This window comes from Malaclemys terrapin, chromosome 6 (assembly GCF_027887155.1).
Source record: "Malaclemys terrapin pileata isolate rMalTer1 chromosome 6, rMalTer1.hap1, whole genome shotgun sequence".
Classification (NCBI taxonomy): domain Eukaryota; kingdom Metazoa; phylum Chordata; order Testudines; family Emydidae; genus Malaclemys; species Malaclemys terrapin.
In genome coordinates, this window is record NC_071510.1 from 28180454 (window position 1) to 28302349 (window position 121896).

The 121896-nt window shown below is 41.2% G+C and overlaps 2 protein-coding genes across 10 annotated transcripts; both read right to left on the reverse strand.

Annotated features, from left to right (window-relative positions):
* Positions 1-8770: 8770 nt before the first annotated feature.
* On the reverse strand, positions 8771-10657 carry CER1 (cerberus 1, DAN family BMP antagonist). Its single transcript, XM_054031254.1, has 2 exons — positions 10127-10657; positions 8771-9064 (listed from the first exon to the last, which is right to left on the reverse strand). Exons 1-2 carry the CDS (start codon positions 10655-10657, stop codon positions 8771-8773), a joined length of 825 nt encoding a protein of 274 aa, XP_053887229.1.
* Positions 10658-16247: 5590 nt separating this feature from the next.
* FREM1 (FRAS1 related extracellular matrix 1) lies at positions 16248-121489 on the reverse strand. Of its 9 annotated transcripts, XM_054032428.1 has the most exons (38): positions 121198-121489; positions 119394-119432; positions 102517-103023; positions 97627-97721; positions 95387-95688; positions 94683-94879; positions 92856-93179; positions 90596-90704; positions 88821-88952; positions 85161-85505; positions 84398-84540; positions 82591-82787; positions 80887-80977; positions 78679-78846; positions 78175-78383; positions 77552-77645; positions 74263-74515; positions 72365-72562; positions 70831-71016; positions 67950-68146; positions 66479-66704; positions 64170-64314; positions 61118-61259; positions 59507-59702; positions 58594-58858; positions 52205-52619; positions 50766-50967; positions 49779-49923; positions 44334-44463; positions 42450-42522; positions 38309-38458; positions 36096-36334; positions 35054-35101; positions 34602-34781; positions 33910-34038; positions 30183-30298; positions 22000-22085; positions 16248-20907 (listed from the first exon to the last, which is right to left on the reverse strand). In XM_054032428.1, exons 3-38 carry the CDS (start codon positions 102745-102747, stop codon positions 20708-20710), a joined length of 6558 nt encoding a protein of 2185 aa, XP_053888403.1. In that variant the 5' UTR covers positions 102748-103023; positions 119394-119432; positions 121198-121489; the 3' UTR covers positions 16248-20707. The 9 variants fall into 9 exon arrangements, with proteins under 9 accessions (XP_053888403.1, XP_053888402.1, XP_053888404.1 ...); XM_054032427.1 differs by lacking the exon at positions 119394-119432; XM_054032429.1 differs by lacking the exon at positions 102517-103023 and having other exon boundaries at positions 121198-121488.
* Positions 121490-121896: the final 407 nt, after the last annotated feature.

The following is a 121896-nucleotide window of genomic DNA, read 5'->3' on the forward strand; positions in this document are numbered from 1 at the left end:
CCGGGCTCCGGCGGCGCAGGGTCTCCAGGCACGGGGCTGCCCGAAGCCGGGAGCGTTCAGGCAGCCGGGCTCTTAAACAGAGCCGCCATTTTCCCGGACATGTTCCGCTTTTTGGCAATTCCCCCCGGACGGGGGTTTGACTGCCGAAAAGCCGGACATGTCCGGGAAAAAGAGGACGTATGGTAATCCTAAGTTTTTACTAAGATTTGCTCATTTTAGTCCTGCAGAACAAATACAGCTCTTTGGGAGAGTGAGCTGTAGTGTATTCTGGCTTGCTCATCAGCAGAACTGTAACTAAGTTCTAGTTGCAGAATCTTTGGCTGATGATGCATGAACCAGAAAGAACCCAGCCTAATTTTCCATTTCCAAATTGAATTTTCAGGGATCAGAGTTAGAAACACACCCTCTGTCCCACTCCCAATGTTTTTACCTGAAAACTAAACAGATATGTTGTGTATGTCATTGAGAAACAATAAATAGATATGGAACCCCCTTTTTACATAGTCTCTAAAGTGGAGCTGTATCTTAAAGTAATATTGGCTTTGTTGCACACATCTTTCCCTGCCCGTTTGGAACTGTGCAGCAGACCAGCATGGATTAGTTCATCAGTAATGTATTTTGCAATGATTACGGAAAAACCTGCAAAGCAGAAACAGCTCATTTCTGTGGTTTCAGAATATTGCACAGTAGTGCAGAACCCTTCTTGGAGTTCCCTAATGTCTGTGTTGTGGTGTTGTTGTTGTTATTTATAAATTACTACAGGAGCCACCAGCTGTCATCATAAAATTTTTATTGGCACTCTGTAAATATTAAATCAGCATGCTAAAATCATGCCATGTGCAGTAGCAGCTGATGCTCTCTTATGGAGGTCATATACAAGAGAGAGGATTGCATTATGACTCCCATGATTCTTACTGCCTACAAGTTCTCTGCTTCATGAGGATAGATTCCAATATTAAATCTAGGCCCAGTCATACCCCAATGATCCTTGTGCAGAATGGACTCTGTGCACAGAAATCACTCCCTTCGCAAGGACAGGGAAATCTGCTGCATATAAGCACCATCCTCCTCTTCCTGGATCCTGCTAAATTCTGATTGAAATTCTGTGTTATCAACCCCTTTCCTGGTTGCTTTGCAAACTTCATTAACATATAGCTCAGTGGTTTGAGGATTGGCCTGCTAAACTCAGGGTTGTGAGTTCAATCCTTGAGGGGGCTATTTAGGGATCTGGGGCAAAAATCTGTCTGGGGATTGGTCCTACTTTGAGCAGGGAGTTGGACTAGATGACCTCCTGAGGACCCTTCCAACCCTGATGGTCTATGATTAGACTGGTAGCCAAATTCCTCAGGACACAAAGTGCCATGTTCTGGATTCACATTCTTGATGCACCAAGGAGGCTTTCATTTGTGACATCAGATGCTAGAAATGGGGTTTGACATTTTCATGGGCATGAAGACCTGTTGGTCACCATGGCATGTGATGTCACGATGTCATACACTGAGATATGGATGATGATTTTATTTTAACAGTGGAGACGTTGAAGGTGAAGAAAAGAAAGGAGCCGGTAGAATTCTCCCTCTCTCTGACCCAGGAGCTAGGGGTTGTGGGGAAGATGAGAGGAAATACCCCTGGGATGGAACGTACAGAACTTTGGCTGCCTGATGGAGAAAATATGAAAGCCTGCTGACCTTTGGAATCTGGAGAAGGAGGGCTATGCCAGGCCAGTGGAAAGCCTGGAGTTTGGGGGGTTAATTTCCAGCAGGGTTCAAAGGCAATTCAGGGAGGTATTGCTAGTTGGGCTCTAATTAAGTACAGATGAGCCTATTAAACCCAAACACTTTCACTGAGGAGAATGGGGTGAGTTTGAACAGTGTGCTAGTTCATATTTTGTCTTTACCTGGTACATTTTGTCATTAGCTTGGATTGTAAGATCTTTGCAGCAGGGTTTCTCTCTTTCTATGTATGTATAGCACCTAGCACAATTGAGCTTCAATCTCAGGTGGTGCCCTGAGCTGTTATTGCAAGGAATGCAGCTGGAGACTTTTGTTAAATTGAAGTCAATTTTGGTCCAACCAGAACACATACAGTAACCACCACCCTAGAGAAAATGATCTTGTGTTCAAATGTGACCGTCTGCTATCCTTTCTCTTTCATTATGCTGCCTCTCATCCTGCAGCTGCCGCTCTTCTTCCGAGCAGCCAGGTTGGAAAGGTATTGGTGTTAGCTGATGTTACAATGGTTCTGCATCAGTAGATGGTTTATCATGACAATGGATTGTTAAAAGAACCTAAATAAGAGCAAACACAAAGCCAGCACAAAATACTGCATGCAACATCAGATTTCATTAGCTTTGTAGTAGGCGAGGCAGAATTTAGGTATCAATATAATTTTGCGAGAAAAGAGGATTATGGGCTAGTGTTTGACGTAACACTGTTGTTAATGCATTTGATTATTAAATTCTCAACTAAGAAAATAGTCTCTATATAAGATAGTGTTTTCCTAAAGGCAATTAAAATAACCAGAACCTCCACTCATTTATTTATTTTTAGGTATGTTGTCCACAGTTCAAATGGTCACAAATTAAAATAGAATGGAGAACTTCTGAAATATTTACAAATTTCAAATATGATTCAATGGAAGTTGCTAAGGGCTCTTTATGCCCATGTACATTTGTCCTCTTTCATAGAGCAAAGTCCTGTTAGTATCTGGGCATAACTTGCTCTTAATATAGAATTTTTAGAGACTCTGAAATCTGATCCAATTAACACATTCTTGATATTGCAGAATATAGTGCTAATTACATGCAACTGACCTCTGCTGGGTTAATTAAACATTCACCCAAAAAACTATAGCACTAATCTAATTAGCAGTTACTACAGCTGTCATTATCTCTTTGCACCTACTTTTAAGTGGTGCAAATTCACACCAAGGACCCAATCCTGAAAACTGTCCACATGCTGAACTCCCTTTGACTTCAATGGTACTTTTGCACACAGAGGACTTGCAAGATTGGGATGTAGGCACTTCACTCTATGGCCCAACAAGTACAGTGCACATCCTCAGTATTGCTAACCCAAAAGTTACATTAAAATATCATGAGTCGGGCCACACAAAATCATGAGTTAGAGAAAAAGATTGGGGTTCTTTTTATTTGCCTTCTTGTTTTTGAGCCTTTAAGATGCACTGGAGTCACATCTTCTTGATTTTTCTTTAGCCAGGAGGACTAGACAGTTTTAAAAAAAATGAAAGCTGAGATTCTCATATATCCACAAGACTCCAGGAGCTGGGGCTTTAAGAAAAAATACTAATTACTGTCGAGAGTTAACGACACTGTAACAATGGCTTGATGACATTCTCTGTTTTCTCATAATTTTGCCTGACAGTGGGGGAGAAGGTTGGGAACACTGATGTTTTTTTTTATTTTGAGGGAATAACTTTTTTCCCTGAACTTGGTTTAAAATGAACACTAATGAGAGTTGCACAGCTACAATGTTGCAAGGCAAGTTAAAGGGGTGCAGAAGTGTTCCCTGATCACCAAAAAACTGGGAATTTACTCTTTGCTTAGGTCTCCCACATGTATACAGTGTGTGGAGTAATGAAAAAACAGGGCTGGGGATAGAAGGCATAGTCGGGCACTCAGAGAGAACATGGGAAACCATAAAATCAGGGGCAGCTCTAGGCACCAGCAAAGCAAGCACGTGCTTGGGGCAGCCCATTTTCAGGGGCGGCAGGGATCCAGCATGGGAGCTGAGAACCAACAGGCGGCCCTGGGAGCTGTAGTTCCTTGGTTAGCTCTCTGCCTATAGAGCCAGCCCTGGAGCAGGGAAAGAACTACATTTCCCAGAATTCCCTTGGCCACTATCAATAAGAAAGAGGGGGAAGGAGTGAGGTAGCAGAGACCTCATGCTGCAGTGAATGAAGAGCTGCACTGTGAAGGTAGGGATACCATATTTTAACATTCAAAAAATAGGACACTCCACAGGGAGAGAGGGTAGCCCCACAGGGAGGGAGGGTAGCCCCACCCTGCCCCCATCCACTCCCTCAGACTGCCCCCCACAGAAACCCCAACCCCTCCTGCTCTCTGTCCCCTGATCACCCCCTCCTGAGACCACTGCCCCTAACTGCCCCCCAGGATCCCACCCCCTATCTAAGCCTCCTTTCTTCTTGTCCCCAACTGCCCCCTCCTGAGACCTTCCCCCAACTTCCCCCCCTAGGACCCCACCCCTTACCTGTCCCCTGACAAACCCCCGGGACTCCCATGCCTATCCAACCGCTGCCTGTTTCCTGACTGCCCCCCCAATCCCTGACCCATCTAACCCCCCTTCTCCCTGCCCGTGACTGCCCCCCCCCGAACCTCCGCCCCATCCAACTCCCCAGCCCCCTTACTGTGCCACTCAGACCAGTGTGTCTGGCTCCATGCAGCGCCAGACACACTGCTGCATACATGCTGCCGTGCTCCCCCGCAGAGCCACAGCCCTTTCCCCCCCCTCCCCCCAGCACCTGCCTTCCAGATTTGAACACCTCAAAATTCAGGAGCACTCAAGCTCAGTTTGGGCAGCTGTTACTTCATTTCTCCCAAATTAAATATACTGATCCACTGTAACCTGCTGTAGAAAAAGTAGGATAAAATTGAGCAAGAAATGCTTCCCAGTGGTTATTAGGACTGGAATTGCTATTTTCCACTGCCATTGCCTTGTTTATTTGTTTGTTTGTTTGTTTAAAAGGCAGACAGTCATATTGCATTGGCAAATTCCCCATAGAAAGAAATAGAGGAACAAAAGAATAATAAAGGCACCTCAACTTTTCTTCATTTTTGTAGGACAGTCTTATAATATGCATCCAGATATCCTCCAGTCACACAAGCTGAAAATTGTTCCACTTTACTGCAGTTCTGTAACCATATGGGAACCATCCTGTCTGTGTTCTGTGCACATCTAAAATTCCTGCTGAATGACCTGCCTGGGAGCGAGTTACCAGTGACCGCGGGCTGCGGCGGAAGGAAGGTGCAGGTGGGGGGGAAAGAGCCCAGGGCTGGGGCTGCATGAGGTATGTGTGTGGGGCAATGGTGGGGGGGAATGAGGGAGCCCAAAGCTGGGGCGGCAGGGGGTGTGGGTGGAGGGGGGAAGAGCCCAGGGCTGGGGCAGCAGGGGGGTCCGGCGAGGAGCCCAGGGCTGGGACGGGGGGCAGCCAAAATTTTTTTTGCTTGGGGCGGCAAAAAACCTAGAGCCGGCCCTGAGTAAAATACAGCTACCTGGGAAGCAGAGGGGAGTCTTCTGAGGAGACAAAGCCTATATACCCAGTGCTATTTCATGTTATCGAAAAAACATTTCTTCCTTTTGTTATAACCTGTGCCAAATGAAGCACTGGAGAAAACACTTGTGGTGAGAGACTTAATGGCAGATTGCTGGCTCACTCTCCCAGCTTACGCCTTGACAAAGTTGGTCACCATTATAAAATTCAGATGTAAAGTGTAAAATAAAATATTAGGAACAATGCTTTTTAAACAGAGATCATGAACCTTGATCACTCTATATATTGCTAGTTAGAACTATACCATATAATCAGTCCATTCATGGTTGGCCTGACACCATTTATACATTAGGGTCACTGGTGCAAAAGGAGAGGGAGGAAAGATTTGCATCTGGTAGATACTTTTTTTTTTTTTATGATCTAGGTAAGCTGCCTCTTTAAAAGCAGATTCATATATACAGGAGGATAATGACACACTAATTATATGGCTGAATGTATTATGCACAAACTATTGCTACTATTCAGATCCAGGATCAGCAATTGAGAGGTCATTCAAACACAATTTTTAGTAAACATGTATTCATAAGAGCTGTAGTCCAAGGATATGTTATTTTTTTTTTTAAAGATAAGATTTACAATGGCACTGCAGTATGTGTGCAAATGAACTCACTAGTACAGAATGGTGATTGGCTGAATTACTTCTGATTTCGAACTCCCATCATCCAAAAGTGAGCTGTTGGCAAGGCAGCAGCAGGGGGTCTGATCAGAGGGTCTAGGAATAATACAGGAACAGACTGCCTGTGCTCCCAAGGGAGTCAGGAAGGGTTGGAAATTGGATGAAATCTAGGGTTCTGGAAAGCAGCTAGAGGAACGGCTGGCTGGCTGGTGAGCCAGGGTTGCAAGAAGCAGCAGGAAGGAGAAGAGAAGCCAGAAGTTGGGCTAAGAGCCATGGGTGCTGAGTGAGCCAGGACTAGAATCAGGTCTGGTCTACATGGGATAGTTTTACTAGTTATACAGGCATAGTATACTGCTATAGTCCCTGGGACAGACAGTCCTATCATGGTGTAAGAGTGGCTTTTTGGTTTTGCTTGAACCCCTTCACAAGCAACATAAATGAAAATGAAAAAAGTCATTCATATCAGAGTAACTGTGTCCATAGGGGGTTATACCTGTGTAACTATCAGTTTAAATTGACACCTTAGGTTATACCAAAAAACCTTCTCCCTTATAGACCAGGCTTCAATCTCGTGGTTCCTACAGAACAGCTCTGGTGCCTATCCCAAGACAGCTACCACCTCATTATTTGTTTGCTTCTTTAATGATTGACCATTTCATTGATTTTCAGCAAAACAAGAATACACAGCTGGAGTGCAAAACATTTCAGTAAGAGTAGGAGAAAGTTATCAAACACAATATAGTCAATATCCATATCACATGTAAAGATTATTGGGTCCTGTGGCAATGTCCTTTTATTGAACATATTACTCAGAAGATATAGTTAAAGTATTTTCAAATTACTGGAGTTCATTACGTCTGTTGCAGATGATTTTCCCCAGAGCTATCAAGTCCCATAGGCCAAGGTACCAATTCTCCCATCCTGGTGGAATAACAGCTTTCCATCACTGCAGGATAACTGACTATCCACAAAGCCCAAACTAGCCACCTCTCTTGTTGGTCGGTTAGCTCTAGAAATGTAAGGAACATTCCCAGCAGTAACAGCAAGGATGGCTAACACAGAGACACATAGGGAATCAAAGTGATTCAGGCGTATGCCTCCTACTTACAAGGTTTTTATTAAGGGCCTGATTTTGACTCACCACAGTTTTACATTGGCGTCATTCCACTGACTTCAATAGCATTACTTCTGATTGATATCGGTGTGAGATCAGAATGAGACCCTAAATGCTTTACAGAATGAGTCACAGTTATTTTATTCAAGTTATTTTACAAAAATGTTGGTTATAAATGTCAGGTTCATTTACTTTGCAAAAATAGCAGAACAATTAATCCCAACTTTCATAAATATTGTATTTTGCTCCTGCAAATTCATAACATTTTGTAAGTCACCTTTTATACAGTGGGGTATCCTTTCCACTTATTCATATAGCAAGTGAACATATTCAAATAATCACATTGCAGGGAAAGATCCTGTAAATTATCCACATAGAGATGACAAAGTACACACAGCAACATTCCATTCTTCCTTGTCACATTAGCGTCTATTTTGCACAGTACTGTAACTCAATTTTAAGAAACATCTTTGATCATTTAAAGTTGATTCTGGTAGCCTTATTCACCTGAATCATACCTTACTCCGTTGACTGTCCCATTTCAAGATACTACTGAACATGAATGAGGGCAGCAAAACCAATCTCTAAATGAGAATTTAATCTATCTCACTCCCACCCAATTATTGAGCTGTCTTCAGCATCACCAGAAAGTCCTCCAGTGCAAACATGTCAGCAGCTAGGCAACTGCTTCATACTTTTTAATATTTTAAAATACTCTATTGTTGGTAGTATTTGTTACACAAAGATTCTTTCTTCTCATGTAATAGTAATAATATATAGGACCTGATTCTCCTTTTACACTGGTGTAAATCAGGATTGACTCCTTAGAAGTCAATGGAATTACATGTCACCTTCAACCCTGTTTATGCTATGGATATTTCTCAAAGATTTCCCACCATTGCTAATGGTGGCTCACCTCCACCAGTGTTAGCAATACTGGGAATACATGTTATGGATGAGGTCACCAATTGCTGCGAGCATTTTAAATAAAGATGCTCAGAAAATGCCAGTTGTTCTTTAAGGGAAACTTTTGTTCATCAAAAAACCAGACAATTTTGACCAAAATGAAAATCTTGAGCAATATTTTTTGTTTAGGTTGAAAAGTCCCTCTTCAATGAAAAAACAAAAACAAAACCGCATCAATTAAAATAATTAGACTAGCTCTAACTTTAAGTTGCATTGTTGCTTAGACTTCGGCTTTGTCTTCAGTGCAAAAAAAGAAAATATGTGATTTTACATTGAGATAGCTAACTCAAGATCACCATGTCAGTGTAAAATGCTAGTGGAGACAAGGCACTGTAGTTTTACCTTAATGCAGCCAGGTGAGGGTTAACCTTAACTAGCTACACAACAGTAATAACTACCTATGCTGTTACTCCACTATTACATTGAGTTAGCTATCTCAATGTAAAAAACACACCTCTTTTCACAGAGAAAAGTCTGGCTCTGAGCAGGTCTAATCAACATGGTGTTTAAAACAGTGGTGACAGCTTTTGGCTCGTATATGCTCGGGATCTCAACTTCACTGACACCAACGGAACTGACCCAGTGTAGCAAGGAGGAGACATTTTGAAGAGATTAGACTTCCACACCATGCTCCCCCCTCCCTCTCTTTCACACAGAGAAACATCTTATACATTTCAGGTAACATTATACATGATGTAAAGAGATAATCTACATCTTCACACGGATGCTAAAGATTATGGGGCTTAAAGGTGCTTTTGAGCAGGTTAATTGTGCTCATATACATTTGAATGCAATTCTGAATGTAGGGGTCCTATATCAGAATCTTTAATCTTCTGAATCTCACACTTGCAATCCTCCACAATCATGATCACCTTAACAACGGCGACAGACCTGGTGCAGTTCAGCTCCAAGCGTTTCATGGTGAACTTGGTAGGCAAGCAGTGGGAACAAAAGGTGTAAAGACGATCTTCTGGGCCAGGGACGTGAAAGGAACTACACTTCCCAAAGCACAAGTTGTTCTGCACCACCACCTTTTCACAGTTCTCATGCACAATACTCTGAAACAGCGAACAGGTTGCAGTTACTACATAGCATTGGCATCGTAAACACTTGTTGGCCCTATCCTCCTTTCTTTGCACATTCAAAACTCCCACGGACTTTGCTGGAAGATGTAGACACAAAAATAATGGAAGATTGGGCTTATACAACTAATATATAAGTTTCTTCTCTTACTGTTAGTTACTGTAGTATTCACACCATTTACAAATTATTTTAAGTAGCAAAAGAATTAGTTACCTAGTGAGTTTCCCACTTACTTGGACAGTATTACTATAATATATAACTTGACATTTATGTGTATCATATTTGGTTCAAAGGGCCTTTATGTTTGAAAAATCACGACCAAGTTTGAGTCACGTCTGTAGTATTAAGCACTGGTCTATGCTGGAAGTTATAACTTCTTTGACTAGACATTTTTTTTAACCAACGTAGTTATAAGCCCTAGTGTGGATGCAATTATACCAATATAAAGATGCCTTATACCAGGATAGCTATTCCGCATCCCAGACTTGAATCAACTAACCTGATATAAGCACTTTTATACTGGCGTAACTTTGTCCACAGTAGAGAGAGGTTAATGCTTTAACAATACCAGTATAGTTAAAGTGGTACTATCTTCTAGTATAGACAAGGCTTTACTCCTCATTTTTAGTAGAGCAGGTCAAGAATTTCAGTTTAGCCATAAAACCACAAACAAACCTCTGAATAACTGCACTGAGACTGATTGTATAAATAAACTTACTATTCTTCCTGCTATTCAGGCTAAATCAGGACATATGGTTTGTGTTTGATTACAGATAAAAAATAACCCCTCCTGCTCATTGTATATTGATTACATTGGTTCCCAGACCTGTGCTCAACAATGTGACTCGTTGAACTAAAGCAAAAGTTTTTTTCAGTACTATTGGATGTCTATGAAGTGGTCTTGCTGCTAGCAAGTGGAATTGACCTGTATTTCCTTAGTCAGGGATTACAGATGACACAAGAGAGTGAAGTTTGTGAAGGCAGAATGATGGGAGCAAATACTGCTATTGGGTCTCTTGCCTGAGACCTGTTCTTACCTGAGAAAAAGGCAGCGTCCTGCAGGTCTCCTGGTACATATCGTTGGTCTTGATTGGCAGAACAACCTCCTCAGAAGCTGAATTTTTTTTAAACATGAAATGGTCCCAGAATTTTTTAGCATCTTTCCTGTAGGGGGGCTCAGCTTCCTTCTTGTTGACTGAGTGTGAAGGTAGGAAGCGTCTCATGCTTTCAGAATGGGAGGTCTCTTTAGGTGCAGTCCTGCTTCCCAGATCTCGGTGCACATCAAGCTCTACATATGGAAGGATAAATCTGGATGATTTTTTTTCTCCTTGCTTCCTGCTCTCTGTTGCCAGCTCTGGGGCTGCTACAAATAAACTTGGTTCTTCTAGGATTTCTTCATAGTCCATGGGATCTTGCACCAGCAACTTGCTAGGGCCCTCTCTTTCAAGCAAATATTTATCTTGATAGGAAAGGTGCTGAATTCTCCTCTTGTTCCTTTGCAGCTTTCCACCTTGTCCTGTTGCTCCAAGACCTGAGATCACGAGCAGATGAAGCAGCAGCAGAAACATACTAATCTTACTTGTGTGGACTTTTAATTTAAATGTCCTGCAGTTTCAGGTGAGCGAAGGAAGTGGCATGTAGTCTGCTAGCTTTATAAAGGAACTGAAGTCATTCTGTGGATGCTGTGGGGGCAGGGGCTACAAAGGGGAGGACCCAGGGTAACCAGTTAAACTCATTTACTGTAGATTATAATTATGATAAGGGAATTTCTGTTAATTCAACCCATCTTTTACTCCTGGATGCGTGTATTAGAAGTTGCTATCTAAACCTAGTTCCCCAGGGGGGTGATTAGTTGGGAAAAAATGTTTGAATAAGTTGTTTAGCTGTAGTCTGGAAATGTGGAAAAGTTCCTGAATGTTTATTAGCTCATTCAACATGTCCTTTATATTTTTTCACATACCCCCACACACCATCACAGCAGAATCAAAAAGGGATGTCCTATTGTGATGAAACATCAGAGAAAGCAAGGGCAATAAAACAATTTCAAAACATGAAGATAGATTTGTAGACTTATATAGAGATACCGGCCCACATTTTCAAAAGAGATCCCTAATTTATATGCTTCACGTTTTCAGATCTATCCATTAATTTTGGGTGCCTTTGATATTAAGGTACCCTATCTAGGACTTAATTTTTTGACTTGAATTAGATTTTAGCTTCTCAGAATCTATGGAAAATCAGGCCCCACGTATCTCAAGCTGGGCAACCAAAAATGGAGGCACCTGAATTTAGTGTACACTTCTGAAAATTTGGCCCTCAGAGACTTGTTGAAGCTCAAATAGTGAATCACTGGCATGGGTGAGAACTACATCTTGTGAATTTTCCACCATATCACCCTGTCTCTCTTGTGTAAGGGAGAAATAACATGTTTGTACATGAATAAAATGGACACACTTTAAGTGTATTAACAATTAATTCATTAAATAGCAATATGATACAATATATCTGTTCATACACATTCACACCTCCACATTCAGAATAGCTGTCCAAAGATGTGACATGCAATTCCCGTAGAGCCTAGTCCTTCAGCACATAGTCCAAAATCTGGCAAAACTCCCATTGACAATTAAGCCATATAAATCTGGATAATTTTTGATTAACAAAGCAGAAAGTGTGGTACCACCAACTCCTAAGAATGCTGTTCTAGGCTTATGTCATATATGCCTTTTAACTGCTCCATCTGAAAACTGTTTTGCCTCTAACAATTTATACATTAGATTGGATTATAAACAATATTCAGATAGCCCCAGTTTAAGAAACCACTGCTGTTAGCTTCATGGTGTTACATAAATAATAAATTGTGCTAACAGCTTTCTTAATCAAGATGTTGCCAATCTATAGGTATGTTGGAAATATCTGTCAAGGACTATTTTTTTCTCACTTTTGAAGCTTGCATAAAAGAATTGCCAAAAGGCATGAGAGAGATTAGAACCATGCAGGTTTTAGTTTAAATTGTGCACCTATAGATCCCAGCTTAGATCAATATAACAGAAAACTCTCCTCAAACTATAACACCTATTATTTTTGAAGATGAATACCAATACTTGCCATTTTAGTACTAGTATTTAGTATCTAGTATCTAGTACTAGTATTTACACATCATTGATTCCACTTGAATATCAATAAGCTGTTAGACTGGCTTAAATCAAGGTGCTGCCAACCTGAAGATTAGTGTTAAAGACCTAGTTGATCTATGATAAATGAATGTCATTATTTGTCTTTCACCTCCGAGGGCTTAGTTTATTGCCCTCTAATTGGACTAAACCTATTGCCCTGCAAAGTTCTTGTGAGACACCGACTTGCAGCATTTATTGTTGCTATGCATGTGCATTACAACACCACTAGTGCAAAGATATTTGAGATTTAGACCTTATCTTCACCATAAGGTTAAACTGAATTATAATTCAAGTGTTGCCCTAAACTTGCGTCCCATCACACACAAAAACCTGTAACTCAAGCATGGTGGTGATTCCAACTTGAGTTGGCCAGTCCATCAGGGTATATAGGCTTCAGCTTAAACCACAGACCACCATAAGATATGCCTCCAGAAGTCTTAGTGCCACAAATGAATGAGTGACGTGCCAGTGTGGACATGGCAGTTCACGTGCTAAATCACAGTGCAGCCACTCTCACTTGAGCTGGGCTAACTCAAGACGGGTAACTCAAGTGTAGAAAACTTAAGTTAACTGTTCAGTAAAGGCATACCGTAAACGCAAGGTCTTAAATCTAATTTCCTATTTTTAGTGTCTAATAACTTTAACCAATATAATGTACTAAAATTTCTCTTATCTAGTGCAAGTTGAATAATAACCATTATAAATTATTTAACACATTTTCTGACATTAAAAAAGTCAATTATATTTTAAGATTTTCATTTAGCTACAGGACTGGACTGATAACTAGACAGATTTATTTGTATCTTGGCCAACACACCAGGTATTGAAACAGGAGACAAAAAGGAGTTTTCACCAGCAAAGCTATTTTCCACTTGCTTTGTTTAAGCTGGAATAGCCCTAACACAGATTTAAAATTTCAAACTTTCGCCATGATCTTGAAAACACAATTCTATGCAAATGCATAGTCCCATTGCCTAAAGACACTCACATGCAAGTTTGTAGGAGAGAGAGAGAGAGAGCGCGCTTGCATGTGTGTGCCCTGATCCAGCTCCCCTTGAAGTCAACAGAAAGACTGTCAGCAAAGAACATACACATGAGCAAAAGCAAAGTATTGCATACATGCTGTGCATTATGCCATTTTATTATTACAATTATTTATAGTTCAGTAGCACCTAGAGGTTAGGGGCAGAGCTGGGGAAAACACCCAGGTTATCTGAGTTCCAGGCCAGTGCCCCAGCCATTGGATCATGCTGCCTCTCCGCAAATACAATGCAGGGATCTATACTCAGCCCTTATTTCCTCCAGATCCTCCCTGCATAAGGCAAGATAACTTTCCCCAGCAAACTCTGAATAGAATCTTTGGTAATAATACAAAATATTTACAAATCCACTTCTTGAGACAAAAAATAACTATCTGCAATGGATACTGGACTAGGGAGACTGTCATCATAACCCAGTAAAGCAACTGTCACATTCCTACAAAATGCAGTGTAGCAATATATATACACAACTATATTTGTTCTGCTTCAGTATTTGGGTAAGGAGTATTTTTGCTCCATTTTAGATGTTAAATTTTGTGGGCTAAATACCGTGCTCAAATTTGAACAGACTTTCACCCCATAGTAGCATTTTATTTTTGAGTACACCGCTTTCACTTGAACTAGTCCCCATTAATGCTTTCTAATCTTTTAAAGCACAGAGATCTACAGATGACAAGTGAATGTAAATGCTAAGTATCATTATTCATTTGCTTTAGATTGTTCAGTCATCATGGACATAAACTGAGTAATTAGTTACATTGCCAATTGATACCTAAATATAGTTCTTAGGCAATGGTGGAATTATTTTCCTTCTGTTGAGCTAAATAGGGTCATTATAGTATAAATTATGAACTTTAAACTTCTATCCAGAGAAAACTTTTAAAGAACCCATTTAAAGACCTCAGAATTAATTAATTACTACTTTACAGTACATTCCCCAATCATTATACATTCCAAAGAAAATTCTCTTTTTCTTAAGTTTATTGAGTTTTTAAAAAGGCAGAAAGAGTCACATACATTCCTTTCATAGCACAGTTACAATAACTAACCTAATAGGCTTGTGAACGATAGAACAAGACAAAAAATATGATGGCTTTTACATCTTAAAATGTATATACATCACCTATTTCCATTGCAGTGAGGTTCTTAAATTTTTTGCTAATTTGTATAGCAGAATTTCATCCACGTCTTTATAATGTTTTTCTCTGTATGCTCATCCCAACAGGAATAAAACCAGCATTCCAAGCTGATGCCAAAATTTAGATGCCTAAGTTTGAAAAGGTTGCCCTCTATATACAATAAAATTGCAGTGTTAAATGTGCTGGTCCTTTAGCCTTACCATATAGTAAAAAACCCCAATAATATGGGAAAATCTACACAGAAATATTCATTTGAGAATGAAATAAGAAGCCCAAATACAGAACACAATTTTTAAGTAGAGAATCCTAAAAAATGAAAGAGGGAGAGAAGGGGCAGGGACAAAAAAAAATAATTAGGAAAGAAGTTTGAAGATGTTTGGAATCAATATTTTTATCAAATAAAACTTATGAGGTCAATTTTGTGATTAAACATTTCTGAGGTAAAGAATGAAAACAGTAAAAAGTAGCATAACCTTGGTATTGCAGCTATTTTAGTCCTATCACTTTAAGAGGCTGTGCAGCATGCAAATATACATGACTTGTTGGAACATGTTGCTTTTGAGAAGCAAAAATGCAACTGGTGTGGTAGAAAGAGGTAATTGCTCTGAACGCCTCAGTAAGCTTGGGTAGTACAGAATTCACCCGATGTTTTTAGCAACAGAAGTATTACTTATATTTTCTGCTTGATATTAATAAAGGGAGCAGAGTGAAGATCAACATGGACATCTTGGGATTGCTGATGCAATAAGGGATCAATGAGATGCATGGCTAGTTCTAAGCATCCCAGCTTGTTAGACTCTATGCGGATTTCCACATACATATGATAGCATCTCCTGAGTAATACATGGAGGCAGAATCCATGTATCATTTAACTGAGAATCTAACTCATCCCAAACTCAGTATGGAGCTGGAAACCACACTAAGCGGTTGGTTGATTGCTCTGGCTTGCTGTGAGATGGAAATGAAGAGGGAAAATCAAGATATCTGGAATATTTGAGAGACATTAGAATCTTGAAAGAATCCCCCTTCTTCCTGAAATACATGAAAGATGAGAGAGAGCAGTGGAAATTCTCTAAACAGTCTGAAAAGACACCTGGAAGATATTTCCAGCACAATCTAAGCCTCTGTAAGAAGATGATGGTAAGACTTCTTATATCTATAGGTTTATTTATAGCAAAAGGTATATTGTGTTATTGGTAACAGCATTAATAATAATTAATCATTGGAACAACTTACCGAGGGACGTGGTGGATTCTCCATCACTTGCAATCTTCAAGTCAAGACAATGTTTTGCTTTTTAAAGCTATGCTATAGCTCAGTTCTGGGCTTGATGTAGGAATGCCTCGGTGAGTTTCTGTGGCCTGCATTATGCAGGCATCTAGACTAGATGATCACTGGGCCCTTCTGGCCTTAAACATCTATGAATCTATAAATCAGTTTTTAATTGTGATTTTTAAAACTGAAAGCATGCCTTTATCTCACTTTTCCCTTTCTTATATCTGTTGGCAACGCCTGTGTCCTTCTTTGGATTTATTTCCTAAAATAGAATATTCTAGTGCTCGTCTGCTTAAAAAATAGACGCAGCCAAATATTCATGAGTGATTCTACAATAACAACCCAATGTATGCACCCAAAAGAGGTAGAAACATTAAAGGAAAACAGATTTCAGTAGCTGTATACAGTATACCACAGATGTTTTGTGCTTACTACTTATAAACACGTTTTTAATATACTCATCACCACAGTCTCTGTCACAGGAAGAAAGCTTTAAATACTTGGATATTTAAGAGACAAGTCCACAGCTATCATATAGGATTTATTTTTATTAGTATACAGCACATATTTAGGTATAACAGTAAATACAATGCATGTAACATGCTATTTTTGGTACAAATATTAGATTAGCACCAGTCTAGTGATTTAAATAAGGTAGAACCACAGTGTTGATAGGACTATACACATAATTCTCTCTAGTATTTAGAAAGAATGAATGCAAATCAAAATGTAAATAAACTTCTCAGTTGTAGTGCCCACTAGAGGGAACTGGAACATACTCTTCTGGATTTCTGTTTCCAAATTAGTTTTAAAAAAAGGCAAATTTGATCTGTATAATGTTAATTATACATTTATTAACACAAATTCAAACACCTGAACAACCCACCCACCATAATTTTAACGGAGTCAAATCCACAAGCCACTGAGGTCAATGAAAACAATTTCAGTGACTTCAGTGGGCTTTGGATCAGGCCTGAACATCCCTGAGATGGCGACTTTCTGTCACTACTGACATGGAAATGTATTCAAACCAGTGACTTACATGGAAGCATATTATATCCCTCTAACTAACAATCCCTTGAGCCATCCAGTGCTCTCATTGACCTGGTTTGGATTCATTACATTCTTTGAACCTCAGTATCCTTGCCAGAAATACAAAACCTGTTCAAATTCTATCCTTGAATTTAAGGAAAGATCAAAGAGAATTCAGATATTATGAAATTATTTAAATCAGGGGTCGGCAACCTTTCAGAAGTGGTGTGTCGAGTCTTCATTTATTGCGTGCCAGTAATACATTTTAACGTTTTTTAGAAGGTCTCTCTAAAAGTCTATATTATATAACCAAACTACTGTTATATATAAAGTAAACAAAGTTTTCAAAATGTTTCAGAAGCTTTATTTAAAATTAAATTAAAATGCAGATCTTATCAGTTTAGTGTGATCCTTGCCCTTGCTTTTCCTTGCTGAGTTTTCCAATGTCTGGCACGTATTTGGATACTTTAAGCTGCACACAGGCTTCTGAGTGATCAGTTGTTAACCAGCTGGCAGCAGGTCAGTGGCTGGAACCCCAGATCGGCAGCTGAGGTGAGTGGAGCTGGCAGAGCTGAGCAGGGCTGGTGGCCTGGACCCTGTCTGGCAGGGGGCCTGTGCTGGAACTCCAACTGGAAGCAAGGTGCGTGGGGCTGCGGAGGGGACCCAGGCTGGCAAAGGGCCAGCAGCCAGAACCCCAGAGCAGCGATTGAGCAGCTCTGCCCACCGCTGCTCTGGGGTTCCGGTCGCCGGCTCCTGCCAGCCAGGGTCTCAGCCCGCTGCCAGCCTGGGGTTCCTTCACCCAGGCCAGCAGCGGGCACTGAGTGGGGCCGGCGGCGGGACCCCAGCTGGCAAGGGGCCAGCAGCAGAAACCCCAGAGCGGGGGCGGGCTCAGCCCGCCATCATGTGCCATCAAAAATCGGCTTGCATGCCACCCTTGGCAAGCGTGCCGTAGGCTGCCAACCCCTGATTTAAATGGTTCTTATATCTAAACATTCACAATATCTTGGAAATAAGATTTTTAGCCGTATTATTGTATAGAAAAAAGAATCTAGCGAGGCTATTAAGCATATGCAGTTTGCATTTTTGTTGATGGAACTACCTTAAATCCTCTTCAATTACTTTAAGGCTGGTTTAAATGAGAGTGTGACACACATAGGGCTAAATCCTTCCCTGCTCATACTCAAGCACAACTCCCTTTGAGATCACTGGGGACTTTGCCTGTACAGTTATGCTGAAATCCAACTCTCCCAGCACAAAGCCTCAAGATAAGCAGAGGGAACTAAGTGGGGTGGGTGATGGAATTTACAGATAGGAACACGTACAAAACCACAGAACAGGAAGCAAGGCTGCTGCACAGTCTTCTGCACAGTTACTGCCATCTGTACTGCTATCCCTCTGTTCTCCCAAGGTGGCAATAGGTGATTAGATTTGGTCATGCATGGCCTGCTTTGGCCTGGCCCCAACAGCCCCATCCATGTTGGCCTATTCCAAACTGGCACAGAGACCCCTCTGCAGAGTTCTGGGGGTGCTGATGCCCTCTGTGAGGTCACTCCATCCATTCCCCTTCCCTCCACGCAGTCATACTGGGGAGCTTAAATGGTGCGGAAGGTTGTGTAGGCCTTTCACAGTTGAGTGACTTACACCCTCACTGTACTGCAGTATAGCTCACCTCTGATGTCGTTTGGTTAGGTATTGAGGCAAAAAGGTTAGCCTGAGAGACTCATTAGACACAGCAACTCTGTAGTGTATCCAGTACACTACATTAAGAAGTTATTTTTCTAGTTTTTGTTCCAATTAAATTCTGAGTTTTTAAAAACTCTCTCAGAAATAAACTTAAATTTTAAAAAAGGCGTCAAATCCCTAAGGATTGTACTTTCAATTGGGTCCAGGTGGGCAGATCCAATTAGGATCTAAAGTCTTTGGGGTTGGATTGTGGCTGGACATAAGAACAGCCATACTGGGTCAGACCAAAGGTCCATCCAGCCCAGTATCCTGTCTACCAACAGTGACCAATGCCAGGTGCCCCAGAGGGAGTGAACCTAACAGGTAATGATCAAGTGATCTCTCTCCTGCCATCCATCTCCACCCTCTGACAAACAGAGGCTAGGGACACCATTCCTTACCCATCCTGGCTAATAGCCATTAATAGACTTAACCTTCATGAATTTATCTAGTTCTTTTTTAAACCCTGTTATAGTCCTAGCCTTCACAACCTCCTCAAGCAAGGAGTTCCACAGGTTGACTGTGCCCTGTGTGAAGAAGAACTTTCTTTTATTTGTTTTAAACCTGCTGCCCATTAATTTCATTTGGTGGCCCCTAGTTCTTATATTATGGCAACAAGTAAATAACTTTTCCTTACTCACTTTCTCCACACCACTCATTATTTTATATACCTCTATCATATCCCCCCTTAGTCTCCTCTTTTCCAAGCTGAAAAGTCCTAGCCTCTTTAATCTCTCCTCATATGGGACCCATTCTAAACCCCTAATCAATTTAGTTGCCCTTCTCTGAACCTTTTCTGTTGCCAGTATATCTTTTTTGAGATGAGGAGACCACATTTGTATACAGTATTCAAGATGTGGGCATACCATGGATTTATATAAGGGCAATCAGATATTCTCCGTCTTATTCTGTATCCCTTTTTGAATGATTCCTAACATCCTGTTTGCTTTTTTGACCGCTGCTGCACACTGCATGGACATCTTCAGAGAACTATCCACAATGACTCCAAGATTTCTTTCCTGATCAGTTGTAGCTAAATTAGTCCCCATCATATTGTATGTATAGTTGGGGTTATTTTTTCCAATGTGCATTACTTTACATTTATCCACATTAAATTTCATTTGCCATTTTGTTGCCCAATCACTTAGTTTTGTGAGATCTTTTTGAAGTTCTTCACAGTCTGCTTTGGTCTTAACTGTCTTGAGCAGTTTAGTATCATCTGCAAACTTTGCCACCTCACTGTTTACCCCTTTCACCAGATCATTTATGAGTAAGTTGAATAAGATTGGTCCTAGGACTGACCCTTGGGAACACTGCTAGTTACCCCTCTCCATTCTGAAAATTTACCATTTATTTATTTATTTATTTATTTATTATTGTGCAGGTGGGCAAGGTGAGGAGAAGACAAAAGCAGACTTCCTTCCCCGTGGTACTCCTGCACTGTGGGCCTGATCCAACTCCCACTGAGATTCTTCCCATGGACTCCAGTGAGGTCTGGATCAGGTACCATGCTAGGACAGCAATGATAGAAGCACTCACATCCCTAACAGCAACCCAATATCAGCAACAGAGCTCACTCTGCAGATGAGCCCATTACCCCTCCCCCCACCACTTCTCTCGCTATAACTGCAAGTGAAAACAAAGCTAATAGAACTGCAAATCTGTAAGTTTTATTGCTGCTGAATTCAAACAACAGACAATTTACATTCACCAGTCATGGAACTTGCAAGTTGACTGTTGTGTTCGTTTATTTTTGTTTAAAAATACATGAATAAATTTACATGGCAATTAGGTGTAAAACCTAAGGCTTTAGTCTTCGGTGTAACAAAATTTGGGCATCTCATTAGAACAAATGACAGATCCAAATGCTGTGGCGGTGTTTGAAAACTGAAATTGGATTCAGATCTGAATTTTGCAAGTGGTCCCTATTGGTGTAATGAGCTCAAACCTAAACCAAGAACCAAACATTCTGGAACTTGGTGGTGCTTGAATTCTGGATCTATACGGAGTCTTTCTCTAATGAGAACCTATTTGCCCACCCCTTCCTTGCTATGCTTAGCACTGTGCTACCCCATTCACTCGATTTGATTCTAATATATCACAGCAGGAGTATAAAAATAAACCCTGATGATAATAAAGTTTCTTTTCTACACTTATACCCTCAGAATACTGCAAATATAAGTTAAATATTCTGTGCACAAGAAAGGCCAGATGGGTATGAGTGTCAGTTTTGTTTACAGCTTTCTTGAGCAGATATAGTTGTGCCTATTACCCTTCCTACAGTCTTTTGCTTGCCATTTCCCTCGCCTCTGCACCAAAACACAATTCTTTCCTTGCTTTGAAAGGCGAGATGGACTTCTTCTCCAGTTTGTGAAGGTGACAGGTTCTCCTCCATGCCACTCCCAATGGCCAGGATTAACTTGGTCATTAAAGCCTAATATGAATCAAAAAGATCAAGTCAGTGATATGCAGTTCACCTGCAGTCTGAAGCCTTCTGCTACAAACGAAAGCCTATTCTTCTATTTCTCTAGTGAGAAGTACACAGAAGACTGTTTTGAAGGAAGAGAGCCAGAGCCATCCCTTGGGTAGGGCAAATCGGGAGCTTTGGGGGGTCCCATGGGCCAGTGCGATTGGCCAGCGTGGTTGGTCCCAGAAGAGACAAATCCATCAGTTCCACACCAGGACCTGCACCCCCCCTAGGGACAGCCCTGAAGAGAGCACACCAGGACTGCAAGTAAAATACAGTGTGACTTCTGGTAAGGCAGCTAGCATCATGTGAATAAGGAGACAGCATCCTTTCCCTTACTGTCACCCACCCCAAAATCTCTCCATTTCTCTAGACTTTATGTCCAAGTTTTTCTTGTGATATTTATCTTAAATTTCCCTAGTAAGCATATTCTAGTCAAGAATGCAGCTTCAAACTTTATCCCAGCCCTCTTGTGAAAACAAATTCCTGTCAGCCTTTTAACATTCATACAGGCCTTGCCTAGACTAAGAAAATAGTTCATGTCTGAAAACATGTTGGCTAACAATTTTAAACATGTCTTTTCACCTAGTGCAGGCACAGCTTACCACCTTTAAAGCGTTAGTTGGTTCACCCCAAACACATAAATAGTGTTTAAAATAGTATTATCTAAGATATTCAGACATATCCTATTTTCCTAGTCTAGACAAAGCCCCAGATGGAAATATATGAACTCACTAAATTTGTTGAGCCTGATTCTCCGCTCCATTACAACAGTTTTATACCACTGAGGTCAATGGAGTTGTACTAGTGTAAAACTGATCATCCAGCGGGGGTGAGGGGCCGGGTGAGAAATTAAGATGAAATACCTCTCTATTTTACAGATTTGCAGAACTGGAACTTTCCTTTTATACATTTCTCTAAGTATTCAATAAAAGCAATTTAAGGAAAAAGGACAATGGACCAGATGGACAGTTGGTCTGTGTTCCTATGTTCCAAAGTAAAGCTCATTGACACTAGTGTCTCTGGGAGACAATCATATTTAACATTTTGTATACTTGCCTATCCAAAAGGGTTTCCTTCCACTGAAGTCCCACAGCCACTGCATATGTTGTTTCGTGACCACACTTGCTAGACTTCCAAGGTATCTAGGTTCAAAAAGAGAGGATGGAATAATCAGAATTATCCATGGTGAGACATCTTTCCAATTGACTTTTCTATGAGTGTTTATTCTACCATAAAGACACATATTACAATTTCACATGAAAACTGATGTTTGGCTCAAAGAATACCCTTTACATGGGTTTATTTTTAAAACTCATGTCCATCTGGACAGACTATGTAGTCACTAATCAATTACTTAACGGTAATAGATATTATATACTCATATGTGATATTTTAAACCCAATGTTAATTCTTTCACAAGAAATTTTTTAACATGGACTTAAAAGTACGTGCAGTTTTTTTGGTAGGTGGATTGTTTTGCAAACAAGAGTTGGGTTTTTTTGTAACAGTAAGCTAAGGTCCATCTACCCTACAAACACAACCAGGTTGAGGAATCTGGTCACATTATCCATTTTGTAGTGCAAACTCTCTTTTAACCATGCCCCTGGAACTATGCTAAAGCCTTGGATAAATAAAGGCAAAAACCTCATTTACACTTCAAAATGGAACTGTGTTATAACTGGATCAGGGGACAACTGGAGTATAAACAGATAGATTCCTGACACAGTTGAAACTGTAGTGTAGATGAGGCTTAAATGTCTTTAATAAAGTCCTAGCAGAAATTTTTAAGACTTGTTTGATGTACAGTGTCTTCCACTTAATTCAATCAGCAGTTGAGCTGGGTCTCTGCTTACATATGTTCTAAACCTTGGAATCAAATCATTTAATTTAACAGCAGTATAATCCTTTGATTGGTTCATGAAAATTCAGTAAAACTAAATCACTGGCACTAGAAAGTTGCTTCACCAAGTGCTACAAACCTGTGATATACACCCTAGTGATCATAGCAATGAGATCAACCTCTGATTTCAATCCAAATAATAGAAACACCTGATTGCAGCCAGAAGAAAGCACTGGTGTGGCTATAATAAAATCTAATCTCAAGAGAGGTCCCTTGCAAATATTGATTTAAAAATCATGCTTGTATGAAATGACATTTCTAATCATTACATGTAGTCAGGGCTCTAGACACACTGTAAGAAAATGAGAACAGTTCTGAAAGTGCGTGTATGATAATAGCATTAACCTAGGCTGAGCTCCAGACAGGCAGGAAATGACAATGTAATAGTATTTATGGAGCTAAATGTAAATCTAACTAAACTCTAATTAAAAAGTCTCTACTGAAGAGGACATACTACTTTATTTAAAATACACACAACACTCATTGTGGTGCCAAATATTTCCATTTACATTTTTTTCTGTGTGCTTTAAAATCTATTCCATGCATTCAAAAGCATCCATCACCTCAGCGCAATCAATCCCAACTAAGCAAACATTTCAGCTAAATGGTGCCTTCCGAGGGTGGTCACGGCAATATGCAAGGCATTCAGCATAAAGGAGAGAGTTTAGATCCTTTCTCTAGTGCATTAGGGCAGCTCTGTACCAAACTAAAACTGCCCAATAGCCAGTTTAACCAGGTACAGGAAGGATCCCTACAGCATAGGGGGATCCTTGAGTGGCGCAGAGCAGCTGCAACAGACTCTGCATCACATACCCTATGGCCAGCACAGAAGTAATGGTTGGGGCAACTCCATACTGCTGGCTAGCCCAGGCTGTCATATCTCATTTGGGGCCATTAGCACCAATACTAGTTCACACAGCCAGACACACAGCTGGCCCAAGATCAAGGGAGTGTCAAAGCCATTGAGCAGCTCCCAGACATAGCCTTAGATCTGTTTTTAATTTTTTGTATTATGGTAGCACATAGGAACCCCAGTCACAGACCAGGACCCAAATGTGTTAGGTGCTATACAAACACAGCAAAAAGATGGTCCCTGCCCTGAAGAGCTACAATCTGAGTTATGAGCTCTGGCTGTTAGTAAGTTTTATTTAAACGCTAATGCATGGACGGTGCAAATAGATTTCAGGTCAATGGAAGAGAGGCCCTGATTTTCCTGTATAATCCAGACCCTTTGTGTCACTCAGGCAGTGCAAAGTGCATGGCCCCCATAAAATTCCCCTTATGGAGCGGAGCTCCCTAGTGGAGGGAGGAAGGAGGGGGCTCCCATGCAAGCAGAGCTCTGCTACACTGCTCCTCAACTGATGCAGTGTCCCCCAGGGCATAAACTGGAACAGCATCCTAGGCTGCTCTAACTACTGTTGGGTCTGGGCCAGTGCAGAATCAGAGTACTGTAAAGGAGCTCTCCTCCCCTCATGCCAACAGGAGCTTGGAGGCAGGGGAGAATTGAGCCGAGAGAATCAGATTCATAAACAGTTCTTTGACAAGTGTTGAAAACCTTCTGTTACTCAAATGGAAGGTTTCCTTTCCACTGAGCAACCCTCTTTGTTGTGTGTTAAACATTCTTCAGTAACCCATGCATTGTCATGTCTACATTGTCTGACTGAGAACAATACCATGCAATTAGTGTGGCAGAAATGATGCAAGTTTGGCGGGGCAATTAGCTGTTTTTATATCACACCAACATGACACAGAACGATTCTGTTTCAAGGGAAGCATTTTATTATGAAATTTCATGAGTTGTCGCTGTTGAGGGGCTGAACAAATAGGTTCGTATGCCATCCAGAGTGCAGATTCTAATGGGCGAGTGTCATGTTGATGTCAAAACCCAATGCTGAAACATGAACCCTGTCACTTTGTAGCTAAGCCCCAAATCTGAATGTCTTCAGGTTCATTACTCCCTAGTGGTCAGTCCTGTCAGAATGAAGATATGGACAATCCTACACACTGTAAAAGTATTAATGGACCATATTATGCCTTAGGATCTGTATTTATGGCTCCTAAGTGGAATCCAAATGTGGCCCAGTATTTTCAGCTGAGACTGCTGCTATTAATTTGTTTGCACTGTCTCCAGTTACAAATGGAAGGTATCTGGTGCAAGGATGTTTTCAGAAAGGGTCATTAATTCAGCAACTAACTCCCCCATCCTGAGGTGTGATTGACATACAGTTTTTGTACCAGTATGAAAACTACATTTGTTAGGGGTGTGATTTTCTTTATCATTATAGTTATACCAGTACAACTGCTAGTGTGGATACTGGCACATTTTTGCCAGTCTAACGGCACCCATATTAACCACTTTAACTACACCTCTGACCCAACATAACGCGACCTGATATAACACGAATTCGGATATAACGCGGTAAAGCAGTGCTCCGGGGTGGGCGGGGCTGCGCACTCTGGCGGATCAAAGCAAGTTCAATATAATGTGGTTTCACCTATAACATGGTGAGACTTTTTGGCTCCCGAGGACAGTGTTATATTGGGGTAGAGATATATATCAGTATAGTTAAACTTCTGTACAACTTCTGTGCTTACACAAGGCCTGAGTGTGTTGCTCTTCCACGGACTCTGCACGGTGTATTTATCTATCCAAGTTTGGTTTTCAACCTTTTTTCATTTGGAGACAACAATTTTTGAATGGAGGTGCAGACCTCTTTGGAAATCTTAGACATAGTCTGTGGACCCCAGGGGTCTGCAGACCACAGGTTGAAAACCACTGGGGTAGAATATACAGGGTACATTTTTTTTTCTTTAAAGGGAATTAACCTTAGTTGGAGTCTTACTGCCATTGAGCCAGCAAGATTGTAGCTTAACTTTTTAAAAAAAATTGTATATCCATCAACACTGTTTCTTATAAAATTGGGGGGGAGGGGGGAGTAAATAATCCACAGAGTAGTTCTCCCAGATGAAAACCTGGTAGTGTAATGATGTTTTATAGTGTTCTGAAACTGGCTGTTTCATCTGTAAACACATTACAGATCAAACATCACCGGTAAAATAACGAGGAGCTATGCATGCATTACTTTGGGAATGAAACGGCTGATCTGTTCCAGTAACAGAAATAAGAGAATAGAAAAATAAAACCATTTATTAACTTATCTTCCAATCAGCACTTCAAAATGAATGAAACATCTTCTGAGACTGGGACCTGCACATCTGTAAGCCATTTGCAGTAGAGGGGGGAGGAGCGCTCATTTAACATGATAAAGCCTCCTCAAACTGAAGTATCCAGCTTTAATTAAATTATCACGGCTCATCATGAGAGATTTGTTTGCATGTTAGTTAGCTGATATACTTCGACTCTTCCTCTTGGTGTTCCATACCATTACTTACAACTTTCCAGCAGGAAAGGAGTCCCTGCAGCTACTCACACACACAAGGTGGACTTCCCAGAGAACCGAGGGCTGACTAATATAGTTTAAAGAAGAACAGGAGTACTTGTGGCACCTTAGAGACTAACAAATTTATTAGAGCATAAGCTTTCGTGGACTACAGCCCACTTCTTCGGATGTAGTCCACGAAAGCTTATGCTCTAATAAATTTGTTAGTCTCTAAGGTGCCACAAGTACTCCTGTTCTTCTTTTTGCGGATACAGACTAACACGGCTGTTACTCTGAAACTTAATATAGTTTAGGGAGGGTTCCCTCCCAGCCAGTTGAATGTTAAAGGGATTTCAGAGAGAAGATAATCAGGATCTGCTGGCCTGACAGCTTTGTTCGGGATGTTGTCTGGAGGAGGACAGGAAAAGGGTCATTATATGGCTCATATTACTCACCAGGCAAAACAAAGTCATAAATGAATGCGAGAGCATGTTGTTGCCAATATAAATACAACCAGGGGAAAACTGCCTCAAACAGCAGAGCTCAGGAGAGGGAGCAAAGCTCTTTCTGGCCTTCCCAGCATGGCAGTAATAGGGTTGGACAGGATCTACACCCTCCCCCCTTCACTTGCAGGTAGAGAGGAAGTACACTGCATTGCCAACCTCAAGCTTTCAAAAGATCACCAACCAGATCCATTGAAATCATGAAATTAACAAAAATGAGGTTTATTTTCTTTGCCTTCTGGTTTCTGAACCTTTAGGGTGTACTTGGGTTGCACTTTTCCAGCTTTTCTCTACAGCCAGGGGTTCTAGCAACTTGATTTTTAAAAATGGAAGCTGAGACTGATGTAATCACTTGGGTCCAGGAGCTGGAACTTTAAGAACACCACCATGAGACTCATAATAAAAATCGCCAAAGTTGGCCACACTAGGTGACATTTTAGTAAGGATAGGTGAATTGGTCTGGATGGTATAAAAACCAAGACCTAACCCTTTGCCAATTATCCAGAGCAGACTCAAACTGTCATGAAGGACTGGAATCAATTAAGAAGTACTTTATTCTCCATGCTCCCCCTGCTGCCCTCATTGCTCAAAACATGTTTCAATCCAGTCCCCGTTAACCTCTTTTCACCTCTGGCTCCTCTCTGTTGTAACCTTTATATTACAGAATAGTTGCAGGGCCCAGATGAGTATGGGCTAGGCCCAATCTGCTTTCAATTCTTATGCAGTCTACCGCTCTCCACAATTTGTTACTCTCCAGCAGGGCTGCCAGAGTGGTCTGGAGCATTGCTGTACCACCTGAAATCTAGGATGGAGCTTTGCACTGGCACTTGAGAAAGCTATGCTCCGGCAGCACTGCCTAGGTATTTTCAAAGCCTCGGGGTAGATCTACATTGCATCTGGGAGGTGTGATTTGCAGCGGAGGTAAACTGACTTACGCCAGCTCAGCTTGAGCTAGCATGCTAAAATAGCTGCGTGGATGCTGCGGCATGGGCAGTGCCTGGGGCTAGCCACCCAAGTGCAGACCCAGGAGGTCAGGTGGGCTATGTCTCAGGCGGCTAGCCCAAGCCGGTGCCCATGCTGCAACATCCACCCTGCTAAATTCAAGTGAGGGCCATAGACCTTCCTCTTCCCACCCCTTCACCCCCCAAAAACCTCAGAATTGGGAAGCAAGCTCAGAGGCCTTTGCCCATATCAAGGGATATAGGCTCATAGGACTTTAAGAAGGGACCATCATCATCTAGTCTGACCTCCTGCACGTTGCAGGCTACAGAACCTCGCCCGCCCAGTCCTGTAATAGAGCCATAACCTCTGGCTGGGTTACTGAAGTCCTCAAATCATGATTTAAAGACTTCAAGTTACAGAGAATCCACCATTTACACTAGTTTAAACCTGCAAGTGACCCATACCCCATGCTGCAGAGGAAGGCGAAAACTCCACAGGTTATCTGTCAATCTGACCCATGGGAAAATTCCTTCCCGACTCTCAATATGCCAATTAGTTAGACCCTGAGCCTGAAGGAGGTAGCTCCAATAATATGAATGAAGCAGGATGGGAGCAGAGAATAGAAGAGAGGGAGTAAAGGAAAGGGCCACGGAGCTGGAGAAGCAGATGGGAGTGGGGTGGGTCATTCCTTAAGAGCCCTAAGAAGAGTTCTTCTGGAACCCTCTGGCTGCTGCCATTACGGCCCAAGTGCAGCAGTCCTAGGAGCAGCAATACGTGCACAGCCCCAGACCCTAGTGTGGGGAAAGGAGCAGAAGGAGTTGGGCACAGAGACAAGTTCTGGCCTCTGTTTTGCTCAGCTGCAGAGTCTGTCAGGGGCTCCAGGAGAAATAAGTCCCTAGAGGCAGGCAGTGCTTCCCAAGTTCTGTCCCCATACCCTTCCCACTGTGCCAGCCCTCGTGCTGGGAGGTCTCTAGGCCTGCTCCCTGCCTTTCCGAGGACAGCCCAGACCATGGACCATGGAACAGGGGTCCCAACACCAGGGATGTACCCTCACCTGGGACACAACCAACCCCTAACCTGGTTCCTCCCCAGCCACCTCTCCTGGGGTGAGCCTGGTCCTAACCATCCCTCACTCCAGTCATTCTCCATACCTCCCCCTTCTGGTCAGCCAGTTGTAGCCCTCTGCCCCGCTCCATCCCATGTCAGCTCTGCTGTCCTGTATTTTCACCTCGCCACAACTGGCTGCACAATTCTGCCACCATTATCCATGCCCCAAAACGTCTTATCCAAGTTGGAATCAGCACTCAGAGGACTGCTATGGACAGAAAAGGATCCTGGAGAACCCCCAACTTGGGCTCTTGGGGAATGACCCTACACCTGTCTACTTCCCTAACTCCCTGGCCCCTTCCTTTACTCCCTCTTCTCCTCTCCTGTTTCAGTTGACCTCTGTTTTTTTCACTCACAAAATTGTGAGCCCAATTAATGTCCCTTGGATGCATAAGTAACTTAAGTCTCTGGCTGTGCCCAGAAACACAATTTTTAAATGTTTAACTGAGTTAAGGCCCCCTTAAAGTAAGGGTGAAAAATGTGGTCTCAGCATGTCTGTGATGTTTAGCATCCTGTCTAAGCATGCTGTGATGCTTACAGGATAGAAAGATACAGACACAGTTGGTGAAGAGAACAGAAAAGAAGGAAGAAATGCACCCACCATGCATATGCTTTGCTAGGCTCCAGCACTATAAAGTTGATCAGAACATCACTGCTCTCCCAGATTCCACTGTATGGTAGAGAATGAACAAACTCACCTCTCCAGAGTTATGCTGAGTCTTTGCTGTAAGCATTGCCAACCCCAACCTTTCAAAAATCACGAGTCAGCCCCCCACGCCCCAAAAAAGAAAAAAAAAATCACAAGATTGTTTAGAAATGTCATGCCTTTTAAGCCATTTAATATTGGGTTCTCTTTATTTGCCTTCTAGTCTTGAAGAATGAGAACTTTATAGGATCAAACTTTTCTCAGCAAGTTGGAGGGTTAGAAATGTTGTGTTTAAATGCAAGCCAAAATTCCCATGTCTTCACATGACTCCAAGAACGAGTGCTTTAAGCAAAAAAAGGCAAACAAACAAAAAAAACCCCACACCAAATATTGTGAGACACAATAAAATTGTAACAGCTGTACGCAAGAAAGTGGTGGGTCACAAGCTGGAGAGAGAAATATGTAAGAAATTCAGTCTTCATTCTCTTCAGCTCCCCATTCAGTGATGCTGTGGGGGGAAGCGTCACCCTTGCAAACAAGGCATTGCAGGAATGGAAATCATGAAGACGTGGTGGGGGGTAAGCATCCAACACAAACATTTTGAGATTAACCTTTCTTGGGCTTTTATTTTGAGCCAGAACCCTCAGCTGTGCCGCATCAATGGAATGGGGGTTAACAGAATCAACTGAGCACAGGAAGCAGCTCAATGCAGGAGCAACACCCAATTACCACATAAAATGATTAATCTGAAAAAGACTTACTGTTCCCGGCAAGCCCGAGCAGCTGTATTCCAAGTGACTTTCTGGTCTGTGATCAGGAAATAGCAGCTGCCTCCATGATGGCTCCATCCAGATGGGCATTTTTTCATGCTAACATCCTGAAATAAAAAGCTTGCTCGTGCTCAGAGTGACTTGTTAATAGCATCAGCCTTCTAAAGCACTGCTTTAACATGCCTCTTCAGGATCAAAACAAATACAAATGTTTATATTAATAAAACTGAAGGCATTTTTTAAATTCAACATCAATAACTTCAAAAGATAGACTGCGTGCAACATTCATCTAGTGGAGTAGGCATGCACAAGGTCAAAGCAGTTACACTAAATTTAGGGCTTAAATTCTCACAGAATGTTTCCCAGAGCTCCCCAGGCCTCCCCATTTAGCGTTCTGGGATGTGCTAGGGCTTAGAGCTTCAGCCCCGGGGAGCATGCTGGGGCATGAGGCTTCTGCAGTGTGCCAGGGCTCAGGGCTTTAGCCCTGTGGGGCGTGCCAGGGCTCGGGGTGTCTGCAGTGCATCAGGGCTGACCTCCTGCACAACAGGCCATAGTATCTCACCCAGTAATTCCTGTATGAAGCCCAAAAACTTGTGGTTGAACTTGCATGTATATTTTAGACAGACATTCAATGTTGATTTAAAGACTTCAAGTGACTAAGAATCCACCACAGCCCTTGGTAAGCTGTTCCAGTGGTTAATTACCCTCACTAATAAAATTTAGACCTTATTCACCGTTTGAAATTGTCTAACTTCAACTTCCAGCCACTTGACTTTATGTCTTTGTCTGCTAAATTAAAGAGCCCTCTGATATTGATTCCCTGTATGGTGTTTGCAGCCCATGAGCAAGTCAGCTCCCAACCTTCCCTTCAATATGCTGAATAGGTTGAGCCCCTTAAGTCTCTTACTGTAAGGCATACTTTCCATGCCTCCAATAATTCTTGTTATTCTTCTCTGATTATGTATGTATTAGAGCAGCAGCCAGGAGCTCCACTGTGCTAGGCACTGTACATTAGGGTCTGCCTACACTGCAATTGAGCACCAGCAGCTGACCCATGCCAGCTGACTCAGGCCCACAGGACTACACAGTCCTTCCCACAAGGGATTTTAGTTTTTTGTAATAGGGGTTTTGTGTTTGCTTGATACATTCAGGCTATATTTTAGATGAGTCCTATAGTTGCAGGGTCGCCGAGCTCAGGCTCCAGCCTGAGCCCGAACATCTACACGGCCATTAAACATCCCCATAGCCCAAGCCCTGTGAGCCCGAGTCAGCTGGCACAGGCCAGACGCAGGTGTTTAATTGCAGTGTAGACGTACCCAAAGAGATTAAGAAACACTCCTTGTCCCAAAGAGTTTACAATCTAATTCAGACTGTATGACTGATACAAGATAGAATTAGTTGCCATTTCACACAGGCCAGTGAAGAGTGACCATTGGGGCCATCCAGTTTCCTCAGAGATTTAGGTCCTGATTGTTTGGTGTGTCTGAGAAGTGCTCAGTGTACATCTAAGGAGATGTGTACAAAGATGGCGTTAAGGGTTTGTCTAGATGAACAGTTAGTACGTAGCACACTAGGGTGTAATGCTACAACCAGAGCCGTCCCTAGGGTCCGGCAAATCAGGGCTACTGCTCCGGGCCCCATGCTTTGGGGGGTCCCCCGATGCGGGCTAGCACGATTGGCCGGCGTGCATGGACAGCGCGTGAACCGTCCCTTCCACCCGAGGGAGAGCGCGCCGCCGCGCCGCCGCCGCTACAACCTCCCCAGTCCCAGAGCGCCAGGAGGGAGAGTGTGCAGTGGTGCTGCTTCAGCCTCCCCAGTCTCGGGAAGGCAGGTGGCATGGCCCCAGCCCCCTGGAGCCCAGTGGCACTACTGAAGTGGGGCCCTGGGCGTGGAGTGTGTGTGGGGCCATGCTTGGCTGTTTGGGGAAGCCCTGCCTCCCCTCCCCTGCCCGAAGTGGTCGGTCATGGAAGTGATGGATTCGTCACTTCTGCCCTGGGCCTTACACCCCCCTAGGGAGGACGGCCCCGGCTACAGCATACTAGCATGTTGCACACTATGGTGTGTCCACACTGGCAAGTTTCTGCGCCACAAGTTATACCACTTTTATTAAAACGCTGGAATTAAACTGTCGTTGCGTGTCCACACTGTGCTCCTTGTGACGGTGGAGCGCATCCACATTAGCAGCACTTGCAATGGCAAAGAGAGCCGTGCATTGTGGTAACTATCCCACTGTGCAACTGCTGCAGGGTGCTTTGGGAAGGGTTTGCAATGCCTCATGGGACAGGCACAGTGTCACATGATGCAGATTTCCCAATCCCATTGTTCCATGGGCATCATTCTACACTGCCAGCTGCTTTTCAGCTGAAGTGGAGGGGGGAGAGGGAACGCACACACACACACACACCTGCCTCTGTGTTCAATAGCATGAGCATTCCACATTAATGTGTCCCAGAGCAGATCAGCACAGCATGCAATGGCTGTCAGAAACGGTGCTTTGAAAGGGGAGGGGCGCATGTCTCCAGGGCAGCCGAGTTAAAAACAATGAGTAGAGCAGCCACTTGAGGCGTTATGGGACAGCCCCAGAGGCCAATTACAGCGCAGAAAGCAATCCAGTGTCTACACCGGCAATAGAGCGCTGGAGCCTCTGCGCAAATAGCCTTACGACTCTCGTCAAGGTTGGTTTTTTGCAGCGCTGCAACTGAGGAGTTTCTGCGCACAAAGTGGTTTGGCAGTGTGTACACGTCTGTAGTTTGAGCGCAAAAAGCTGCTTTACTGTGCAGAAACTTGCCAGTGTAGACAAGCCCTTAATGTCCATGTGGACCCTGCTACTATGCACTGGGAGTTTTGTAGTGCACATCGACCTACTCTGCTTTGAAATGGAAGTAGGTCAAAGCACACTACGGGACTCTTAGTGCATGGTATCAGGGGCCATGCAGCCAGTTAGTGCACAACTCCCTAGTGCACTGTAGTTTTACATTCCAGCTTGCTGCATGCTAACTGTTCATCTACACAAGCCCTAAGCCACGTTAATGCTTCACTGAACCTAGGGCATCAGAATGCCAGACTGGTCTGCAATATAATTTAGAGCAACCTGGCTACTGTATGCTGGCTGCCAATGTCAGCTGGAGATCAGCTGGGTGCATGGATCCCTAGCCACACTGCATCCACTAGTAGGCAGGAAGAGGATAGCATGGAAAGCCACAGGAAGCCACTATTGCAGTGACATACCACTCAAAGATCCTCCTTTGTAGGGGAAGCCCTGGTAGCCAGGTGTAGGACTGCTTTGCCCCACCAGAGCAGAACAAAGCATCCCTAACATACCAGTGAATCAGGCCCCTACGCTTCATCTCAGATATTCATTTCATACCAGCATGTCTAAAAGTGTGTCTGTTGGGGTTGCATGCATCTGATAGTCACACGTTCCTGAGGCTTAATGATGAAGCAACACTGATGAGACTGCACCTGAAGATGTTTAAGAACATCATGTCAAGAAACAGTATTTTGACAGGTTTTTGTTAAGCCTTCTTGAAGTGCTTTTACTTAAAAACGTATTACAAAGAAATGTTCCCTTTTACTCATCCAAAATGTAGCCTGAATGTATCAACCAAAACACAAAATCTCTATTACAATGAACTAAAATCCGTTGTGGAAAGGACTATACAATTTAACATTGGAGAAGCTTAAAATTAAATGCACACAAAGGGCAGGAGATAGTTACCTTGCTTTTTGAAGTCCATAACTTCCACGAAATTCCATCACACTGAAATAAGTTTTGGGTACTTTCTTCAAAATGCAAGAGCCCCTCTAAATCAGGTGTGCAGCTCTTTGGAAAGGAGAGGACCAGGTCCTGAAAAAGGGAATAACATTTGCATATTGAAGCAAAATGGTTTTATGGAACAGAATAAATGGTCAGTTTTTACTTCAAGAGATTGTGACATGCATAGGTGCTGACTTACTCAGATTCTGGGGGGGTGCTCGACCCCTGCTCATCCCCAGACCCCGCTCCCACTCCCCCCCTTCCTCCAAACCCTCACCCCTGCCTCTTCCTGCCCCACCTCTTCCTGCCCGCAGCACCTCCTGCACGCTGCTGAACAGCTGATCCACGGCAGGCAGGAGGGAGAGGGAGGAGCTGATCAGCAGAGCCGCAGGAGGGCGGGAGGCGCTGATCCACAGGACTGCTATTTTTTTTCTGTGGGTGCTCCAGCCCCAGAGCACCCATAGAGTCGGTGCCTATGGTGACATGCAAATACTAAATGTATTGGCTAAATTAGTCTAAAGAACTAGAAGAGTAAATATTAGAGGTGGGGGTGGGGTTGGACTGGAGATCTCAGAGGTATTAAATCATCTTAGATAACAACTTAAGTTAAAAATCGATGGTGAAAACTCATATGAAACAAAAGGTTTTCATACCTGTTGGTTAGAGTGTGATTCAGACATCAACTCTGCCTTATCAGCTTGTGGGACTTCCGTCTTCCTGGAGGAGATCACATTTATCTTTGTCCGCCCTTGGTTAATTATTGACTTGTTAGCCTTGTTTGCATTAGCTGATGAGGTGTCATCCTCTACTCTGAGAGAGACCAATCCATGATACTTGATTTTTAAAGTAACCAAAAGAAAAAGAAAAAAAGAGGATTATCATTCATAAGCAACTTCAAAATTTTCCTCACAAAAATGGAAAGGAATTTTGAAACACCAGTTATTGTCAATCAAGGGGAGGAGACCCCCCAAAGAAAAAGACAAAGAGAATGAGAAAGTGCCGTCAGTATTAACTACATCAAATTATTAAAGTTGTTATACATGCAGCTAAGATAAGACATAATAAGGAAAGAATCATAGAAGAAGCCACACCATATTATTCTTACTTTAAAAGCCACATTGGTTCCATTTCTTAACACAGATGAAGGATAAACCTGAAAAGGCCAGACAGTGAAATGAGTTTGGTGTATCTACACAATATAGAAACAGGTAGCTATCTGAAGCTTTCCATGAAAGTCTCATTGGGGTGGCTGGTGGTGAATAATCTAGGTTAGCAAACACTACAGATTTTATTCTTGGTTTTAATTTTTTCCTCCTACAATGGAGGCGGACGACATCTGAAAGTAGGCAATTAAAACTGAGGCCACGTCCTACATTACAGGAACTACAATAGCATAGTTATGGCACTGTAGCTATGCCGGCATAACCCCATAGTGTAGGCAGCCTACAGCAATGGGAAAGGTTTTTCTGTCACTGTAGAACTCCATCTCCCTGAGAAACATTAGCTAGGTCAATGGAAACATTCTTCCATCCACCAAGCTGTGTCTACACTGTGAGCTACAATGGCACAGCTACAGTGCTTAGGGGTGCGGATTTTTCACACCCCCAAGTGCCATAGCTGTGTCGACCTAAATTTTACGTGTAGACCAGGCCTGACACACAAAGGTGTGCTCAAGATCTGTTTACATAACCAGTTAAAGATCACAGTCGTGTCCCAATCAAATCAGTGTACATGAAATCTGCCTAATGAGGTGTCTCCACTGTTTTTTCCAATTTAGGTAAATTTTATTTCCTTGTTTATTTTCTAGTACCTTCAGGATCAGGTCTTAACTCCTATAAATTGACCTAGTTCCATTAATTTCAATAGAGCTCTGCTGATTTGCCCCAGCTGAGAATCTACCCCCATCAGAATCTTATTTTGGTTTGTTGTTTGATACACATTTCCTTCCTCAACTCCGTCTGTCTTTCTCACATAGACAGATCCTCAGTGTCAAGGCTTTCAGAAGATACAGTATATTCTTAAAAAGCTCTTAAGTCTGATCCACTGAATGCACAGATATTTTTCTAGTTACAGTAAATTCAGGTAAGATCACTACTTTAAAAACATATATATTATCATCCCATCACCATACAATAGTTCTGCCTTACTGTTTTGCCATTTCTGACAGCTCTAAGCCTTATCCTTGACAGATTCAGCAAGTTGAATTCCTGTAACACATCGCCTCTCTGCACCATCATCTCTTTGGAAGAGGACAGCGGGATTTCTTCCAAGTGAACAGTGCCAGGATTGGAGGGCGATGAGGAGCCTGAGGAAACTGTAAGCAATGCGCCTGTCCCCCATAAGTTGTGCTTGTTTTGGCCAGAGGAATGGAAAGAGCTGCATTGACCTGAAAGCATACAAGATGGCAGATGGTCAGTTCATTTTACATGAGCAGATAGCTGGTCACATTGACTAGGGCACTGAAACAGCTTGTCATTAAAAGTTGGATGATTTTTCATCTGATGTTGCCGATTTGCTATTTATTCACTAGTCCTCATTTCTCCCATTTGTTTATGTAGAGGAAAAGAGCATTCATGTATAGTATTTTCTGTGAGTCGTAAAAGTATAAATACTTTAGCACAAGTAAATAAAATCAACTCCCTGAAAATCAAATGCACTAAGAGGTACCTGTTGAAGGTACACATTTGGTCCATAGATTTTCAGGTATAATGAACAATTTTGGTAATATTTATGCCCTAATGATTTTCTCTCATCCCAAACAAAATTTTGCTGCCCTGTAAATGAGAACACATATGCTGTAGCACCCTCTTCTGACCCTCACATGGTTCTGCAGCAGCTGGCCTCAGTTTCCCTTCACCCAGGAGATAATCAATAAGTCCAACAAGGCCATCACACACACCAATGCCCCTACCATATGCTCAGTCTCTTTTGGCCCAGTCTCACATAGAGGTACAAACTCTGCTTTCCTGAATGTTTATCTATTTTGAACCTCCAAATACAGTCTCTCAGGTGTTCCACTGGGCACCACCCCTTCTTTATGAGGCCTATCTATTCCCTTTCACAATCCCTCTCCTCTTCAACTTCCCCAGGTAACACACTCGTCAGCCTCCCTAGCTGCTTATTATTATTTTTCCCTTTGGAGTCCTCTGAATTACTGAGCTCCTCTTCTTGGACCTGTGCTCTGTGGATCCTCAGGCCACACCTTCAGAAGGCTTCCCCAACTGCTTCCCTCAGGAGTCCTGTCAGGAGCTCAGCACACCTCAAACAGCTCCCCAGTTACTCTTCTCTGTCTCCAGCTGCAATCCCCAGCTGTTTGATTATTTCTCACACAAAGATCTCTCCCTCTCATGTCTATTCTTCTCTGTCTTATAAAGCCCAGGTATCTTTCCTATCAATGAATCAGCAGCAGCCAGTTGGTCCCAGGTGCCTTCCTTATCAGCCATTTGGGTAGCAAGCAGTCAGTCATAGGTGCCTTCTTTTTCATGCTTTGACATTGTCTTATTTTCCTCTCAAACCAGTTTTACACTGATAAATTTCTGACTTCAGTTGAGTAATTTGGGTTTACATCAATGTTACCAATAGAGTGACCAGATAGCAAGTGTGAAAAATTGGGGTGCTTATTTTTGTGTGTGGGGGGGGGGCGGAGGGAGAGGGCATAATTGCCTATACAAGACAAAGCCCCTAATATCGGGACGTCTGGTCACCCTAGTTACTAAACAGAAAATCAGACCCTGAACCTTTAAAAATGACCTTTGCAAAACTAACCCAAATTCATTTTCATAATTGACAGTAATGCTATTCTGCTAGGTAGCTAGAGAGAAGAATATTCTTCAATCTTCAAAGAATTTAGCTGTCTAGATCATTATTTGTATTTTCCTCAGCTGTTTCCACATTAAAACACTCCACACTCCATCACTGAAAAATACTACAGTATTGTAGAACAACTGCTCAAACCAGTAGGATACTACAGAATTTATTTTAAGAGCTGGGTTCAGTTGTTAGATTTTTTTCTGACATCTTTCCCAAAGGAGTGCAACAACTGTTATACAATCACCAGAAAAATATTTTAATGGACCTTCTAAGTAAATTCCTTTGAAAATAATGATGAATGCTGAAATCTAACACGCTTGTTCTTAGCAAAGGTTTTTTTTCTTTTGTACTTGTTGCTTTCTTCATGCTGTGTTTTCTAAGAGGAAGAATACAGTTATGTGAGAGAATAAACGGATCTGCAACTGTCAATCCTGTTTTCTTTTCTTTTTTAAATTAAGCATTTTGATTTGAAGGTAAGTGTTGTTGAAAGTAAGTAGCTACTCAGCCAAGATTGCTCCAGATTTTAAAGATGATGATCAAAAGAGAATACCTCCTTTTGAGTCCAGAATTTTCACTACAGCTTTTGTCCTGGTGCCAAGAATTGCATTCACAGGGGAGTTCAGAACTACTTCAAAGACCTCATCATCTTCCTCTAATCCGTCATAGGTAATTGCTATATTCCACGTCTTGGTTGACATTCCTACCAGAAGTAAACATTTTAATTACTCTTTAATTGCTATTTCAATCAATCTGGGTGTCAAAAAAAATATTAATTAACATGTCTACAGCTAGAATAGAATAGCTTGTGTATGCTATTGTGCTCATACCAACTGACTGGACTCCTGCTGTTCTCCCAAATAACACTAAGAGACCAAATTTGTTCCTGGACAATGATGATTCAGTTCATGTGCATACACTGTAATAAAAAGCTGCCTTAGACTTGGGAAATGATGGCTACAATACATAGATTTAGGGGTTCAGTTGCAATTTTAAAGAGAAATGTGATGCATTCTTTTTATCTTAGAATCTTAATTCTAGAGATGCTACAATTATTTAAAATATTTACATAGCCAATCAAAAATTACACTGACTTTTAGTACTATACTTCAAAGCCAGATTCTGTTCTCCGTTACAAATTTAGATTAATTCGCTGGCTTTAATTGAATTATTTCAGATTTACATCAGTGGAAATGAGAACAGATTCTAGTTCTAACGTAAAGGGTTATTCTGGTTATTAGTTGAAAGACGAATAAATAATCATATGTTAAAAGGCAGTGTCATATATATATATATATATATATATATATATATGTATATATATATATATATATATATATATATATATGAGGTGACTGCTTTAGAGGTGACTGCAAAGGTCTTCTTTTAAACAATTCCATTCAGAAAAGTTGAAAAGTTGCCTTTCAATTGGTCAGACCCAGATCCCAGAATGGGCATTATTGTTATATAAACCTCTTGGATTAGTACTATTAACTGACTCACAAAGTTAAGACGGATGTTCCGTATGCATGGAGTAAGATACATATATACAATATTGATTTTTATGCTGCCTCTGTTGGCCTCCCATTTGTTTTCGTCTCCATTTCCTAGTTACCTTTCAGTTGCATCTCCAATCTGAGATTATGGGCTCTTTATCTATCCAATGCACACTGAAATCAATGTAAAGACTCCCATTGACTTTGGATTGGCTCATATGCCACCATTAACTTTCATTTGTAATTTATTACTTTAATTTAATGAGTCCATCACAGTGGTCTCTGAGCATGTGTTTTTAAAATACACATCAAATTAGTTCACCAGTGTTAAGTAATTAGACCTCTCCCCACAAATTAAAAATAAACCCAAACACCATCATCCTCTCAAGACGAAACCTGAGAAAATAAATGACTGTACACAATACTCTGAACATCAACAGATTTGGGGCTCCTGCCAGTGTAAACCTAGACAAAGGACCTTCAAGGGGGACAATCTACCAGTGGGAAGGGGAATAAGCCAGCATGGAAAGCATGTGTAGGGAGTTCATGCAGTACACGTGAGGGGTGCTGGCTGGAAAAGAGGGGTGGGATATGCTAAATCAGCATATCCCATAGCCTGCCTCCACCTGCAGACCTCTTATGGAATACCACTCAATCTAAAGGAGCCTCAACCTCTGGTAGGAACCCCAGGGAAGGACAACAGTAGTAAAGTGGCCTACCCTCCCTCAGGGTGAATCAATGTACATTTCTCTGCACCAAGTTCAGAGCATCTGCTTTCCAGAGTAGCTGGACAATGGAGGGAAGCATATTCCAGTTAAGCGCCCTGCATTGAAAATGCTCTGCCCACAACCTCTAGATGTTTTAATCTAAAGAATGGTAGCTTGAGTGTATCGGATTATTTTAGGCATTTGGTGAAGGAGAGGTGGCCTCCTAGGTAGTTAGGACCCAAAGCATTTAGGTTGCTTGTTTGTTGTTTTACACCAGTCTCAACATTCCGTATTGCATCTTTTAATTTAAAATAAAAAAGTCTAACGACAAGGTCTTTGGTTCTGCTCTGTTATCCAAAGTATAAGACATCCACTCTTCTGCCAAAACTGCCACAGAGGGAGTGTCCTTAATACAATTTTTAATCTGCTCCTACTCTGTTTCTACTATTCCATCTGTCTCTTCCTGCCTCTCTGTGCTGAATACTCCCGTCAGCCATTGGGAGGAATCAGTGATTTCAGAGGTGTGCTAGGAAAATGAACTAATTCTCCCATCTATTGTGTTTACTGCTTTATGGCCATCGACTCTCCCTAATCTGTCTCTAAAAAAGACCAGAAGTTACTTGTGCTTCCCCATTATGCCAAAGCTGAAACATTTCCAGCTATTTTGAATTTGTTGATTAGTCTTTTAACTGTCACAAATTTTCCTATGTGATAGCCAGGCAAAGACTGCAGTCCTATGGCATTTCTGTAGCCAAAACACTGCTTGCATTGCCTTTTTTCACAACAAAAGCTGAGATTCCAACTGAGAGATTCCCCACTGCAGACTCCACATGGTTGGGTTGGAATTTGCTTATCACCTCCCCCTTATCTTCTGTTTTTCCAGATGCAGATAAGTGCTTAGATTATTTTCCCCATGAAACAAGTGCTGTTTGTTTGAGATTGCCACAGATGATATTTCTCATTTCTTTTATAATTATGGTGATGTTTTGTAATTGAATTCTTACTCCTGGCACCACTGGCATAATCTCCATGGGCATTTCAAGCTGCAGTCTGAACTCTGTGGGCCACATTTCCATTCTACTATGTAGGACTCCATTACATTTACTAGTGTACTGTTAGCTCAGATACTGGCTTAACTAGAGATGGGCCTCAAGCTGCAAAATTCAAATCTGGATCTGGACCCAAACTTCAGACACGTTCATATCTGGGATTTTGGGTTAGCCTTATCTGAAATCTTAATTTGTTATTAACTATACTTTTATGGGAAATAAATCACTGCATATAATTTTATACAGTGTTCTCTCAGCAGTAATGCAGTACCATATGAAACATCTGAAGAAGTGAGCTGTAGCCCACGAAAACTTATGCTGAAATAAATTTGTTAGTCTCTAAAGTGCCACAAGTACTCCTGTTCTTTTTGCAAATCTACATAGTCTCCCCAGCTACATGAGCAGCTTGATACAGTCAAGAAGATACACTGTGTTTGGAACTACGGTGAGAAGTTAATTTTCAGTCGTGGTGAAAGTTCAGGACATTTATCATCTCGGTAGGAAAGTGCGGTAGGGAAGCTGTGTGAAGTGCATCACAAAATTCAAATGGCAAGTCAAAAATGTGTAGATGATAGTAGTCATATTGTTCTGCAGCACTTCTTCCATTTCTGTTATTCATTAAACTACCATCCTGTACTTCTGCAAAGGATAGCAGATAAGCATCTATCTTTTAAAAAGAGCACAGTGAAAACTACATCATCTCACTTCAGAAAATAAATATTGTGTCTGCCATTTGGAGTTCTCTTCTGTGAGCTACATTAGAAGCAATTGTAGGGAGTCCCTCCACACAATTTAGTATTCAGACACAAATGATAAAAATATGAAAGCCCTCAACAAAGCTTCCATTATGCTTGGCAGTAATTGCCACATTTGTTGGTGCTCTCAGCAGAGAAATGATAGGAGATGGAGATTGATCAGTCCATTGAGTGGTTTGCATTTAGGGTGGGGAAGATTGCACTGGCAATGACCCTGCTTTACCTTTTCAATTGATAAGTTAAAACAGTGGGTCTCAACCAGGGGTCCGGGACCCCCTGGAGGGCTGTGAGCAGGTTTCAGGGGGTCCACCAAACGGCTGACATTAGACTTGCAGGAGCCCAGGGCAGAAAGCTGAAGCCCCACCGCCTGGGGCTGAGCCCTGGGCCCCGAAACCCGCCACTCAGGGCTGAAGCCAAAGCCTGAGAAACTTAGCTTTGTGGTGCTCCCTGTGGCGTGGGGCCCTGGGCAACTGCCCTGCTTGCTATCTCCTAAGGCTGGCCCAGGCTTTTGTATGCAGAAAAACAGTTGTGGCACAGGTGGGCCGTGGAGTTTTTATAGCTTGTTGAGGGAGCCTCAGAAAGAAAAAGGTTGAGAACCGTTGCGTTAAAAGACTTTGCTCTCCAATATGGTACCTTTCACAATTAATTAATTCAGTGTAAAATTAAAACTGATATGCCACCACGTACCTGGATCAAACTGAATGAGCTTAGAGGGAGTCACAGTAAAATCCTTTCCCAATGTAGCAGTCACTTCATTAACCTAAGAAGAAATTAAACAGAAAATACCATACAATGGAGAAGCTCGATCTTTCCAAATCTTTTTACTCTATTTAACCAGACCAATGCATTCTAATGAATGCTGCAACCTTCTGTGGATATTCATCACTATACTCTATCTATAAGATCTCAAAAGCACACACAGTATTGTACAATACACTGTGACACTTGAGTGAGAAAAGAAATGGGAAGAAAAATAAATCTTGCCAGTTTAAACAGGAGGGGAAAAAAACCAATTCCAACCTCGCCTTTGGGTTAAAAGTCATAATATAAAAGCTTATTGTGCATCTTGTCCTTTCACTTCTCAAATCACTACATAAATAGCATCATTTAGCATTTTTATTCAGCAAAATCTGGGGCCATAGCTATAGGTGGCACCTGGAGACAGATATAATAGCTCTCTGAAAGTGTACACTGTACAGTTGGCCTGCGTGATTGGAACTGGGGTTAGGCTAGCCAGAGTAAAAGCATCCTCACAACCTTCCTGCATTACTGTGTCCTCACTGTTTCTGCACTCACCTGTGTGTGTCTGGGAGCATATCCCATAGTTCTGTGCATGGATATGCTCTGGGATTCTTTCCTGGTCAATTGCAGGAGAATTTGTCTGTCCCTTGGGGGAATTGTGGGAAGGGCATTTGAGGATTATCAGACGTTGAGAGATCTTACCACGGCTGGTATCCTACTGCAAAGTTGGTGGGTTCCAGCCCAAGCTGAAACACTGCTTCGGCTTTAAACCACACCCCCGGCTCTGCAAGCAAGCATGGGTTGCAAAGTGCAAATATGCACAAGCTTGAGGGTTGTTCATGTGGAGGTAGGGGGTGTGTGACAAAAATACGGGGAGGAGCACAGTCTAAGGTGTGGATATACCCAAACAGTGCATTGTTACACTACAACTTCAGCATTACTGTGTGCCAGCATCCAGCCCTTCACATCGGGGCCTTGTGCTCCCATTTCTACTGACAGTAGAAATAGTTTGTGTGCAGGGCTATCCATGGGCACCATTGCCTAGTCAGGGTGGGCATGTACATATACATGCAGAAGCATGGGGAATAATGGCTCTCCATGACTTTTCAGAGGAGGCAGAATTTGGGAGGCCAATTTCCATCCTGTATTCTTACTTCTGGGCTTGATTTATCTGGCCTACAACTGCCATATGCTCAGTACCAACCAGAATATGACCCTTAGAGTGTAAACCAGCAGTTCTCAATCCGCAGGCCGCATGCGGCCCGATTAGCACACAGCTGCAGCCCCATGAGCATAGGGGTGTGCGGTGATGAGCATAGGGTGTGGGTGTGGGACACTAGTTCTCAACCTGCGGCCCAGGTAACACTTTGAGGGCTGCATGTGCGGCCCACAATGATAAATAGGTTGAGAACCACTGGCGTAAACAATCCTATGTATGATAAAGGGGAAAACAGCCTGAGATACATTTTGGATCCAATCTTGCCCCCACTGAAATCAATGGCAAATTTTCCACTGACCTCAGTGAGGATGGGATCAAACTCTATGTTTTCAGTTAGAGCTATTTACTGCCATCAGTCTACAACTCCTGATCTAGCTGTGTTATAAGCTGCTGAACAAAAAACATGCTATGCTAGCCAGAGAAACTGTATTAACACTGTACTAGCAAGAACAGGGTCTTGACAAACACAGCTTGAATCATATGGCCTTTTTGCTGATATAGTGCATGATTACTTGCTTACCAACCCAATCAAACAGCTCATGTATTTATAAGAAGGAAAGCAACTGCCTCAGACCATTATTCCACTTCCGAACTTTATTGTTTAACCTTACCTTCACTGCAATAAAGGCAGAGTCCATGGAGTGCCCCAATCTGGTGATTTTCAAAGGCAACATTCCCACATTCTCACACACCACGTACTCAGCCTGTTGTATTTCAATTTGAGACCACCTCAGTTCCAGACTGTAGGGGGGAGGAAAGAAAATCTGTGTAAAAAACTCTTTTGCAGTCCACAGGGATCCCTCCTGCTGACTACTGACTATGGCTTTGGTACAGGTGACATTTCTCTTGATTGTTGATTCAGTGAATACACACACAGAGTTTCTGTTTTCAAATCAATGGGTTTGTTTGTGAGATTGTGTTAATTAGAGATAGGAAAAACAGTTAAATAAATTAAGAATTCCAACTGAGTCTTCACCTACCCACTGAACCAAATGTGAACATCTTCTCAGGGCCACTGAAGTCAGTATAAGTTTCGTCATGAACTTCAATGGGACCAAGATCTGATCCTAAGATCTGTTTGGCTAAGCCAGACTCTCTCTCCTGCTTGATTTCAAATAAGGGAATTGTTTCTTCCCTCCATTTAATTTTATTTTACTGTGACTCTCCAGTATTCTCCCTGTATCATCACCTCTTCCTTCTTACAGCTCTGCCTGGATCTAGCCCCCATACCCACTCAACATGCCACTCCTCCCACAGGCAACTCTGGCTGCCTTTCAAACCAGCCCCCACAAATTGCTGAATTCAAATCTTGTCTAAAACACCCCATAGAATCACTTAGGAGGGAATTGGGCTGGACTTATTGTAAAGTCACAAGCTGGGAATGGTTGTGGAGAAAAACATGGGATGAGCCCTCTCGAAGGGTTGAGCTTAAAGAAGGGTGTAAGTGGAGAGTCAGAGATGAAATGAGAGAATGCCTCAGCTATGCCACTTATCATTATCTTGAAAGCTTCCAAACTTTTGGGGTATGATGACCATCTCTAGTGCTATTGGATGTTACACACACACACACACACACAGCCTTGGGCACTAATGGGAAAACAAACCCCTTCTGAACCAATTTGTAAAGTCTGTAATGTATGGACTGTCTGTATACCAAGTGTAATGTTAGTGTGGGGGCTGTTGGAAATGGTTTCACATCAGAGGCTTAACGGATAAAAATTGATATTATAAATGTATGCCTTAAAGAAGAGCCTTTGCATATTTCCATGGAGCACTGGAACCCCGAGAATGCATAGGTGAGTGCTTTGAAACCCCGATGTCAATCATCCATCATTCCTGCACTGAGCTCCTCTTTGGCAATGTCTTTACACCTTACTGCATCTGATGTGATTTCCTGAGTATCGTTCTTGTCTCAGGGCTTATCTACACGAGGAAACTGACTGGCATAGCCATAGCATAAATACTATTCCAATATAGCTATTCTGGAATAACTCCCCCAGGAGAACACTCAGTTCCAAAATAAAGATGATTTTATTCACCTAATTAATCCAGAATAAAATTACTTTTATTTCAGAACTCAGTGCCTAGACAGGGGAGTTATTTTGGAATAGCTAAATTATACCAGACTAGATATAGAAGAATAGATATTGCTCTGCAGCTATGCCAGGAAACTCCTTCAATGTAGAGAAGGTCTAAGTTACATGCTAAGAGTCACATGGCAGGGACCTTTAATTTTTCACGTACTGTAAAGCACACTGTATAGCACTAGAAATAAGAATAGTCACCCTCAGTCTATCCACATTTCAGGAACTGTTCAAAGTCTGATCCTGTAGTAATTCAGCATCATTCAAATAAATGTTTGTGCTTTTATTGAAATGATATGCACTTTCAAGTCACCACAGTTTTTTGAGTGTGCTATCATTGTATTACACATTCAAATAAACCCAACCCCACCATTTGAATGCAATGTTAAATTTGGAGTTTTTCATTAAAAAACTAACACCCTGGTATCCTGGCCAAACTCCAGTCCAGTTAATTACTGTACTTTCTACCTCTCTAAAATCTCCCCTGAATTTTCAATGTGAGAAGCTGTTATTCTTCAGCTTCCTTCCTAAAAAGATGTGTTGCATTGGTACTGACATACAATAATTCCCAGGTTCTACCCTAGAGTTGGCTGCATCAAAATGGTGGGTAAGTGGCCTTTATATACCTAGTGAAAAAATGTGTACAATGATTATTCATCTTTGAGAATGTATAGTGCTATAACAAAGTGCCTAGGTTAGCCATATTCATATGAGGTTGAGTACAGAGACATCTATTGACAGAGTCTGGTACTGCATTAGCTTCAACCCCAACTATTGATGCCTTTTCTCACTACTCCATGGTGAAGCAGTGGTCAGATAGTTCTTGTGAAATCAACCGTCTCTCTTTTCCCTTCTTTTTTAATTCCACGGGATCTGATTTGTAGACACCAAGTGTAGCACATGTAGGATAGCCCTGGTCATCTTTCTTGCTCACTTCAAATTAAACAAGTTGGCTTGAACACTCAGTTGAATTTTCAGAAATAAAATAGAAACAGTTCTAACCACATAGAATTTTGCTTATTTGCTGAATTAACTAAAAGTGTGAATGTAAACTAAATAAGTTAAATTGCATTAAACCCCTGTATGGACATTCTCATTCAGAATTAAAGTGGTCTTGATTCGGGTTAGCTCAATTTACTTCCAAAGTGATGCTGTCTCCTTCATTAGTTATTGTTATCAGAGAACATTTTAGCTGAAATGAGGGAAACAAATGAACTGATTCCCCAGTATCATATCAACTAATACACACACACCCCGGATTCATGGGGTTTATCACAGGCTAAGGTGAAACTTCAGTGGGTGCCTGTTAAAATGTTGGGAAGAAGAGCGTCCCTGCATTTTCTCCCCTCAATCTACCCATGAAAAATATAGCCCACCGAGTTTTTATTACTTAATGTTTTCTATTTGTTGCTTTGGAAAGGCCATTGCTCTCACACAGGCTTAGAGTGACCTCCAGCTGCAAGAGCATGTATGTGAAGCTGACAACCTGGTCCAAAGCAGTATTTGAACTCTAAGTTTATGGGCCTCATTCTCATTTACATTAAGGTCCCTTTATACCTCTCTGAAAGGACAATGTAAAAGGGAGAATGAGAGTGTGTGCATGTGCGCGCATGGTCATGTACTGTGAGAAATGTGGCATTTAACTGAAAACTGTTCCTTTGTATTTCTTCAATCTAAAAGGACATAAGAACATAAGAATGGCCATACTGGGTCAGACCAAAGGTCCATCTAGCCCAGTATCCTGTCTACTGACAGTGGCCAATGCCAGGTGCCTCAGAGGGAGTGAACCCAACAGGCAATGATCAAGTGATATCTCTCCTGCCATCCATCTCCACCCTCTGACAAACAGAGATTAGGGACACCCTTCCTTACCCATCCTGGCTAATATCCAACAATGGACTTAACCTCCATGAATTTATCCAGTTCTCTTTTAAACCCTGTTATAGTCCTAGCCTTCACAACTTCCTCAGGCAAGGAGTTCCACAAGTTAACTGTGCGCTGTGTGAAGAAGAACTTCCTTTTATTTGTTTTAAACCTGCTGCCCATTAATTTCATTTGGTGGCCCCTAGTTCTTGTATTATGGGAACAAGTAAATAACTTTTCCTTATTTACTTTCTCTACAACACTCATGATACCTCTATCATATCCCCCCCTTAGTCTCCTCTTTTCCAAGCTGAAAAGTCCTAGCCTCTTTAATCTCTCCTCATATGGGACCCATTCCAAACCCCTAATCATTTTAGTTGCCCTTCTCTGAACCTTTTCTAATGCCACTATATCTTTTTTTAGATGAGGAGATCACATCTGTATGCAGTATTAAAGATGTGGGCATACCATGGATTTAGACAAGGGCAATAAGATACTCTCCGTCTTATTTTCTATCCCCTTTTTACTGATTCCTAACATCCTGTTTGCTTTTTTGACCGCCGCTGCACACTGCGTGGAAGTCTTCAGAGAACTATCCATGATGACTCCAAGATCTTTTTCCTGATTCGTTGTCGCTAAATTAGCCCCCATTGTATTGTATGTATAGTTGGGGTTTGTAGAAAGTCCGGACTCACCCCTGCGGCGCCTCCTGCTGGTCGTCCAGGGAATTAGCTCACCAGCCTCTCGAGCGCCCTCTGCAGGCCGGTGATCCGCCTGTCCTCTTCTGGCCCCCATGTCCCTCCCAGGACCCGGTGCCCCTATTACTGGGATGCTGCCCCCCTGGCAGTACCCCACAGATCCGGGTCTCCCCTCCCTGGGGAACTCCCACCCACTATCCCCACCTTGTTTCAGCACTAGGCCACTGCCAGTCACCAACTAGCCCCCCCTCCCTGGGGCAGACTGCAGTATAGGCCACTCATCACTGGCAAGGGGGGGTTTGGATCTGCTGCCCCAGTCTAGCCGTGGGCTGCCCTCTGCAACCCCCAGTACCCCTTGGTCTAATACTAGGCTGTAGCCTGGGGCTTTCCAGGCTGGAGCTCCATAGCTCCTCAGCCTTTCCCCAGCCCTGCTCCACTACAGGTACTACAGGCCCTTCTCTCCCTGAACGCAGAGAGAGACTCTTGAGCGCCTGGCTCCCAGCCTTTTAATACAGGCCAGCTGAGTCCGTTTGAGGCATGGCCCCAGCTGCAGCCACTTCCCCTAATCAGCCCAGTAGCTGCTTGCTCCCTGGGCTATCTCAGGCCCTTCCAGGCAGGAGCAGGTGTCCACCCTGCTACAGGGTTATTTCTTCCAATGTGCATTACTTTACATTTATCCACATTAAATTTCATTTGCCATTTTGTTGCCCAATCACTTAGTTTTGTGAGATCTTTTTGAAGTTCTTCACAGTCTGCTTTAGTCTTAACTATCTTGAGCAGTTTAGTATCATCTGCAAACTTTGCCACCTCACTTTTTACCCCTTTCTCCAGATCATTTATGAATAAGTTGAATAGGATTGGTCCTAGGACTGACCCTTGGGGGACATCACTTGTTAACCCTCTCCATTCTGAGAATTTACCATTTATTCCTACCCTTTGTTCCCTGTCTTTTAACCAGTTCTCGATCCATGAAAGGACCTTCCCTCTTATCCCATGATAACTTTTCCATGAAAGGACCTTCCCTCTTATCCCATAACAACAGTTTCCACATTCTTTTACAGGTTTCAGAGTAGCAGCCGTATTAGTTTGTATCCACAAAAGAATGGAACATACTATATGCTCCATTTTATGCATCCGATGAAGTGGGCTGTAGCCCATGAAAGCTTATGCTCAAATAAATTTGTTAATCTCTAAAATGCCACAAGTACTCCTGTTCTTTTACAGTCATTCATAAGGAATATCTCTTTACTCTTTTTCTCAGAGTTTCCTGAAAAAATGCTGCAATATGAACCTGTGACACTGTATACACTTTTTTTCCCCTCAGCATTAAAACCACGAATGGCTGATTTGACTTAAGGCAGAAAGTCATGCACAATGTATTGAATTGCTTAGAATAGAAAATTTAAGTTACGTTTGCGGGGCAGCAGAGTTTCCGGTGGGATCTGTGACTTGAAACTCTAAGCTGTCTGAATTCACCTCCCAGGATGGATTGATGACATAAAGTATGATTTTGCCATTTAAATCCTTTTGACTGAATCCTTCCTGGATAAATCCACCTGGGAAAGCAGGGAAACATTAAGATAAATCAAAATCCAGTTAAACAAGAGTTAGCAAAAGTCACATGGTTTGAATTAGCAACAGAGGGTCCTATGGCACCTTTAAGACTAACAGAAGTATTGGAGCATAAGCTTTCGTGGGTGAATGCCCACTTCATCAGACACAATGAAGTGGGCATTCATCCACGAAAGCTTATGCTCCAATACTTCTGTTAGTCTTAAAGGTGCCACAGGACCCTCTGTTGCTTTTTACAGATTCAGAGTAACATGGCTACCCCTCTGATGGTTTGAATTGATTATTAAACAAATTTTTCTTTGTTAACTCTTATAATTCTGCAACATAGTACATAGATCTTCCAGAAATCTACCCTTTCCTCTGCATAGTGCCACTGCAGTGTTTACTATCCCCTTCTCCGGGCAATTATCCAGTTCCCAGGTGACATCACATCAAATGACCTGGGTACAGATTAGCTTCCTTTGTTCACTATTTATCATTGTTTTACCTGCCATTAAGCTTATAACACATCTGTGATACATCGGGGCTTTGTCCCTTTCTACACTGATGTTTCAAGCTTCATTTTCAAAAAGAAGTTCTTGAATTGTAGCTACAAAATATGCTACCAAGGTGTTTAAGAATTCATCACTGACTTGTATTTGGGTACTGGTATTGGAACTCTCTCATCATATTCCAGTCTCCCAAAGAACTTTAGAATCAGAATTCAGTTTGTTCTACCACAGCTGAGCGGGCCTAAATTTTGATAGGGTCACAGGGTTTGAAATCTGCCTCAGTGTGTCCCAAGATGTTTTACATCATTGTATGAAGAGGTTAGAGAACACGTTACCTGTTGTTATATTTTCCAGGTAGCCATAACGAGGACCTCGTAAAATCTTAAAAATGACTTGGTCCTCTTCTGTATCGGGGTCATATGCCTTCAAGGACCTGGCAGTAATGTAAATCCCATAATTGCCATTTTTCAGGAGCTCCACATCTGAAGAACAATGGAGGTGAACAATTTTTGGTGCAGTTTTGTCCAAATGGTCCACCTGAATCAAGGTTAGAAATAACAAATGTACATTTGTTTCACAGAATCAGACCTTTCCCTGCACTCAAAAAAAAAAAAAAAAAAAAAAAAAAAAAAAAAAAAAAGTTGAGTATATAGGTACCATAGGAAATCTGACTCAAGGCTTTGGTAATGTCACCCACTGACCCGGTCAATATATCCTCCCCAACCTGAGCTACCTTTGCATCTCCATTCCTAACCATATGACTTGCATTCCTGTCATCAAACCTGTGGCTCCTGCATCCCATGATCTTCCCATGAAACTACTTTCCTCATCCCCATCCATCTTCCATCTTTCTTGTGAATAGGAATTATGAGGCCCAGAAGCCTCTTTGCTAAATCTGTACTTTGACATTTCTCATGGTTTGCTATACAATGCAGTCTGGGTCACTTGATGCTAAAAATGCTAGATTATATAAGAACTTAAAGCAGAGGCATCTGGGCCTAATGCTGACACTGTGAGAACCTTTAAAGGTGGGGGAAATCAGAGACCAAAGGAAAGATCACACTATGGAAAGGAGGAACTGGGTCAGGCTAATGGGAGGCAACTGATAGGGATTCAGAATTCATGTCCAGGGAAGGATGGAAATCCAGCTTGCGAGCAAAGGGAGCTAAGCACTGAGATTGGTGAGAACAGAGGACTCCCTAATGGAGCAGAATTTAATGAAAGGTTCTGGTTCCATTCTAGGGCAGGGTTGAAGTTTGAATAGATTCTGGTAAGAGCTGTAAAACATACCTTTGTCACAGAACAGTTACAAGTATCAAGTTGACTATTTTCTCCTGGATGTGGCCCATGACAGATGCTTCAGTAGTCCTAACACCACCCCGCCACCCCAAGTGCAGCTTACTGTGCAATATACCTTTGGGGGAAATGTGGGATTTCATCCTCACCACAGCTGGGGTTAACTTTGGGGCCTTAACACTTGAAGATTGAAAACTCTTACAACATTCATCTCAACTAGTGTAACAAAGATTGCATTTTTTCCTATTCTTATGTCTAATCCATTTTTGAACTATTGCCACAGGGTATTACTGAAGCTTCATTGGTTAATTATCCTATTAGCCCATCCCTACCAGATCAATCCTAAATTGCTGAGTCCCTGAAACTGAGCAGCAAGCAAGCACTAGCACTATGCCCATTGGAGCCAGTATTTTTATACCTATTAATTAACCTTATTGTTCTATTCAACTTTTTAAAACAGGGTGTTGGCCATACTTACCTGAATGGTGAATGCCACAGGCTCCATTTGCACCTTCCCATCTACGATGAAGCCTTCATTAGTCCTATCTGTTGCAACAAATGTAAATCTGTCAATCTGGGAAGCCCCTCCTCCGTGTCTATATGCCATGTCCATGTTGTCCACATCTTGCTGAGTGAAATTGTGCTGCAGCAGCACAGCCCCTCGGTAGCACAGCTGGCCATATTGAGGGAGCTGTGCCAAGAGGAAAGTAAGGTTCTTTGAGGAAGTGTCTGCATCTGAAAGCTGCAGGACATCAGGAGAAAGGAGTGCCATAGTGCCTTCCACTAATCTTAGCCCCTTGTTCCTAGACACTACGGGCAAAGCTTGGTCCAGTGTCTCCAGCGTGATCTCGAACGTTCCGTGTTTAGTCTTCAGTCCATTGCTGATGATAAATCTGGCAAAGAGAGGCAAGGCAGCCTTCAGCATGTGTTCTTGATTCACCATCTACTGAAATGAAATGATAATACACACCTTTACTAAAGGATTTGCCTCACGGTGACTCTGAAACACACATCAAAAACTAGATCTCTGACAGTATCCTGCTTTTCTTTTGACTCAAACCCGGACCAAACGGGGGATAGTTATACAACTTTGGGTATGTCTACCCTGCAGTTTTTCTGTGCATGAACTACACACAATGCTGATGAAGGGTTCTCACTTGCCAAAGTTTTCATTCAGTTATTTTTGTCATTACCTTACTGGCAAAGACCTTCCCCTCAGTTAGACAGCTTAACCCTCAAAGTGCTAGATAGCCTAGTGGTATGGCTCTTACCCAGAGGTCTTAAGTTCAAATCCCAGAGGATGGCAATCTGCACTAAAGACTACACTATCTACCTAAGTGGAAATATTTGATTTGCAATGAGCTGTTCTCTGTGGTGATATATTTCCCTTACTCCCACCGCACCTCCCAAAATATACTGCACATTGTGTGCATGCATTATCATGCTCACAAGTGTAAATTAACATGGGAAAGTACAACTGATATTTCAGACATAACTACAGGTGCATTCCCAGCTAGCCACTTTTTCCTCTCATTACTGGACTGCCATTTTACATAAGCCAAATAAGGAATAGTCAACATTTTGATAATTTGTTTCGCCTTGATCTGGCGGTTGAGAGGCGTGTAAACTGAACTCAGAGAAGTATTAAAAGAACCAAAAGCTCAGAACTAGGATTGCTGTGGTTTACCTTGTTTAGAAGTGATCTTCATAGGTCATGGAAATGGCTTGCAGTGTTATACAGGCTGTCCAACTAAAACCCTTCACTGCCTATGCCAATGCCCGACGATTAGGGGCTGACCAACTTGTAAGCAGGCACTATGCCATCAGACAGATGGGAACGAATATAGGCAGGCCAGAGACTATATAGGAGTTAGAAGTATGTTTACTGAGGGCAGAATTCCCAGCAGGGAACATAGAGGCAGCTGTCTGTACTGACCTGAAGTTACTGTGCCAATGGTAAAGGGGATGTACTATTGCTAATTTAGCTGGATCTGATATACCGCTGGAATAATAATACCAAATGATAAGTACAAAACAGTTTTCATGGTCATGCAAGACCATTTTTTGGCCTTATAGAGACAGGAAAAGTACAGCTGAGGGGTGCAAATTGACACAGCCACCTTTTTGGGGTCTCCCTGGAAGGTATCCTGGGAAATCTCTGAAACCAATATTTAATCAAAAAGATTTAGGAAGAACAGTTCATGTGTATGAAAAATTAGTCCAGAATCCTGAGTCCAGGACACTGGACAGGTTCTGTGACCATCTTAGATATATAAATAAGGCTGAAAATTACAATGCAGATAGAACTTGATCTGGCAGATAATGAAGCAGGCTGGGTCCAAGAAGGAGTTATTGCGACACTTTCCTATTTCTACACTTCAGTTTTTTGTTTATTTCAGGTTTACTGCTGCTCTGTTTTCCCCCTAGGAATGAAAAGCAGCCAACATTCTCATCACTCTGATGAAATTTGGGGAACAACTCTCAGGTTTAGTTAGGAGGACATGTCGCATGGTTTGATTTCACCATTACCAAGGTTTTATGCTTTCTGAAGTTCCATGGCAATAGAGTTGGCTGCAGAACCTGCCATCTGTCATGGCATTTAAAAGATAAAAATGGAATCATAAATAGAGCCAGCTCATTACAAAATCGAGCCAGCGTGTCAAAATGGAGGACATTAGCATGTTCTTTTAGCATCCTGCTGCCAGCATCTGATGTCAGGTTGCTAATCATTTGAAGTCATCTGTCCAAACAAGCATTGCCAAATCTTTCTTCCAGGCCAGAAGCACCAAACAATACAGGGAAATTTATTACTGAAGAAATTACTTTAGCGGAAGGTAAAAATCTGATCATTTAACCCCCCACCCACCCCCAACTCCATATAATTAACGTTACCATTCCTTGTTTAAAAAAAAATCTACTGCAGTATTTATATCCCTATACACAACCAAATTCTTTGCCAGAATAACAGAAAGGAACATAAATTACAGTGATTCAAACTGACATATATTTATTAAAAAAACCACAATCTTACTTCTATTAAACCAATCATTCTAATTTGGTTCTTCTCCACTGGTCCAGACAGAAAACTTATTTTAGTTTAAACTGGATCTATTTCAGTTCAGTTCAAGTTAATTAAGAACAGGTTTGAGCTAAACTGAAAAGCCACTCAAACTGAAATAAGTGGGTCCACACAGAGGTTTGCACCGGTCTAACTTAAACTGTGCAAGTTTGTGTTCTACACCTTAACCATACCGCTTCATGACTATCACAAAGCTTCACAAAGCCAAGGAAGTTAACAAATTCTCAGTACCTGGTATTCTCTGTTATGGAAATAGGCAATCATAAAAACAGCTCTCACAGCAAGAGCTGATTGAAAATCAGAATTTCCATCTCATACGAAATTCAAATATTTCAATGTTTGCTTTTGTTTCAAATTGGGACAAAGGGTCAAAACATCAATTTTTTTTTGGAGAATGAAAAGTTCAGATAATTTTCACTCAGAAATGTCTAAACATTTCATTTCAGCTTGGTCCAATGTTGAATTGTGTCTGCCACAGAGCCACATAGAACTTGTAGTTTGGTTTCCTCATGGCCTCATTCTCTTCTTTGGGCCAGGCTTCCTGGCTAGACTACATCACCCAGGATATACTGCAATCATAAAAGTCCTACGAGGCATTATAGCAGTTTAGCCATACAAGGGAATGATGAATCATGGGTGATGTAGCCCAACCTGGGAGCACTAGCCCATACGGGAGAATGGGGACATGAAAGCATGTCTAAACTACAACTCCCATGAGGCACCGTGACAGCTCAGGCAAATTAATATAGAACTGACCCAAAACTAAATGTTTCTGTTTGGTTCAACAAACTACAATATTTTGATTTGTGTAACCCAAAGTGAAATACTTAATTTGATTTTCCCCAAAGGAAAATCAACAAATGTTGGCAAAATTGAAAATTTCCTGTGGAAAATGTGGATATTGCGGAAATCCCATTTTCTGTAAAAAACAAAAACAAAAAAATCCAAACATTTTGATGGACAATTCTCAGCCAGCTCTACTCAAAGCTTATCACTATTTCTTGCGGAACATTATCCGCATTTTAATCAGCCTAACACCCCCATCCCCAAAAGGCTGTGTGCAATAGTGAACCTCCCTCTAGTTGCACCCTTCTTTTCTATGGCCCATTGAGGTAAATTATGAACACCACCCAGAACTCTGTTCATCCAGACACTTTGCCTTCAGAGAGTATCAATCTCTGCTGGCTTGTGAGGCTGGTTCAGGACCAACCCAGATTCTCCATGTGACAGTGCATTTGGTTGTCACTAGACTGCCAAGCTGGCTCTGAAGGTGACAAACTTTTGTGTGCAAATTCTGTTGTACTTATTTATTTCCTTGTCTTGTGGAACTAGAATAGATTAATGCTCATCAGTGTGTGAAAGAATCACTATAGAATACAAAAAGCCTGTGGTAGAATTAATGTCACTTACTGAAGATTAAAAAAGTCTATTGTGTTGAAATAAGAAGCACACAACACAAAAGGGCAGGGCACAGTCTATATGTATCAGGGAATATACTACTGATGGTCACGTACACTGCTCTTCCACCATATAATACTGTTGACAACAAGAAGGTTAAGGCAGAAGTTAGTTAAATGGTTAAACTGCATGACACAGTCACTCAATCTGCTCCAAAGAATGGCTGTAGCAAGAGGCATGAAAGAACTATCTAAGTCTAGATCAAGAAATCTGAACCCAAATTCTCAGTGTGGACAATGATTTGGTGGGAGCACTGACTCAAGTATGAAAGAAATTGGGTGTGGTGCCAGGAGATTGAGCAATTTATGCTAAAAGTGACACAATTAGAGCTGCCGTCCTAAAAAATAATATAGTAATGAGCCAAATCCTCAACTGTAGCTCTACTGAAATCAGTGGCGTTATGCTACCAGTTGAAGATCTGGGCAACTGAGGAATTTTATAAGAGAGGCACAGAATTGCATATAAGGCAGAGTGAGGCCTCCTTGTTTCTTAGGGAGACAAGAGTACTAGAAAGGAATAAATGATATATGCTGTTGCCGTGTAAATCAGCTAAATGTTTGATATAAGTCCTGAGAGATTTTGGGGTGGTGTACCAATAAGTACCAATAAGCAGGTGTTGGAATATAGAAGACAGACAATGGCAAATTTACATTTTGATAAGTTTGATCCTACCCACCTGGGATGTTATTACATTGGTCCATGGAAGCAAATCATCCTTAATTTTGGCAAAAATTCAGGAGGGTCATTACACTGACATGAGGCTTCAAATTGATATATTAAGCAGGCACCAAGGTATTTAAATGAGTTTATGACTACTCAGAAAAGAGAACTGTGTCAGAGTAGGTAATTTGTCTACCTTATTAGTATATTTATTAAAGTTGGTTTTGTAACCAGAGAGATAATCAAGATATGTTAATAACTCAAGCAGAGAGCTCTTATGGACTGAACCACCTATCTTAAAGCCATAGATAAACAGCTGATGGATAGCCCGAGCTAAAGGTTCCCATCTAGAATAAACAAAAGAATGGGGGAACCAACAGGAAACCTTATAGAAAACATGGTTCAGCATGCAACCTTCAGAAAATATGAACCATTAGAAAACTTTAGTTGAGGGAGATGAATGTAAGGAATATGATGCTCTAAACTTTCTATTTTAGGGATTTTTATAGCACCTGCCTTCTCTGAGGCAAATCTGCTACACATAGAGAGGGGAGAGGATTGCAGAGGCTTGGTGGGAGGGGTGGGGGATACCCCTTGTGGAAAGCTCAGCTTCCTGGCAGTTACCAGTTTGCCTGTGAGGACGGTGGGGGAAAGGAGATGGGATTGCCAGAGATGGAGGCTCCACTTTAATTCAGATTCTTGTATCTTTGACACTCCACAACACCTACTACCATGTGTCCTCTACAGGGGAGACAATGTGGGATGTATCAGAGGAGATTCTTTTACCCCGCACAGTTCCCCAGCAATCAAGTCAGCCATTTAGTGTAGGTGCTTTGCTAAAGATTTACCCTTTAAATAAAACTTCCACTCAACACAGCCAAAAGACTTTTATGTTCCAAGTGAAATAGGAAGACCTGGGAATTCCATGGGTCTTAGCAAACTGTACGACACCGAACAGCATGCATGTGCTTTCAGCTGCTGCCTAGCATTAACATCTGGTCTGGGTATAATAAGGATGGATTTCCAATCCACACTGCAGCACTTTGGAAATTAGCAAAGATCTCAATACCTCAATGTAAAAGGGATACAGTCTGCATCACCTGCAGTCCTGGGGATCTTTGCCCTTATCAGTGATAAAAGATTGTACTGCTTCAGATGGAGTGTGGTGTGGAAAATTGAAAGAGAAATTAAATAATTAATCTATCTTTTCAGGGGGGAATATAAGGAACATATAGTTGAAAAAACACCTGGTTCTGAAGGATTTCAGGTATTACAAGAAATGTGCATCCCAGCTCTGTCTCCTCCTTACAGAAGGATGTAACACCAGTGGTACAATTAACAAGGAAAACGTTATAGTTTAAGGTGAAATTCCACAAGGGATGTTACTGAGGCCCACTCTCCTGACTTAGTTGTTATCAGCCATGTATATTTGCATCTTATAACAATATTTGAACCATTATAGGCAGATGAATATAGCCCATGCTCTTATTTCATGGTTTTAAAGGATGAGTAGTGATCACATAGTGTCAGTCAGGCTAAATCCAAGATAGAGGTAATACCTCTTGTCATATAAACATTGGCTATTTACTACCAGCACCATCACTACCACCTTTCCATCAGTTTTGTTATTAGTCAAAGTAATAAGCAAGAAGGAATTCTTCAGAACTTACCTGAACAGATCTCGGGGAGCAGCTGCCTTGCTATTGTGGACATAGCAGACTGCTTGACCTGCTACATCCATTTGGCTGAAACTTGTAATAGGGACTCCAGGATAGCTGACATACTCTATCTGTCCATACTGAGGTGGCGAGGTTATCACATAGAGGAGCTCTTCTGGTTTCTCAGTTCCATCAATTGCAAGGAGAACATCAGTTGTCAAGAAACCTCTATCCCCCTTAGATACAGTAAGTGGCCTCACAAAAACAGCAATGTCCCCTGCAAGATACGTGATACCCAGTTAAAAGTGTCATATTGACATTTGTATTTCTGTCTTACCTATTGTTTCCACCTAGTGTAGGTAGATGAATTCATGGTTTTAAATAGTGATTGTGTAGTGTCACATTCGTCAAGAATAAATCTACAATAAAGGTAACACAAATCCAATGATGGAAGTAAGGCCGCATGGTTATAGCACTAAATTGGGAGTCAGGAGCCCTGAACCATACCATCCTCCCAACTTTGCTGTTCTTATTACTTGCTTACCATTTTTCTGTGCCTTGGTTTACCCATGTACAAAATGAGTATAATACCCACTTTACCAAGATATTGTCAGCTCAGTTTAGTCTATATTTATAAAGCACTTTGAGGTCCTATGAGGTGAAGGATAAAGTATTAACTGAGTGTACAACCTTTTGGAATCTTAGGAAGCCTTCTTCAAAAATAATTTTAAACGACCCAATCCCACAATGAGTTCCATGCAGGCAGATGCTACTGCAGGCTTGGAGCCCCACTGAAGATAATTGGACCCTGCCCATTAAAGGGTTAAGGTCAAAGAGTGGATCATAAATGGCAATTTAATTTTTTTCAGATTGTCCTGGTATAAGAATTAGTCATGGAAGAATGTAAAATTACCCAGATCTTTACCTTTTTCCATATCCTTGATAGTTATATAGAAGTCCATTGCTGGGGATTTGTTGTCCCCATCCCACAGATGAAATGTGAAGCTGTCTTGGTTCCTGGACCCCATAGCTCCTGTATGCACATATCTCACAAGGTTCATATCTATTTCCTCCTGGGTGCACTTCATTTCAGTTTGGAGCGTCACCCAGTCCCTACCTACCTAGAAAGAATAAAAATCTGTCAGCAACCTGACAGTATTCCATAAGTTTTCCCAAGTTAATTTTGCTCAATTGGTAGATATTGCTCAGTTATTTACACCCTTGCTGATGATAGCTTACCTATATTCCCCTTTCACACTTTGGACCTCCTTCCTAATAGGAGGTTTCAGGGGCAGTAGCTGGTAGGAGCTTTGTAGCCAAGCAGCCAGAAGAGCTGGAAAAAGCAGATGCTAAGAACCTAACGGAGTTCACTGCCAGGAAGTGTTTCCTCATATTCAGCCTACATTTTTCATTTCATGCCATTACTCCTAGTTCTGCTCAGGCCCAAAGTCAGCCAGGCATAAGTGAGGAGCGTATGGGGAGTTAGAGGGAGGCAGGGAGAATTAGGGAGCCAAGGGGTCCTTCCCTGGAAAAATTTGAAATGTCAGGTGCAATATCCTGCTTTGCAGAAGATTTCAAGGTCTTTAACAACAAATATGCTAGATCAACCAAAATCTGAATATGTGGTATCGAGCAGGAGCTGTGTCCCAGTGTAATATGCTGCTGCTGGAGCAAATAATGTTAAAATACCAATAAGCACAACACACCAGACCCACGGGCTTCAGACAACACTCATCTATTTCTTGTTAGACACACACACAAACCTATATACAATATTAGGAGAAGCCAGAATCTACCTAGCAACTTATTTTCTTCCCTGATATATGGGGCACTAGGCTCCCATTTCCAACACCGTCATTCAGAACCAAGCCCCACTTGTTTCACAGAATCATGCTACCTGGAATACAATAGCCAATTTTCTACATAACAAATAACAAAGAAAAGGTTAGTATGTCTGCCTTGCTTATTGTTCTGATTGCTCATCTTCGGTCAATACTTTTCTTCCCTCCTGTTTCTAGTACTATTTTTTCAGTCTCTCTTTCTCTCTCATTAACACTTATTTTCTGACCTTCCCTTTCTCTTTCTCCCTCTCTACTTTCTTCCTCTCTCACTGATAGGCTCTTTCCTGCACCACTGGGGAGTGTCTCATCTGTGGGGTCTCCTTCCACTCTCTTCCTGGTCCCTAAAATATCTCCCCATCCTCTGTCCCTGGGGTTGATCTTTCCCCCATTTGGTCTAGCTCTTCTCTCTCCTCTTCCTCCCATTGGGATTCTTCCCCTCTAGGATCTCCACCATCATCCCAGGAAGATCCTGCCATGATTTTAACTTCCCCTTCACCTTATTCGAGACTCCCACCTCTAGTATCAAAACCTCTGATTTTGTATTTTGCATGGTTCAGCTACACAAATCAGTTCGCCAGAGCAGTGTATTCCAAAACATGAAAGACATTCAGGATAAAAGGAGAATCGGCTTCTTTTTGTTCTAACAAGAGAGAGTTGTTTGCTTGCTTGCTTTTTGTTAAAGTACAAAGACTAACCTTGAGCTGAAGCTGCCCATTTTCTGGAATTCTTTCAAATAAATAGTAAATTCTGTCCCTGGAGGTGTCTTTATCTTCGGCTGACAGAACAGCACTAGAAATTATTCGGGTTTCACCCATGTTCACCTCTATCTCATCCTTCCTGAAAAAAAGAAAAACCTCATGCACTGATGTGAAAACAGAAAAGTAACCTTTCCAACAAGTGATACTACTGCCAGGAAATGGATTATCCAGAAGCTGACAGGAATAATAACTGCAAAATGACTAAAGGAGAACACATATCTGCAAAACAGCAAGTAGAGAAGACTGATTTCTCATAACAACAGTGAAAAACAATACCAACGAAACAGATCTGAAGCAACTTTGGATCTCACAACAGGAATCAATTCTCTCTGCCCCCCCTCCATAGACATTATCTGGGTTGCCTTAGAGGGGCAATATGAACAAGGTGGCCATGATGCTATTACAGGCCATACCAATAGGTGCACCATTGGCCCTTTAGGGGTCTTAATTCATTGGCTGTTCAATCATTGGCTGGCTGAGCCCTGAAAAAGAGCTTTCACGAGGAACAGAGGCCCATTCTGCTGGTTGCCTATGCTTCCTTCCTCAGACTTTCCATTAGCTCTCCAGGATCAAATCACTGTAAGGTTTCGCTTACAGCCTTTTGCTCATTGGTGTCCGTGGCTGCCATTGCACAAGAAAATACAGAGTCAGGTAGGATGGAAGTCCCAAAATGGTTTTAAATTCCTCCAGAGACTTACTCCAGCCTAATTCTCAGTCTCTCTCTCTCTCTCTCTCTCTCTCTGTTTCCCTCCCTTCAGCTAGTACCTGCCTTTTAGCAGCTCTCTCTTCACATAATTTTACTATTGTTATTATTTACTACTTGTATACCAGTAACATTAACTATGTACTAGGCGCCAACCAGCGATAAGGTAAAACAAAGTCTATGCCCCAGAGAGCCTACAATCTAAGAAGACAAGCAACCTACAAAGGGATTAGAAGATGGGTTAAAAAAAAAAAACAGAGCTACTATAGGTACATTAAAAAAATACTAAATGTCATCTGACTAACTCTTCATCTACCTAGTCAGAATTAGTTGGCTAATTCTTTCTGGTATCAGAGTAGATGGTCTTGAAGAGGGGCTTTGGGGGGCGAGGGGAAATGTAGTGGCTTTACATTCGGCGAAGGTGTTCCACACAGCAGGGCTAAATGGAAGAAGGTGCAAAGGTGAATGTGCAGTACTCATAGTGATTCAGAAACATCAACGGCTAGATCAGGAACACCCTGTCAGTTCTTTTCAAGTCTGCTTACTTTTCTAACTGCATGGCATGTGCAGGCTATTGGAGAAGGGGCTAAAGTGGGGAGGAAAGGTGATCCCAAATCAAAGGGTGAGCAAGATTCCCCACTGGGGATGACTAATTATAAGATATAATCACTGCTTGTCAAGGCAGCAACACAGTTTCTGGGTTCTTCTGGGCATAGGTGAAATACACTTATCTGCAGTCACCTCCATACCTCACTCCAAAGAGAAAGAGTGGGGAATGATCTACTGAACTTTATCCAAACAAGAAAAATATCAAGGTATATTTGATCAGTAATTTTGATTACATCATTTCATTTTATTAATATGTAAACTGTACCCTGCATTCTGAGCTATGGTCACTACTCTTGCTCATGTGTACTATATATCTCTTTGCGATCATGTAATTGTAAAATTAACTTTTGTATTCCTTATTTTTGTCTGGGTTGATGAAGATATACATTCTTAAAATCTATGCCTCTGCGTTTAGCAAGGAGTTCTAGCAATTTAAGAAATATTGTTTCCAATAACCATCAGTAGTTAAAGGATGAAACTTTTCACAGAGGGATCATAAGAACATAAGAATGGCCATACTGGGTCAGACCAAAGGTCCATCTAGCCCAGTATCCTGTCTTCCGACAGTGTCCCATGGCAGGTGCCCCAGAGGGAATGAACAGAACAGGTAATCATCAAGTGATCCATCCCCTGTCGCCCATTCCCAGCTTCTGGCAAACAGAGGCTAAAGGCACCATCCCTGCCCATCCTGGCTAATAGCCATTGATGGACCTATCCTCCATGAACTTATCTAGTTCTTTTTTGAACCCTGTTATAGTCTTGGCCTTCACAACATCCCCTGGCAACGAGTTCCACAGGTTGACTGTGCATTGTGTGAAAAAAAATACTTCCTTTTGTTTGTTTTAAACCTGCTGCCTAATAAATCATGTCAGTGGAAAGTTTCCCTCACTCTCCTAGTCAAATTAAAAACAGATCATATTAGCTTTAAATGCAACTGCAGTAGTTACTTCTAAAAGATCAGGAGTCAGAGTGAAACATCAGTCGTGTGTTCCTCCATATAGCATCATCCTGAGTTTAATTAATTTGTAAATCACAGCTTTGATGAAAGGGGAGGAAGTTAACTCATCCCTTGACTGGAAGATGAATTATGATTGAAAGAGAATATTTTTAAAAAACGAAATCTACTATGAATGTTCAGAGCTTACTTCGTAACTCTATAGAGCCTTTTAGTGGCATGGGGTGATCTCAGATGATAGAGAATGGGTTCTTTCTCAATCCCCAAATCCTATGCTATTTTCACAGTGTTAGCTGATATATACTATAGCCACATGTCACCAGTGTCCAGGAGAAAGAGATAGCTGGATAGCTAAAGTAAATCCCACTGTATGTATTGGCCAGCAGAGGGAGTACAAAGATCAGGGTTCCTTTTAAATAATATTTTAACTACGCTCTAACAGACAAAATGAATATGTTCCTAAATATAGATCACAACAGCCGTTTATTATTAAATAAAAAGCAACATGAAAAGAAACTTTGTGATTTAGGCATTTTGTTATCAACTGTGATCTTTATTGGGAATGCTCTTGTTAAACAGTCCTGTGGTGGCATATGCAGGAACATCTCTGTTGGCGTTAGTCTATGGCTATTTATGGCAGAATAGCCCTATTAATCACTATTTTGCTGTTTTGATCACTGTTGAACACATCCCACAATTTGGAATAGGAACATGTGGCTTACTTGCTCAGCATTGGCTTCTCGTCATTAACTGGGATGACCTTTACCAGAATGGTTCTGAGGACTTTATGTTTCCCATCTGACAGCTGGAGTGTAAAACCATCAATGAGGTTTTCAGAGTCATCATGCATGTACACCAGCCTCATTCCTGGGGAGAGGGAGAAAAAAAAGAGAAAATAAAATCTGTCTCCTTCAAAATCTCTTTCACGACATGTCCCTCTGCCTCCATCATCCTCCCCCTCTCCCCAACCCACCATGTCTTCTGGTCACAGCCAGTTTGTTTCAGCTAGCAGAGGACAAGCCATGTAAGTAGCAGCTGTTCATTAATCCATCAGTACACCAGCAACTCAAAGAGAGCAGCATGACCTGTTAAAAGAATGAAACTCCTTTCCAAACTATCTTTGTTCTGAAAAGGTAAAAATTTTCCATCCATCCATCCCAATTTAAAATTTCTACTTGACTGGGGGATAAGATGGTCAGATATCACTCCTCTTTGTCTTAACTGATCCGTAGGGAGGAAGGATCTTTAGGGAGAAAGACTGGTGTTCTGGTTGAGACAATGGATGGGGGATTCAGGAGATCTGGCTTCAGTTCCTGGCTATGACACAGACTTTCTGTGTGACCTTGGGCAATTTATTTAATCTCGCTGTACCTCAGTTCTCAATCTGAAAAAGCACAATAATATACTTCCTTTCTGCTACCCTTTATCTGTCTTGTCCACTTAGACTGTATGTTCTATAGGACAGGGACTGTCATGTTTGTACAGTGCCTAGCACAATGGGGACTTGATCTCAGTAGCACCTCTAGGTGCCACCATAATGCAAATGAATTATAATCAAACCCCACATGTGAATCCTCAAACTTTGGAGAAGTAATTTAAAAAAGTAAATGATTTGGGCTATTTCCTCTCTAATTAGAACAATGAAGAAATAAGCATAATGGATAGAGTAAACATATTTATGTCATTATCACTGCAATATGTCCAACTTCCATAAAAATTTTTTTACACTGATGTAAAAACATTGTTTTAAAAATAATAAAATGTTCTCATATTTTCTTAGAGAAAAAGGAGACCTATAATTTTTGTCATTTTTTGTATTTCAGACTCATTTACACTTTGTCAAAAGGAGTGCAAGGATTTAAATGAGCAAAATTTATCTAGTGCATTTAAAAATCCAAACAAAACACGACTCCATAAAGTTACTTGTTAAATCCAGATTTATTTTCACTTAATTGAATGAGCTGTTTTTCCCTATACCATATCCATTTCACATGTAGGTCCATGATTTAACCCAAGCACAGCTGTCCATTCCTCAGTGGCTAATACTCAAGAACTGGTAGTTTAAGTCAAGTGTTTGAACGAATGTACAAGGGGAACAGGCCTAGGACCTTGACATTTGCTAGTCCACATCTGAATAACTGTCCCAAACTGGTCCCCAGATTATCCACCAGAACGGCACAGGCTAGGGTGGCCAGCAGGTGGCTAGACAAAGGAGGATAGAGAGGTCATACTGCAGTTCTTTGCAGTGGAACTTTAGTGGAAGGATACTGAAGTGGTAAGGTCTGTAGTAGAAAGAGAGAGAAGAGGGGTCACACAACTGAGATGGGGTAAATATGAATGACTAGGAAAGACTGAGGAATGTAGGATGAGTACCTGATATTTTTGTGTCTACTTTTTGTGGAAGAAGATCAGATACAGTGGTGATGGGTGACCTTATAAAAACAGAGGGAGAATATATTTGTCCTCAGTGCTCTGAGGCCTAAATTCTGATCTGAGTTACATAAGTGTAAATTATTGAAATCATGTTAATTACTTCATTGTTCTCCAGAATATCAGAGTCGATAAACAGGTTTCAATGAGCTGGTCATGGTTAACAATAGAGCCCATCTCCTACCTCTACCATATAGAGCAATTTTCTACCATGACTACATAACGTTCTTAAAAATGACCTAGCGTAGATACTAAGTGGCATTAAAAAGTGTTAATTAAAACATACCAGCTAGCACATTTTAGATCTCTCATTTTCCAAAGCAGATGATCTCCACTAAGGGTTAGAAAACTGTATTATTGTCCTTACAGGAAACTTGAGGTGTAGGCTTCTAAGAATGAACTTCTTGAGGGATTCCCAAGGGATTAAATATGTTGAACTCAGAAAATGCCACTCAGATTTAATTTGCTATTCTTAAATTTTCCTATGAAACTATAGCTAGGCCAGGTGAATAAGTAATGAATGTTTCTTACAAGGCCACTTTGTCTGGTATGAATTTTTAAAGGAACAAAAGGACTGATGCAAAAGAAATGCTGCATTTACCATTCTTAAGAAGCTCCATGGAAAAGTTATGCACAGGACGTTCATGATTGTGGTGACTGTTAATGAATCTTTTGTAATTCATAACATCATTGCCATAAACTCCATTAATGAGGAATCCATGCTGGGGTTGCTGGACAATGGTAAACATCAAACGATCTTGAGGTACATCCAGATCAATAACGTTGATTACAGAGGGATCCAGTTCTTTCATTTGGCCCTCCTGCACCTGAGCAGCAAAACAAAACAAAGCAACAATAACCATGATTTTTCTGTAGAAAGAGTAGTTTCTTTCTTTCTTTCTTTCTTTAAGAAATGGAATCCTCTTCCCTCACAGAGAGCAGCCAGGTCCCTCCCACAAATCATCAGAGGTGCCTCTGAAACCAAAAGGGAAAAACAACCCTCCACCTCCTTAGCAAAGATTCTTTTATTGTTTAAAAGTCTGATTCTTTGAGCTCTTACTTACTTACCAGCACAGTGCTTACTACTATGGCAGCCTTTTTGAAGTCAATGGGACTATTCACAGTAGTAAATGTTGTTATGCTCAGCAGTAAGTATTTGCAGGAATTGCCCCTTATAGCTCAACAAAACACAAGAAACCAGCTCCCTGATTCTCCTCTCTCTCCTGGGGCCAAGCTGAGAATCTGGCCAGGAATGAATAAGAAGATGCCATTTTTATATGGTCATGCTTCTGACCATAACCACTCTTACATACATTAAGAGGCGGCTACATGGAAGATGATCCACACAGTTTGAAAAAATTTAATATTGTGAAACATCGCATATACCCCAATTGCACATCAATTCTGTGGGATTGATGACAGGTGAAATCCTGACGCTATTGAAGTCAATGGCAACTGCGGCTGGGATTTCATCCTATGTTTCCAAGGTAATATTATCTTCCCCTCCCTCCTCCCCCCCCCCCTTTTTTTTTTTTTTTTTTTTTGGTCTGCAGGAAAGTTCTTTTTTTACCATGACAATTTCTTGTACCAGAGTATTGTAAAGGAAACTGAGAATCATACAAATCATCAGTGAAGTGGCTTTTAGCTCTGGGCATGCTGAGTTTTGGGGTCATGAAATATATTGGAGCTACATCTATGTGTGTATATACACAAATATGTACATACAAGACATGAGATAAATATACATAGACATTACAGTAAATCAAGTCTGCTCAGGTAAGTATTTAAAATACTACTAAAGTTGGTAATTGGTGAAATTCACTCTTGTGCAGAGCACCAGCACAAGGCCCGTGCAACATTAACACCTTATTTTAAGGGCTGATATGAGACTTATGTGTTGAATAGGCCTTGTGTTTCCCTGCACAGGGCTGAATTTCACACAGCAGACCAAAAGAAGGGGAATAGGTTCCCTGAAAGATACTAATATGTATATTAAAAAGGAGCCATTGGCTATATATTTTCTGGCATAGAAAGTCATTAGATATCTAGTATTTTGTAGTATCTTTCCTTACAGTTATGTTCCTTGCTATGAATTCTGGGACTTCATCATTTGTTGGGTTGATCAGGACATAAAATGGGGTCTCCACTGAATGATGCTTCCCATCAGTGACATAAATCATAAACTGGTCTGAAGTTGGTTCTGTCCTCACGTGCCTGGACTGCACATAATTTATATGCAAGGCTTTCAGATGTTTCAGCTGAAATGAAGCTAGAGAATTCAAAAAGATGACAAATTAACAGAACATTTATTCGGATTCCCTTTTAACAAACACTGTAACCCATTAAACACTTGTAAATCCATGTTCATTCCAGATACAAATAATTTGGGTTTTACATATCTTTTAGCATTCTTAATGCTGAGGAAGCAAGGGAATATGGGCCCTAAATAAAACACACCAAGTTCATGTCTACACTATGGAGACTATACTGGCATAATTACATTTGTGTAGCTACACCAGCATAATTCCATAGTGTAGACACCGGAAGGATTTTTTCTATCAGTATGGGGACACCAGTTCCCCAAATGAAGTTAGGTATATGTTGATGGAAACATTCTTCTATTGACATAGCTGTGTCTACACTGGGGGGTTAGGTCAACATATTTATGTCAGACAGGAGTGGGTTTTTTCACACCCTTGACTGATGTAGCTATGTTGACCTAACTTTTAAATATAGACCAAGCCTAAAGAGCACATCTTCCATCCTGGAGAAATGTTAATTCTTCGATCTCAAGGTGAAGTTACAGCAGGAATGAATTTGACCTGTCATGTTCAATTTCTTTCAAATCCAGCCTAGCTCAGGAGATTTAGAGTAAAAAGAAATGCAGACTTTTCCCAACAGAGGTAATCTCACATCACTGTGAACAGCGTCATGCTGCTTCTTACACTGCAGCTGTAGATGTAAGCCAAGAGTTGCCCTCCCAACCAATCAAATCTGCTTATGATCAGTCCAATGTGGGAAGTGGCTTAGGTAAATTGGACAAGGCAGGAACAGATCTACATCACAGTTTCTTAACTCTTGTGTAGATTTCTTTTTCATTTAGAGCCAAAGTCTGCCTGGCCCTTATCTGAGGGTGTAGTGGAGTGACAGAAATAAAAAGCCTCTCCTCCCACTCCTTGTGCAGCATGTATAAGGGGTGAGCTGACGCTCAAGGTACCACAGGAACTGTTGCTTCTTTATTTGTCTGGGATACATTAGTGCCCAAAGGGAATATGGGGAGGGGGAAGGGGAAAGGAAGAGCCATGGCTGCATTCCTGCCAATCACAAGCCAGCTCTGCTAGCTAGCCACACAAGGTATGTCTACATAGCCCATGAAAGCGAGCCTCCCAGCTTGGGTCAACAGTGGATCTCTACCTTTCCAGACTACTGTACCCCTTTCAGGAGTCTGATTTGTCTTGCATACCCCCAAGTTTCTCCTCACTTGAAAATTACTTGCTTACAAAATCGCACATAAAAATACAAGTGTCACCGCACACTATTACTGAAAAATTGCTTACTTTCTCTTTTTTACCATATTATAAATCAATTAGACTATAAATATTGTACTACATTTCAGTGTAGAGTATATCGAGCAGTATAAACAAGTCATGGATGAAATTTTAGTTTGTACTGACTGCGCTAGGGCATTTTATGTAGCCTGTTGTAAAACTAGGTAAACATCTAGATGAGTTGATGAACCCCCTGGAAGTTCTCAGTGTACCCCCACGGGTACCCATACCCCTGGTTGAGAACCATTGATCTAGACAACGCTTTGAAGTTGTGGCTCTGAAGCCCACTCCCCTCCATAGGCTTCAGCAACCAAGCTGCAACTTCAACTCACTGTCTACACAGCTATTTTTAGAGCACTGGCGTGAGCCACATTGGCCCAAGTCTGTTGGCCCAAACTGGGAGGTTTGCTGTTGCGGGCTGTATAGACACATCCATGGGAGGAGTATATTGCATCCTATGAAATGATGTAGCAGGGCACATGCTTCACCCTTCCAGCCCCCCGTACACTGGGGATCTCCAAGAAGCACTCTATCTTCTTGAGACCAAATGCCTCACATGGTACTCCTCCTGGGATACTGCAGCTCTACACCACCCCTCACTATGGAAGATGTGTGGTTTGCACAATCTAGCCCTAAATGAGTAAACGCAAGTAAGTAGATAGGAAAAGGTTTGCCTAAATAGGGACTTTGGGTGGGATTTTCTGAAGTACCTAAATGACTGAGGAGCATAAAAACCACTGGAAGTCATTGGGACTTGTGCCACTCAGTCACTTAGATCCTTGTGAAAATCCTACCTATCTACATTTTCAAGAGTGACTAGTGATTTGGGGGTGCCCAACCTGAAACACCAGTAAGAGCCCTGACTTTCAGAAAATGCACCACACTCGTGCTTTGAAAATTAGGCTCCTTTAAAGTGTCTGAAGATGGACACCCAAAAAAAAAAAATTGAGGCAACCAAAATCACTAGTCATTTTTGAAAATGTAGGCTTAGAGTGTATCTTGAGGCATCCGTTTTTAAAAATCTTGCCTATAGTACTTTACTAATGAAAAACAGAAGTGTGTGTGGGGAAGGAGGGAGTTCAGAAGAAATGTGAAGTGGCAGAGTAGAGAAAATAGGTTAATATATTGTCATTTCTAACACAGACTGCAACTCAAATGTGTAAATCTTAAATATGCTTAATTTATCTGAGTGCCAATTCTTCATGTTCACAGGGTTACATTCTCTCTTTGAATCCCCTACACACAGCCTCAGTGCTCCTTATTTATGTACACCTGCCTTCCCAATAAAGACTAAATTAAAGCATGCACCTGCCGTGACTACACATCAGCCTACTGCCTGGCAGTCCATTAGCCATGTATGTAACATGTACAGTATTGGTGTTCTTGCCATTGTGTCTACACATACCTATACTTATACCAATGTTGCTCTTCTCAAATCCAGGGGAAGGTAGTATATTTTCAATGTAACCAAACTGGGGAGGAGAAACCAAAACAAACTCTAAGTCATCTGCTGCGGTGTCGGGGTCAGTAGCAAACAAATTGTTAGCGGTAACGACAGCTGAGAAACCCTCATCCACAACAAACATGGCACCTAGACACAAATGATATGATGATGAGTATTATTTAACTCAACTTACTGGGATATTTTACTAAAGAAATTGGCACAATAGCTGATGGGAAACCTCACTACAAACAGGCTGGTACAAATGTTTTCTAATCATGGTATCAACTCCACTTTCTCATCATGTAAGCAGGTGGGTGGGGGCAGGGGGAGAAAATCACAAAACAATTTTACTGATAAGCCATTAAGTATGGTTTATGTGCTGCTCAAGATCAGTTGTTACCTCTGTTTGTCAGAGCATTAATTGCCTGAGAGCTGTTACGAATTGCTCATAATGAATAATTTTTCATGCATCGGTGTTTAATTTCCCTGCTGGGACAATACTTCATTTCCAGAACATTGCTCGGGTGATAGGCTGCAAATTACAAAGCTACCCATACATATGTTTAAATGTTCTTTTGCAATACAGAACATATACCCAATGCCTACAGTAAATGGCATTAAAAATGACATTATAAAAGAAAAGATACATCCATAGAAAGTGTATCTTTATGACAGGCACTATGGGCCTGATCCAAAGCCCATCAAAGTCAATGGAATCTGTTGACAGATTAAATTTAGGCTATCAACTACAAGATGACTTATTTTCTTTACTATTTGTTTTTTGAACCTTGCAAGAACAATTGAAAATCTGGCTCTACATGTATTATGAATTAAGTGTACAATGCAACTTATCTTTGTCTTCATTAATTAACAGCATAAAGTGGAAGTACTATAAATATTACCCCTCTCCCTTCGTATGGAAAAGGCCAGTTTGTAAAATGCATGCTAAGAAGTAATAGGATAAAGTAGAGAGATATTTATGGCTATATTTTTGTTTTGTGTAACCCTGACAGTTATCTAATCTGGATCCAAGTTCAGTTCTGAATTCTTGTGAAGTTCAGAGCTGTTTGGATCTGGGTTTTTAGTTCAGGACCATTTCTATTATTCTATCTGTTTATTACACAGAAGCATATAGAGTACATTTTCAAAGGGCTGAGGTTCCGCCTAATTTTCTGCAGGCACTTGCAAGGATGAAAAGTGGGGGCAGATCTGAGTACTTGAATCTTTAACTACCTGATCTGCACACTGAGTCAAACAGCTAGGGGCAGTTACTCAGATTTGCACTTGAAATTGAATTCTAGGTGCAAACTGTGCCTGCAGAAAAGAAGGCTGCCTGTGTGAAAAATTGGTCGATATGATCTAAAAGTTTTGCATGTTTATCTTCCTGTCTGGTCAGTTTTTGGTGCTAGCAAATATTGAGAATCTAGCCTCTAGCCAACACCAGGTTATTCAGGATATAAGATAATAGACTAGAAATAAAGAGGAAGCTTTTCACCAATTGCAATGGATGGTGGCTGGTTGTCCACTGGAAATACACTCATGTTAAGGTCATATACTGGAAAGGAATCATGAAGTGGTACTGGAGGAGGAAGAAGTCCATCATAACAGCAGTCATTCACATCCATGCCAGCTTCACCATCAGAGATAACCAAGGTTAGGGTGTCAAAACAAGGAGTCAGGCCAATCTCCCCACCTGGAAAAACATGCTACAGATGATGTTCTACAATAAGAAACCAAAACTCAATGAAGCAGTGACTTGTATCAATTATGGACCATCCACAATATTCTGAGGGTAAATTGTGACATAAAGACAGGCTAAAAAACAACAAAATTCAAATGAAAGAGCTGAAACTGCTTGGTTCTCTGTTTTTCAGAGATAGAAGCTGAGTCTATATACAGCCCTTCTCTGTTGAAAGAGCAAGATGAAGAAATGGTATCTTAATCAATGCTATTTACTATAAATAATCTACTTTGTATCTTTTGCCTCCAGGGGTCTATTTCATACATGACCGATTAATGCTCAAAACCCACTTTGTCAAGGAAAGGAGTTACTTGTCGCAAATCCCCTATGTATCAATGGAGAACAGGCCCATAATTCCTAAAACACTGACAATCTTCCTATGGAGGATGGAAATACATCCATGTCCTGGACAGAATTGACAGAAGGACGTATGAAGAAGATACAACAACATCGCGCCAGGATGTTTTTATAGACTTAGAAATATTCAGATCCATATGTGCTGCATATCCCCCAAAAAACTGACACTTCCAAACATGGTGGTTTACTGCTAAATGGACAACTAAATCCTATAATAATAAATGCTATTATGCCACCTCCAAAGTAACCTCAATTTTGCCTGAATAACCTCTCGGGGTGTAGAGTCATTTAATTCCTCTATGATGTTAACAAATAAGTATATCAAGAGTGACCATATTCAACTGCTTCCCTCCATGCTCAAATTACAGCTGCTCCTTTAACAACAGATAGAAATCACAGTGAAAAGGTCAAGTCTATTCTCAATTCTAGAACAAAATTATGAGCTAAGCATGGCAGAACTGGAGATTCTGAAACAAGAGTTGGAACAATAGTGTTCACACACACATATAGAAGGAAAACACTTATTATCCAGGGGAAATCCTTGAAGAGTATTCTAATGGCCAAACTCTCAGGGAGCTGTAACTGGCCTTGATTTGCATGTGCAATCACCGGTGCTCTTTTGACATGCAAATGCCTGGAGCACAAAATGTAATCAAATGAATCCAAACCATCTATGAAGTTTCTAGAAAAGCTGATTTATTTTTAAAAACAAAACAAAAAGACCCCCTTGCTAAAATTATGGTTTTCTGTCAAACCACAACATAATTTACCTTCTAGTGCAAAAGGACTGTAAACTTTCCAGAACACATGTGTCTGTTGAGGACTCCCCCAAATCATTGGTGTTGTTCTACTGAATCTCTATATCACTCTCTGGAGTATAAAAATAATCTAATTTATCCAAACATAGGTGTGAAACATGCTCACAGTTGCAAAAAAATGTTAAGACTTTTTTTTTTTTTTTTACCATGTTCAGGAACCATATTTTAGTCTAGGTATCAAGCATAGTAAATGTATTTACAGGTCGAATCATGGTTCTACAGGTAGAACCATGATTCTATAAATTGGCTATGAGATCGCTTCCCATCCCAACAGGCAATTAGAAAGTGTTACACGACACATTTGGGCCACAACTATGTTTCACAGCTGTGTTTGCATGTGGTTATTTATATGCAGTAGTGTAGATGCAGGCGTTTAGCATCTCCTAGTGATGAGCTGCCAGAGTTATCTGGATTTACACAAGATCCCAGAGCTATCTGGCTACACCTCCAATCTAGTGCTCTTCTAGTCTCACTTACTAGTATGCTTGTAGGTCACTACTCCAGAGACAACGTCCGCTTGGGAGAAGCGATCCACAACGATACCAGCTTTCCTCACAACCCCATAGTAGGGCTGTCGAGCCAGCATAAAAGTCAGTTTCATGTCATCGCTGTCTGCATCGGTGGCATAAATGTACTCTGAGGTGATGACCACTTCCTCACCCTCTGGACATTGTATTAGGGGAATGAGGCCATCTTTCATGATAGGTGGCTCATCATTTACAGGTAGCACCTAAACAGAAAAACACATACAGTTTCACCTAAAGTACACAACACTTTTCCTTGCAAGCACAGTTCACTGGGAGGAAACATGGGGCATGCTCAACCAAAGTGAATGATTAGACTTGCAGATATAGAAAATAGGCCAAAAAATGGAATGAATTAAATTAAATCCCGAGTCTCTCATTTAAGAGGATCTCACAATGAAGTCACAATAGTCAGACTGAAGTCAATGGGAATTTTGTCCGACTAAGGACTAAGGAAATGCAGCAGGGTTCAGTCAGCCCCATGAATAAATGTTGATATGAAGCAGCAGTGCCATTCATAACCCATCAGAAAACAAATGCATGCGGCAGTGCATCTTTGATAGGGCACGGATAGGGACCACTGGACCTAAAAGACATGTCCTGATAACTTGTGGCAGGGGTGGAAATCAAGGAGTATAGGCCTGGAATTTTGGGCCAAGTTCACTACTTGTCTAAGCCAGTGCAACTCCATTGATTTCAGTGGAAATGCATCAGTGTACACCAGTGGTGAATTTGGCTTTTCAATTTTATATAGTTGGGAGTTTACCACAGAGGAAGGAAAATTATGCCTTTGCTGACTAACATTCTGGGGTTTTAGAAGCCTTCAAGTTGTATAACAAAAACAATATGAAACTCAGATGATGCTCTTTAATGGATTACACAAAAAGAAAGAGGAAAAAAAGAGAACAAATCCAAACTACACCTACTACGGTCTAATGGTTAGCAGGGCCGGCTCCAGGCACCAGCTTAACAAGCAGGTGCTTGGGGCGGCCAAGGGAGGGGGCGGCACCTGCGGCAATTCAGGGGTGGCAGGTCCCTCACTCCCTCTAGGAGCAAAGGACCTGCTGCTGAACTGCCACCGCCGATCGCGGCTTTTTTTTTTTTTTTTTTTTTTCAATTGCCGCTGCCAATCGCGGCTTTTTTTTTTTGGCTTGGGGCGGCAGAAATGCTGGAGCCGGCCCTGATAGTTAGCACCAGATACTGGCAATCGGAACACTGTCGGCTGGGCTACAACTCACTGCATCCATGTCCTGGGCAAGCCACTTCACTTCTCTGTGTATCAGTTTCCCCACCCATAAAATTGGTATAGTAGTTATCTACCTCAAAGGGATATTGTGTGGTATTAAATGAATGGAAAATGCTTTGTGATTCTCTGATGAAATGCAATACAGAAGTATTATCATCATCACTAAATTTAATTATGGAGTCTCCATAACCGGTTAGGATTGTTGAAATGATCACTTAGTGCAGATGCCTTGATTCAGGTCCAGCCAGAGGAACTGTGCATGCACATGGGTGTGTGTGTGTGTGTGTGTGTGTAAGGGGAGACAACTTCTACATGTGGCAATTCCTCGTGCACAGACACATGGACAAGTCTGTTTCCAATTCTCAGGATTCTCATCTCACAATATTGGATGTTTTCTTAAAGTCCCATTTCCTGGAGTCATGTAATCACACGTTAGCTTTCATTTAAAAAGTGAGTTTCTAACCCTGATGATTGTAAAGTAAAGCTTGAAAATGTGACCTCAGGGAAAAAACATTGACAGTAAATAAAAAGAGCCCCATATGTATTTTTTAAAAATCTCATAATTTTAAAGCCATTCTCATGATTCTCGGGGGCCCTGACTCATGATTTTTGAGCAATTGGGACAGCAACACTGCAAAATCTCACACGTGCGATTCCCTATTGCTAGTGGGACACTGTGCGATCACAAACTGGAGCATGATTTGGAGGGGCGAGGGTTTACTAGATGATCTCTCTACTAAGAGGTGGCCCATCCTATGAAAATGTTTGGCAACTCTGGCTTTAGGGAATTGCTGGGACTGATTCTAGTTCTTCGCTAGCAACTGTGCTTTAATATTAACTAGCATGTAAATACACATGGCTTCAGCACTCCAGGCACTTCTGCATATTTTTGCCCTGTAACAGGGTGGCTTGCCCCATTAAGGGCTAGAGGCTTGGGGCCAGCCAACCTTTCTTACTAAGATGGCACACCTGAGCAGGGATCAGGTGATTCCCCAATAAAAGCAGCGGGAAGCTGCAGACAGAAGGGGGAATGTTCAGAGGAAGCTGTGGCAAAGACTGCAGAAGAGCTTGAGTGAGCAGGCTGAAGGCCAGGGACAGCGGATTCCATGGAAGTAGAAAAAGTATCCAGCCACATAGGGCTGAGAATGGCCTATCAAGGCTGGGAAGAGCTCCAGAGAGCAAACCTGGGGAAATTAAGAAGCCCCAGGACAGAGTTTTGGAATTGTGTCTTATGCCAATAAATTGGACCCTGGTAGGAAGGGCATTATTGAACAAAAAAGCTTGTGTGGAATTTTTTAAAGAAGCTCTTTGAAGGGGGAAACTGAAGTAGGGCGCTGCAGAGCCATCTCTGGCCACGAGGGGGTGCTCTGGAGGAGGTAGTGTGACGATACATCCTTTATCTTTACAAATACAAAGTACAAAAATCTCAGAGGGACTCTATCAGATCAAGTCCAGCCTCAAATTTAGGTTTTGTAGAAACAAACATTTACACAACCTAATGGTCAAAAGATTTTGTGATTTTTCTTTAATTCCAATGAAAACATACTGGTTCAAACACTTCATTGCAGCTTTCGCAAGCCAAGCCAAGCCAAGCATTCTGTGGAGTTATTAGGAGCACAGATATGGAAGTAAAGTTTGTTTTAAAAAAAATAAAGAATATCACTTTGCAGTGTCCCTCTAAGCGTGGAATTTATATCTTCAGAAAGAAAACTCTCTCTTTCACTGATCTGACACACGCTCCATGTTTAATTCTGGGGATTCATTCCTGACAGTAGGGGCTAAGCAGGAGCAGGTGCAGATGTCTCATCACTTGTACCTGCCAAATTTGCTCTCTAACCAATATTGTCACATAAGCTCCAAAGCGAACAGCAAAAATCCCATATAGTCTAACTCCTTCCAATTTCTGAGGAGCTCTGAAGGCTTCAAAACTGATACTTTATCATTTTCTATGCGGATGAATGCCCTCATGAGTACAAGCAGGGAGCAACACACTGACCTTGACCTGTAGGACAAACTCTAAAGAATTAATCCCATCTGTGGCTGCAAAGAGGATGTCATCATGCAGAGTCTCAGAGCCATCATGCTGATACCTGTGGGAATTAAGTTCTGCACTAATTTCACATGGACAACGTGTCTCTGCATCAAGAAGAACAGCAAGCACTGCAAGACAATACTACCCAACTACCCACCACAACAGGGCCGCCCAGAGGATTCAGGGGGCCTGGGGCAAAGCAATTTTGGGGGCCCCTTCCATAAAAAAAAAGTTGCAATACTATAGAATACTATATTCTCGTGGGGGCCCCTGCGGGGCCTGGGGCAAATTGCCCCACCTACCCCTCCTCCCCTCTGGGCGGCCCTGCACCACAATACAACATGGTTTCCTGACTCAGTTTTATGGCCTGCTCATTCATCATATGGTGATGCTATAATATTATTTTTAATGCAAACTTAAGAATCTGCAGAGAACATTATAGGCCAGAGGCTCAGCTGGTGTACATTTGTTGAGCTCCATTGGGGTCAGACTTTGCCAACTCACACAAACTGAGGCTCTTGGAATTTAACACCAGTTTGATGGTGAGAACTAATAGTAACAAAACTAAAAGCAGGACCTTTTCTCACCTGACTTTTAACATGTGCAAGTCCTGGCAGGTGAACCTGTCACCTTTGTTCATGGGAAATCCATCCAGTTCTACCATTCCATGCAGCGGCAGCCTCTGAAGGTAGATGTGGAGGTTCTCCTGTTTTGTGTCCACATCTGACATCAGAATATGGCTCCCTGTAATGGTGCACAGTCCCCCTTCTTCCACTTTCAAGTTATTTGTAAATACCTGAACAGAGGGGGAGAGATGAATTACCATTTCCCTCTGCACCTTTAAATTTGAACTAGAAAGAGCATTTGGGTTTAAAAGATGCAACACAATAAATATCAAAACACCAAAGGCATAACTCATTTGTCATATGCTGGGAGGACGTAAGGAACTTACCACAACACATAGAGCAAATATTGCCCCCAGCCACCAATCAATAACAGATGGATCATTACAGCAGTATTCTATCTGTCTAGGAAAACCATATTAATATTCAGAGATTCACTTCCTCCCTCCCACACACACACAGATGTACCTCTGGAGCTTGATTGTCCACTGGAAGAACTGTAATATTAAAACAGATCCTATACAAAGTGCCTCCATGCTGATTGCTGACTGAAAAAATAAACTGGACATGCTGAGGTTCAGGCCCAATGTCCTGGATAGGGGGCATATAGGCAACTTTCATGTAGTTCACAGCATGCTGCAAAATGTGAGGAAAAAAGAAAGAAAGAAAAAAGGGAAACTGTCATTTAAAATCTGAAGGTACGTTTTCAGAAAGATGACCTTTGCTTTGGATATGATCTGTGCCCACAAAATTCCCATCTGAATGTTTGCACCCACATTTCAACTACTGGCACAAATCTGAGTATCTGCACCTCTAACTATGAATTAGCTAGATAGAAATGCAAAGACCCAGATTTGTGGAGGTACAATTTACAACTGGAAACAGAAGATGGGGGCCTCAGCCTGGATGAGGTATGCCATCCCCAAAACCTTTTTTATATAATGACTTTTAAATAATCACAGTTATCAAAGCGTAGCTTTTAATACTACATTCACTACAGTATCTGTACATCTCTGAATTCCAGAGATCTCTGAATTTGTCATTAGCAATATTTATTATTTGCACATCCTTTGTTTACCCAAATCACAACAAGATACTAAAGTAGACTAAAACTATCAGCAAAGTCTCTCGTCCAAAAACTGATCTTATGCACCTGACTGAGTGGTTCAGGACTCCAATTAAAAGGCTATAAGGAAAACTGCTTTGCAACATTAACCATACAGTAAATTGTAATGGCCAGGCAGTTTACAAATGTTAATAAGAATGGGATTTATTGAACTACAGCATAATAAAAAACTGCAACATGGATGATAATTGTGGATGAGACCAAGCTAGGAGGGGTTGCAAGTGCTTTGGAGGATTGGATTATAATTCAAAATGATCTGGACAAACTGGAGAAATGGTCTGAAGTAAATAGGATAAAATTCAATAAGGACAAATGCAAAGTACTCCACTTAGGAAGGAACAATCAGTTTCACACATACAAAACTAGAAATGACTGCCTTGGAAGGAGTACTGCAGAAAGAGATCTGGGGGTCATAGTGGACCACAAGCTAAATATGAGTCAACAGTGTAACACTGTTGCAAAAAAAGCAAACATCATTCTGGGATATATTAGCAGGAGTGTTGTAAGCAAATCACGAGAAATAACTCTTCCTCTCCTCTCTGTGCTGATTAGGCCTCAATTGGAGTATTGTGTCCAGTTCTGGGCACCACTTTTTAGGAAAGATTGGACTTTCTCCAATTTGTCCACGAGAAGAGCAACAAAAATTATTAAAGGTCTAGAAAACATGACCTGTGAGGGAAGATTTTAAAAATTGGGTTTTTTTAGTCTGGAAAAGAGAAGATTGAGGGAGGGACATGATAACAGTTTTCAAGTACATAAAAGGTTGTTATGAGGAGAAGGGAGAAAAATTATTCTTCTTAACCTCTAAGGATGGGACAAGAAGCAATGGGCTTAAATTGCAGCAAGGGAGGTTTAGATTGGACATTAGGAAAAACTTCCTAACTGTCATGGTGCTTAAGCACTGGAATAAATTGCCTCAGGAGGTTATGGAATCTCCATCATTGGAGATTTTTAAGAGCAGGTTAGACAAACACCTGTCACAGATGGTCTAGATAATACTTAGCCCTGCCATGAGTGCAGGGGACTGGACTAGATGACCTCTTGAGGTCCCTTCCAGTCCTATGATTCTATTAAATTATTTAAAATTAAAACAAAAATGTGGATGCACAGAACTACTCCAACGGAGTTCAGCCAATGTGAAAGAATCTTAGTGGCGATAAGAAATCAGACTGATGGGGCTTTGCAAAACCCAAACCATGCCCAGGTTGAACCCATCTCTTACCCTGACATTATGCCCAACTCAGGTCAAATACTTAGAGCTGAATTTGTCTCCAACACGAGCAAGTGCAACTCCTTTTGGTCTCAATAGGAGCTATGTCTACTTATGCGAGGAATGCAATCATGGTAGACACTTCTTTAAAAATATGAATGGAGTTAGCTGAATTTTGAGTTTGTTAAACTGAGATAGTGATAGTACTGGCTAGGGTTGGTTTCCACTTCTAAGCCTCATGAAAACCTGAAAGGAAGTGACTTGAGGAAAAATGACAGCACCACTGGAGCCAGTTCTTAAAAAAGGTATGGTTCCAGTATGGTATCACTTAGTAACAAACCTGAGTGAATGATCTCAGTGCTGGAACAGAAGGATCCTTGACTAGCTTGGGGATGCTGTCCACCATAAACAACTTCCCAGCATCGGAGGGGCTGTACAAAGACACACACACACTATGCGCTGATTAGAAAAACTTCTAATACAGGAGAAAAAAATCTTACAATTCAATCTTGTGCTTCAACACTACCAACCAACCACTAGCTGCATAGAAATAAAATTCATTTACTTTTCTTTTTTCATTATCATAAATGTCTTTATTATGGATTTCAAACTGTGACAGAAAACTGAACAAAGGAATCATGAGCCATGAACCGGTCACCAAAAAGTAACAACTACTTTACTATGAACAAAGTCCTGGACTTCCACACGAAAGTGTCCCCACACATTTCAGGCACTTTGATGATTTACACTGGCTGAGAATCTGGCCCTTCACATACCTATCACTTGATATTTTCATTTTTCTTTAGATAAAAGAAATTCTATATTACATCAAATTCTTTAAATTTTTCATTAATCTTATAAATAAGAGGCTCATGTGAACCAATTTCTGACAACTCAACTTTCTAGTCTTTTAAAAGTGAGACACAATAACTTTTCCACCTCCTAAGGACCAATCTTTTGGCAAAACAAAAGGCAAAGGCAACCCATTTATTTTTTCAAAATAACTTGTCCCATGTATTGAAGACAAATCACACAGCAAAAATAATTGATAACATTGAAAACATTGAAACAGAATTTTCTAATACTGGGACTTTGCCAAACAAAGTGCATCAAAATTACAAATCTCTTATTTTAATTTTTATATACACACAAAAAGCCCCTCCAAAGAGACCATTTATTTGCTTTGGGAGCTTCAGCATGATCCCTACAGGCTATTCTGTTTAACCTCGTGCAAACAATTTCCGCCATTTTCTTTGCAAAGCCTTTAAAAATACTTGATCCACTCCAAAGCTACGGTTTTATGAAGATGACCTAAGCTCTTCACATTCTTATAGTTATTAGAATGATCTTCTTCACACCTTACGGAACAGTTTGGACCCACTTTTTTCAGTCTTGAGTATATCAACTTCATATCATACACACATATTAAAAGGCCCATCTCCCTCCTGTTATCCTCAACACCTGGCTTCTGAGTTCTCTCCTGCCCACTATAGGCTTCAGCTGCAGTTCTTCTGATTAGCCCACAGGCTTGTTCAAGGCTATTAACCATGTATCCAGCTGACAGATAACCATACCACTGAGTTACAGATTGACTCTTTGCTGGTCTGTTCCAAAACAAAAAAGTGTTGATCCCCTGAGCTACACAGTGGTAGTAAGCAAAACTCTTTCCTCTTGGTAAATTGGAGAGGGTACTGGTGCTGAACTCACCAAATGGGCCACCAACCATCCAATAGGCCACAGTGAAATACAAGGTGAAGTCAAACAAAAGAAAAAAAAATCTGGGTCTGTCTGTTCTCTGCCTCTCTCTTTTAACCACTTGATGTTGCCCCTCACGTCCTGTTGCTTTAGGCTTTGACCCACATGATTATTAATACACTACATCCTGGTCCTGCAACTAGATCCACATAGGTAGGCCCATGGATGCAGGATTGGGAACCTAGTGTGTGCACCCAGGCAACAGCCTTACTTTGCCACCAACACTTCCCCTGCCACTTGGTGCCTGCCCATCTCCTGTGATGAGGAGTGTACATTCACTCTCACATACCCATGAGTAAAAGAGAAAAATGGGGAGGTGGTTACTGTGTAGATGAGCTCTCTCTCTTGTGCTTCCATGTCTATGAAATGGAGATGTTTCTTAGTTAGATGAGCTATCTTAGTTTCCTCAACAGCGAGGTGACGGGTAACCCCAGAAGCTTCTTTTGGAAGCTGATCATCCACAGGAATAATATGCACTATCACCAGCTAGAGTAAAGAATACAGAAAAATATCATAGGGTTGGTAGAATGTTGGAAACACACTAAATGCTCTTGGAATCATGCTTATAGGAAACCACCAGAGTTAATTTAGTTCATATTTAAAATATTTGAACAAATCTTTTAAAATGGAAGCACATTTTTTTCATTTAATTTTTCCTCCATCATTCATACAATTGTAATATTGGTTATTCTTCCTTATTATTTGTTTGAGGACCTTACAATCAGAGCTGGTTAAAACTCTGAATTTCTGTTTCGTGGGAAAGTTTGACATTTCAAAAGTTCTTTTCATTCTCATTTGGAACTAAAACAAATATTTTTGAAATTTCCTGCAAACCAGAAACAGAAGACAAGATATTTCAACCAGTAGTAAGTAGCAGCTGCCCTTAATTATTTTATATATTCTGTTATTTTTATTTTACTTTTAAACTATTACAATGTCATGAAATAATGTAAAAATAATAAAAATAATATAGAAGTAAAAAACTTTTTAAAAAATCCTAACATTTTAAAATTCTGAAATGAAATGTGGAAATCGGAAATGGAATTCCAAAATGATTTTTTTGTTTTGAAACAAATAACTTCTCTGCAAGAATTCAAAATGGTCATATTTTTCAAAATGTTTCAATTTAGATAAAAGCAACATTTTCCATCAAAAGCACATTTTGAGAAAAAATTCTGACCAGCTCTACTTACAGTTTCACGGTTTTGTTATTGTAGGGTTGCGCATAAGCACAGGTGGTCAAATATTACTTAAGGACAGGAGGGCACTGTACCTATTTTTTGAAACATCCACACAGAAAAATAACTGATGGACTAATGTATAATATATAACAGAAATATACAGGAGGGCACATTTTAAATTCACAAATCTTGGCAGTGTGCCTCTGAAGTCAAGGAAATATTAAATTCAGTCAGCTCAATCCTCAGGTGGTATAAATAGGTGCAAATCTATTGACTTCCAAGTGGCTACTGCCAGTACTAGCTGAGGATCTAGCCCTTAGAATGAATTTGGCCTTTCATTTTAACACCTGATACAATCTCCATTAATGCCTTTGAGATCTGACAATATTCTCCTGTCAGACAAAAATTAAAGAAAATAGGGTTGCTGAGTTATAAACGAGGGGAGAATTTGGTCTGGAGAATTTGGCAATAATGTGCACACAGAAAAGGACGCAGCTTGGTTTTCACATCCTAGCCTGTGCTTTTAGGACTGGCAGTTAGAAAGAGGGAAAAATCACAAGGTTTACAACAATCCAATGTAGGAAGGTATGCTGGTGTCCAGACATTTACTCCACACTCTGCAGCGGCAGCTCCAGGCACCAGCGCTCCAAGCGCGTGCCTGGGGCAGCAAGCCGTGGGGGGGCGCCCTGCCGGTCCCTGCGAGGGCAGCAGTCAGGCAGCCTTCAGCAGCATGCCTGCGAGAGGTCTGCCGGTCCCATGGATTCGGCGGCAATTCAGTGGCGGGTACGCCAAAGCCGCAGGACTGGCAGACCTCCCACAGGCAAGCCACCGAAAGCTGCCTGATTGCCGTGCTTGGGGCGGCAAGAAAGCTAGAGCCACCCCTGACACATTGCAAGAAATCCTCAAACATAATACCTGTGGCTCTGAGAGATTGGGTGGGTCATGGCTATCACACAGGACAAACTCAAGGGAATCCTCAAATATTTCTCCTCCTAAGTGACGGTAGTAAATTAGTCCATTAAACAGATCTCTCTGAAGGAAGCCAGTGACAGGATACCCTGTTGAATCAAAGAATAAAAGAAAGCACATTTCATAGAACTGTTTATAATTTTAATCACTGGTAAATTTGATCATCTTGATCCTCATAAAGAAGAGACCTGTTATATGGTTTCTCTTCTTTCTCCAGTGCATCCACTGAAAGAGATTAAAAACTCCATCTTTATATCAGAAACTGTGATAAAACTTCATAATTGTTCAATATGAAGTAAGAGCATTCTCAGTGATGGCTCTGAAGCCCAGTGATGAGGAAAAAAGGTGAATTTATACAAATAAAAACTAACAAATCTAGCAAAGGGATTCTGTGTCCAGGGATGGAATAAAAGAACCCCCATCCCCCACTCTCAATTTAGCACCATCAGTGCCATCCTCTAATTTTCAGCTTGGTAGGAATCATTGCAGCAAGGAAGTCTCTTGACCACCCAAATTCGTCTAGCCAAGAAAGTACAACAGAAAAGTATTCTTCGATTGAGATGACTCTGGGTTAAATTCTGCTCTCGGTTACACCAAAGTAAATCCAGAATAACTCCATTCAACTCAAAGGATTTACACCAAGGTAACCACAAGCACAGTTTGGCCCGCGCAAAAGAAAGTTCATCTTACTGTGGTTTTCTTAGATTACCTATAAGGTTCGGCCCTGGTTTCTTCATGATTTCTCCAGCCTGTGGTGGTTTGGTAACATTAAAGAGTATGTAGTCATCACTGGAGTCCATGTCAGACGCTTGAAGCATGGAGCCCTGGATCAGAACGGTCTGCCCTTCATACAGTTCAATTACAACATTGCTGATCAGGAAAGGAGGGCTGTCATCTTTAGGCAGGATATTGATTGGAAACTTATGGCGAATACTGTGGTGACCATCAAAGATCCTAAATACCACAAAATCTTTTGTAGAGTCACTGTCATCATGGTGGTAGCGAACAACCCCAGCCCTCAGGTCAGAGACCGTGAACATGAATCCTTTCCCTCCTGTCAAAAGAATGAAAGAAGACGGTTCAAAGATGTGTAATTCAGCCTCAGTATGAATTTTATTAAGGGGGGGGAAATACATGTGAGAGTTAGAAAAACTCATTCAAAACCTATCTAAACACAAAGTATTAACATGGTCCAGCATAGTTACTAAGTTACTTTGCTAACGGTTACACAACTGTGGTAGCAAACACAACTCCCCACAATATCAATGCTGTCATATAGATCATTTGAAGACATCAGTGTTTGCTATCTACCACTGCTTCTTAAAGCATCAGTCACAATTTATTTTAAGCCCAAAGAGTATATGCTTTCTGATTACAGATCAATATTTCATTGTAAGCAAAAAGTAACATCCATTATTAATTATTATTATTTATTTGTACCTAGAGGTCCCAGACAGGGATAGAACCTCTATTGTACTCAGCACTATATGCTCACACACAACTGTTCATTTAGGTAAAATGCCTTGAGGATCAAATTCTGACTCTAGAGCAGGGGATTTCTTCAGGGGCACAGGGGCGGAATACTCTCCCACTTCAAGACTACAGCGCACCAGCACAGCCATTCCCAGCTGCAATAGTATTTCCAGACCCTGAAATTTCCTACTGGAGGAGGGTTTCTACGATAGTTGTCGATCCAATTGTTGCACACATACAATGCCCCACAAAAAACTCCTTGTGTGGTGGCACAGAGAGAGCTACATACAACACTGCTTTACAGTGCACAACAGGAGCAAAGTTCCCCTGTGGAGCCTCTCTCTCAACAGTTATCCCAGCTGCCATGCCATAGAACCATACCAGTTCCCAGGCTTCAGAAGCCTTCTTTGGTCCATAAACAGGCCCTACGATTTGGCACTTAGTATTGCCAAATAATACAAAATGGCATATTAAATAGTTGGTAGAAATGTTGAGCCTAATTCAGTGCCCACTGAGGTTAACAGGAATCTTTCCATTGATTTCAGTGGGCATTGCCTTTATTAGTAATCTCTATCAAACTAGTTATGCTTAACTGGAATGCTAAACTCCAGGTTTGGATATCTAATCGACTTGTACAAGACAAAAAAAAAAAAAAAGATATATTGTTGAAAAGTTTATTGAGGGCAAGGTTGTGGATTACCCTGTGTGCCCATGGAATGGAGTTACTAGCATTGCTGGGAGAGCAACTTTTGTGAGCCAGATACATCTGGCTGCACAGGTGTGTGGGGAGTGGGAGGGAAAGGACTGGGGTATGGGAAGAGCATTGACCCTACCTCCCAACATGCCAGCTGGTGCATCTCTGGTATACAGGGAGATGTAATCTGCTCAGAACAGCTCCCCCCAAAGCAAGGAGGGAACCATGGACCAGATTGTGATTCTGAGTCCCAATTCTCTGTTTAACTGCTGGGGCAGTACAATTGACTTGCCTTACTCATGGCTAATGGTAAATCCACAGCCCAGCCCTGAATTTATATATTACAGGAAATTGTGTGAAGTAATTATTTGTAAAACGACAACAATACACAACTACACATATGATGGAAGACTCCAGACAACATCTTGTTGGAATACAGGACATATATCCTTTCGGATAGTTTCTTTTATTTTCCTTTTTTAATATTAACTTTATTGTCTTGCACATACGTGTTTAGATCTCATTTATATTTTTCCATATCTGAAAATTCAATAACATTTTTAAAAGTTTAATGGTTTTTCTTTTATTACAGCCACAGGATGGATTTCTTTTACTTAAACATTTTCGCAAACACAACAGCATTGTGCTACTGCATAAAAACCAGAAACTAAAACTGATGATCACAATGAAAATGAAACAGGGCAGTCTCATTTCATTGTCAAGCCGAGTAAAATGTAAAAAGTATCATAAATAGCAACGTAGCATAAATAGAGAAAAATCATTTAGATCTTTAAAATTCTTTCAGTTTTATAATCAAAGCTATTAATAAAAGAAGAAAGGATTTTTAAGGGTATGATTTTTATATTGATAATGTTTCTTTTTGCTCCAAAGAAACTACATTAACACTCTGGAACCTCACTCTGATTATACTCATCTATGGAGCTACACTAATGTAAAAATGGTGTTAATGGAATAGAGAATTAAGCCCTACATTTTCAAAGTAATAAAACGATTCCTCTGCACTTACTGATATCAGGGATGCTTAAGAATATTGTAATGGTATGCAATAACATTCACTACATGAAAGATTATCACCCCGAAAAGTCAAGTTTGGACTTGATTTACTGCAATATTGTAAAGGAGTTTAGGTCCAAAATTTGATCTATTTATAGACTTCTATAATCTGCCGGAGAATAAGCTCCAGATTCTAAATAATACCTATATTTACTTAGAAGCTTTCCTCAGTTAGCAAGCTCCACTATTCTTTAGCCACATCTTTAACACAGTAGTGGCAAAGGAAAATAATTACATTTGAGCTAGGTCACATTTACTCAAATTGAGTGAATAGTTTATTGAGATATAGTTTATTTCCTTAAATTCACCTCTTTTTAGAGGATTTTTTTTTTAAATACCCAGTCTTAATACTTCCCTCTACATTATTATTATTCAACAGCAGTAGAAGTAGCCAGACAGCAGAGGGAGCAAAACTATTAGGTAACAAACAGTAAAGTAACAAAACTGCTCCTAAAATAGTATTAATGTAACTAAAGACATCATCAAGGGTACTTTTGATAAATAGGAAGGAATAAATCCATGCAGAGCAGTTCTAGTTTTTGCTCCCTCTGGTCAAATGCTGGTCATCTTAATGTTAACTGAAATCCTGTATAGAACATAGTTTCAAAATATTTTAAATCAGATACTGTTCAGTCATTTAGATCTTTGTGCCTATCAGTTAACCATCTACACACACACACACACACACACACACACACACACACACACAGTCAGCAAAGGGAATAAACTTAAACAAATGTTTATAAAAAAAATAAAAAGAGTAAAGATTGGACCTTTCCATCAATCTTTTCCACCTGTGGGCTCAAACCAAATGGGATTTGGATCCAAACTAGCAAAACCAAAACCATGGCTAATGTATACGGAGTTTTGCAAAAATAAAAACACCTCCAGTTTTGCTCTTCTCTACAAACAGCATAGACGAGGAAAAATACATATTGGACCTTACTGCCCTCCCAGAGATATTGGTTTTACACTGGTGTAACTCCATAGACTTCAGTGGTATTTAGGCATCTAACTCTCAATGATTTCAATGAGAGCCAGGGACCTAACTATCTTTATTGTATTCGATCCACTAAAGGTGGAATGCACAATTTGTTTCCAATCCCTAAAGAGGAAATGGCAATTTACCTCTTACAGTGAGCCGTCCATGCTGTAAGCCGTCAATTGTGACCAAGCGAACACCCCTGATGTTGTCATTGTCCACTATTTGAAACTGTTGCCATGTGATTGGTCGGGACTGCCCTTCCAGGAGATCAAGGCCTACAAAGAACAGAGAATAGGTTCAGCAAAGCGTGTGTTTATAACTGGATGAGATTCAAGGCTATCAAGTGTATCTATTGTAGTGCTTTGTGCAAATGGTCAGGAGAAGGAACAAATTAAATTCCATCAACATAATTGCCTTCAAATAGGCATTTCAAAAATAACTTAAAGCCCTACTATCAGCTTTCATTCCAGGCACTTTTACTTTAGTCAATGCCCCTCAGATCTCTATTACAGAGGAATAAAACAGTTTGGTTCCCAGCTAACAGACCAACTTCCTGCCTATATACTTTCCTGACAGTAAATCAGCTAAGGTGTTCCTATTGAGAGCTCATAGACTTGAATATCCAGGAGATGGGAGGCTGGAGTTAGTGGAATGCCTTCGGTTCTGGTATTCACTTCCTTTGTCAATGCACTAGAGCCCAAAGTTGGTTGACCTTCAAGGCACAGTGCATGGCCCAACTTGTTACTTAAGCATACATTTCAGGTTGGGTTAGATTTGTGGGCACTTTTCTCTAAGGGAAGGCTGAGGACTGTTCTTCTCAATACTCCCTTCTATTGTGACAACACTGCTTCTATGGTCATCTTCAGGTGTTAAAGATGGGTTGGCTACTGATGGGGTCTATCTCAGAGATCAAACTCACTGCTTGATTTCAAAGGAATAGCACTGACGTGAAGTTGGTCCATGATGTGTTTTCAGATTATGTTCTTAATAGTAGTATAAATGTACCCATAGGTTTTTGTGACTAATGAATATTTATAAATATTAACATAAAATAATACATTAATATTGTCAAAACAGCAGACAAGGCTAGAAAAGCCATACAACTCTCTGACACCACTTTTAACTCCCTCTCCAACAGAATCCATTGGCCTGATTTAAGACATAGATCGTTCCACACAACAGCCTCTCAGTAAATAACATCAAAGTATCTCCTAGTCATTATGATCATCTAGTTTGACCTACTGCATAACACAGATCATAGCATTTTTCCAAGTGATTCCTACAACAAGTCTGTAACTTCTTTAGGATTGACCTCTGAACAAGAGAAGAGCATAGGTTGTGCAGATTAATATACAAGGAACAAAGGGAATTATATGGGAAACAAAATAGGAAGGAATGTATTTTTTTTTAAAAGTGGCAGAAAGTAAAATGTAATCACTGTATTTAATTAAGATACAGAATATCTTGATTTTCTCATACCCCCATTTCCTGCTTCTGTTACTCTACATTTTTATTCTGACATTTGTTCTAGCTTCTATGACTGGGTCACACCAAAATAGATAAGGAGAAACACACACACACACACACACACACACCCCACACACACACGCCCTGAACTTTGAGCTGGGCAGACTGTGGATCCAAACCTGAACTTTGTACACCTCTACCTCGATATAACGCTATCCTCGGGAGCCAAAAAATCTTACCGTGTTATAGGTGAAACCACGTTATATCAAACTTGCTTTGATCCGCCGGAGTGCGCAACCCCCCCCCCCCCCCGGAGCAGTGCTTTACCGCATTATATCCGAATTCGTGTTATATTGGGTCGTGTTATATCGGGGTAGAGGTGTACCTTCAACCCATCTCTGCATCAACATACATTTTGTAGCAGAATTCACTCAGTGAAATTCAATCTTACCTGTATTCCATGAAACCCGAGGAGCATTTGTATCTGTTGTTCTGATGGAGATATGCACAGTGATTGGTGAACTCCTTTCAAAGTAGAAGTCATGAACCTCTAACTCCACCTGTTATATGAAAAGACATACCTTTGTTGAAAAAACAGTTTGAAATATCTTTGTCTATGTGTGACAAAGTATATGCAGCATGCAGATAACTGAAATATTAGGCACTCTAAACTTCAAGGGATTCGGATAATATGACAACCAAAGGAACAAATCTAAAGTAGTTCAGTATGTTATTCGAACCCCTAGTTTTCTGTACCATCTTATAGCTCTGTTTTTCTGTGAGGTGATCTTTACAGGTAATGTAGGGAAAATAAGATTAAATATGGTTATAAATTTATATAAATGAACAGGAAAGATACACATTTTAATTTGCACTAGGGCGGACTATACTCACACAGAGGTTTTGCAACAATAAAAAGCTTTGGGGTACATTTCCTTGCTCAGCTTCTGCTTTTTAAGTCTATCAGATGCAATATGGTAAATAAAAATGTGAGGAAAATTAAGTACAAGTTGTACAAAAAATAAGTTTTTAAAAACAAACACTTCCCAGGGATTCTTGAAGGTGAGCCCATCAGGCAGATTTTTACTTACAGTTTCCTCAGACAGCTGCTATTACTGCTTGAATTCCTTTGAGGGTCCCATGACCCTGCTGAACTAAAATAGACATGCCCTGTCAATCTACTGGGATCAAACTCAGGTACCACAATATTTTACTGCATAGACCATGTCACTCTATTTCCCTGCCTATTCCTTCTTCATCCATTTGCCTTGTCTCGGACTTCCTGTCTCTTCATATATCTCGCCACTGTTAGAATGAGCCCCTTTCCGCATCTCCTGCCACCTGCAACTATCTACCTGGATCTCTCCCTGGACTCTTTCTCTCATCAAACTGCTTTTGAAAATACATAATTTCTGTCCTACCTCACCTCTTCTGTCTCCTTCCCACAGTGTACTATTATTAAATGCTGTAACACTTAATGCCGCAAAATATTTATATCAAGAATAAAATATCAAGGAAGACTTCATACAAAAATAAGTAAAACCCAGTGGCACAGACCTGACATGAGGAACACAGCTAAACACTGTTATGGGCAACGCTGGAAAAGATGTGCAATTCATTTCTTTAGGACGTAAAATATTTCTGTAATCTTAGTCTCACAACTTGGCGTTTCTGATGTCAATAGATTGAGGGCAGATCAACATTTAAAAAGCTGCAGCAGCGCAGTTGAACCTCTGTAGCACTTCAGTGAAAACGCTACTGCACCGACGAAAGAGCTTCTCCCATGGGCTCAGTTAATTGACCTCAGCGAGAGGCGGTAGCTGAGTCAACAGAAGCCCTCCCGTCGACAGAGCACTGTCTACGCTGGGGGTTAGGTCAGTACAACTGGGTTGCTCAGGGGTGTGGATTTTTCACATCGAGCAATGTAGTTATACCGATGTAAATGTTTAGTGTAGACCTGGCCTAAATAAGTAGTGTACAGCAAAAGAACACCTGATTTGTGGTAAACTGATATGTCAGAATTAGTGCCAGACCTCATAATGAAGTACAGCTGGGTAGTATACTCAGCAGACAGTACCATTTAAAATTCTAAAGAAATAATAAAATATACATAGGACTTGATTCTGAACTCACTCACACCAGCAAGAAACTTGAGTAACTCCAATGAAGTCAGTGGAGTTACCAGATGTAAAACACATCAATGAGATTGGAATCAAGCCTACTGTCTGTATATTATACAAAGAATTTGCCGCTAGGTTGCAGAGGTGATTTGCAGTAAATAGTGACCTCAGTAGATACAGAGAATGTGACTCTTATAGCACCAGAGGTAAGAATGTATGAAAATGTGTGAAAGGAAGTCAGTGCTCAACAAATGATGGGCAGGGACGTAGAGAGATAAGATCCCTTAAGTGAAACATTTTGGTCAGGCAAGGTTGAGCTCTCCAGCAGACTGAGGGGACATTTTAGGGGGTCTATGGTAGCTCGCCAGGGTCACAGGATTCTCTTTCATGGGAGTCCCAGCAGTAATAGCAGCAGACTTCAAAGAAAAATGTCATTAAAATACACCTCACATTTTAGTGAGGTATGTTTCATATCAATAGAAATATTCCTTTTGCTCATAGATACCTATTACAAATGAACACATCTATTTACAACTTACTGAATGCTAGAGAGGGGGGAAAAAGAAGAGGCTCTGTATGTCCCATTGTTACCTCATAATTCCTCCTCTCTGTATGGCTGTTGTTTGGAGGCTGATATGCGATAAGCATCTCACTGAGATCTTTCCAGGTGAAGGAGGTGATAGGCTTGGTATGGTCTAACAGATGAGTGATGTAGCCTTGTGGGGGTGGCTTGGTAATGTTGAACACTAGCAGGGATTTGGGTGTTTCACTGTCTTCAGCATCCACCGTTGTTGTTGTCATGGGGCTCAAAATAAACTGATCCACCTCCAGGATGAACATAGCCATGAAGGCAGCTCTGGGGATTTGGTTGGGAATGGCACCTTTGATTTGGACAGGGAGCCATGCATGCTCTGTCTATGAAAGGAAAAAGAGTCAGGGCAGAATATAGGTCAAGTAAGATTTTATATGAGTACTCCAATGGTATTTAAGCATACTGTATGCGTAAGGTTAAGCACATGTTCATTTCCTTTGTTGATCTGAGTCCTAAAGAACTAACCCACTGGTTTTCAACCTTTTTTCTGTTGGGTTCCCCCTGCCATTTTATGGGAAGGGCAGGATAATCATGACCCCCACATGGAGAACCTATGAACTATTAAGGAGCTGCTTTGGCCCCACCCCCTAAAGCTGCAAATCATGCCAGGATTGGAGGAGGAGTTAAAAGGAAGAAAACTCCACTCAGATGGTGGGAACCTTGGGAAGGTAACAGGCTGTTGAGCTCCCCTGTTCCCAGAGAGAGGTCTGCCAGCCAATAGTGCCTCTGCTCTTGCAGAAAGGAGGACACAGACCCCCTGGGATAAGCAGTGGAAAGAGACTGAGACTTATACTGGAGACCCAGTGGACTCTGGGGCAGACTGTGATATTTCCAAGGCCCTCTGAAGTGAGAGAGGTCAATATCCTCACTGAAGCTGCCTATGGGTTTCTTGCTTTTCCTTTCTGCTTTTATTTAACTTTGTTTGCTGACTGTGGATGGTTTTGTTTGTTTCACCTGAGATCCTGAGAGGGAAAGAACCAGCCAGAAGGCCTTGGCTGGAGGGTTGAGCACTGGCCCCTCTAGACTGACATGCCCCACAACTCCTGCAGGGGTGTGGGCAATTACAGCCACTTGCCTGTACTCCCCATCTAGCTCCGGAAAGGGGTGCTCTGCCCAGGACAGATTTGTGACAGCATCTCAAAGTGGTTATGCTGACATTCATTAATGCTCACTGCCCTACTGTGATGTAGGTAAGTGGTGTTATCTGCAGTGTACAAATGGGGAAACTGACTCACAAATACGTTAAAGACAAATTCTAATTTGGGGTGATTCTGTTTTTGGATGCTCAACCTGAGATTCCAAGGGCCTGATTTTCACAGGTGCTGAGCATATGCAGTTCCTATTGACTTCAGCTGAAGTTGTGGGTCTCAGTGCCTCTGCAAATCAGTTCTCCAGTATCTTAAGTTGGGCTTCCAAAATTACTGTCTACTTTTGAAAAACTGGTCTGAAGTGATTTGGTCAGGAAGGTCACATTAGTAGCAGGCCTAAGAATAGAAGCCCTGACCTTGAGTCCTGTACTTTAACCACTATACAGGCTCTCACTATGAGGTTATTACGCAAAGTAATTCAGTTACTGATAATGATTGTGATGTCATACATAATGATTTTTCCTATTCCTCACCATCCCACTCCTCCCACCCCCTTTTTTATACCTAGTAATTGCTTCTCTGAGTACTCAAGTTATTGGGCAGCATTTGTCTCCAGTGTAACTCCATTTACTTCAGTGGAATTATGGAAGCCATTAATTTGGCCTGTTGTCTACTCACACAAATAAAATCATGAACACGACAGAATACCAGAAACTATACAGCTGTATAAAACTCTACCTTGTGCAGCGTTTTGCTTCTGCTGTCTGTGAGGTCCAGCCTGATAGGAATATAATCAATGTTGGGTGAAGGAGGGTCAAGATGCTGATATCTAATTCCCATCAGCAAAAATTCCTCACAGCTCATTTTGGTGTTCTGAATCATCTTCAGTTCTGGATCACAGAGCCCACTCCTGCACCTTTGGCTTGTTCTGTGCTCTATAATCCAATAGAAGCTGTAGTAAAATATTTGTTTAAACAATAAACTTGATAAACAGTACAGGAACACTCAGCTAAAAGTGCCGTAAAAGGGCAATGTGACATAGCATAGGACTCCTTCCCCCGCCCGCCCCCCAAATAACAATTGTGTTGGGTTGATTGACATTTTCCAGCTCCAACTTCACTTTCTTTGTTGTGTTTCTGGTCACATTAGCCTTTCATTCTGGCTCAGATATTAATCCAACAATACTATGCCCAAAGCCTAGAAGCTTTATTGTAGATCTTCAAAGACATAGCCAATCCTGGAGGACTGAGCACCCTTAACTTCCATTTTATCCCTAATATCCTCCTGCTCTCTCTGATTCTTAGTTGCATCACCACATCCATTTTAAGTAACAGATCTTAGCAACGCATATGAAGGATACTATTGTGGCAGGTATTGTGGCAGGTATTCTGTCCACTCTCTTTGCAAATGTTGTTAATACAAACAATTAAAGCATATCATACTGGATCTAGGGAAGAAGCTATGAGGTTGATCTCCACGAGGCTCTTCTTGCTGAGGTTCTCCAATGACAAGTTGACCATGGGCTGGTAGAAGAGTTTCTAAAGAAGCCAGTTTGATGGTGCACTCCAGGTTTGTCTTCTTGTCATAGTCAAAAGTGAGCACATTCTTGTCAATCTCCCTGGACAGGCCATAAAATTCAGGGACCTCCAGCACATTGGTGCTCATTTTGATGATATTACAATCTGGCTCAAGTAATTGCACTTGAAGGATGAACATTTCTGTGAATGTTTCAGTTTCTGTAAATCTGTCGAGGATAAAAAATAATTAGTAATATGTCAATCCAACTTCCCTCCATTGCCTGTGAACTCAGCATTATCCTCAACTCTGAAATTCCCCATTTCTGCACATCTCCTTGTCACCACATAACTAGGTGGTCAAGTTTTATGACCCTGATAGAGATGCAGGGCTTTTCTCCTGACTCACCGTGGTATTGAGGGCTCTGGCTTGGAGGTGCAGAGTTATTTCCATGGACTCATCCCAAACCAGGTTGTTCTTATTTGTTTGAATCCAGGATAATGATTTGATTGTCTTATAAGGCATCTTGAATTTAGGGCCAGGACAAAGGTGTCTCAGGAAACAACAGTGGGAACAACCAAGCTCAGGGAATTTAATAGCTGCTGTCATGTAGGTGAGCTATAAAGGTGTTCTCAGAAATACATGAGTGAGTTTGCACCCTATCCATTGTATGTGCACTATGCTAGAAAACACAGGGTACCTACTTACATGCCATCTCCATGACATTGCTAGGGTATGCCACTTCTTCAGATTTACCACAGCTGAAACTTATAAGTGCCTTCTCACCTTGACTATTTTGACTCCCTTCTCTGAGGTATCTCCAAATCTTAGATCTCCAGACTCCAGAAGGTGAAGAATATTGCAGCCTACCTTTTCACACGTATAAAAAATGTGATCACATTACCCTCACTGAGAGACTCCACTGACTCCCTATTCATTTCAGGATCCAGTTCAAAATTCCCCACGAACTTGTTCTACTTATCTCATGAACCTGATTTCTCTCTCTCTTCCCCACTCCTACACCACTATTCCAGTTTCCTCCTCTTCCAATAGTGGCTTCTGCTCTGTTTCTTCACATATCCTTGCTATTGCTGATCCACAAATCTTCTTTGTAGCTCTTGCCATCTGGCTGTGCCTTCCTGTACCTCCTCTCTACATGCTAATGAGATCAATTAGAAACCCTGTATCATCATCTCATTGATCTGTCTTCCTCTAAGATGCCTATATTGAACCCTGACATACTACAGATTCCATCAAGGGAAACATTGTATCCCCCCATTCTTGGCACTTTAATCCACTCCAACTCCTATATGCCATTCCTTTGGTGCATGGACAAGAAGGATTGTCCAATGATTAGGGGACTAGGGTCTTGGAAGGTTCTGCTGTGCTGCAGACTTCCTGTGTGACCTTTGGAAAGTCACTTAGCCTCTCTGCCTCAGTTCTCCATTTGTCAAATGGGGTTAATAGTATTGTGCTATCTCATAGGGATGTTGTGAGGATAAATATATTAAAAACTTATGTTGCCCCAATTACCATCATATCACAAAGGGGCTGCTCTAATTTATACCAGAGATTATTTCAGGCCCTGATACAGCAGAATCCAGTGGGCATAAACTTTCAAGACAATATGTTTTTGTTTCCCATCCAGGAAAATTATATCTAAAGAGGGATCATGAGAATTATTTATGGCCTGATTGTCATTTCCTCACTTATGTTGAATAGTATCTTACGCCACAAGAAATCCCATTGACGTCAGAGGGATTACTTGTGGAGGAAAGCACTGTTCAGTGGGAGTAAAGGTAACAGAATCTGACCCTTAATGTCTGTGCAGCACTTTGAGAATGTGATGCACTTTGTAAGTGCTGTTGTCAGTATTAACAGTAACAGGAAGAATCAGTCAGTTTCTGTAGCATACAAATAAACCAATGTTTAGTAATGTCAACAAATATGTTATCAGAGTGTTTCTCATATATATTTTGACAGATAATACTATAAATAGATCACAGCATGGGTTATTGGTTAATGATGCCTTCCAGTGTACATAAGTAGTTACTGCAGATATAAATGGAAGAATTTTTATTTGCCTGAAAAATAGACTGCTTTTTCTTTATGAAAAACAGTTGTTTTTACTAGTGATAATAATACATAATGCTTCAGTGCTGCTTACCTGTACAGCCTAAGCATGATCATGTCTTCATCTAAAATTGGACAGCCATTATGAGTATACTTGATTTCATTTGGAAGGAAATGACAGTCAAATACCTATTGAGATGGAAAGAATAGATAAGTAAATGCTGTCGAGAATGTCAGGTTCCAGCATTTCCTTCTTCTGTTCGCTGATTGTCAGAGAAGTGTTCTTAGAGCAAAGCGCACTTTTTAATTTGTATTTTGTTTCTACAAAACAGAAGTCAGACTTTTGTTGTTCAGTGTGTGACAGACTATCCACATCCTGAACCAACTTCACTGAATAAAAATTAAACTTCACTGAATTAAGTTGACCATCTTTGCAGGTCATTGTATTAGAAATGCAAAGGTTTATACACCATTATGAGATGTATGGAACTTTATCAGGAAGACAAGATTAATGCAATCTCTGGAAGGTATTAGGAACATCCAGGGTCTTTTTTTGGAACAATAAGTGTGAAGTGGATTTCCTAGGAAATATCTTTGGGTGAGGGGAATGCAAATTCTCTCCTCCATAGCCAACCTTTCAAAGATACCCATTGTGTAGGAGCTACCTGTTCTCAAAGACCCCCAAACCATATAAAGTGTGAGTTAAACATGTTGTGAGCATAATGCTATTTGAGCTGAAACTATGATGAACTGGTAATCCCAAGAACTCCCCTTGGGTGGAAGGTTGGAGGACTGCTCCTGCCAGAATCCATGTAAGGGTTGGGGTTAATTCTGCTAAGCTCATTAGCATGCATTTTGGCTCATTTATTATTTTTAATATGTTTTCTTTGTAATTTTTTAGTAATGTCAACAAATATGTTATTGGAATGTTTCTTGTATATATTAGCTTAAGAATGAAGTAGGCTTGCATAGAAAGTACTGTGTGGTTCTTTATAACTGTAGCAATTACATCTGTTAACCATTTCTGAAGGAAAAACAAGCAGGTGTCCTTGGGCAACCTATCTGTGCTGGGAAATACACACTGAAGGCAGGGAACTGTGCAGCCTGGAAATACACCAGTCAGAAAGGAGAGACATGTGACTCCACCCAGAAAGGCAATGGCTGGGGAGCCGGAAGCCTGAGAGCGGGTACCCTGGCTGGACTACTAGAGGAAATGCAGGTGCAGTTGCCCTGAACTGTAGTACAGAGTTAGCAAAAGAAGCAGAGAAATACTGGGCACCAAGGGGCGACTGGTATTCTACAAATTTAAAAAAGAATAACTACATGTTAGTTTCAGTCAGAGCAGCACGCACTTAAATTCCATTGACGGGACTTGCTTGAGTGGTTTGCAGAATAATGATGGATTCGCACACATACTCAAATGCTTTGCTGAATTAATGCCTGATGTGAAGACAAATATGCATGTCATCAGTGTATCTATCACAGGAGGCAACTTTCCCCTAAAAGTATTGGGCCTTCCATAATCAAAAGCAGCAGCTCTTCAGCATTCAGCAATAGGTCAACCCTTTGGTAACAGGACAGTCATTAACTAATGCTGGATGAAAATACTGCCTTTTGTTTCTTTCAGTAAATTCCACAAAACTAGAATTTACATTTCTTTTATATTATGAAAGTATTTACATTGCAACAGCTTGTCAATGTTTAAAAATATAATGTGAATTTCTGTTGCATGTTGTTCTTATTGACTTGAAACCAGATGGTAACTGTCATTTGTTTCTGGGGTCTTCAAATATATCCCCTGACTTCAATTTTCATAGATAAGTGCACAGCGGAGAATAATATTTTAAGGTTAGTTTGTTCTCCAAGAAGATACAGCTGGGTTAAGATAAACTTAACTAGCTACAGTATCCTGGAAATAATCAAACCAGATTCATTGTTGCAACAAATGTTCTATCTTTTACTTCTGTGGAAGCAGCCTGTGCGAAATGTGCTGGCTACGCTACTGTCTGAATCTCTTGTTCTTTTGAATCTCTCTTCTATGTCTAAGAAAAACTAAGAAACTCCTAAAAGGGTGCCTTGTGATTTTTCAGTACGTAACCTAACAGTGAACAACTTTATCAGCCTTAACCTGCCTTTCTCTTTCCTTTTTAGTGATGACTTTGGTTAACATACTAACATTAATCAAAGTGTTGTGAAATACATGTTCTCTATTATAGAGTGGAATGATATTTAAATATTATTTTAATTAGTAAACTAGAAAGTGTTAATTGAAGTTCTCAAATCATGATGTTAAGAAAGAATAATCAGCTGAAGTTAGGACCATTTGCCTAAACAACAAATATGCACAGTGTATAATTTTAAAAAACCCTTTCTGCATGCTAGCTCTCCACAGTTCAACGTTGTACGTTAAGGGTCAGCTTCTCAGCTGATGTAAATCAATGTAGCTCCTTCAAAATCCATGGCATTACACTGATCAACACAGGTTGAGCATCTGGCCTCAGAGTCTGAGAACGCAGTTTTCATCATGCATCTCTGGTTTTAGGCTGTGTGATCCACCAGAGGATAAGGTTTAGCTTATGAATAAACATTTTTACAAGACATCATTAGTTCTTGTTCTTAACTGATAACAAGGGAGATTTTAAAAAAAATGAAGGACCTTTCTACACAAGCCTCCTACCATTGATAGATAGTGATTATAAAATAAAGACACAATCTGCTTTGTTAAAAGAAACATCTGTTTTATGTTTCCTAATATGTTTTCCTTTTATACAAACAGGCAACTGTAATTGTCTATAAATTTCCTAAGTAAAACAAAGGAGAGCTAAATCTTTTCCTAATTACTGTCTAGCTTTATTTTTTCCACTTCAACTGCTTTTCAATTACAATTTATAATTAAATTGTCAAACATTCCTAGCACATTATTCACTTAAATGACAATAAACCATATCAGACTAGAGACAGTTTCTGACTGCAGCATTTCCTGGTTGACAGAGCATGCTCAGCGCCAACCATGGGCTAGCTTAATATCTTTACTCAGGTTAGGTTAACACTTTAGGCCAGTGCCTAGGACTCTGCCTTCCAAAGTCATGTGATTAGATTTTAAAAGTTTCTAGCCCTAATAGTTGCAAATAATAGATTGAAAATATGAGCTGAGTGGAAGTGTTGCAGTGACATCTGCCTGAGTCTTCAGACAGCCTCCAGCAAAAGGAAGAGCAGCAGAGACTAGAGTCAAGGATTAAGCTATCTGGCTCCAAACCCAACAGCAAAGCAGAGCAGGCCCCTTCATACTAGACTAGACCCAGGAGGCCCTGTTGGTGGTGCTGCTACTACCCCAGAGTGCCACCCTGCTGCTTGTTGATAAGGAGGGCCACCTTCACCATTTCAAGAGGGTGCCCTCCCAGCTCCTCTGGATGCTGGGGGATTGGAGAGGAAGGCTCCTTGCTTTGGTTGTTGCCTCCTCCAAGTAGCCAAGGTAGAACAGGGGCCCCCTGCCACCTCCCTAGAACAGAAGGTCTTATGAGAGGGCCCTGGCCACTGAAGGAAGAGGAAGAGGTGAGGGTGAGAAGACAGCTTCTGGCTCTGTTTTCCAGGTGTCCAAGAAGTAAGGTTGTGGTGAATCCACATTCCCAGTGCTCCTGGAGACGCGGTTCCAATCTAGTGCTTGGCACAGCTCAGGGTAGGAATGCAGCTCAGCTGCCTGTTTCTCAAGGAGCCACTCCAGCCCTGGGGGATTCACTAGGGCATAGAGAAGTCCTGGCCACTCCCCTCTTTTCTCCTACGCATGCCCCCAGCATCAGAGGGTCCAAAAGGAGGGGCATGTAGAAGCTAATTCAGGGTCTCTGAACCACACAGGGATTTTCCCGCACTGGGGGAATCCTCCCTGAGCAGTTAAACCAGTTCTACAACTCCTTTGAGTCACCCGAGTGGCACAAAGAAGCTGTAGTAGGAACACCACGTACAGGAGTAATACCCCAGCACCACTACTCCAGCCTTCTTCCTTTGCCCTTACAGTCTGCACATGAACAGGCTCTTGGAGGCAAAATGTAACTCTCAAATCAGTTTAGATAAGCAACTCTGGTGTGAAAAAATTGTTATCCAGCCCACAGATACTTCAAGAAAGAGATTTACTCTGGGTAGTTTGATACTTCTGCTTGCAAAACCAGAAAGCAAGGAGAAGATTATACATATATTAGACTGCATATATTAAAGTTAACCCTACCTTTTCAAATCTTGGGGGGAAATAAGGTTTGATTATGGTTTGTTTTGCGTCTATTCATCTTTTATCAGTGCCAGTTTGTCCAGGCTTATTACTACCAATAGCTTCTTTCTAATAAACTCAGATGATGGAATTTACCAGAAAGATTAGATGAAAGGTGTACATGAAGTACACTTTGATGTTGCTACATATTAGACATTTAAAGAGAAAACAAAATCCTTTTATATATTTCCCATCTGTTAGTAATCTGGTCGTTGAGAAGCAGAACAAATAACACTATATGCAATGTGCTTAATGTATGTGATGATTACCTTTTAATTGCTCCCAATGTAGTGACTGCGTGACTAAAATGTAAAGAGTTTTAGCCTTTTATGCATTGCCCTAAGGACACTGGTTACCCTCACTAAACACAAACAAGCAGCTGGTAGACTATACACTGGCTCCTAACAAAGTTTTGAAAGAGCTGCTGATTTAGTTAATCACAGTGGAAACCAGATACTGGTCACCTCCACCTTCATGTGCAGGTGTTACTGTATTCATGAACGAAATGTTTTCAGCACTAGGGATATAATTCTCATCCAACCAGCTATTTTTAATAAAAAATTAAATCTCACTCACAAAGGCAGTGTATTACTATGCCTGTTAATTACTATCCCACCCTTTCAGATGACTGTTCCTTACAATAAAAGTATTTCACGTCCTTTAAGACACACATGCATACATACACTACCAAAGACAACAGTGCAGTAAAATTCTGATCCCACATACCTGTGGAGTTAGTTTCCCAACCCTCTGTGTTATTGGCTCATTAATCACAACTTCCACTTTGCAAGCATCTTTCTCTCTGGGGATGGAAAACTGCAGGTCATCTTCTGACAGGAAGACAGACTGACCCTTCATCACTTTCACCCCAAGGTTGACACTGATAAAGGAGGAGCAGACGCATCTCAGGATAACAGCGAGCAGTGGAAACAGACAGCTATTCTCAAAACGCTTCATATTATTAGGGAAATCCAGTTCCCTTCAACTAGTAAAAGTCCTAAACAAAAGAGGTCTTCTCTTCGTTCTCCAGCAGAGTTTCACCATATAATCAAGGGAAACAACTTTAGTCGCAGGCAATAACGTACTCTATGTTTTCTATTAAGATGTGCCCTTGTGATTGAAATTTGGACAAGGGCGGCTTTCAAAGTGTTCTTGGACGTTAATAAAACTCGTTGATCAATCGTGACCAAAATGATGGATGTGCTTTCAGAGTGCTTTAAATGTCTGCTAATCCTGCAAAAGATAGAGGGAAAAATGGCATGAAGCAGTGAGCATCTATTGAAAAGACAGGCAAAGAGATTTTTCATCAGCCCCACAACTTCAGTTCATGTCAAAAAATGAACTATTTAAAAATGGCACCAATTCACTCAACAAATCTGCTCTTTATATGAATTCCGAGTTGTTCCCGCTGACTTGAAGTAAACATACATACACACTAAATCTGAAGTATGTATAGAATCGTATATACAACTACTCTTTACTACTGTTAGCACTGCGGCGCCAACATAGCTATGAGAGACTGAACTGGATTCCAGTCTGACTGGTGTATCAAGACAATAGCTAAGTAAGTTCCAAATGGAGATAGAAATAGTTCTCCAGATTCAATACATCTGAATGAAGGGGGGAGCAGCAGTCTGTTTGTTAAATCTACTACTGTATTGCAATGATATGTTGAAAAAAAATCTCTAGGCTCCAATTTAATAGACCCTACCAAGACCCAACGCTTTATTCTCCCTCCACTGGCTCTGTCATAGCAGGTTAACTGGAGCATGAACATAAGTACAGGGCATGATGTTGCATTACAACATTAAAATTGTTGTTGCTGCTCCTGTCAAAACTGAGAAGGGGTAGACACTATCAAACTATCAATGGAAAAGGGAAATATCTGTAGGGAAAAATAATTATTTTCAAATATGTCAGTGAAAACAAACAATAGGAAATAAAAATTACTTGATGTCTCTTAAAGCTCTTAGTTAGAGTTAATCTTCATCCTTCTGAGGTGGATAAACTGAGTACCAGTAAGTTTATTTTGCCTGTGGTTCTTTGAATGACACATTTATAAATGAAGGACCTTTTTAAAAAGCAGCCGTACTCTTCTTAGGAAAAAAAAGTACATCTATCTAACTAGGTGCTTAGTTGACCCTCATCTCCTTAACACCTGAAAGCAGAAGTTAAAATTTCCCACACTAATCAAAGATGTTTCACAGAGTTTAGAGAATGACAGTATTTTAAATAAATCAGATAAGCTCTTAAACATCTCCATGATGGTAAAGCTACAGGTTCTGACAGAGATTCCTTAAGTTTCTATGAGAAATTTTCTAATACTCTCACCCCTTATTTATACAGAATGTCCAAAGTAATGAAAATTGTACTGCTACCAAAACGATAAAAATCCAGAACTGCGGACCTCTCATTGCCTCACGTCCTTCCTTAATGTCAACAGTTAAGTCCTTGCTAAAGTGTTTCCCAGTAGACTGGCCCAACTGCTCCCCACAATACTGATCAGTCTGGCTTTATATTTTATTGAGCAGCCAACAGTAGTTGTAGGAAATTGTTAAACATTATTTACTTCCTACAATACCACAAGACTGAACCGCTCACTTTGGCCTCAGTTCAGCAAGGCACTTAAGCATGTGCCTAGCTTTAAGCATTTGTGACCTCAATGGAACTACTCACATTCTTAATATCAGGCACATGATTAAGTAATCGGGCCCTCTAAACCTCAACTCAGAGAAGACATAGGGTGGTGGGGTTTGGTTTTGTTTGTTTTAATATATATTTGCAACCCTAGAAGCTTTCAGTTTGGGTCTTAAATTATATGCATGGGGCAGACTATTTCAGCAAAATCCAACTATGACAGAACTGGCTAAGAACTTTAAACTAAACAGAGTTTAAACTTTAAACTTGCAAGAGGGACAGTCAGAGTTTTTCATTAGTCCTATAATTGTATGCATTGGTCACTGAGTCCCTACCCATTGCCCTCTGATCATCTTCATTTACTGAAGAAGTAAAAAGTGCCAACCATGAACTTAAGCTTTCACTCTTGGCTAACAACCTGCTTATTCACTTCACCTCTCCTCGAAACTCTCTGTCAGATATGAGATCTGCTTTTTAGGGAAGTTGTCAAGATTGAAAACTAACAAATAAATTAACAGTCACCCCCCACTAAATCCCTGGACAAAATATACCAGTCACATCACCAGCAGCCACTTCTACTCTCTTGGAGAACAGACTGATGAACAATAGGAAACAGATTTTATACGAACTCCCATCTATCTTTTGAAGTGCCTTAAAATCCTCTACGCGATAAATATAGCATCAGGTCCTTCTACCCCTTCCCCATTTTGTATTCCAACTCCACACATTCTCCAACCTGGTCAAGTCTGAATAAGAATGTGGGTAGGAAGCACCAAGGATATGCCCCTACCCACCTCCATAACCCATACAAAGATAAGCTTGTATACAAACATGTGACTGGCTGTGGACCTGCCTGAGGACAGAAACAGATTCCAAATATATTTCTTCTCTGCTGTGTCCCATCACTACAATATGGTTCGGCGCCATTTCCCCACATAATAGTGAGAACCATGATAACAGCTAATGAGCTGATGAGCCTCCTCCTCCTACTGTACTTCAAACGTTGCATCCCGTGTGCTCTACAGTATTTGTCTGCCGAGTCCAATCAGTGGCGCAGTAGGTACATTGTCAGTAATTAGTTAATGTGTACTATCCTTAATTGGATGAAATCAGACTGCTCAGCTGTGTGTCATAGGCCCTATATAGCTAGCAATTCTCATAGACTCATAGACTCATAGACTTTAAGGTCAGAAGGGACCATTATGATCATCTAGTCTGACCCCCTGCATGCTGCAGGCCATAAAACCGTCCCTACCCCTTCCCTGGACTCTGCTGTTGAAGTCCCCAATCCTGTTTTAGGTGACTTCAATCGGCAGAGACCCTCCTGCTAGAGATCCCTGCCCCATGCTGCGGAGGAAGGCGAAAAACCTCCAGAGGCTCGGCCAATCTGCCCTGGAGGAAAATTCCTTCCCGACCCCAAAAATGGCGATCAGTCAGACCCCGAGCATATAGGCAAGAGTCACCAGCCTGACCCCTGTCAGCCATTATACGATTTACCTACCATTGTTTGGTTTTCCTTGACTACTATGTTTTACCATTAAACCATTCCCTCCATAAATTTATCTAACTTAATCTTAAAACCAGACAGGTCCGTCGCCCCCACCGTTTCCCTCGGAAGGCCGTTCCAATATTTCACCCCTCTGACGGTCAAAAACCTTCGTCTAATTTCAAGCCTGAACTTCCCCACGGCCAGTTTATATCCATTCGTTCTCGTATCCACATTAGTACTAAGCTGGAATAATTCTTCTCCCTCCCTTGTATTAATCCCTCTAATATATTTAAAGATAGCAATCATATCCCCCCTCAGCCTTCGCTTTGTCAGACTAAACAACCCAAGCTCCTCTAGTCTCTTTTCATACGACAGGTTTTCCATTCCTCTGATCATCCTAGTGGCCCTTCTCTGCACCCGTTCCAGTTTGAGTTCATCTTTTTTAAACATGGGAGACCAGAACTGCACACAGTACTCCAAGTGAGGTCTCACCAGCGCCTTGTACAACGGGAGCAGGACCTCCTTATCCCTACTAGATATACCTCGCCTAATGCATCCCAAGACAGCATTGGCTTTTTTCACCGCCACGTCGCATTGTCGACTCATAGTCATCCTGCGGTCTACGAGGACCCCTAGGTCCTTCTCCTCTTCCGTTACTTCTAACCAATGCGTCCCCATCTTGTAACTAAAATTGTTATTAGTCATCCCCAAATGCATTACCTTACACTTTTTACTATTAAATTTCATCCTATTTCTGATACTCCAATTCACAAGCTCATTCAAGTCTCCCTGCAGAATATCCCTATCCTCCTCCGAATTTACAACGCCTCCCACCTTCGTATCATCCGCAAACTTTATCAGCCCACTCCTGCAATCGGTCCCGAGGTCAGTTATAAATAGATTAAATAAAATGGGTCCCAAAACCGAACCTTGAGGCACTCCACTAGTAACCTCCCTCCAACCCGACAGTTCACCCTTTAATACGACCCGCTGCATTCTCCCCATTAACCAATTCCTTATCCACCTCTGGCTTTTCATATCGATCCCCATGTTTTTCAGTTTAACCAATAGTTCCTCATGGGGTACTGTATCAAACGCTTTACTGAAATCCAGGTATATTAGGTCCACCGCATTTCCCTTATCTAATAAGTCCGTTACTTTCTCAAAGAAGGAGATCAGATTCGTTTGGCACGATCTGCCCTTCGTAAAACCATGTTGTAATTTATCGCAATTGCCACTAACCTCCAGGTCCTCAACTAGTTTCTCTTTCAGAATTTTCTCTAACACCTTGCACACTACAGATGTTAAACTAACAGGCCTGTAGTTACCCGGATCACTTTTTTTCCCTTTCTTGAAAATAGGAACCACATTAGCTATTCTCCAGTCTAACGGGACCACCCCCGAATTTACAGATTCATTAAATATTATCGCTAACGGGCCTGCTATTTCCCGCGCCAATTCCTTCAATATTCTCGGATGAAGATCGTCCGGTCCTCCCGACTTAGCCCCATTAAGGCAATCAAGTTTTGTTTCTACCTCGAATACGGTAATCCCCCATCCCGAATGCCCCTCTGTAGTGGTGCTAGTATCCCTAATACCTTCATTGGCCTCATTAAACACCGATGCAAAATATTCATTGAGATATTGCGCCATGCCTAGATTGTCTTTAATCTCCTCTCCGGCAATAGTCTTCAGCGGTCCCACTTCCTCTTTCTTTGCTTTCTTCCTATTTATGTGGCTGTAAAACCTCTTACTATTGCTTTTAATTCCCCTCGCTAGGTCCAACTCTACACGGCCTTTGGCCTTTCTCACTCTATCTCTACATTCTCGGACTTCACTAAGGTAAGTTTCTTTACTAATCCCTCCCCTCTTCCACTCTTTGTACGCTTTCTGTTTTTTCCTAATCACCCCTTTGAGTCGGTCGCTCATCCAGCTCGGTCTAAATCTCCTGCTTTGTAATCTTTTTCCCTTTTTTGGAATGCAGGCCTCCGACAGCTCATGCATCTTTAACTTGAAGTAATCCCAGGCTTCTTCTGCCTTTAGATCCCTTAATACGTTTGCCCAATCCACTTCCCTTACCAGTCCCCTTAATTTGTTAAAATTGGCCTTTTTAAAATTATAAACCCTAGTCTTTGACTTAATTCTGTTACTCCTCCCATGTATTTTAAACCGAATTAGCTCATGATCACTGGAGCCCAAATTGTCCCCCACTAGCACTTCCTCAACGAGGTCCTCACTGCTTACCAGAATCAAATCTAAAGTGGCCTCCCCCCTCGTCGGTTCAGCTACCACTTGATGAAGGAATTGATCAGCAAGCACATCTAGGAACATCTGAGCCCTATTATTACTACTAGCGTTTGTGCCCCAATCTATATCCGGGAAGTTAAAGTCCCCCATAATTACACAGTTTCTATTAGTAATTACTTCTCTAAACACATTAAATAGTTCCTTATCCATATCCTGGGTCGATCCCGGCGGTCTATAGCACACTCCAAGCACTATCCCCGGAGAGGCTCTAGTAGTCCTTTTACCCAGTGTGAGTATTGCCCAGACGGACTCTGTGTTATCTAATCCATCCACTATTATTTCTTTACAGCTTATTTCACTGTTGACATACAATGCCACCCCCCCACCTTTACCTTTGTTCCGGTCTTTCCTAAACAGCGTATACCCCTCCATACCTGCGTTCCAGTCGTGACCGTCATTCCACCACGTTTCTGTTATTCCTACGATATCCGGTTTCAGCTCTTGGACCAAGAGCTCCAATTCCTCCATTTTATTACCTAGGCTTCTCGCATTGGTGTATAAACACCCTAATGTATGTCGTTTAGCCTGTCTCCCATTAGTAGCACTATATGTTGCGGGCCTCCTTGCGCCCGTCCCCCCTGTCCTTCCTATGTCCAATCTCGTCTCCCCGGCTATGTCTCCTCTCATTTTACTCACCTTTTCCATACTTGAATCTGGCGTGGAGATTAACTGTGCATCTCCCAACCTTCTCCCCAAACTTCCTAGTTTAAAGCTCTTTTGATAAGATGAGCCAGCCTCCCTCCCAGAAGTCTATTTCCTTCCCTACTCAGGTGAAGCCCATCCCGCGAGAACAGGTGTCTGTCCCCAAAAGCCTCCCAGTGGCCATACATCCCAAAGCCCTCCTTATAGCACCACTCCCTTAGCCAAGTATTTATTCTCACAATCCTATCAGCCCTTTGCTGCCCTTCCCTCGGAACGGGCAGAATCCCACTAAAGATAATCTGAGCCTCTATCTCCTTGAGTGTCTTCCCCAGCCTGGCATAATCTCCCTTGATTCTCTCTAACGAGAACCTAGCCGTGTCATTCGTTCCTACATGAAGGATTATCAAGGGGTTCTTACCTGCTCCTTTTAGGATCCTTTTCAACCGCAGGTCCACATCGCGTATCTTTGCGCCCGGGAGACAGCACACCATTCTGTTCTCCGGGTCCACCCTGGTCACAGGCCTGTCCAATCTCCTCAGTAATGAGTCTCCAATTACATACACCTGCCTTCGCCTGGCAACAGTGCCATCTAGTAATCTAGTCTCTAATCCCTCTAGTCCTGACCTGAGCCTGTTCCTATCTTCCCTAATGCTCCCCCTTATGCCTTCCTGAATCCTCCCGGGGCCCAGAATTGGTGCTGTCTCCATCAACTCCTCCCCTCTCTCTCTCGGACTAGCCGCTCTTCTCTTCTTCCTCACTCTCCCACCTTCAGCCGCCACCTGCTGCCCCTCCACCTCGCTATCCAAACACTCGAACCTATTCCTGAGTTCTATTCCCCCCTCACTGGCCCTTCTTTTCCTTGGCCTGCTTCTGACAGTCACATGGTTCCACCTCCCATGCTCTCCCCCTTCCATTCCCCTATCACCCTCCTCTGCCTCTACCTGCGCCGCAGGGCGTTCTCCTTCAGCCCCTCCTTGCCTGTCCTCCATCAGCTGCTCAAACCCCCGCCTAAACTCCACCAGGGTATCTACCTGCATCTCTAGCCCCTTAATCTTTTCCTCCAGTAACACTATCAGGCGACACTTCATACACACATACCTGTGTTCCGGCTCCCCTGCTAGGACCATATACATACCACAGCTTCCACATGCAGCCATCTGCATTCTGTCTGCTGCTGCTGCTTGGCTCATGCCTGCTGGGCTCCCTGCTCACGGTGCCTGTGGACTCAGAGCACACACCACACCTTGCCCTCCTGCCTCCCCCCTTACCTCCCCCTGCAAACTCCCTCTCAAACTCCCCTGTTAGCCGCCCTGTTTGCTGCCTCCGGTGCCGCTGCTCGCAGCTGTGCCGCTGCCTGGGTGGGCGGCCGCTTTTATGGGCCCCCTAATCAGCCCAGCCCCGCCCCCTGCTCAGGCCTCGGCGTCCGTCCCAGCACCCAGCCCCTGCCGGCCCCTACAAACCAAAACAAACAAACACACAAGAACACCCAGGAACACCCAGGACAGATGCAAATACAGGTACCTTCTCCTCCAATGAGAACTCCCTCTCAAACTCCCCTGTTAGCCGCCCTGTTTGCTGCCTCCGGTGCCGCTGCTCGCATGGAACTACTTCTTATTTCAAGAGGTGGAGTTCTGTGCTTTCATAGTAGGAGGATCCTACTATGATCCTACGCCCAGTATTGATGTGAAGTTCCAAGAGACTGTGGTATCCAACATATGATAATGGTGAAAATTTAGTTGGCAAAGATTTGTTACAGCCTTAATTTATAAAGTATGTTGGCATCTTTTTGGATTAAAAAGGTGTTATAAGAAATCATTACCACATCAAATTCAGACCAAGTATAAGTACAGCTCCACTGGCTTTGCTAGAATTGTACTCACTCAAAATTGGTCTGGATTTTGACTCCAAGAAGGCAAGTAATTTGCTGAGCTGATTAGAGAACAAATTGATTTATGTTGTTGCAAAGAATTTTTAAATTGTCTGCATTTCAATTGTGCTGTATATTAAGTATGACAAGGTCAAGCTTTTATATACTGGCACTGAAAATTACTTGGCATATGATTCTACCTTTTTTCTATCCAAATGTCCCAATAAGTGCAAGTCAATCAAGTGTCTTCCTTTTCTTAGAAGGGTTTTCTTCACATGTTACATCATTAGAGGATTAACAGTTTCATGAAAAAATATCTTCAAAACTTTGGAAACAACAGATTTTACAAATGTGAACTAATATTTAACTCTGAGAAAGACCAAAACCAAAAGCACATTGCAGTAATGTATGCTGGCTCACCTGATTTACAGAATGTAAAATCCAACCTGAAATATATGCAGTGAAGATTTATGAATGATCACAGTGAATGAGCAAGTTACTCTGTCAAAACTATGGATGCAATAGTCTACATTACTAGCTTCCTTGTAGTTTCACCCATAGCAGAGGCAGGTAGACACAACTCCTCCTACCACCCACCTAGATGGCAGCTGAAACAAACATTTCCTTTGCAAGCTCTAGGATGTCTTGAATTATAGGATGGAAAGTGGGGCAAAGTCCTTTGATTCACACTCAAGTTCTGATCTGTTTATATGTTGTAAAATACATTTTATTTTCCCTTCAAGAAAAAAATCCATATAACATTTTATTTAATCATGGGTAGCCAGCTAGCATTGTAGATGGTGTGTTTCACTTCCTGAGTTCCTACATCGGGTGTTTCCAAATCAGCATTTCCTAACACATACAAACAAGGGCAACCCAGGACAAAAATAAATCACCATCATAAGTGCAATTATTCAGGACATGAATAGAAATATATTCTCTCTGTTCATAACTATATATATTTGTAACTTGTTCTGAAGGAAAAAAACCTCCAAATGTACTTACTTGCAGTTTATTTAAGCAGCTACTTAATCCATCTGGACATCTTTTTGGATTTCAATGTAATTACTAATCTGAATGGTTTCTACAGTACATGGTGCTTTATGGAAAAATAAAAGGTGACAAAGTCTCCACAGCTAAGAAATTACAGCCCAGGAGCCCAGTCATTCAAACCCTTAATGGGATAACTCACCTGAGTAAGGGGCTGCAGGATTAGGAATTAAATTACCCTACACAGATGGGTAATGGATATTACTAACAATTTAGTCTGGATACCTGTTGTTGAAGTTTGGCATGTATCTTGCCGTGCCAGTTATTAGAGTATATCAGCTGTAATCCTGGTATCCTTAGAATGACACCTCATCCCAGCCTCTAAACAGCAATTAAACGTACCTATAGTGAAGACTATTAGGGATCTTCCCTATTGCTGTATTCTCACCTTGCTAGAGGACATTGGCAGTGGGAGGGGTAGGTCAAGGAATGCAATGAGATAATTCCCTGGCTTCAGTCCTGAGGAGAAACTTCTAGGCTGAAGACAGAAGTCTGCAGAGGGAGTTGAAGAGATAATGCCAGCTCTAGCATGGCCTTTCCTACCGCACTTTGTCCATTCACAAGTGCTGCCACGCTGCAACATTTAAAGCTGTGCATCGACTGCCAAAAGACAGAATGTTTCATCTATGCAAGCCAATGCAGAATGAATGAGGCACAGCTACTATAGAACTGGGACTGCTTCTCACCTTCTAAACCTTTGCCCAGTTACAGATAAGCTGCCAATTTCTTAAGACACAGAGGGTTTAGGGAGGAAGAACATGATTACTGATATTTGGGTCTGACTAGAACATTAACTATCCTGTAGCACTTTGTCAATGACTGCAAGGGGTCAGGCCCTCAGGTTTACATCTGACCCAACTGATGTCATCTCCAGTAGCTCAGCGCTCCCTAACACCAAACAGGTCATTGGTTCACACTGAAAACTTTTCTTTTAATCCACAGACAAGATACAATCAGATACAGGGATGAACTGATAGATGTGTCCCCGGAAATATTAACAGAACCCAACACTATTTAGCTTGCAAGACATAATGGAATCAGAGCCTGGGCAGTGTGACTGCACTATGAGAATTATTTAAAAACGGATATTGTTTGGAAACATTATTGTTTACTTTATGTGCTGCCTGTGTGCCTGCAAAAGAGAAAAGCCCTACTGTCTCTCCAGATAAGACGCATTTCCAGAGTCTGGGTCATAATGCTGCTTTCATCCACATCATACTTACATGTACTTCTTGACTCTGACTAAGAGTGAGCTGATCTATTGTCTGTGCTCCTGGACACTGTTCCATAAAGTCAGGGCAATGGCACAGGTAAATTTGCCAGAAGCTGGGAATGGACAACAGGGCATGGATCACTTGCTGATTATCTGTTCTGTTCCTTCCCTCTGAAGCAGGCATTGGCCACTGTCAGATGACAGGATACTGGGCTAGATGGACCTTTGGTCTGACCCAGTATGGCCATTCTTATGTGCTCTCATGCAGAATTAGTTGCCCTGTGTCAAATAGTAAGGAGTGTGTGTGTGTAGGAAGAGGGCTAATCAGAATTAGGCAGTTTTAGCCCATTACCCCTGGAAAATATGAGTGAAGAACTTGGCTTTTTTATGGGAGGGTGAGGGGCAGAGTGTGTGGAGGAGTATGGGGTAGGAGGCTTCTTCTCTTTGAAATGATGGATGATGTTGTCACTGCCTGTTATGGGCTTCTTTTAACCAATTGTACCTGCAGGTGTAAACACTGATAGACCCCAGTTGTTGGTGGGTGGGATTGAACCTGGGGAGCTTAATGCATGAGCCTCTACCACATGAACTAAAAGCGAACTGGCTGTTAGCTAAGGCTGTAGAGCACACTCATTTTATCTCTCTCTCTCTCGAAGTGGTCTCGGTGCCACTAGATGGGACACAGCACCACACCCAGAAGGGTGTGTGGGTTACACAGGCACTGCTTTTATATCAGTGCACACATACACTCCAGATGTTCCTGCCATTGTCACCCTTTTGTACATTACAATGCTGTCTCTTTGAGTCTTTAAGAGCGGTAACCTTGTTTTTTTCAGACACTTACACCATGGCTGCAAAATGAAAGGACATAAGGAATCCTTTTCCATTATACAAAAGCATGAAAATGAAAGATATCAAAGTGAGAGCCTTGAGCTTGATGTTCTCTGTTCAGAATAAGGCCAATTTTAAATCTGGGAATTATTACTGCAAGTCATTTGAGCAATCAGTGCATAAAATCATCAGAAAAGCTGGATGCCTTGTCTCAAATCAACAGGAGCCCAAACATTATTTTGAAACAGTCTGCTCCTAAAAATTTGTGCCATTCTTAAATGCTACCAGGTGTTGCTTTGCTAGAAATATACATTCTAGTCACTACAAAAGCGTATCTGAAATATCATAGTATCCTTCCAAACTTGTATGTTATGGAAACTTAATAAGGCTCAATCTTTCCCTCAGATACACCTGTGCAACTCTCACTGAAGACGACAGGAGCTGAGCACCTGTTCTGAGGGAAGAATTTGGCCCAAAAATGCCTTAAATCCTGCTGTTTGATTGTGGATTTAAAACAGTCTTTAAATAACCAATATGCAATTTAAAAGAATCTGTAGGAAATATTCCTGCATGATCTTACTTATTTAGGCCTTGTGAATGGTACAGAAAACTTTGTGCATTCTATGGGTCTGATTCTAATCACAGTTAATCTGATGTAAATCAGGACTAACTCCATTGACTTCCATGGATTTATACTGGTATAAAACCCACCATAAGTAACATCAGAAATAGGCCCAATGGCTCCCAATTACAGTACAAAATACCCTACAAAAGAACTTTAATTGCCGAGGACTGAAATCAGTGGGAGTTGGATCAGGCCATAAGATCTGCAGTGTGTGTGACAAAATCTCTGGGTGCCTGGGAGTTTTCACTTAGCAATCGTATTTTTTAAAGGGAGAGGGAGAGTGGGTAGAGGGTGAAAGTAGGTTTGGTTTATTTGTAATGAACAATATTAAGAAAGATTAATGTGTAGTAGAAAAAAACTTATTGGAAAAAACAAAGAAATTTAAAAAACAAAATAAGTCCTAAAATTCCTTTAGGAAAGAAAAAGATTATTACACTAGTTAAAACTTAGCCAGGGGCAAAGGCGGGGACTCAGCTTCTAAATTATGTAGCTGTCACTTTAGACCATGCAATTAACACAAGCTCGGTTTTGGCCAGTTGTTGTTTAATGTTCTAGTCCCATTCACCACAAAACACAGATTAGAGGCCATACAGAAACCAGATACTTAGCATAGTTTTTTCACTGCATTTTGTGATGCTAGAGAACAATACCCCTCTTTTTTCCCCCTTTTCAAATAGCCCTTATCTGTGTATGTAACTCCTGCATGTTACTTGACATAGCTAACAATCAAAGGACAATAAGTATTTCAGTGCATGAGGCTTTAATTATTATTTCACAGCAATCTTCTTTCTCAATCAGGGAAAACAGCCCTAAGACAGAAAACTGTATCCAATATATCCAGGTCTTCCTTGTATATCCCTCCACTGCCACTCTGACCTAGATCACAGAACCTAGAGTTGGAAAGGACCTGCCCTTTTTGCACTACAGCTTATCAGTACAAGGCTGGGTTATGACAACAGACAGGCAACACCAAAAATGCCAATGATTCCCTGTTTCATCCACACTTTACTTGTTTTATGTTTGTTGAATTATTCAATTTACTGAATATCATACCCTGACATACCACCATGAAAATGTCTCCTGAAAAAAATTATGCATCACCCAGGCAAAGCTACACTATTTGAGGATGAAACTGAATTTGCTTTCCGTAATAGCTCGGTTCTGGGCCTCTCCCAAGGCATGTTGCCAATTATACTCTACTGTACTTACTTGGATTTGTTTGTTTTATAATGTGTAGTCCTAGTGGGAGGCAAACCCATTTCAATTAAAGTCTTTCTCACACTCTTCATGTGTTTAATGAAGTTAGATGTACAGCAGCTGCCCTTAAAAACTTGCCATTTCCCCTAAGATAAACACAGATATGGTTGCTTCATTGTTTGTGGAATTCCCCAATCCTAGCAGTGACTGAGGACATCCAACTACAAATAATAATTGCTTTTCTAAAGCAACGGGAACTTTTTCAAGGGTCTCCACTGTGGAGTGTTTAAAAACGTATCCTGAGTTTATTTTTTATTGGGAAATCGTCAGACAGCATTCATTCTCAAGTCACTAATTTTCAGACTTGATTGTTCTCAACATAATACCACAACTGTTGTGTAGTCAGCAATAGTTCACACAAGCCTAAGACATTAGACTGTTCAAGAGAAGGAACGTTAGCCTGAACACTAAAGTTATACATAGCATCATAGGATCTTTAAAGTTCTACCAGGGCAGACACCAGATAGCAATGGGGACATATCATATTTGAAGGATAACTGAGCTTTGTATTATTGCATTGTAATGTCAGTAATAAGCACACGAGCTTAAATCCCATTGTTGAACTCAAACCCACAACCTGCTGGGCCTGGGGTGACAGCTCTACCAAGAAAGAAGCATTGTCAATACTGGAGAGTATATATAAAAGAACAGAATGCAGCATGGAGGGTGGGAGGGGAAAGAGAGATAGAAAAGGAGGACATGGGGGAAATAGTGAAAGGAAAGAGGAAGGGATCACAGAATTTGAAAGAAAGGCTGTATTTTCCAGTAGGTACCTCAATGTCCCTTGTTGAAGCCTAATGACTGGTCTAAATGGGGAATTCACGGGGAAGGCTTTGCAAAATAGCAAATGTGTGAATTTAAAGCTCAATAGCTATTCCACAAGTGTATGGACACTTTCATTCTGCACTAAAAGTGCTTAGTCTGCTTCAGAAGTGGATTAACCAAAACCTCTCAAAGCACACCAAGGGCAGAATAAGAGCATCCAGACAGGGATCTAACACGGAATAGCTATTTAGCAATAAGTATTCCACTAAGCAATAAGCTATTCTGGGCTTTTCCCTGTGTAGACAAGCCCTGAAAGTCCTTTTATTTCTTCCACTTCAACAATGAGAGATTCCAAGGACTGGATGGGACTCTTCCTAAGAGAGCAGTGCTCCATTCCTTTATCATCAAATAGAGCTCCTGGAACTTTGTAAAAGATAGACATAGAAAGAAAAAAATGTTCTCTAAATCAGGAACAGATACTTTAAACTTTATCTAAACAACCCAGTCCTCTTAAAAAAAAAACACACAGCATCCCGTACAGTCAACAGTGCATTGTTAAAAGGGCATTGTGATTAAGTAGGTCATAGTTTCTGACTGAGACTAACAACTTTGTCTTCCACACGGCTCCTTTTAGTGCATTGTTTCTCTTTAAAGTGCTACATTTATTTGTTCATACTGTTAGAGAGTTTTAAAACTTAGACATAGAAGTTGCATTGTTAAAAAGAGAATTATCCCAAAGATAATTGGAGAGACCAACAATTAAAATCAGCTCTTGCATTTTAATGCATTTGACTCCCTACAGTTAATTTCTAACTGCTGGATTGCACTGCACGGACACTGTAAATATTTTCCACCAAAAGGTAACTGGGAGGTTTCTGTCCTCATTTCATTTAACCCCAGAGAAACAGCTTACTCACAAGAAGCTGGGAATGTAAAGATGAATCCATTTTACTGGGTCTCTTTTCTTATTCAGGTTCCCTGGCTGGTTTTTCAGAATCATTACACATATAGAAAGCAACATTCTCTGAACAGTCATACCCCCATGGTACATATATTCATTATGAATCGGGGGGCCCTTAATGTGAATACCATATACAAATATATAGTTTTATCTTCTTGACAGCTGTCTGAAGGAAACTATATATTCCAGCTTCTGGGAGAATTTGATTGGTGTCACCGGTAAAATATTACTTTCCACATTATTCTCCCTTCATCTTTTTTAATCTGTGTGGAATTATACACTGACTGAATTCCTCTGCCCTCAAATGGGAGCATAATGTTATTGTAGAAGGTTATTTGTAGGGATGAGCAAATCAGTTTGGGAGAAATAGGAATCTTTCCAAATCTTTGCCCATTTCCCAATCACCCACCAAACTTTTTTGGAAAGTTTGAAAATCAGTTAAAACCTCCCCCTAACTACTCTCTCCCCAGCTATATCTTGTATGTAATTATAGGTCCTCTGGTAAGAGGTGAAAGAGTAACCTGGGGGAAAATGGGGTAGGGACTTCATTTTGCCTTATTCTGGTCCCCTCACCAGGGGAGTGGGCCATGCCTCACTTTTGGCGACAAAAGCAAGTAGCCCCTCCACTGGTCTTGCTGGTATCCCTGTTTTAGAACTAAGTGACACTCTGGAATTGCCTTTCAACATGCTAAAGGACTATGAAATCCTGGAGCATGTGTGATCCCTCACTTCCTTTTGTGTAAAGCTGGCAATTCTTATGAAGAGGGAGGGATATTGGGCACTCTGGGTTTTTACAATCATGCTATGTGCTTACTGTGTGATCTTCAAGCAAGTAATTCTGGTTGAAGAGACTAAATAATTGTTTAAAATAATGCATTCACCTCTGTAGGTCAATCAGAATGTGCAATTATTAACAACAATACTATGCATGTATAAAGCATCTTTCATTTGAGAACCTCAGATTGCTTGCAAAGAAACTTAAAGAGTTGTTATTCCTACTCCATGGGTGGGAGAAAATGAAGCACAGAGCAGTTACTTGCTTGAAGGTCACACGGTAAGTCAGTAGGAAAGTCAGGAATAGAGCCCAGGTTTGCTCACTTCCTGCTCAAACCACTAGACGACACTGCCTCCCTTTACAGGATACTCACTACTGTTAACACTCAAGTGTTCTAAAGCTGATCTTTTTTGGAAGGGCCCATCAGAATTATTCCAGGCTGGTAAATGTGGTAATTTGGGAACAAAAAAGTGTAATGCATCATTCTTTAGCAATGTATCTATCTTTTATATATATAAATAAATTTCTTCACTGTTCAAGATGTTTGCATAGTGAATCTCCACTATGCCAACTTCATGTATTCACAAGATGGCTCTAGGCAGCTGGAGAATACTTTTATATGAAAATCAGATGGAACACAGCTGCCGTTTATTTTCACAGCCAGCTTTTAGAGCCATTTGAAACTCTGCTGCAGGCATCACAATAATGGCAGCTATAGACAAAATAAAACATTTCATTATGCCTAGTCAGGTTTTTCACCTAGGTGCATAAAAGGCAGATGAATCGTTCAGAGGATCTCATGTTACAAATTGTGAAGGAGCTGCTGCCATCCAGTTCTGCACAGACCACCTACCTACAATAACTGGTTCCACAGACAACTCTATATAGGAGAGAAGGTTATCCTTGTGCAAATTAGGCTATTGCAGAATCACTGATCATGGTAAATAGAGCCGAGTGAATAATTCTCAGTGAACAATTTAACTTCTCTTTCTGCTCATGGGATATCCACAAGCAGAGCACCACTTCTAGTTTATTCACCAGTCAACTAATAATGACCATTTGGTCATGACTACTTTAAATGACTATTTTAAATGTATTGCTTAGATGTGATTGGTCAGATCAAATGTTTCTTTTCCCGGCACTGGATGAGCTCACATCTGGTGTAAACGCTGAAATTCACTTACCGTGAACATGTGGACTATTAAACTGGATCGCTTGAATTGCTGCAGAAAGTGAATACAACGTATTAATGAACACAACTGAGGCGTATTCATTTAAAAATAAATTAATATCCATGGATACTTTTTGCTGCATTATTTGCCTATTTTTGCATAGAACAGAAATCCCCACAGTAGAAAAAAAGTCTCAAAGCTGAAAGGCCTCAGATATAGGATTAAAATCCAAACCAAGTCTCCGCAATGCTGTATATCATCAGCATACAGTCATTCCATACACTATAGTCAGCTAATGGGGATAACAGTGTGGGGAATTCATTTTTTGGGAAAGTTCCCTAAACATCAAGAATATCTCCCTTATTCTGGCAGAAATTCACCCCATACAAGAAAGTAATCGGTTTCTAGGCTACTTGTATTACATTTTATCCTTAAGAGAGGGGTTGCTATTTTTACATAGGCAGGGGAGGGAAGCAATTAAACAGCTTTACAGTCTTCATGTGGAGATCATGCACCCACCAACTTCTTCATATAATTGGTATTAAATCCCAGAGCACTCAATTAACTTCTAAACAGGGTTTTACTTAAGATCACAAGAAGACTTTAGAGCAGAGGCTTTTATTCTATGTTTGAGTACTGGGTGAAAACTTCCCCATCATAAACCCTTAAAAATGTTAGGGCAGGATCATAATGGAAATGCTGACAGAGCCTTAACTACAATGGACGTTAGTGGATACTGTTAGAATGAGTGAGAGAAGAAAGAGGACAAGTGAATTCAGACCATGAGCTCTTTCACTAGTTAAGCACAGCTGCAGCAGCAGCAGAGCACGGTCAAGTGCCAGTGCTTCATATGGACATATTAGGTCCATGGTAGCACTGGAGATGCATTTTGCTCATTGCACCTAGCAAATTATGCAGCACTGAATCAGTTAATTGGCTCAGTTAATAGACTTCCCCAGATCATAAATACCAAAACGTTTTCTGAATACTCCTTTCAGGATGTACTGTGTAATTATCAGCAGCAGCTTGGCTCATTAATGCATCTCAACACAACACAGAATGAAGTTGAACAAGACACAACCAGAAAGTTGAATGTTGGAGATTAGTTCTGTATCAATGCAAAGAAAGAGCAGAGCAAAGCACTTCCTTAAAATATTACAAATCAATGTCTGTAGAATTCAGGTCAAGAGAAGACAGCTATATGAATACAAACAAAAAAAATATTAAAAAACTCAGATTTCTACTGCAAGATAAAATACTGTATATCCTTAAAATACGCTTTAAAAACACAGAATCTCCCAGCTAAAGCAAATATATCTATCTGAAGGGCTTTACTCTGAATTCTATTAATATTAAAAGCATGTTCAGGTTTTGGTACCACATCTCTCTCTCTTTTACTGTGTTTCACTTAAAAGAAAATTCAAAGAAGCCTTGCTAAACAACACATTCAAACCCTGGAGTTTTAAGAGGGAAGTAACAAAATATAAAATTATAAAGCTTTATTAGTGTGCTGGTGGTGGAATAAAGACAGTTTAGAAATACATATCAATTAGTAAAAAAAAATGCATTTTAAAATAATATGATTCACTTGGAATCTTTCACTTCTAATCTTTAAAGGTAGTGGTAAACTTAATGCCTCTTTTCCATCTTAAATTAGAATGAATCTTTCATCCTGAATACTGTAAATATTGTCTGTATGCCTTGTTGCAACATTCAGTAAAGGCACTAACTAATACTACAAGCATAAACGCTACAGCATTCAATTCATACAACAATATATTCAATAGGAGAGGGAGGACACAGAGACGGTACTTACAGGTAGCAATATTCCGTCAGGAGCTTGAAGACAAGAGGATACTGGTATAAGAGGGATAATGAAAGTCACTGACCCAGTAATCTGATTTAAAGGGCTTGTAGAAAGAGAGAGAGAGAAATCCTATGAGGGGGCGAGAGAGAGAGCTGAAATTCCAGTCTTTCTGGTCAGCTTGGTTTTAGTTTTCTTTGTACTAAAAATCCACATTAAAAAGTCTCTTTGCCATAGTTGCTTGCCAAGCTGCTGCTGACTTGAAAACTTCCAGAGTACAAAAGCTCCGGGGCTTCCTATGATAAGGGCATTCTAAAGATGCCTTCAAATGTTTACACTAAGAAATGTTTCTCTGGCAATGAGCCCCAGATCTTTCCCTTCTGCTAGTTGAGTCTGCTGGAACGAAAAACTGAGCTCCTGGCTGTTCATTTCCCTCCCCCCACCTCCGGTTCTGTTAGACTATTTTGTTTTTCCACTATCAGTTATGTGCTAAAGCTTGATCGCAAATGGCTGTGGTAGAAATCTCTCCACCCTAACCCCTTCTCCACTAAAGAAAAAGAAAAAGTCTTTATTCAAATACAGATTAGAACATAGCCTCCATAAAAGGATAACCAGGCAGCTCTTGAGCTCATGCCAGCATGGCTAGTAAAATTAAAATCAAATACATTATTATTGTAATGTGTTTAGATTACTACAAAATAGATTCTTTCC

Excerpts from the sequence above, each read along its gene's own strand:
- CER1 (XM_054031254.1), bottom strand. The coding sequence starts at position 10,657 with ATGTTTCTGCTGCTGCTTCATCTGCTCGTGATCTCAGGTCTTGGAGCA. Across the intron at positions 9,065-10,126 it reads GGACGCTGCCTTTTTCTCAG|AGTATTGTGCATGAGAACTG; the intron begins GTAAGAACAGGT and ends TCGCTGTTTCAG.
- FREM1 (XM_054032427.1), bottom strand. The coding sequence starts at position 102,747 with ATGAAGCGTTTTGAGAATAGCTGTCTGTTTCCACTGCTCGCTGTTATC. Across the intron at positions 84,541-85,160 it reads ACCAGGGCCGAACCTTATAG|GGTATCCTGTCACTGGCTTC; the intron begins GTAATCTAAGAA and ends TTGATTCAACAG. Across the intron at positions 50,968-52,204 it reads CTGTGGCATTCACCATTCAG|GTGGACCATTTGGACAAAAC; the intron begins GTAAGTATGGCC and ends ACCTTGATTCAG.